Source organism: Taudactylus pleione, unplaced genomic scaffold, assembly GCF_031769625.1.
Source record: "Taudactylus pleione unplaced genomic scaffold, aTauple2 ptg000085l, whole genome shotgun sequence".
NCBI classification, from domain to species: domain Eukaryota; kingdom Metazoa; phylum Chordata; class Amphibia; order Anura; family Myobatrachidae; genus Taudactylus; species Taudactylus pleione.
In genome coordinates, this window is record NW_028284487.1 from 11,231,497 (window position 1) to 11,354,053 (window position 122,557).

Consider the following 122,557-nt stretch of genomic DNA (forward strand, 5'->3'; position numbering starts at 1 on the left):
CAAAATTAGTTTCTAGTAAAAAAACCACTGAAGATGATGGGATTTATACAAAGTTTAAATATAGATAAGCTATCCTAAAATTCAACTTTAAGGAAATTGAACAAAGTTAGGTCCCACCAAGATTTGAAATCAGATTACTGGATTCAAAGTCCAAAGTGCTCACCATTACACCATGGAACCCATTATTAGAGAGTCTTCCTCTACTCAATATTGCTGATCTTTGAAATACTGAATGTTCTCCTGTTTTAGGTACATTTGGCATTTTTGTGTTTGCTGATGTTTTTATGTTTGGCCGGTTAGCTCAGTTGGTTACAGCGTTGTGCTAATAACGCCAAGTTCATGTGTTCGATCCCCATACGGGCCATGTGCTTTTGCTTGTTGTCCTACAAGAAATGCCAAGAAGGGATTTTATCCAGCGGCAAAGTGCATGAAGTGTGGGATGAATGCATTGGCTACAGTTAGCAGCCCTTGAAACTTGCTAGAGAACATCATAGACACATACAAAACAGAGAATTTTTAAATCCATGTTAGGAATAAACAAAAATGTCATCCTTTGGCTGATGCAGCATTTCTCTATATGGCATACATAGAATACTTTTTCTCAAATATAGCAATATGGCAAATCTAAGAAATGCTAAGGCTAATTAATCAATCAGGACATTTAATTGGTGATTGAATCTACTATGGGGGACTAAGTTTTAAGAAGAGAAGAAGAACAGACCTTTACTCTCATTAGTGCACACTGAAGAAGAAAATTCTTAAAACCAGAATATCTTAAAACCATAGCACAAGTGATGGATCACTGCATTCTTATTGCAACTTTTCCTATTTCCAAATGTTTGACAAACATCTCTCCAGTTGAAAACAGATTTGAAACAGCTTCAAAATTAGTTTGGAGTAAAAAAACCACTGAAGATGATGGGATTTATACAAAGTTTAAATATAGATAAGCTATCCTAAAATTCAACTTTAAGCAAATTGAACAAAGTTAGGTCCCACCAAGATTTGAAATCAGATTACTGGATTCAAAGTCCAAAGTGCTCACCATTACACCATGGAACCCATTGTTCGAGAGTCTTCCTCTACTCAATATTGCTGATCTTTGAAATACTGAATGTTCTCCTGTTTTAGGTACATTTGGCATTTATGAGTTTGCTGATGTTTTTATGTTTGGCCGGTTAGCTCAGTTGGTTAGAGCGTGGTGCTAATTATGCCAAGGTCATGGTTCGATCCCCATACGGGCCATGTGCTTTTTCTTGTTGTCCTACAAGAAATGCCAAGAAGGGATTTTATCCAGCGGCAAAGTGCATGAAGTGTGGGATGAATGCATTGGCTACAGTTAGCAGCCCTTGAAACTTGCTAGAGAACATCATAGACACATACAAAACAGAGAATTTTTAAATCCATGTTAGGAATAAACAAAAATGTCATCCTTTGGCTGATGCAGCATTTCTCTATATGGCATACATAGAAAACTTTTCCTCAAATATAGCAATATGGCAAATCTAAGAAATGCTAAGGCTAATTAATCAATCAGGACATTTAATTGGTGATTGAATCTACTATGGGGGACTAAGTTTTAAGACGAGAAGAAGAACAGACCTTTACTCTCATTAGTGCACACTGAAGAAGAAAATTCTTAAAACCAGAATATCTTAAAACCATAGCACAAGTGATGGATCACTGCATTCTTATTGCAACTTATCCTATTTCCAAATGTTTGACAAACATCTCTCCAGTTGAAAACTGATTTGAAACAGTTTCAAAATTAGTTTGGAGTAAAGAAACCACTGAAGATGATGGGATTTATACAAAGTTTAAATATAGATAAGCTATCCTAAAATTCAACTTTAAGGAAATTGAACAAAGTTAGGTCCCACCAAGATTTGAAAGCAGATTACTGGATTCAAAGTCCAAAGTGCTCACCATTACACCATGGAACCCATTATTAGAGAGTCTTCCTCTACTCAATATTGCTGATCTTTGAAATACTGAATGTTCTCCTGTTTTAGGTACATTTGGCATTTTTGTGTTTGCTGATGTTTTTATGTTTGGACGGTTAGCTCAGTTGGTTAGAGCATGGTGCTAATAACGCCAAGGTCATGTGTTCGATCCCCATAAGGGCCATGTGCTTTTTCTTGTTGTCCTACAAGAAATGCCAAGAAGGGATTTTATCCAGCGGCAAAGTGCATGAAGTGTGGGATGAATGCATTGGCTACAGTTAGCAGCCCTTGAAACTTGCTAGAGAACATCATAAACACATACAAAACAGAGAATTTTTAAATCCATGTTAGGAATAAACAAAAATGTCATCCTTTGGCTGATGCAGCATTTCTCTATATGGCATACATAGAAAACTTTTTATCAAATATAGCAATATGGCAAATCTAAGAAATGCTAAGGCAAATTAATCAATCAGGACATTTATTTGGTGATTGAATCTACTATGGGGGACTAAGTTTTAAGACGAGAAGAAGAACAGACCTTTACTCTCATTAGTGCACACTGAAGAAGAAAATTCTTAAAACCAGAATATCTTAAAACCATAGCACAAGTGATGGATCACTGCATTCTTATTGCAACTTTTCCTATTTCCAAATGTTTGACAAACATCTCTCCAGTTGAAAACTGATTTGAAACAGCTTCAAAATTAGTTTGGAGTAAAAAAACCACTGAAGATGATGGGATTTATACAAAGTTTAAATATAGATAAGCTATCCTAAAATTCAACTTTAAGGAAATTGAACAAAGTTAGGTCCCACCAAGATTTGAAATCAGATTACTGGATTCAAAGTCCAAAGTGCTCACCATTACACCATGGAACCCATTGTTCGAGAGTCTTCCTCTACTCAATATTGCTGATCTTTGAAATACTGAATGTTCTCCTGTTTTAGGTACATTTGGCATTTATGAGTTTGCTGATGTTTTTATGTTTGGCCGGTTAGCTCAGTTGGTTAGAGCGTGGTGCTAATTATGCCAAGGTCATGGTTCGATCCCCATATGGGCCATGTGCTTTTTCTTGTTGTCCTACAAGAAATGCCAAGAAGGGATTTTATCCAGCGGCAAAGTGCATGAAGTGTGGGATGAATGCATTGGCTACAGTTAGCAGCCCTTGAAACTTGCTAGAGAACATCATAGACACATACAAAACAGAGAATTTTTAAATCCATGTTAGGAATAAACAAAAATGTCATCCTTTGGCTGATGCAGCATTTCTCTATATGGCATACATAGAAAACTTTTCCTCAAATATAGCAAGATGGCAAATCTAAGAAATGCTAAGGCTAATTAATCAATCAGGACATTTAATTGGTGATTGAATCTACTATGGGGGACTAAGTTTTAAGACGAGAAGAAGAACAGACCTTTACTCTCATTAGTGCACACTGAAGAAGAAAATTCTTAAAACCAGAATATCTTAAAACCATAGCACAAGTGATGGATCACTGCATTCTTATTGCAACTTTTCCTATTTCCAAATGTTTGACAAACATCTCTCCAGTTGAAAACTGATTTGAAACAGTTTCAAAATTAGTTTGGAGTAAAGAAACCACTGAAGATGATGGGATTTATACAAAGTTTAAATATAGATAAGCTATCCTAAAATTCAACTTTAAGGAAATTGAACAAAGTTAGGTCCCACCAAGATTTGAAAGCAGATTACTGGATTCAAAGTCCAAAGTGCTCACCATTACACCATGGAACCCATTATTAGAGAGTCTTCCTCTACTCAATATTGCTGATCTTTGAAATACTGAATGTTCTCCTGTTTTAGGTACATTTGGCATTTTTGTGTTTGCTGATGTTTTTATGTTTGGCCGGTTAGCTCAGTTGGTTAGAGCGTTGTGCTAATAACGCCAAGGTCATGTGTTCGATCCCCATACGGGCCATGTGCTTTTGCTTGTTGTCCTACAAGAAATGCCAAGAAGGAATTTTATCCAGCGGCAAAGTGCATGAAGTGTGGGATGAATGCATTGGCTACAGTTAGCAGCCCTTGAAACTTGCTAGAGAACATCATAGACACATACAAAACAGAGAATTTTTAAATCCATGTTAGGAATAAACAAAAATGTCATCCTTTGGCTGATGCAGCATTTCTCTATATGGCATACATAGAAAACTTTTTATCAAATATAGCAATATGGCAAATCTAAGAAATGCTAAGGCAAATTAATCAATCAGGACATTTATTTGGTGATTGAATCTACTATGGGGGACTAAGTTTTAAGACGAGAAGAAGAACAGACCTTTACTCTCATTAGTGCACACTGAAGAAGAAAATTCTTAAAACCAGAATATCTTAAAACCATAGCACAAGTGATGGATCACTGCATTCTTATTGCAACTTTTCCTATTTCCAAATGTTTGACAAACATCTCTCCAGTTGAAAACTGATTTGAAACAGTTTCAAAATTAGTTTGGAGTAAAGAAACCACTGAAGATGATGGGATTTATACAAAGTTTAAATATAGATAAGCTATCCTAAAATTCAACTTTAAGGAAATTGAACAAAGTTAGGTCCCACCAAGATTTGAAAGCAGATTACTGGATTCAAAGTCCAAAGTGCTCACCATTACACCATGGAACCCATTATTAGAGAGTCTTCCTCTACTCAATATTGCTGATCTTTGAAATACTGAATGTTCTCCTGTTTTAGGTACATTTGGCATTTTTGTGTTTGCTGATGTTTTTATGTTTGGCCGGTTAGCTCAGTTGGTTAGAGCATGGTGCTAAAAACGCCAAGGTCATGTGTTCGATCCCCATAAGGGCCATGTGCTTTTTCTTGTTGTCCTACAAGAAATGCCAAGAAGGGATTTTATCCAGCGGCAAAGTGCATGAAGTGTGGGATGAATGCATTGGCTACAGTTAGCAGCCCTTGAAACTTGCTAGAGAACATCATAGACACATAAAAAACAGAGAATTTTTAAATCCATGTTAGGAATAAACAAAAATGTCATCCTTTGGCTGATGCAGCATTTCTCTATATGGCATACATAGAAAACTTTAAATCAAATATAGCAATATGGCAAATCTAAGAAATGCTAAGGCAAATTAATCAATCAGGACATTTATTTGGTGATTGAATCTACTATGGGGGACTAAGTTTTAAGACGAGAAGAAGAACAGACCTTTACTCTCATTAGTGCACACTGAAGAAGAAAATTCTTAAAACCAGAATATCTTAAAACCATAGCACAAGTGATGGATCACTGCATTCTTATTGCAACTTTTCCTATTTCCAAATGTTTGACAAACATCTCTCCAGTTGAAAACTGATTTGAAACAGCTTCAAAATTAGTTTGGAGTAAAAAAACCACTGAAGATGATGGGATTTATACAAAGTTTAAATATAGATAAGCTATCCTAAAATTCAACTTTAAGGAAATTGAACAAAGTTAGGTCCCACCAAGATTTGAAATCAGATTACTGGATTCAAAGTCCAAAGTGCTCACCATTACACCATGGAACCCATTATTAGAGAGTCTTCCTCTACTCAATATTGCTGATCTTTGAAATACTGAATGTTCTCCTGTTTTAGGTACATTTGGCATTTTTGTGTTTGCTGATGTTTTTATGTTTGGCCGGTTAGCTCAGTTGGTTAGAGCGTTGTGCTAATAACGCCAAGTTCATGTGTTCGATCCCCATACGGGCCATGTGCTTTTGCTTGTTGTCCTACAAGAAATGCCAAGAAGGGATTTTATCCAGCGGCAAAGTGCATGAAGTGTGGGATGAATGCATTGGCTACAGTTAGCAGCCCTTGAAACTTGCTAGAGAACATCATAGACACATACAAAACAGAGAATTTTTAAATCCATGTTAGGAATAAACAAAAATGTCATCCTTTGGCTGATGCAGCATTTCTCTATATGGCATACATAGAAAACTTTTTCTCAAATATAGCAATATGGCAAATCTAAGAAATGCTAAGGCTAATTAATCAATCAGGACATTTAATTGGTGATTGAATCTACTATGGGGGACTAAGTTTTAAGAAGAGAAGAAGAACAGACCTTTACTCTCATTAGTGCACACTGAAGAAGAAAATTCTTAAAACCAGAATATCTTAAAACCATAGCACAAGTGATGGATCACTGCATTCTTATTGCAACTTTTCCTATTTCCAAATGTTTGACAAACATCTCTCCAGTTGAAAACAGATTTGAAACAGCTTCAAAATTAGTTTGGAGTAAAAAAACCACTGAAGATGATGGGATTTATACAAAGTTTAAATATAGATAAGCTATCCTAAAATTCAACTTTAAGCAAATTGAACAAAGTTAGGTCCCACCAAGATTTGAAATCAGATTACTGGATTCAAAGTCCAAAGTGCTCACCATTACACCATGGAACCCATTGTTCGAGAGTCTTCCTCTACTCAATATTGCTGATCTTTGAAATACTGAATGTTCTCCTGTTTTAGGTACATTTGGCATTTATGAGTTTGCTGATGTTTTTATGTTTGGCCGGTTAGCTCAGTTGGTTAGAGCGTGGTGCTAATTATGCCAAGGGCATGGTTCGATCCCCATACGGGCCATGTGCTTTTTCTTGTTGTCCTACAAGAAATGCCAAGAAGGGATTTTATCCAGCGGCAAAGTGCATGAAGTGTGGGATGAATGCATTGGCTACAGTTAGCAGCCCTTGAAACTTGCTAGAGAACATCATAGACACATACAAAACAGAGAATTTTTAAATCCATGTTAGGAATAAACAAAAATGTCATCCTTTGGCTGATGCAGCATTTCTCTATATGGCATACATAGAAAACTTTTCCTCAAATATAGCAATATGGCAAATCTAAGAAATGCTAAGGCTAATTAATCAATCAGGACATTTAATTGGTGATTGAATCTACTATGGGGGACTAAGTTTTAAGATGAGAAGAAGAACAGACCTTTACTCTCATTAGTGCACACTGAAGAAGAAAATTCTTAAAACCAGAATATCTTAAAACCATAGCACAAGTGATGGATCACTGCATTCTTATTGCAACTTTTCCTATTTCCAAATGTTTGACAAACATCTCTCCAGTTGAAAACTGATTTGAAACAGTTTCAAAATTAGTTTGGAGTAAAGAAACCACTGAAGATGATGGGATTTATACAAAGTTTAAATATAGATAAGCTATCCTAAAATTCAACTTTAAGGAAATTGAACAAAGTTAGGTCCCACCAAGATTTGAAAGCAGATTACTGGATTCAAAGTCCAAAGTGCTCACCATTACACCATGGAACCCATTATTAGAGAGTCTTCCTCTACTCAATATTGCTGATCTTTGAAATACTGAATGTTCTCCTGTTTTAGGTACATTTGGCATTTATGAGTTTGCTGATGTTTTTATGTTTGGCCGGTTAGCTCAGTTGGTTAGAGCGTGGTGCTAATTATGCCAAGGTCATGGTTCGATCCCCATATGGGCCATGTGCTTTTTCTTGTTGTCCTACAAGAAATGCCAAGAAGGGATTTTATCCAGCGGCAAAGTGCATGAAGTGTGGGATGAATGCATTGGCTACAGTTAGCAGCCCTTGAAACTTGCTAGAGAACATCATAGACACATACAAAACAGAGAATTTTTAAATCCATGTTAGGAATAAACAAAAATGTCATCCTTTGGCTGATGCAGCATTTCTCTATATGGCATACATAGAAAACTTTTCCTCAAATATAGCAATATGGCAAATCTAAGAAATGCTAAGGCTAATTAATCAATCAGGACATTTAATTGGTGATTGAATCTACTATGGGGGACTAAGTTTTAAGACGAGAAGAAGAACAGACCTTTACTCTCATTAGTGCACACTGAAGAAGAAAATTCTTAAAACCAGAATATCTTAAAACCATAGCACAAGTGATGGATCACTGCATTCTTATTGCAACTTTTCCTATTTCCAAATGTTTGACAAACATCTCTCCAGTTGAAAACTGATTTGAAACAGTTTCAAAATTAGTTTGGAGTAAAGAAACCACTGAAGATGATGGGATTTATACAAAGTTTAAATATAGATAAGCTATCCTAAAATTCAACTTTAAGGAAATTGAACAAAGTTAGGTCCCACCAAGATTTGAAAGCAGATTACTGGATTCAAAGTCCAAAGTGCTCACCATTACACCATGGAACCCATTATTAGAGAGTCTTCCTCTACTCAATATTGCTGATCTTTGAAATACTGAATGTTCTCCTGTTTTAGGTACATTTGGCATTTTTGTGTTTGCTGATGTTTTTATGTTTGGCCGGTTAGCTCAGTTGGTTAGAGCATGGTGCTAATAACGCCAAGGTCATGTGTTCGATCCCCATAAGGGCCATGTGCTTTTTCTTGTTGTCCTACAAGAAATGCCAAGAAGGGATTTTATCCAGCGGCAAAGTGCATGAAGTGTGGGATGAATGCATTGGCTACAGTTAGCAGCCCTTGAAACTTGCTAGAGAACATCATAGACACATAAAAAACAGAGAATTTTTAAATCCATGTTAGGAATAAACAAAAATGTCATCCTTTGGCTGATGCAGCATTTCTCTATATGGCATACATAGAAAACTTTTTATCAAATATAGCAATATGGCAAATCTAAGAAATGCTAAGGCAAATTAATCAATCAGGACATTTATTTGGTGATTGAATCTACTATGGGGGACTAAGTTTTAAGACGAGAAGAAGAACAGACCTTTACTCTCATTAGTGCACACTGAAGAAGAAAATTCTTAAAACCAGAATATCTTAAAACCATAGCACAAGTGATGGATCACTGCATTCTTATTGCAACTTTTCCTATTTCCAAATGTTTGACAAACATCTCTCCAGTTGAAAACTGATTTGAAACAGCTTCAAAATTAGTTTGGAGTAAAAAAACCACTGAAGATGATGGGATTTATACAAAGTTTAAATATAGATAAGCTATCCTAAAATTCAACTTTAAGGAAATTGAACAAAGTTAGGTCCCACCAAGATTTGAAATCAGATTACTGGATTCAAAGTCCAAAGTGCTCACCATTACACCATGGAACCCATTATTAGAGAGTCTTCCTCTACTCAATATTGCTGATCTTTGAAATACTGAATGTTCTCCTGTTTTAGGTACATTTGGCATTTTTGTGTTTGCTGATGTTTTTATGTTTGGCCGGTTAGCTCAGTTGGTTAGAGCGTTGTGCTAATAACGCCAAGTTCATGTGTTCGATCCCCATACGGGCCATGTGCTTTTGCTTGTTGTCCTACAAGAAATGCCAAGAAGGGATTTTATCCAGCGGCAAAGTGCATGAAGTGTGGGATGAATGCATTGGCTACAGTTAGCAGCCCTTGAAACTTGCTAGAGAACATCATAGACACATACAAAACAGAGAATTTTTAAATCCATGTTAGGAATAAACAAAAATGTCATCCTTTGGCTGATGCAGCATTTCTCTATATGGCATACATAGAAAACTTTTTATCAAATATAGCAATATGGCAAATCTAAGAAATGCTAAGGCAAATTAATCAATCAGGACATTTATTTGGTGATTGAATCTACTATGGGGGACTAAGTTTTAAGACGAGAAGAAGAACAGACCTTTACTCTCATTAGTGCACACTGAAGAAGAAAATTCTTAAAACCAGAATATCTTAAAACCATAGCACAAGTGATGGATCACTGCATTCTTATTGCAACTTTTCCTATTTCCAAATGTTTGACAAACATCTCTCCAGTTGAAAACTGATTTGAAACAGTTTCAAAATTAGTTTGGAGTAAAGAAACCACTGAAGATGATGGGATTTATACAAAGTTTAAATATAGATAAGCTATCCTAAAATTCAACTTTAAGGAAATTGAACAAAGTTAGGTCCCACCAAGATTTGAAAGCAGATTACTGGATTCAAAGTCCAAAGTGCTCACCATTACACCATGGAACCCATTATTAGAGACTCTTCCTCTACTCAATATTGCTGATCTTTGAAATACTGAATTTTCTCCTGTTTTAGGTACATTTGGCATTTTTGTGTTTGCTGATGTTTTTATGTTTGGCCGGTTAGCTCAGATGGTTAGAGCATGGTGCTAAAAACACCAAGGTCATGTGTTCGATCCCCATAAGGGCCATGTGCTTTTTCTTGTTGTCCTACAAGAAATGCCAAGAAGGGATTTTATCCAGCGGCAAAGTGCATGAAGTGTGGGATGAATGCATTGGCTACAGTTAGCAGCCCTTGAAACTTGCTAGAGAACATCATAGACACATACAAAACAGAGAATTTTTAAATCCATGTTAGGAATAAACAAAAATGTCATCCTTTGGCTGATGCAGCATTTCTCTATATGGCATACATAGAAAACTTTTTCTCAAATATAGCAATATGGCAAATCTAAGAAATGCTAAGGCTAATTAATCAATCAGGACATTTAATTGGTGATTGAATCTACTATGGGGGACTAAGTTTTAAGAAGAGAAGAAGAACAGACCTTTACTCTCATTAGTGCACACTGAAGAAGAAAATTCTTAAAACCAGAATATCTTAAAACCATAGCACAAGTGATGGATCACTGCATTCTTATTGCAACTTTTCCTATTTCCAAATGTTTGACAAACATCTCTCCAGTTGAAAACAGATTTGAAACAGCTTCAAAATTAGTTTGGAGTAAAAAAACCACTGAAGATGATGGGATTTATACAAAGTTTAAATATAGATAAGCTATCCTAAAATTCAACTTTAAGCAAATTGAACAAAGTTAGGTCCCACCAAGATTTGAAATCAGATTACTGGAGTCAAAGTCCAAAGTGCTCACCATTACACCATGGAACCCATTGTTCGAGAGTCTTCCTCTACTCAATATTGCTGATCTTTGAAATACTGAATGTTCTCCTGTTTTAGGTACATTTGGCATTTATGAGTTTGCTGATGTTTTTATGTTTGGCCGGTTAGCTCAGTTGGTTAGAGCGTGGTGCTAATTATGCCAAGGTCATGGTTCGATCCCCATATGGGCCATGTGCTTTTTCTTGTTGTCCTACAAGAAATGCCAAGAAGGGATTTTATCCAGCGGCAAAGTGCATGAAGTGTGGGATGAATGCATTGGCTACAGTTAGCAGCCCTTGAAACTTGCTAGAGAACATCATAGACACATACAAAACAGAGAATTTTTAAATCCATGTTAGGAATAAACAAAAATGTCATCCTTTGGCTGATGCAGCATTTCTCTATATGGCATACATAGAAAACTTTTCCTCAAATATAGCAATATGGCAAATCTAAGAAATGCTAAGGCTAATTAATCAATCAGGACATTTAATTGGTGATTGAATCTACTATGGGGGACTAAGTTTTAAGACGAGAAGAAGAACAGACCTTTACTCTCATTAGTGCACAGTGAAGAAGAAAATTCTTAAAACCAGAATATCTTAAAACCATAGCACAAGTGATGGATCACTGCATTCTTATTGCAACTTTTCCTATTTCCAAATGTTTGACAAACATCTCTCCAGTTGAAAACTGATTTGAAACAGTTTCAAAATTAGTTTGGAGTAAAGAAACCACTGAAGATGATGGGATTTATACAAAGTTTAAATATAGATAAGCTATCCTAAAATTCAACTTTAAGGAAATTGAACAAAGTTAGGTCCCACCAAGATTTGAAAGCAGATTACTGGATTCAAAGTCCAAAGTGCTCACCATTACACCATGGAACCCATTATTAGAGAGTCTTCCTCTACTCAATATTGCTGATCTTTGAAATACTGAATGTTCTCCTGTTTTAGGTACATTTGGCATTTATGAGTTTGCTGATGTTTTTATGTTTGGCCGGTTAGCTCAGTTGGTTAGAGCGTGGTGCTAATTATGCCAAGGTCATGGTTCGATCCCCATATGGGCCATGTGCTTTTTCTTGTTGTCCTACAAGAAATGCCAAGAAGGGATTTTATCCAGCGGCAAAGTGCATGAAGTGTGGGATGAATGCATTGGCTACAGTTAGCAGCCCTTGAAACTTGCTAGAGAACATCATAGACACATACAAAACAGAGAATTTTTAAATCCATGTTAGGAATAAACAAAAATGTCATCCTTTGGCTGATGCAGCATTTCTCTATATGGCATACATAGAAAACTTTTCCTCAAATATAGCAATATGGCAAATCTAAGAAATGCTAAGGCTAATTAATCAATCAGGACATTTAATTGGTGATTGAATCTACTATGGGGGACTAAGTTTTAAGACGAGAAGAAGAACAGACCTTTACTCTCATTAGTGCACACTGAAGAAGAAAATTCTTAAAACCAGAATATCTTAAAACCATAGCACAAGTGATGGATCACTGCATTCTTATTGCAACTTTTCCTATTTCCAAATGTTTGACAAACATCTCTCCAGTTGAAAACTGATTTGAAACAGTTTCAAAATTAGTTTGGAGTAAAGAAACCACTGAAGATGATGGGATTTATACAAAGTTTAAATATAGATAAGCTATCCTAAAATTCAACTTTAAGGAAATTGAACAAAGTTAGGTCCCACCAAGATTTGAAAGCAGATTACTGGATTCAAAGTCCAAAGTGCTCACCATTACACCATGGAACCCATTATTAGAGAGTCTTCCTCTACTCAATATTGCTGATCTTTGAAATACTGAATGTTCTCCTGTTTTAGGTACATTTGGCATTTTTGTGTTTGCTGATGTTTTTATGTTTGGCCGGTTAGCTCAGTTGGTTAGAGCATGGTGCTAATAACGCCAAGGTCATGTGTTCGATCCCCATAAGGGCCATGTGCTTTTTCTTGTTGTCCTACAAGAAATGCCAAGAAGGGATTTTATCCAGCGGCAAAGTGCATGAAGTGTGGGATGAATGCATTGGCTACAGTTAGCAGCCCTTGAAACTTGCTAGAGAACATCATAGACACATAAAAAACAGAGAATTTTTAAATCCATGTTAGGAATAAACAAAAATGTCATCCTTTGGCTGATGCAGCATTTCTCTATATGGCATACATAGAAAACTTTTTATCAAATATAGCAATATGGCAAATCTAAGAAATGCTAAGGCAAATTAATCAATCAGGACATTTATTTGGTGATTGAATCTACTATGGGGGACTAAGTTTTAAGACGAGAAGAAGAACAGACCTTTACTCTCATTAGTGCACACTGAAGAAGAAAATTCTTAAAACCAGAATATCTTAAAACCATAGCACAAGTGATGGATCACTGCATTCTTATTGCAACTTTTCCTATTTCCAAATGTTTGACAAACATCTCTCCAGTTGAAAACTGATTTGAAACAGTTTCAAAATTAGTTTGGAGTAAAGAAACCACTGAAGATGATGGGATTTATACAAAGTTTAAATATAGATAAGCTATCCTAAAATTCAACTTTAAGGAAATTGAACAAAGTTAGGTCCCACCAAGATTTGAAAGCAGATTACTGGATTCAAAGTCCAAAGTGCTCACCATTACACCATGGAACCCATTATTAGAGACTCTTCCTCTACTCAATATTGCTGATCTTTGAAATACTGAATTTTCTCCTGTTTTAGGTACATTTGGCATTTTTGTGTTTGCTGATGTTTTTATGTTTGGCCGGTTAGCTCAGTTGGTTAGAGCATGGTGCTAATAACGCCAAGGTCATGTGTTCGATCCCCATAAGGGCCATGTGCTTTTTCTTGTTGTCCTACAAGAAATGCCAAGAAGGGATTTTATCCAGCGGCAAAGTGCATGAAGTGTGGGATGAATGCATTGGCTACAGTTAGCAGCCCTTGAAACTTGCTAGAGAACATCATAGACACATACAAAACAGAGAATTTTTAAATCCATGTTAGGAATAAACAAAAATGTCATCCTTTGGCTGATGCAGCATTTCTCTATATGGCATACATAGAAAACTTTTTCTCAAATATAGCAATATGGCAAATCTAAGAAATGCTAAGGCTAATTAATCAATCAGGACATTTAATTGGTGATTGAATCTACTATGGGGGACTAAGTTTTAAGAAGAGAAGAAGAACAGACCTTTACTCTCATTAGTGCACACTGAAGAAGAAAATTCTTAAAACCAGAATATCTTAAAACCATAGCACAAGTGATGGATCACTGCATTCTTATTGCAACTTTTCCTATTTCCAAATGTTTGACAAACATCTCTCCAGTTGAAAACTGATTTGAAACAGTTTCAAAATTAGTTTGGAGTAAAGAAACCACTGAAGATGATGGGATTTATACAAAGTTTAAATATAGATAAGCTATCCTAAAATTCAACTTTAAGGAAATTGAACAAAGTTAGGTCCCACCAAGATTTGAAAGCAGATTACTGGATTCAAAGTCCAAAGTGCTCACCATTACACCATGGAACCCATTATTAGAGAGTCTTCCTCTACTCAATATTGCTGATCTTTGAAATACTGAATGTTCTCCTGTTTTAGGTACATTTGGCATTTATGAGTTTGCTGATGTTTTTATGTTTGGCCGGTTAGCTCAGTTGGTTAGAGCGTGGTGCTAATTATGCCAAGGTCATGGTTCGATCCCCATATGGGCCATGTGCTTTTTCTTGTTGTCCTACAAGAAATGCCAAGAAGGGATTTTATCCAGCGGCAAAGTGCATGAAGTGTGGGATGAATGCATTGGCTACAGTTAGCAGCCCTTGAAACTTGCTAGAGAACATCATAGACACATACAAAACAGAGAATTTTTAAATCCATGTTAGGAATAAACAAAAATGTCATCCTTTGGCTGATGCAGCATTTCTCTATATGGCATACATAGAAAACTTTTCCTCAAATATAGCAATATGGCAAATCTAAGAAATGCTAAGGCTAATTAATCAATCAGGACATTTAATTGGTGATTGAATCTACTATGGGGGACTAAGTTTTAAGACGAGAAGAAGAACAGACCTTTACTCTCATTAGTGCACAGTGAAGAAGAAAATTCTTAAAACCAGAATATCTTAAAACCATAGCACAAGTGATGGATCACTGCATTCTTATTGCAACTTTTCCTATTTCCAAATGTTTGACAAACATCTCTCCAGTTGAAAACTGATTTGAAACAGTTTCAAAATTAGTTTGGAGTAAAGAAACCACTGAAGATGATGGGATTTATACAAAGTTTAAATATAGATAAGCTATCCTAAAATTCAACTTTAAGGAAATTGAACAAAGTTAGGTCCCACCAAGATTTGAAAGCAGATTACTGGATTCAAAGTCCAAAGTGCTCACCATTACACCATGGAACCCATTATTAGAGAGTCTTCCTCTACTCAATATTGCTGATCTTTGAAATACTGAATGTTCTCCTGTTTTAGGTACATTTGGCATTTATGAGTTTGCTGATGTTTTTATGTTTGGCCGGTTAGCTCAGTTGGTTAGAGCGTGGTGCTAATTATGCCAAGGTCATGGTTCGATCCCCATATGGGCCATGTGCTTTTTCTTGTTGTCCTACAAGAAATGCCAAGAAGGGATTTTATCCAGCGGCAAAGTGCATGAAGTGTGGGATGAATGCATTGGCTACAGTTAGCAGCCCTTGAAACTTGCTAGAGAACATCATAGACACATACAAAACAGAGAATTTTTAAATCCATGTTAGGAATAAACAAAAATGTCATCCTTTGGCTGATGCAGCATTTCTCTATATGGCATACATAGAAAACTTTTCCTCAAATATAGCAATATGGCAAATCTAAGAAATGCTAAGGCTAATTAATCAATCAGGACATTTAATTGGTGATTGAATCTACTATGGGGGACTAAGTTTTAAGACGAGAAGAAGAACAGACCTTTACTCTCATTAGTGCACACTGAAGAAGAAAATTCTTAAAACCAGAATATCTTAAAACCATAGCACAAGTGATGGATCACTGCATTCTTATTGCAACTTTTCCTATTTCCAAATGTTTGACAAACATCTCTCCAGTTGAAAACTGATTTGAAACAGTTTCAAAATTAGTTTGGAGTAAAGAAACCACTGAAGATGATGGGATTTATACAAAGTTTAAATATAGATAAGCTATCCTAAAATTCAACTTTAAGGAAATTGAACAAAGTTAGGTCCCACCAAGATTTGAAAGCAGATTACTGGATTCAAAGTCCAAAGTGCTCACCATTACACCATGGAACCCATTATTAGAGAGTCTTCCTCTACTCAATATTGCTGATCTTTGAAATACTGAATGTTCTCCTGTTTTAGGTACATTTGGCATTTTTGTGTTTGCTGATGTTTTTATGTTTGGCCGGTTAGCTCAGTTGGTTAGAGCATGGTGCTAATAACGCCAAGGTCATGTGTTCGATCCCCATAAGGGCCATGTGCTTTTTCTTGTTGTCCTACAAGAAATGCCAAGAAGGGATTTTATCCAGCGGCAAAGTGCATGAAGTGTGGGATGAATGCATTGGCTACAGTTAGCAGCCCTTGAAACTTGCTAGAGAACATCATAGACACATAAAAAACAGAGAATTTTTAAATCCATGTTAGGAATAAACAAAAATGTCATCCTTTGGCTGATGCAGCATTTCTCTATATGGCATACATAGAAAACTTTTTATCAAATATAGCAATATGGCAAATCTAAGAAATGCTAAGGCAAATTAATCAATCAGGACATTTATTTGGTGATTGAATCTACTATGGGGGACTAAGTTTTAAGACGAGAAGAAGAACAGACCTTTACTCTCATTAGTGCACACTGAAGAAGAAAATTCTTAAAACCAGAATATCTTAAAACCATAGCACAAGTGATGGATCACTGCATTCTTATTGCAACTTTTCCTATTTCCAAATGTTTGACAAACATCTCTCCAGTTGAAAACTGATTTGAAACAGTTTCAAAATTAGTTTGGAGTAAAGAAACCACTGAAGATGATGGGATTTATACAAAGTTTAAATATAGATAAGCTATCCTAAAATTCAACTTTAAGGAAATTGAACAAAGTTAGGTCCCACCAAGATTTGAAAGCAGATTACTGGATTCAAAGTCCAAAGTGCTCACCATTACACCATGGAACCCATTATTAGAGACTCTTCCTCTACTCAATATTGCTGATCTTTGAAATACTGAATTTTCTCCTGTTTTAGGTACATTTGGCATTTTTGTGTTTGCTGATGTTTTTATGTTTGGCCGGTTAGCTCAGTTGGTTAGAGCATGGTGCTAATAACGCCAAGGTCATGTGTTCGATCCCCATAAGGGCCATGTGCTTTTTCTTGTTGTCCTACAAGAAATGCCAAGAAGGGATTTTATCCAGCGGCAAAGTGCATGAAGTGTGGGATGAATGCATTGGCTACAGTTAGCAGCCCTTGAAACTTGCTAGAGAACATCATAGACACATAAAAAACAGAGAATTTTTAAATCCATGTTAGGAATAAACAAAAATGTCATCCTTTGGCTGATGCAGCATTTCTCTATATGGCATACATAGAAAACTTTTTATCAAATATAGCAATATGGCAAATCTAAGAAATGCTAAGGCAAATTAATCAATCAGGACATTTATTTGGTGATTGAATCTACTATGGGGGACTAAGTTTTAAGACGAGAAGAAGAACAGACCTTTACTCTCATTAGTGCACACTGAAGAAGAAAATTCTTAAAACCAGAATATCTTAAAACCATAGCACAAGTGATGGATCACTGCATTCTTATTGCAACTTTTCCTATTTCCAAATGTTTGACAAACATCTCTCCAGTTGAAAACTGATTTGAAACAGTTTCAAAATTAGTTTGGAGTAAAGAAACCACTGAAGATGATGGGATTTATACAAAGTTTAAATATAGATAAGCTATCCTAAAATTCAACTTTAAGGAAATTGAACAAAGTTAGGTCCCACCAAGATTTGAAAGCAGATTACTGGATTCAAAGTCCAAAGTGCTCACCATTACACCATGGAACCCATTATTAGAGACTCTTCCTCTACTCAATATTGCTGATCTTTGAAATACTGAATTTTCTCCTGTTTTAGGTACATTTGGCATTTTTGTGTTTGCTGATGTTTTTATGTTTGGCCGGTTAGCTCAGTTGGTTAGAGCATGGTGCTAAAAACACCAAGGTCATGTGTTCGATCCCCATAAGGGCCATGTGCTTTTTCTTGTTGTCCTACAAGAAATGCCAAGAAGGGATTTTATCCAGCGGCAAAGTGCATGAAGTGTGGGATGAATGCATTGGCTACAGTTAGCAGCCCTTGAAACTTGCTAGAGAACATCATAGACACATACAAAACAGAGAATTTTTAAATCCATGTTAGGAATAAACAAAAATGTCATCCTTTGGCTGATGCAGCATTTCTCTATATGGCATACATAGAAAACTTTTTCTCAAATATAGCAATATGGCAAATCTAAGAAATGCTAAGGCTAATTAATCAATCAGGACATTTAATTGGTGATTGAATCTACTATGGGGGACTAAGTTTTAAGAAGAGAAGAAGAACAGACCTTTACTCTCATTAGTGCACACTGAAGAAGAAAATTCTTAAAACCAGAATATCTTAAAACCATAGCACAAGTGATGGATCACTGCATTCTTATTGCAACTTTTCCTATTTCCAAATGTTTGACAAACATCTCTCCAGTTGAAAACTGATTTGAAACAGTTTCAAAATTAGTTTGGAGTAAAGAAACCACTGAAGATGATGGGATTTATACAAAGTTTAAATATAGATAAGCTATCCTAAAATTCAACTTTAAGGAAATTGAACAAAGTTAGGTCCCACCAAGATTTGAAAGCAGATTACTGGATTCAAAGTCCAAAGTGCTCACCATTACACCATGGAACCCATTATTAGAGAGTCTTCCTCTACTCAATATTGCTGATCTTTGAAATACTGAATGTTCTCCTGTTTTAGGTACATTTGGCATTTATGAGTTTGCTGATGTTTTTATGTTTGGCCGGTTAGCTCAGTTGGTTAGAGCGTGGTGCTAATTATGCCAAGGTCATGGTTCGATCCCCATATGGGCCATGTGCTTTTTCTTGTTGTCCTACAAGAAATGCCAAGAAGGGATTTTATCCAGCGGCAAAGTGCATGAAGTGTGGGATGAATGCATTGGCTACAGTTAGCAGCCCTTGAAACTTGCTAGAGAACATCATAGACACATACAAAACAGAGAATTTTTAAATCCATGTTAGGAATAAACAAAAATGTCATCCTTTGGCTGATGCAGCATTTCTCTATATGGCATACATAGAAAACTTTTCCTCAAATATAGCAATATGGCAAATCTAAGAAATGCTAAGGCTAATTAATCAATCAGGACATTTAATTGGTGATTGAATCTACTATGGGGGACTAAGTTTTAAGACGAGAAGAAGAACAGACCTTTACTCTCATTAGTGCACACTGAAGAAGAAAATTCTTAAAACCAGAATATCTTAAAACCATAGCACAAGTGATGGATCACTGCATTCTTATTGCAACTTTTCCTATTTCCAAATGTTTGACAAACATCTCTCCAGTTGAAAACTGATTTGAAACAGTTTCAAAATTAGTTTGGAGTAAAGAAACCACTGAAGATGATGGGATTTATACAAAGTTTAAATATAGATAAGCTATCCTAAAATTCAACTTTAAGGAAATTGAACAAAGTTAGGTCCCACCAAGATTTGAAAGCAGATTACTGGATTCAAAGTCCAAAGTGCTCACCATTACACCATGGAACCCATTATTAGAGAGTCTTCCTCTACTCAATATTGCTGATCTTTGAAATACTGAATGTTCTCCTGTTTTAGGTACATTTGGCATTTATGAGTTTGCTAATGTTTTTATGTTTGGCCGGTTAGCTCAGTTGGTTAGAGCGTGGTGCTAATTATGCCAAGGTCATGGTTCGATCCCCATATGGGCCATGTGCTTTTTCTTGTTGTCCTACAAGAAATGCCAAGAAGGGATTTTATCCAGCGGCAAAGTGCATGAAGTGTGGGATGAATGCATTGGCTACAGTTAGCAGCCCTTGAAACTTGCTAGAGAACATCATAGACACATACAAAACAGAGAATTTTTAAATCCATGTTAGGAATAAACAAAAATGTCATCCTTTGGCTGATGCAGCATTTCTCTATATGGCATACATAGAAAACTTTTTCTCAAATATAGCAATATGGCAAATCTAAGAAATGCTAAGGCTAATTAATCAATCAGGACATTTAATTGGTGATTGAATCTACTATGGGGGACTAAGTTTTAAGAAGAGAAGAAGAACAGACCTTTACTCTCATTAGTGCACACTGAAGAAGAAAATTCTTAAAACCAGAATATCTTAAAACCATAGCACAAGTGATGGATCACTGCATTCTTATTGCAACTTTTCCTATTTCCAAATGTTTGACAAACATCTCTCCAGTTGAAAACAGATTTGAAACAGCTTCAAAATTAGTTTGGAGTAAAAAAACCACTGAAGATGATGGGATTTATACAAAGTTTAAATATAGATAAGCTATCCTAAAATTCAACTTTAAGCAAATTGAACAAAGTTAGGTCCCACCAAGATTTGAAATCAGATTACTGGAGTCAAAGTCCAAAGTGCTCACCATTACACCATGGAACCCATTGTTCGAGAGTCTTCCTCTACTCAATATTGCTGATCTTTGAAATACTGAATGTTCTCCTGTTTTAGGTACATTTGGCATTTATGAGTTTGCTGATGTTTTTATGTTTGGCCGGTTAGCTCAGTTGGTTAGAGCGTGGTGCTAATTATGCCAAGGTCATGGTTCGATCCCCATATGGGCCATGTGCTTTTTCTTGTTGTCCTACAAGAAATGCCAAGAAGGGATTTTATCCAGCGGCAAAGTGCATGAAGTGTGGGATGAATGCATTGGCTACAGTTAGCAGCCCTTGAAACTTGCTAGAGAACATCATAGACACATACAAAACAGAGAATTTTTAAATCCATGTTAGGAATAAACAAAAATGTCATCCTTTGGCTGATGCAGCATTTCTCTATATGGCATACATAGAAAACTTTTCCTCAAATATAGCAATATGGCAAATCTAAGAAATGCTAAGGCTAATTAATCAATCAGGACATTTAATTGGTGATTGAATCTACTATGGGGGACTAAGTTTTAAGACGAGAAGAAGAACAGACCTTTACTCTCATTAGTGCACAGTGAAGAAGAAAATTCTTAAAACCAGAATATCTTAAAACCATAGCACAAGTGATGGATCACTGCATTCTTATTGCAACTTTTCCTATTTCCAAATGTTTGACAAACATCTCTCCAGTTGAAAACTGATTTGAAACAGTTTCAAAATTAGTTTGGAGTAAAGAAACCACTGAAGATGATGGGATTTATACAAAGTTTAAATATAGATAAGCTATCCTAAAATTCAACTTTAAGGAAATTGAACAAAGTTAGGTCCCACCAAGATTTGAAAGCAGATTACTGGATTCAAAGTCCAAAGTGCTCACCATTACACCATGGAACCCATTATTAGAGAGTCTTCCTCTACTCAATATTGCTGATCTTTGAAATACTGAATGTTCTCCTGTTTTAGGTACATTTGGCATTTATGAGTTTGCTGATGTTTTTATGTTTGGCCGGTTAGCTCAGTTGGTTAGAGCGTGGTGCTAATTATGCCAAGGTCATGGTTCGATCCCCATATGGGCCATGTGCTTTTTCTTGTTGTCCTACAAGAAATGCCAAGAAGGGATTTTATCCAGCGGCAAAGTGCATGAAGTGTGGGATGAATGCATTGGCTACAGTTAGCAGCCCTTGAAACTTGCTAGAGAACATCATAGACACATAAAAAACAGAGAATTTTTAAATCCATGTTAGGAATAAACAAAAATGTCATCCTTTGGCTGATGCAGCATTTCTCTATATGGCATACATAGAAAACTTTTCCTCAAATATAGCAATATGGCAAATCTAAGAAATGCTAAGGCTAATTAATCAATCAGGACATTTAATTGGTGATTGAATCTACTATGGGGGACTAAGTTTTAAGACGAGAAGAAGAACAGACCTTTACTCTCATTAGTGCACACTGAAGAAGAAAATTCTTAAAACCAGAATATCTTAAAACCATAGCACAAGTGATGGATCACTGCATTCTTATTGCAACTTTTCCTATTTCCAAATGTTTGACAAACATCTCTCCAGTTGAAAACTGATTTGAAACAGTTTCAAAATTAGTTTGGAGTAAAGAAACCACTGAAGATGATGGGATTTATACAAAGTTTAAATATAGATAAGCTATCCTAAAATTCAACTTTAAGGAAATTGAACAAAGTTAGGTCCCACCAAGATTTGAAAGCAGATTACTGGATTCAAAGTCCAAAGTGCTCACCATTACACCATGGAACCCATTATTAGAGAGTCTTCCTCTACTCAATATTGCTGATCTTTGAAATACTGAATGTTCTCCTGTTTTAGGTACATTTGGCATTTATGAGTTTGCTGATGTTTTTATGTTTGGCCGGTTAGCTCAGTTGGTTAGAGCGTGGTGCTAATTATGCCAAGGTCATGGTTCGATCCCCATATGGGCCATGTGCTTTTTCTTGTTGTCCTACAAGAAATGCCAAGAAGGGATTTTATCCAGCGGCAAAGTGCATGAAGTGTGGGATGAATGCATTGGCTACAGTTAGCAGCCCTTGAAACTTGCTAGAGAACATCATAGACACATACAAAACAGAGAATTTTTAAATCCATGTTAGGAATAAACAAAAATGTCATCCTTTGGCTGATGCAGCATTTCTCTATATGGCATACATAGAAAACTTTTCCTCAAATATAGCAATATGGCAAATCTAAGAAATGCTAAGGCTAATTAATCAATCAGGACATTTAATTGGTGATTGAATCTACTATGGGGGACTAAGTTTTAAGACGAGAAGAAGAACAGACCTTTACTCTCATTAGTGCACACTGAAGAAGAAAATTCTTAAAACCAGAATATCTTAAAACCATAGCACAAGTGATGGATCACTGCATTCTTATTGCAACTTTTCCTATTTCCAAATGTTTGACAAACATCTCTCCAGTTGAAAACTGATTTGAAACAGTTTCAAAATTAGTTTGGAGTAAAGAAACCACTGAAGATGATGGGATTTATACAAAGTTTAAATATAGATAAGCTATCCTAAAATTCAACTTTAAGGAAATTGAACAAAGTTAGGTCCCACCAAGATTTGAAAGCAGATTACTAGATTCAAAGTCCAAAGTGCTCACCATTACACCATGGAACCCATTATTAGAGAGTCTTCCTCTACTCAATATTGCTGATCTTTGAAATACTGAATGTTCTCCTGTTTTAGGTACATTTGGCATTTTTGTGTTTGCTGATGTTTTTATGTTTGGCCGGTTAGCTCAGTTGGTTAGAGCATGGTGCTAATAACGCCAAGGTCATGTGTTCGATCCCCATAAGGGCCATGTGCTTTTTCTTGTTGTCCTACAAGAAATGCCAAGAAGGGATTTTATCCAGCGGCAAAGTGCATGAAGTGTGGGATGAATGCATTGGCTACAGTTAGCAGCCCTTGAAACTTGCTAGAGAACATCATAGACACATAAAAAACAGAGAATTTTTAAATCCATGTTAGGAATAAACAAAAATGTCATCCTTTGGCTGATGCAGCATTTCTCTATATGGCATACATAGAAAACTTTTTATCAAATATAGCAATATGGCAAATCTAAGAAATGCTAAGGCAAATTAATCAATCAGGACATTTATTTGGTGATTGAATCTACTATGGGGGACTAAGTTTTAAGACGAGAAGAAGAACAGACCTTTACTCTCATTAGTGCACACTGAAGAAGAAAATTCTTAAAACCAGAATATCTTAAAACCATAGCACAAGTGATGGATCACTGCATTCTTATTGCAACTTTTCCTATTTCCAAATGTTTGACAAACATCTCTCCAGTTGAAAACTGATTTGAAACAGCTTCAAAATTAGTTTGGAGTAAAAAAACCACTGAAGATGATGGGATTTATACAAAGTTTAAATATAGATAAGCTATCCTAAAATTCAACTTTAAGGAAATTGAACAAAGTTTGGTCCCACCAAGATTTGAAATCAGATTACTGGATTCAAAGTCCAAAGTGCTCACCATTACACCATGGAACCCATTATTAGAGAGTCTTCCTCTACTCAATATTGCTGATCTTTGAAATACTGAATGTTCTCCTGTTTTAGGTACATTTGGCATTTTTGTGTTTGCTGATGTTTTTATGTTTGGCCGGTTAGCTCAGTTGGTTAGAGCGTTGTGCTAATAACGCCAAGTTCATGTGTTCGATCCCCATACGGGCCATGTGCTTTTGCTTGTTGTCCTACAAGAAATGCCAAGAAGGGATTTTATCCAGCGGCAAAGTGCATGAAGTGTGGGATGAATGCATTGGCTACAGTTAGCAGCCCTTGAAACTTGCTAGAGAACATCATAGACACATACAAAACAGAGAATTTTTAAATCCATGTTAGGAATAAACAAAAATGTCATCCTTTGGCTGATGCAGCATTTCTCTATATGGCATACATAGAAAACTTTTTATCAAATATAGCAATATGGCAAATCTAAGAAATGCTAAGGCAAATTAATCAATCAGGACATTTATTTGGTGATTGAATCTACTATGGGGGACTAAGTTTTAAGACGAGAAGAAGAACAGACCTTTACTCTCATTAGTGCACACTGAAGAAGAAAATTCTTAAAACCAGAATATCTTAAAACCATAGCACAAGTGATGGATCACTGCATTCTTATTGCAACTTTTCCTATTTCCAAATGTTTGACAAACATCTCTCCAGTTGAAAACTGATTTGAAACAGTTTCAAAATTAGTTTGGAGTAAAGAAACCACTTAAGATGATGGGATTTATACAAAGTTTAAATATAGATAAGCTATCCTAAAATTCAACTTTAAGGAAATTGAACAAAGTTAGGTCCCACCAAGATTTGAAAGCAGATTACTGGATTCAAAGTCCAAAGTGCTCACCATTACACCATGGAACCCATTATTAGAGAGTCTTCCTCTACTCAATATTGCTGATCTTTGAAATACTGAATGTTCTCCTGTTTTAGGTACATTTGGCATTTTTGTGTTTGCTGATGTTTTTATGTTTGGCCGGTTAGCTCAGTTGGTTAGAGCATGGTGCTAAAAACGCCAAGGTCATGTGTTCGATCCCCATAAGGGCCATGTGCTTTTTCTTGTTGTCCTACAAGAAATGCCAAGAAGGGATTTTATCCAGCGGCAAAGTGCATGAAGTGTGGGATGAATGCATTGGCTACAGTTAGCAGCCCTTGAAACTTGCTAGAGAACATCATAGACACATAAAAAACAGAGAATTTTTAAATCCATGTTAGGAATAAACAAAAATGTCATCCTTTGGCTGATGCAGCATTTCTCTATATGGCATACATAGAAAACTTTTTATCAAATATAGCAATATGGCAAATCTAAGAAATGCTAAGGCAAATTAATCAATCAGGACATTTATTTGGTGATTGAATCTACTATGGGGGACTAAGTTTTAAGACGAGAAGAAGAACAGACCTTTACTCTCATTAGTGCACACTGAAGAAGAAAATTCTTAAAACCAGAATATCTTAAAACCATAGCACAAGTGATGGATCACTGCATTCTTATTGCAACTTTTCCTATTTCCAAATGTTTGACAAACATCTCTCCAGTTGAAAACTGATTTGAAACAGCTTCAAAATTAGTTTGGAGTAAAAAAACCACTGAAGATGATGGGATTTATACAAAGTTTAAATATAGATAAGCTATCCTAAAATTCAACTTTAAGGAAATTGAACAAAGTTAGGTCCCACCAAGATTTGAAATCAGATTACTGGATTCAAAGTCCAAAGTGCTCACCATTACACCATGGAACCCATTATTAGAGAGTCTTCCTCTACTCAATATTGCTGATCTTTGAAATACTGAATGTTCTCCTGTTTTAGGTACATTTGGCATTTTTGTGTTTGCTGATGTTTTTATGTTTGGCCGGTTAGCTCAGTTGGTTAGAGCGTTGTGCTAATAACGCCAAGTTCATGTGTTCGATCCCCATACGGGCCATGTGCTTTTGCTTGTTGTCCTACAAGAAATGCCAAGAAGGGATTTTATCCAGCGGCAAAGTGCATGAAGTGTGGGATGAATGCATTGGCTACAGTTAGCAGCCCTTGAAACTTGCTAGAGAACATCATAGACACATACAAAACAGAGAATTTTTAAATCCATGTTAGGAATAAACAAAAATGTCATCCTTTGGCTGATGCAGCATTTCTCTATATGGCATACATAGAAAACTTTTTCTCAAATATAGCAATATGGCAAATCTAAGAAATGCTAAGGCTAATTAATCAATCAGGACATTTAATTGGTGATTGAATCTACTATGGGGGACTAAGTTTTAAGAAGAGAAGAAGAACAGACCTTTACTCTCATTAGTGCACACTGAAGAAGAAAATTCTTAAAACCAGAATATCTTAAAACCATAGCACAAGTGATGGATCACTGCATTCTTATTGCAACTTTTCCTATTTCCAAATGTTTGACAAACATCTCTCCAGTTGAAAACAGATTTGAAACAGCTTCAAAATTAGTTTGGAGTAAAAAAACCACTGAAGATGATGGGATTTATACAAAGTTTAAATATAGATAAGCTATCCTAAAATTCAACTTTAAGCAAATTGAACAAAGTTAGGTCCCACCAAGATTTGAAATCAGATTACTGGATTCAAAGTCCAAAGTGCTCACCATTACACCATGTTCGAGAGTCTTCCTCTACTCAATATTGCTGATCTTTGAAATACTGAATGTTCTCCTGTTTTAGGTACATTTGGCATTTATGAGTTTGCTGATGTTTTTATGTTTGGCCGGTTAGCTCAGTTGGTTAGAGCGTGGTGCTAATTATGCCAAGGTCATGGTTCGATCCCCATACGGGCCATGTGCTTTTTCTTGTTGTCCTACAAGAAATGCCAAGAAGGGATTTTATCCAGCGGCAAAGTGCATGAAGTGTGGGATGAATGCATTGGCTACAGTTAGCAGCCCTTGAAACTTGCTAGAGAACATCATAGACACATACAAAACAGAGAATTTTTAAATCCATGTTAGGAATAAACAAAAATGTCATCCTTTGGCTGATGCAGCATTTCTCTATATGGCATACATAGAAAACTTTTCCTCAAATATAGCAATATGGCAAATCTAAGAAATGCTAAGGCTAATTAATCAATCAGGACATTTAATTGGTGATTGAATCTACTATGGGGGACTAAGTTTTAAGACGAGAAGAAGAACAGACCTTTACTCTCATTAGTGCACACTGAAGAAGAAAATTCTTAAAACCAGAATATCTTAAAACCATAGCACAAGTGATGGATCACTGCATTCTTATTGCAACTTTTCCTATTTCCAAATGTTTGACAAACATCTCTCCAGTTGAAAACTGATTTGAAACAGTTTCAAAATTAGTTTGGAGTAAAGAAACCACTGAAGATGATGGGATTTATACAAAGTTTAAATATAGATAAGCTATCCTAAAATTCAACTTTAAGGAAATTGAACAAAGTTAGGTCCCACCAAGATTTGAAAGCAGATTACTGCATTCAAAGTCCAAAGTGCTCACCATTACACCATGGAACCCATTATTAGAGAGTCTTCCTCTACTCAATATTGCTGATCTTTGAAATACTGAATGTTCTCCTGTTTTAGGTACATTTGGCATTTTTGTGTTTGCTGATGTTTTTATGTTTGGCCGGTTAGCTCAGTTGGTTAGAGCATGGTGCTAATAACGCCAAGGTCATGTGTTCGATCCCCATAAGGGCCATGTGCTTTTTCTTGTTGTCCTACAAGAAATGCCAAGAAGGGATTTTATCCAGCGGCAAAGTGCATGAAGTGTGGGATGAATGCATTGGCTACAGTTAGCAGCCCTTGAAACTTGCTAGAGAACATCATAGACACATAAAAAACAGAGAATTTTTAAATCCATGTTAGGAATAAACAAAAATGTCATCCTTTGGCTGATGCAGCATTTCTCTATATGGCATACATAGAAAACTTTTTATCAAATATAGCAATATGGCAAATCTAAGAAATGCTAAGGCAAATTAATCAATCAGGACATTTATTTGGTGATTGAATCTACTATGGGGGACTAAGTTTTAAGACGAGAAGAAGAACAGACCTTTACTCTCATTAGTGCACACTGAAGAAGAAAATTCTTAAAACCAGAATATCTTAAAACCATAGCACAAGTGATGGATCACTGCATTCTTATTGCAACTTTTCCTATTTCCAAATGTTTGACAAACATCTCTCCAGTTGAAAACTGATTTGAAACAGCTTCAAAATTAGTTTGGAGTAAAAAAACCACTGAAGATGATGGGATTTATACAAAGTTTAAATATAGATAGGCTATCCTAAAATTCAACTTTAAGGAAATTGAACAAAGTTAGGTCCCACCAAGATTTGAAATCAGATTACTGGATTCAAAGTCCAAAGTGCTCACCATTACACCATGGAACCCATTATTAGAGAGTCTTCCTCTACTCAATATTGCTGATCTTTGAAATACTGAATGTTCTCCTGTTTTAGGTACATTTGGCATTTTTGTGTTTGCTGATGTTTTTATGTTTGGCCGGTTAGCTCAGTTGGTTAGAGCGTTGTGCTAATAACGCCAAGTTCATGTGTTCGATCCCCATACGGGCCATGTGCTTTTGCTTGTTGTCCTACAAGAAATGCCAAGAAGGGATTTTATCCAGCGGCAAAGTGCATGAAGTGTGGGATGAATGCATTGGCTACAGTTAGCAGCCCTTGAAACTTGCTAGAGAACATCATAGACACATACAAAACAGAGAATTTTTAAATCCATGTTAGGAATAAACAAAAATGTCATCCTTTGGCTGATGCAGCATTTCTCTATATGGCATACATAGAAAACTTTTTCTCAAATATAGCAATATGGCAAATCTAAGAAATGCTAAGGCTAATTAATCAATAAGGACATTTAATTGGTGATTGAATCTACTATGGGGGACTAAGTTTTAAGAAGAGAAGAAGAACAGACCTTTACTCTCATTAGTGCACACTGAAGAAGAAAATTCTTAAAACCAGAATATCTTAAAACCATAGCACAAGTGATGGATCACTGCATTCTTATTGCAACTTTTCCTATTTCCAAATGTTTGACAAACATCTCTCCAGTTGAAAACAGATTTGAAACAGCTTCAAAATTAGTTTGGAGTAAAAAAACCACTGAAGATGATGGGATTTATACAAAGTTTAAATATAGATAAGCTATCCTAAAATTCAACTTTAAGCAAATTGAACAAAGTTAGGTCCCACCAAGATTTGAAATCAGATTACTGGATTCAAAGTCCAAAGTGCTCACCATTACACCATGGAACCCATTGTTCGAGAGTCTTCCTCTACTCAATATTGCTGATCTTTGAAATACTGAATGTTCTCCTGTTTTAGGTACATTTGGCATTTATGAGTTTGCTGATGTTTTTATGTTTGGCCGGTTAGCTCAGTTGGTTAGAGCGTGGTGCTAATTATGCCAAGGTCATGGTTCGATCCCCATATGGGCCATGTGCTTTTTCTTGTTGTCCTACAAGAAATGCCAAGAAGGGATTTTATCCAGCGGCAAAGTGCATGAAGTGTGGGATGAATGCATTGGCTACAGTTAGCAGCCCTTGAAACTTGCTAGAGAACATCATAGACACATACAAAACAGAGAATTTTTAAATCCATGTTAGGAATAAACAAAAATGTCATCCTTTGGCTGATGCAGCATTTCTCTATATGGCATACATAGAAAACTTTTCCTCAAATATAGCAATATGGCAAATCTAAGAAATGCTAAGGCAAATTAATCAATCAGGACATTTATTTGGTGATTGAATCTACTATGGGGGACTAAGTTTTAAGACGAGAAGAAGAACAGACCTTTACTCTCATTAGTGCACACTGAAGAAGAAAATTCTTAAAACCAGAATATCTTAAAACCATAGCACAAGTGATGGATCACTGCATTCTTATTGCAACTTTTCCTATTTCCAAATGTTTGACAAACATCTCTCCAGTTGAAAACTGATTTGAAACAGCTTCAAAATTAGTTTGGAGTAAAAAAACCACTGAAGATGATGGGATTTATACAAAGTTTAAATATAGATAAGCTATCCTAAAATTCAACTTTAAGGAAATTGAACAAAGTTAGGTCCCACCAAGATTTGAAATCAGATTACTGGATTCAAAGTCCAAAGTGCTCACCATTACACCATGGAACCCATTATTAGAGAGTCTTCCTCTACTCAATATTGCTGATCTTTGAAATACTGAATGTTCTCCTGTTTTAGGTACATTTGGCATTTTTGTGTTTGCTGATGTTTTTATGTTTGGCAGGTTAGCTCAGTTGGTTAGAGCGTTGTGCTAATAACGCCAAGTTCATGTGTTCGATCCCCATACGGGCCATGTGCGTTTGCTTGTTGTCCTACAAGAAATGCCAAGAAGGGATTTTATCCAGCGGCAAAGTGCATGAAGTGTGGGATGAATGCATTGGCTACAGTTAGCAGCCCTTGAAACTTGCTAGAGAACATCATAGACACATACAAAACAGAGAATTTTTAAATCCATGTTAGGAATAAACAAAAATGTCATCCTTTGGCTGATGCAGCATTTCTCTATATGGCATACATAGAAAACTTTTTCTCAAATATAGCAATATGGCAAATCTAAGAAATGCTAAGGCAAATTAATCAATCAGGACATTTATTTGGTGATTGAATCTACTATGGGGGACTAAGTTTTAAGACGAGAAGAAGAACAGACCTTTACTCTCATTAGTGCACACTGAAGAAGAAAATTCTTAAAACCAGAATATCTTAAAACCATAGCACAAGTGATGGATCACTGCATTCTTATTGCAACTTTTCCTATTTCCAAATGTTTGACAAACATCTCTCCAGTTGAAAACTGATTTGAAACAGTTTCAAAATTAGTTTGGAGTAAAGAAACCACTGAAGATGATGGGATTTATACAAAGTTTAAATATAGATAAGCTATCCTAAAATTCAACTTTAAGGAAATTGAACAAAGTTAGGTCCCACCAAGATTTGAAATCAGATTACTGGATTCAAAGTCCAAAGTGCTCACCATTACACCATGGAACCCATTATTAGAGAGTCTTCCTCTACTCAATATTGCTGATCTTTGAAATACTGAATGTTCTCCTGTTTTAGGTACATTTGGCATTTTTGTGTTTGCTGATGTTTTTATGTTTGGCCGGTTAGCTCAGTTGGTTAGAGCATGGTGCTAAAAACGCCAAGGTCATGTGTTCGATCCCCATAAGGGCCATGTGCTTTTTCTTGTTGTCCTACAAGAAATGCCAAGAAGGGATTTTATCCAGCGGCAAAGTGCATGAAGTGTGGGATGAATGCATTGGCTACAGTTAGCAGCCCTTGAAACTTGCTAGAGAACATCATAGACACATAAAAAACAGAGAATTTTTAAATCCATGTTAGGAATAAACAAAAATGTCATCCTTTGGCTGATGCAGCATTTCTCTATATGGCATACATAGAAAACTTTTTATCAAATATAGCAATATGGCAAATCTAAGAAATGCTAAGGCAAATTAATCAATCAGGACATTTATTTGGTGATTGAATCTACTATGGGGGACTAAGTTTTAAGACGAGAAGAAGAACAGACCTTTACTCTCATTAGTGCACACTGAAGAAGAAAATTCTTAAAACCAGAATATCTTAAAACCATAGCACAAGTGATGGATCACTGCATTCTTATTGCAACTTTTCCTATTTCCAAATGTTTGACAAACATCTCTCCAGTTGAAAACTGATTTGAAACAGTTTCAAAATTAGTTTGGAGTAAAGAAACCACTGAAGATGATGGGATTTATACAAAGTTTAAATATAGATAAGCTATCCTAAAATTCAACTTTAAGGAAATTGAACAAAGTTAGGTCCCACCAAGATTTGAAAGCAGATTACTGGATTCAAAGTCCAAAGTGCTCACCATTACACCATGGAACCCATTATTAGAGAGTCTTCCTCTACTCAATATTGCTGATCTTTGAAATACTGAATGTTCTCCTGTTTTAGGTACATTTGGCATTTTTGTGTTTGCTGATGTTTTTATGTTTGGCCGGTTAGCTCAGTTGGTTAGAGCATGGTGCTAAAAATGCCAAGGTCATGTGTTCGATCCCCATAAGGGCCATGTGCTTTTTCTTGTTGTCCTACAAGAAATGCCAAGAAGGGATTTTATCCAGCGGCAAAGTGCATGAAGTGTGGGATGAATGCATTGGCTACAGTTAGCAGCCCTTGAAACTTGCTAGAGAACATCATAGACACATACAAAACAGAGAATTTTTAAATCCATGTTAGGAATAAACAAAAATGTCATCCTTTGGCTGATGCAGCATTTCTCTATATGGCATACATAGAAAACTTTTTCTCAAATATAGCAATATGGCAAATCTAAGAAATGCTAAGGCAAATTAATCAATCAGGACATTTATTTGGTGATTGAATCTACTATGGGGGACTAAGTTTTAAGACGAGAAGAAGAACAGACCTTTACTCTCATTAGTGCACACTGAAGAAGAAAATTCTTAAAACCAGAATATCTTAAAACCATAGCACAAGTGATGGATCACTGCATTCTTATTGCAACTTTTCCTATTTCCAAATGTTTGACAAACATCTCTCCAGTTGAAAACTGATTTGAAACAGTTTCAAAATTAGTTTGGAGTAAAGAAACCACTGAAGATGATGGGATTTATACAAAGTTTAAATATAGATAAGCTATCCTAAAATTCAACTTTAAGGAAATTGAACAAAGTTAGGTCCCACCAAGATTTGAAATCAGATTACTGGATTCAAAGTCCAAAGTGCTCACCATTACACCATGGAACCCATTATTAGAGAGTCTTCCTCTACTCAATATTGCTGATCTTTGAAATACTGAATGTTCTCCTGTTTTAGGTACATTTGGCATTTTTGTGTTTGCTGATGTTTTTATGTTTGGCCGGTTAGCTCAGTTGGTTAGAGCATGGTGCTAAAAACGCCAAGGTCATGTGTTCGATCCCCATAAGGGCCATGTGCTTTTTCTTGTTGTCCTACAAGAAATGCCAAGAAGGGATTTTATCCAGCGGCAAAGTGCATGAAGTGTGGGATGAATGCATTGGCTACAGTTAGCAGCCCTTGAAACTTGCTAGAGAACATCATAGACACATAAAAAACAGAGAATTTTTAAATCCATGTTAGGAATAAACAAAAATGTCATCCTTTGGCTGATGCAGCATTTCTCTATATGGCATACATAGAAAACTTTTTATCAAATATAGCAATATGGCAAATCTAAGAAATGCTAAGGCAAATTAATCAATCAGGACATTTATTTGGTGATTGAATCTACTATGGGGGACTAAGTTTTAAGACGAGAAGAAGAACAGACCTTTACTCTCATTAGTGCACACTGAAGAAGAAAATTCTTAAAACCAGAATATCTTAAAACCATAGCACAAGTGATGGATCACTGCATTCTTATTGCAACTTTTCCTATTTCCAAATGTTTGACAAACATCTCTCCAGTTGAAAACTGATTTGAAACAGTTTCAAAATTAGTTTGGAGTAAAGAAACCACTGAAGATGATGGGATTTATACAAAGTTTAAATATAGATAAGCTATCCTAAAATTCAACTTTAAGGAAATTGAACAAAGTTAGGTCCCACCAAGATTTGAAAGCAGATTACTGGATTCAAAGTCCAAAGTGCTCACCATTACACCATGGAACCCATTATTAGAGAGTCTTCCTCTACTCAATATTGCTGATCTTTGAAATACTGAATGTTCTCCTGTTTTAGGTACATTTGGCATTTTTGTGTTTGCTGATGTTTTTATGTTTGGCCGGTTAGCTCAGTTGGTTAGAGCATGGTGCTAAAAATGCCAAGGTCATGTGTTCGATCCCCATAAGGGCCATGTGCTTTTTCTTGTTGTCCTACAAGAAATGCCAAGAAGGGATTTTATCCAGCGGCAAAGTGCATGAAGTGTGGGATGAATGCATTGGCTACAGTTAGCAGCCCTTGAAACTTGCTAGAGAACATCATAGACACATACAAAACAGAGAATTTTTAAATCCATGTTAGGAATAAACAAAAATGTCATCCTTTGGCTGATGCAGCATTTCTCTATATGGCATACATAGAAAACTTTTTATCAAATATAGCAATATGGCAAATCTAAGAAATGCTAAGGCAAATTAATCAATCAGGACATTTATTTGGTGATTGATTCTACTATGGGGGACTAAGTTTTAAGACGAGAAGAAGAACAGACCTTTACTCTCATTAGTGCACACTGAAGAAGAAAATTCTTAAAACCAGAATATCTTAAAACCATAGCACAAGTGATGGATCACTGCATTCTTATTGCAACTTTTCCTATTTCCAAATGTTTGACAAACATCTCTCCAGTTGAAAACTGATTTGAAACAGCTTCAAAATTAGTTTGGAGTAAAAAAACCACTGAAGATGATGGGATTTATACAAAGTTTAAATATAGATAAGCTATCCTAAAATTCAACTTTAAGGAAATTGAACAAAGTTAGGTCCCACCAAGATTTGAAATCAGATTACTGGATTCAAAGTCCAAAGTGCTCACCATTACACCATGGAACCCATTATTAGAGAGTCTTCCTCTACTCAATATTGCTGATCTTTGAAATACTGAATGTTCTCCTGTTTTAGGTACATTTGGCATTTTTGTGTTTGCTGATGTTTTTATGTTTGGCCGGTTAGCTCAGTTGGTTAGAGTGTTGTGCTAATAACGCCAAGTTCATGTGTTCGATCCCCATACGGGCCATGTGCTTTTGCATGTTGTCCTACAAGAAATGCCAAGAAGGGATTTTATCCAGCGGCAAAGTGCATGAAGTGTGGGATGAATGCATTGGCTACAGTTAGCAGCCCTTGAAACTTGCTAGAGAACATCATAGACACATACAAAACAGAGAATTTTTAAATCCATGTTAGGAATAAACAAAAATGTCATCCTTTGGCTGATGCAGCATTTCTCTATATGGCATACATAGAAAACTTTTCCTCAAATATAGCAATATGGCAAATCTAAGAAATGCTAAGGCTAATTAATCAATCAGGACATTTAATTGGTGATTGAATCTACTATGGGGGACTAAGTTTTAAGACGAGAAGAAGGAAGAACAGACCTTTACTCTCATTAGTGCACACTGAAGAAGAAAATTCTTAAAACCAGAATATCTTAAAACCATAGCACAAGTGATGGATCACTGCATTCTTATTGCAACTTTTCCTATTTCCAAATGTTTGACAAACATCTCTCCAGTTGAAAACAGATTTGAAACAGCTTCAAAATTAGTTTGGAGTAAAAAAACCACTGAAGATGATGGGATTTATACAAAGTTTAAATATAGATAAGCTATCCTAAAATTCAACTTTAAGCAAATTGAACAAAGTTAGGTCCCACCAAGATTTGAAATCAGATTACTGGATTCAAAGTCCAAAGTGCTCACCATTACACCATGGAACCCATTATTAGAGAGTCTTCCTCTACTCAATATTGCTGATCTTTGAAATACTGAATGTTCTCCTGTTTTAGGTACATTTGGCATTTTTGTGTTTGCTGATGTTTTTATGTTTGGCCGGTTAGCTCAGTTGGTTAGAGCATGGTGCTAAAAACGCCAAGGTCATGTGTTCGATCCCCATAAGGGCCATGTGCTTTTTCTTGTTGTCCTACAAGAAATGCCAAGAAGGGATTTTATCCAGCGGCAAAGTGCATGAAGTGTGGGATGAATGCATTGGCTACAGTTAGCAGCCCTTGAAACTTGCTAGAGAACATCATAGACACATAAAAAACAGAGAATTTTTAAATCCATGTTAGGAATAAACAAAAATGTCATCCTTTGGCTGATGCAGCATTTCTCTATATGGCATACATAGAAAACTTTTTATCAAATATAGCAATATGGCAAATCTAAGAAATGCTAAGGCAAATTAATCAATCAGGACATTTATTTGGTGATTGAATCTACTATGGGGGACTAAGTTTTAAGACGAGAAGAAGAACAGACCTTTACTCTCATTAGTGCACACTGAAGAAGAAAATTCTTAAAACCAGAATATCTTAAAACCATAGCACAAGTGATGGATCACTGCATTCTTATTGCAACTTTTCCTATTTCCAAATGTTTGACAAACATCTCTCCAGTTGAAAACTGATTTGAAACAGCTTCAAAATTAGTTTGGAGTAAAAAAACCACTGAAGATGATGGGATTTATACAAAGTTTAAATATAGATAAGCTATCCTAAAATTCAACTTTAAGGAAATTGAACAAAGTTAGGTCCCACCAAGATTTGAAATCAGATTACTGGATTCAAAGTCCAAAGTGCTCACCATTACACCATGGAACCCATTATTAGAGAGTCTTCCTCTACTCAATATTGCTGATCTTTGAAATACTGAATGTTCTCCTGTTTTAGGTACATTTGGCATTTTTGTGTTTGCTGATGTTTTTATGTTTGGCCGGTTAGCTCAGTTGGTTAGAGCGTTGTGCTAATAACGCCAAGTTCATGTGTTCGATCCCCATACGGGCCATGTGCTTTTGCATGTTGTCCTACAAGAAATGCCAAGAAGGGATTTTATCCAGCGGCAAAGTGCATGAAGTGTGGGATGAATGCATTGGCTACAGTTAGCAGCCCTTGAAACTTGCTAGAGAACATCATAGACACATACAAAACAGAGAATTTTTAAATCCATGTTAGGAATAAACAAAAATGTCATCCTTTGGCTGATGCAGCATTTCTCTATATGGCATACATAGAAAACTTTTTCTCAAATATAGCAATATGGCAAATCTAAGAAATGCTAAGGCTAATTAATCAATCAGGACATTTAATTGGTGATTGAATCTACTATGGGGGACTAAGTTTTAAGAAGAGAAGAAGAACAGACCTTTACTCTCATTAGTGCACACTGAAGAAGAAAATTCTTAAAACCAGAATATCTTAAAACCATAGCACAAGTGATGGATCACTGCATTCTTATTGCAACTTTTCCTATTTCCAAATGTTTGACAAACATCTCTCCAGTTGAAAACAGATTTGAAACAGCTTCAAAATTAGTTTGGAGTAAAAAAACCACTGAAGATGATGGGATTTATACAAAGTTTAAATATAGATAAGCTATCCTAAAATTCAACTTTAAGCAAATTGAACAAAGTTAGGTCCCACCAAGATTTGAAATCAGATTACTGGATTCAAAGTCCAAAGTGCTCACCATTACACCATGGAACCCATTGTTCGAGAGTCTTCCTCTACTCAATATTGCTGATCTTTGAAATACTGAATGTTCTCCTGTTTTAGGTACATTTGGCATTTATGAGTTTGCTGATGTTTTTATGTTTGGCCGGTTAGCTCAGTTGGTTAGAGCGTGGTGCTAATTATGCCAAGGTCATGGTTCGATCCCCATACGGGCCATGTGCTTTTTCTTGTTGTCCTACAAGAAATGCCAAGAAGGGATTTTATCCAGCGGCAAAGTGCATGAAGTGTGGGATGAATGCATTGGCTACAGTTAGCAGCCCTTGAAACTTGCTAGAGAACATCATAGACACATACAAAACAGAGAATTTTTAAATCCATGTTAGGAATAAACAAAAATGTCATCCTTTGGCTGATGCAGCATTTCTCTATATGGCATACATAGAAAACTTTTCCTCAAATATAGCAATATGGCAAATCTAAGAAATGCTAAGGCTAATTAATCAATCAGGACATTTAATTGGTGATTGAATCTACTATGGGGGACTAAGTTTTAAGACGAGAAGAAGAACAGACCTTTACTCTCATTAGTGCACACTGAAGAAGAAAATTCTTAAAACCAGAATATCTTAAAACCATAGCACAAGTGATGGATCACTGCATTCTTATTGCAACTTTTCCTATTTCCAAATGTTTGACAAACATCTCTCCAGTTGAAAACTGATTTGAAACAGTTTCAAAATTAGTTTGGAGTAAAGAAACCACTGAAGATGATGGGATTTATACAAAGTTTAAATATAGATAAGCTATCCTAAAATTCAACTTTAAGGAAATTGAACAAAGTTAGGTCCCACCAAGATTTGAAAGCAGATTACTGGATTCAAAGTCCAAAGTGCTCACCATTACACCATGGAACCCATTATTAGAGAGTCTTCCTCTACTCAATATTGCTGATCTTTGAAATACTGAATGTTCTCCTGTTTTAGGTACATTTGGCATTTTTGTGTTTGCTGATGTTTTTATGTTTGGCCGGTTAGCTCAGTTGGTTAGAGCATGGTGCTAATAACGCCAAGGTCATGTGTTCGATCCCCATAAGGGCCATGTGCTTTTTCTTGTTGTCCTACAAGAAATGCCAAGAAGGGATTTTATCCAGCGGCAAAGTGCATGAAGTGTGGGATGAATGCATTGGCTACAGTTAGCAGCCCTTGAAACTTGCTAGAGAACATCATAGACACATACAAAACAGAGAATTTTTAAATCCATGTTAGGAATAAACAAAAATGTCATCCTTTGGCTGATGCAGCATTTCTCTATATGGCATACATAGAAAACTTTTTCTCAAATATAGCAATATGGCAAATCTAAGAAATGCTAAGGCTAATTAATCAATAAGGACATTTAATTGGTGATTGAATCTACTATGGGGGACTAAGTTTTAAGAAGAGAAGAAGAACAGACCTTTACTCTCATTAGTGCACACTGAAGAAGAAAATTCTTAAAACCAGAATATCTTAAAACCATAGCACAAGTGATGGATCACTGCATTCTTATTGCAACTTTTCCTATTTCCAAATGTTTGACAAACATCTCTCCAGTTGAAAACAGATTTGAAACAGCTTCAAAATTAGTTTGGAGTAAAAAAACCACTGAAGATGATGGGATTTATACAAAGTTTAAATATAGATAAGCTATCCTAAAATTCAACTTTAAGGAAATTGAACAAAGTTAGGTCCCACCAAGAATTGAAATCAGATTACTGGATTCAAAGTCCAAAGTGCTCACCATTACACCATGGAACCCATTGTTCGAGAGTCTTCCTCTACTCAATATTGCTGATCTTTGAAATACTGAATGTTCTCCTGTTTTAGGTACATTTGGCATTTTTTAGTTTGCTGATGTTTTTATGTTTGGCCGGTTAGCTCAGTTGGTTAGAGCGTGGTGCTAATTATGCCAAGGTCATGGTTCGATCCCCATATGGGCCATGTGCTTTTTCTTGTTGTCCTACAAGAAATGCCAAGAAGGGATTTTATCCAGCGGCAAAGTGCATGAAGTGTGGGATGAATGCATTGGCTACAGTTAGCAGCCCTTGAAACTTGCTAGAGAACATCATAGACACATACAAAACAGAGAATTTTTAAATCCATGTTAGGAATAAACAAAAATGTCATCCTTTGGCTGATGCAGCATTTCTCTATATGGCATACATAGAAAACTTTTCCTCAAATATAGCAATATGGCAAATCTAAGAAATGCTAAGGCTAATTAATCAATCAGGACATTTAATTGGTGATTGAATCTACTATGGGGGACTAAGTTTTAAGACGAGAAGAAGAACAGACCTTTACTCTCATTAGTGCACACTGAAGAAGAAAATTCTTAAAACCAGAATATCTTAAAACCATAGCACAAGTGATGGATCACTGCATTCTTATTGCAACTTTTCCTATTTCCAAATGTTTGACAAACATCTCTCCAGTTGAAAACTGATTTGAAACAGTTTCAAAATTAGTTTGGAGTAAAGAAACCACTGAAGATGATGGGATTTATACAAAGTTTAAATATAGATAAGCTATCCTAAAATTCAACTTTAAGGAAATTGAACAAAGTTAGGTCCCACCAAGATTTGAAAGCAGATTACTGGATTCAAAGTCCAAAGTGCTCACCATTACACCATGGAACCCATTATTAGAGAGTCTTCCTCTACTCAATATTGCTGATCTTTGAAATACTGAATGTTCTCCTGTTTTAGGTACATTTGGCATTTTTGTGTTTGCTGATGTTTTTATGTTTGGCCGGTTAGCTCAGTTGGTTAGAGCATGGTGCTAATAACGCCAAGGTCATGTGTTCGATCCCCATAAGGGCCATGTGCTTTTTCTTGTTGTCCTACAAGAAATGCCAAGAAGGGATTTTATCCAGCGGCAAAGTGCATGAAGTGTGGGATGAATGCATTGGCTACAGTTAGCAGCCCTTGAAACTTGCTAGAGAACATCATAGACACATAAAAAACAGAGAATTTTTAAATCCATGTTAGGAATAAACAAAAATGTCATCCTTTGGCTGATGCAGCATTTCTCTATATGGCATACATAGAAAACTTTTTATCAAATATAGCAATATGGCAAATCTAAGAAATGCTAAGGCAAATTAATCAATCAGGACATTTATTTGGTGATTGAATCTACTATGGGGGACTAAGTTTTAAGACGAGAAGAAGAACAGACCTTTACTCTCATTAGTGCACACTGAAGAAGAAAATTCTTAAAACCAGAATATCTTAAAACCATAGCACAAGTGATGGATCACTGCATTCTTATTGCAACTTTTCCTATTTCCAAATGTTTGACAAACATCTCTCCAGTTGAAAACTGATTTGAAACAGCTTCAAAATTAGTTTGGAGTAAAAAAACCACTGAAGATGATGGGATTTATACAAAGTTTAAATATAGATAAGCTATCCTAAAATTCAACTTTAAGGAAATTGAACAAAGTTAGGTCCCACCAAGATTTGAAATCAGATTACTGGATTCAAAGTCCAAAGTGCTCACCATTACACCATGGAACCCATTATTAGAGAGTCTTCCTCTACTCAATATTGCTGATCTTTGAAATACTGAATGTTCTCCTGTTTTAGGTACATTTGGCATTTTTGTGTTTGCTGATGTTTTTATGTTTGGCCGGTTAGCTCAGTTGGTTAGAGCGTTGTGCTAATAACGTCAAGTTCATGTGTTCGATCCCCATACGGGCCATGTGCTTTTGCTTGTTGTCCTACAAGAAATGCCAAGAAGGGATATTATCCAGCGGCAAAGTGCATGAAGTGTGGGATGAATGCATTGGCTACAGTTAGCAGCCCTTGAAACTTGCTAGAGAACATCATAGACACATACAAAACAGAGAATTTTTAAATCCATGTTAGGAATAAACAAAAATGTCATCCTTTGGCTGATGCAGCATTTCTCTATATGGCATACATAGAAAACTTTTCCTCAAATATAGCAATATGGCAAATCTAAGAAATGCTAAGGCTAATTAATCAATCAGGACATTTAATTGGTGATTGAATCTACTATGGGGGACTAAGTTTTAAGACGAGAAGAAGAACAGACCTTTACTCTCATTAGTGCACACTGAAGAAGAAAATTCTTAAAACCAGAATATCTTAAAACCATAGCACAAGTGATGGATCACTGCATTCTTATTGCAACTTTTCCTATTTCCAAATGTTTGACAAACATCTCTCCAGTTGAAAACTGATTTGAAACAGTTTCAAAATTAGTTTGGAGTAAAGAAACCACTGAAGATGATGGGATTTATACAAAGTTTAAATATAGATAAGCTATCCTAAAATTCAACTTTAAGGAAATTGAACAAAGTTAGGTCCCACCAAGATTTGAAAGCAGATTACTGGATTCAAAGTCCAAAGTGCTCACCATTACACCATGGAACCCATTATTAGAGAGTCTTCCTCTACTCAATATTGCTGATCTTTGAAATACTGAATGTTCTCCTGTTTTAGGTACATTTGGCATTTTTGTGTTTGCTGATGTTTTTATGTTTGGCCGGTTAGCTCAGTTGGTTAGAGCATGGTGCTAAAAACGCCAAGGTCATGTGTTCGATCCCCATAAGGGCCATGTGCTTTTTCTTGTTGTCCTACAAGAAATGCCAAGAAGGGATTTTATCCAGCGGCAAAGTGCATGAAGTGTGGGATGAATGCATTGGCTACAGTTAGCAGCCCTTGAAACTTGCTAGAGAACATCATAGACACATAAAAAACAGAGAATTTTTAAATCCATGTTAGGAATAAACAAAAATGTCATCCTTTGGCTGATGCAGCATTTCTCTATATGGCATACATAGAAAACTTTTTATCAAATATAGCAATATGGCAAATCTAAGAAATGCTAAGGCAAATTAATCAATCAGGACATTTATTTGGTGATTGAATCTACTATGGGGGACTAAGTTTTAAGACGAGAAGAAGAACAGACCTTTACTCTCATTAGTGCACACTGAAGAAGAAAATTCTTAAAACCAGAATATCTTAAAACCATAGCACAAGTGATGGATCACTGCATTCTTATTGCAACTTTTCCTATTTCCAAATGTTTGACAAACATCTCTCCAGTTGAAAACTGATTTGAAACAGTTTCAAAATTAGTTTGGAGTAAAGAAACCACTGAAGATGATGGGATTTATACAAAGTTTAAATATAGATAAGCTATCCTAAAATTCAACTTTAAGGAAATTGAACAAAGTTAGGTCCCACCAAGATTTGAAAGCAGATTACTGGATTCAAAGTCCAAAGTGCTCACCATTACACCATGGAACCCATTATTAGAGAGTCTTCCTCTACTCAATATTGCTGATCTTTGAAATACTGAATGTTCTCCTGTTTTAGGTACATTTGGCATTTTTGTGTTTGCTGATGTTTTTATGTTTGGCCGGTTAGCTCAGTTGGTTAGAGCATGGTGCTAATAACGCCAAGGTCATGTGTTCGATCCCCATAAGGGCCATGTGCTTTTTCTTGTTGTCCTACAAGAAATGCCAAGAAGGGATTTTATCCAGCGGCAAAGTGCATGAAGTGTGGGATGAATGCATTGGCTACAGTTAGCAGCCCTTGAAACTTGCTAGAGAACATCATAGACACATAAAAAACAGAGAATTTTTAAATCCATGTTAGGAATAAACAAAAATGTCATCCTTTGGCTGATGCAGCATTTCTCTATATGGCATACATAGAAAACTTTTTATCAAATATAGCAATATGGCAAATCTAAGAAATGCTAAGGCAAATTAATCAATCAGGACATTTATTTGGTGATTGAATCTACTATGGGGGACTAAGTTTTAAGACGAGAAGAAGAACAGACCTTTACTCTCATTAGTGCACACTGAAGAAGAAAATTCTTAAAACCAGAATATCTTAAAACCATAGCACAAGTGATGGATCACTGCATTCTTATTGCAACTTTTCCTATTTCCAAATGTTTGACAAACATCTCTCCAGTTGAAAACTGATTTGAAACAGCTTCAAAATTAGTTTGGAGTAAAAAAACCACTGAAGATGATGGGATTTATACAAAGTTTAAATATAGATAAGCTATCCTAAAATTCAACTTTAAGGAAATTGAACAAAGTTAGGTCCCACCAAGATTTGAAATCAGATTACTGGATTCAAAGTCCAAAGTGCTCACCATTACACCATGGAACCCATTATTAGAGAGTCTTCCTCTACTCAATATTGCTGATCTTTGAAATACTGAATGTTCTCCTGTTTTAGGTACATTTGGCATTTTTGTGTTTGCTGATGTTTTTATGTTTGGCCGGTTAGCTCAGTTGGTTAGAGCGTTGTGCTAATAACGCCAAGTTCATGTGTTCGATCCCCATACGGGCCATGTGCTTTTGCTTGTTGTCCTACAAGAAATGCCAAGAAGGGATTTTATCCAGCGGCAAAGTGCATGAAGTGTGGGATGAATGCATTGGCTACAGTTAGCAGCCCTTGAAACTTGCTAGAGAACATCATAGACACATACAAAACAGAGAATTTTTAAATCCATGTTAGGAATAAACAAAAATGTCATCCTTTGGCTGATGCAGCATTTCTCTATATGGCATACATAGAAAACTTTTTCTCAAATATAGCAATATGGCAAATCTAAGAAATGCTAAGGCAAATTAATCAATCAGGACATTTATTTGGTGATTGAATCTACTATGGGGGACTAAGTTTTAAGACGAGAAGAAGAACAGACCTTTACTCTCATTAGTGCACACTGAAGAAGAAAATTCTTAAAACCAGAATATCTTAAAACCATAGCACAAGTGATGGATCACTGCATTCTTATTGCAACTTTTCCTATTTCCAAATGTTTGACAAACATCTCTCCAGTTGAAAACTGATTTGAAACAGTTTCAAAATTAGTTTGGAGTAAAGAAACCACTGAAGATGATGGGATTTATACAAAGTTTAAATATAGATAAGCTATCCTAAAATTCAACTTTAAGGAAATTGAACAAAGTTAGGTCCCACCAAGATTTGAAAGCAGATTACTGGATTCAAAGTCCAAAGTGCTCACCATTACACCATGGAACCCATTATTAGAGAGTCTTCCTCTACTCAATATTGCTGATCTTTGAAATACTGAATGTTCTCCTGTTTTAGGTACATTTGGCATTTTTGTGTTTGCTGATGTTTTTATGTTTGGCCGGTTAGCTCAGTTGGTTAGAGCATGGTGCTAATAACGCCAAGGTCATGTGTTCGATCCCCATAAGGGCCATGTGCTTTTTCTTGTTGTCCTACAAGAAATGCCAAGAAGGGATTTTATCCAGCGGCAAAGTGCATGAAGTGTGGGATGAATGCATTGGCTACAGTTAGCAGCCCTTGAAACTTGCTAGAGAACATCATAGACACATAAAAAACAGAGAATTTTTAAATCCATGTTAGGAATAAACAAAAATGTCATCCTTTGGCTGATGCAGCATTTCTCTATATGGCATACATAGAAAACTTTTTATCAAATATAGCAATATGGCAAATCTAAGAAATGCTAAGGCAAATTAATCAATCAGGACATTTATTTGGTGATTGAATCTACTATGGGGGACTAAGTTTTAAGACGAGAAGAAGAACAGACCTTTACTCTCATTAGTGCACACTGAAGAAGAAAATTCTTAAAACCAGAATATCTTAAAACCATAGCACAAGTGATGGATCACTGCATTCTTATTGCAACTTTTCCTATTTCCAAATGTTTGACAAACATCTCTCCAGTTGAAAACTGATTTGAAACAGCTTCAAAATTAGTTTGGAGTAAAAAAACCACTGAAGATGATGGGATTTATACAAAGTTTAAATATAGATAAGCTATCCTAAAATTCAACTTTAAGGAAATTGAACAAAGTTAGGTCCCACCAAGATTTGAAATCAGATTACTGGATTCAAAGTCCAAAGTGCTCACCATTACACCATGGAACCCATTATTAGAGAGTCTTCCTCTACTCAATATTGCTGATCTTTGAAATACTGAATGTTCTCCTGTTTTAGGTACATTTGGCATTTTTGTGTTTGCTGATGTTTTTATGTTTGGCCGGTTAGCTCAGTTGGTTAGAGCGTTGTGCTAATAACGCCAAGTTCATGTGTTCGATCCCCATACGGGCCATGTGCTTTTGCTTGTTGTCCTACAAGAAATGCCAAGAAGGGATTTTATCCAGCGGCAAAGTGCATGAAGTGTGGGATGAATGCATTGGCTACAGTTAGCAGCCCTTGAAACTTGCTAGAGAACATCATAGACACATACAAAACAGAGAATTTTTAAATCCATGTTAGGAATAAACAAAAATGTCATCCTTTGGCTGATGCAGCATTTCTCTATATGGCATACATAGAAAACTTTTTCTCAAATATAGCAATATGGCAAATCTAAGAAATGCTAAGGCAAATTAATCAATCAGGACATTTATTTGGTGATTGAATCTACTATGGGGGACTAAGTTTTAAGACGAGAAGAAGAACAGACCTTTACTCTCATTAGTGCACACTGAAGAAGAAAATTCTTAAAACCAGAATATCTTAAAACCATAGCACAAGTGATGGATCACTGCATTCTTATTGCAACTTTTCCTATTTCCAAATGTTTGACAAACATCTCTCCAGTTGAAAACTGATTTGAAACAGTTTCAAAATTAGTTTGGAGTAAAGAAACCACTGAAGATGATGGGATTTATACAAAGTTTAAATATAGATAAGCTATCCTAAAATTCAACTTTAAGGAAATTGAACAAAGTTAGGTCCCACCAAGATTTGAAAGCAGATTACTGGATTCAAAGTCCAAAGTGCTCACCATTACACCATGGAACCCATTATTAGAGAGTCTTCCTCTACTCAATATTGCTGATCTTTGAAATACTGAATGTTCTCCTGTTTTAGGTACATTTGGCATTTTTGTGTTTGCTGATGTTTTTATGTTTGGCCGGTTAGCTCAGTTGGTTAGAGCATGGTGCTAAAAACGCCAAGGTCATGTGTTCGATCCCCATAAGGGCCATGTGCTTTTTCTTGTTGTCCTACAAGAAATGCCAAGAAGGGATTTTATCCAGCGGCAAAGTGCATGAAGTGTGGGATGAATGCATTGGCTACAGTTAGCAGCCCTTGAAACTTGCTAGAGAACATCATAGACACATAAAAAACAGAGAATTTTTAAATCCATGTTAGGAATAAACAAAAATGTCATCCTTTGGCTGATGCAGCATTTCTCTATATGGCATACATAGAAAACTTTTTATCAAATATAGCAATATGGCAAATCTAAGAAATGCTAAGGCAAATTAATCAATCAGGACATTTATTTGGTGATTGAATCTACTATGGGGGACTAAGTTTTAAGACGAGAAGAAGAACAGACCTTTACTCTCATTAGTGCACACTGAAGAAGAAAATTCTTAAAACCAGAATATCTTAAAACCATAGCACAAGTGATGGATCACTGCATTCTTATTGCAACTTTTCCTATTTCCAAATGTTTGACAAACATCTCTCCAGTTGAAAACTGATTTGAAACAGTTTCAAAATTAGTTTGGAGTAAAGAAACCACTGAAGATGATGGGATTTATACAAAGTTTAAATATAGATAAGCTATCCTAAAATTCAACTTTAAGGAAATTGAACAAAGTTAGGTCCCACCAAGATTTGAAAGCAGATTACTGGATTCAAAGTCCAAAGTGCTCACCATTACACCATGGAACCCATTATTAGAGAGTCTTCCTCTACTCAATATTGCTGATCTTTGAAATACTGAATGTTCTCCTGTTTTAGGTACATTTGGCATTTTTGTGTTTGCTGATGTTTTTATGTTTGGCCGGTTAGCTCAGTTGGTTAGAGCATGGTGCTAAAAATGCCAAGGTCATGTGTTCGATCCCCATAAGGGCCATGTGCTTTTTCTTGTTGTCCTACAAGAAATGCCAAGAAGGGATTTTATCCAGCGGCAAAGTGCATGAAGTGTGGGATGAATGCATTGGCTACAGTTAGCAGCCCTTGAAACTTGCTAGAGAACATCATAGACACATACAAAACAGAGAATTTTTAAATCCATGTTAGGAATAAACAAAAATGTCATCCTTTGGCTGGTGCAGCATTTCTCTATATGGCATACATAGAAAACTTTTTATCAAATATAGCAATATGGCAAATCTAACAAATGCTAAGGCAAATTAATCAATCAGGACATTTATTTGGTGATTGAATCTACTATGGGGGACTAAGTTTTAAGACGAGAAGAAGAACAGACCTTTACTCTCATTAGTGCACACTGAAGAAGAAAATTCTTAAAACCAGAATATCTTAAAACCATAGCACAAGTGATGGATCACTGCATTCTTATTGCAACTTTTCCTATTTCCAAATGTTTGACAAACATCTCTCCAGTTGAAAACTGATTTGAAACAGCTTCAAAATTAGTTTGGAGTAAAAAAACCACTGAAGATGATGGGATTTATACAAAGTTTAAATATAGATAAGCTATCCTAAAATTCAACTTTAAGGAAATTGAACAAAGTTAGGTCCCACCAAGATTTGAAATCAGATTACTGGATTCAAAGTCCAAAGTGCTCACCATTACACCATGGAACCCATTATTAGAGAGTCTTCCTCTACTCAATATTGCTGATCTTTGAAATACTGAATGTTCTCCTGTTTTAGGTACATTTGGCATTTTTGTGTTTGCTGATGTTTTTATGTTTGGCCGGTTAGCTCAGTTGGTTAGAGCGTTGTGCTAATAACGCCAAGTTCATGTGTTCGATCCCCATACGGGCCATGTGCTTTTGCATGTTGTCCTACAAGAAATGCCAAGAAGGGATTTTATCCAGCGGCAAAGTGCATGAAGTGTGGGATGAATGCATTGGCTACAGTTAGCAGCCCTTGAAACTTGCTAGAGAACATCATAGACACATACAAAACAGAGAATTTTTAAATCCATGTTAGGAATAAACAAAAATGTCATCCCTTGGCTGATGCAGCATTTCTCTATATGGCATACATAGAAAACTTTTTCTCAAATATAGCAATATGGCAAATCTAAGAAATGCTAAGGCTAATTAATCAATCAGGACATTTAATTGGTGATTGAATCTACTATGGGGGACTAAGTTTTAAGAAGAGAAGAAGAACAGACCTTTACTCTCATTAGTGCACACTGAAGAAGAAAATTCTTAAAACCAGAATATCTTAAAACCATAGCACAAGTGATGGATCACTGCATTCTTATTGCAACTTTTCCTATTTCCAAATGTTTGACAAACATCTCTCCAGTTGAAAACAGATTTGAAACAGCTTCAAAATTAGTTTGGAGTAAAAAAACCACTGAAGATGATGGGATTTATACAAAGTTTAAATATAGATAAGCTATCCTAAAATTCAACTTTAAGCAAATTGAACAAAGTTAGGTCCCACCAAGATTTGAAATCAGATTACTGGATTCAAAGTCCAAAGTGCTCACCATTACACCATGGAACCCATTGTTCGAGAGTCTTCCTCTACTCAATATTGCTGATCTTTGAAATACTGAATGTTCTCCTGTTTTAGGTACATTTGGCATTTATGAGTTTGCTGATGTTTTTATGTTTGGCCGGTTAGCTCAGTTGGTTAGAGCGTGGTGCTAATTATGCCAAGGTCATGGTTCGATCCCCATACGGGCCATGTGCTTTTTCTTGTTGTCCTACAAGAAATGCCAAGAAGGGATTTTATCCAGCGGCAAAGTGCATGAAGTGTGGGATGAATGCATTGGCTACAGTTAGCAGCCCTTGAAACTTGCTAGAGAACATCATAGACACATACAAAACAGAGAATTTTTAAATCCATGTTAGGAATAAACAAAAATGTCATCCTTTGGCTGATGCAGCATTTCTCTATATGGCATACATAGAAAACTTTTCCTCAAATATAGCAATATGGCAAATCTAAGAAATGCTAAGGCTAATTAATCAATCAGGACATTTAATTGGTGATTGAATCTACTATGGGGGACTAAGTTTTAAGACGAGAAGAAGAACAGACCTTTACTCTCATTAGTGCACACTGAAGAAGAAAATTCTTAAAACCAGAATATCTTAAAACCATAGCACAAGTGATGGATCACTGCATTCTTATTGCAACTTTTCCTATTTCCAAATGTTTGACAAACATCTCTCCAGTTGAAAACTGATTTGAAACAGTTTCAAAATTAGTTTGGAGTAAAGAAACCACTGAAGATGATGGGATTTATACAAAGTTTAAATATAGATAAGCTATCCTAAAATTCAACTTTAAGGAAATTGAACAAAGTTAGGTCCCACCAAGATTTGAAAGCAGATTACTGGATTCAAAGTCCAAAGTGCTCACCATTACACCATGGAACCCATTATTAGAGAGTCTTCCTCTACTCAATATTGCTGATCTTTGAAATACTGAATGTTCTCCTGTTTTAGGTACATTTGGCATTTTTGTGTTTGCTGATGTTTTTATGTTTGGCCGGTTAGCTCAGTTGGTTAGAGCATGGTGCTAATAACGCCAAGGTCATGTGTTCGATCCCCATAAGGGCCATGTGCTTTTTCTTGTTGTCCTACAAGAAATGCCAAGAAGGGATTTTATCCAGCGGCAAAGTGCATGAAGTGTGGGATGAATGCATTGGCTACAGTTAGCAGCCCTTGAAACTTGCTAGAGAACATCATAGACACATACAAAACAGAGAATTTTTAAATCCATGTTAGGAATAAACAAAAATGTCATCCTTTGGCTGATGCAGCATTTCTCTATATGGCATACATAGAAAACTTTTTCTCAAATATAGCAATATGGCAAATCTAAGAAATGCTAAGGCTAATTAATCAATAAGGACATTTAATTGGTGATTGAATCTACTATGGGGGACTAAGTTTTAAGAAGAGAAGAAGAACAGACCTTTACTCTCATTAGTGCACACTGAAGAAGAAAATTCTTAAAACCAGAATATCTTAAAACCATAGCACAAGTGATGGATCACTGCATTCTTATTGCAACTTTTCCTATTTCCAAATGTTTGACAAACATCTCTCCAGTTGAAAACAGATTTGAAACAGCTTCAAAATTAGTTTGGAGTAAAAAAACCACTGAAGATGATGGGATTTATACAAAGTTTAAATATAGATAAGCTATCCTAAAATTCAACTTTAAGGAAATTGAACAAAGTTAGGTCCCACCAAGAATTGAAATCAGATTACTGGATTCAAAGTCCAAAGTGCTCACCATTACACCATGGAACCCATTGTTCGAGAGTCTTCCTCTACTCAATATTGCTGATCTTTGAAATACTGAATGTTCTCCTGTTTTAGGTACATTTGGCATTTTTTAGTTTGCTGATGTTTTTATGTTTGGCCGGTTAGCTCAGTTGGTTAGAGCGTGGTGCTAATTATGCCAAGGTCATGGTTCGATCCCCATATGGGCCATGTGCTTTTTCTTGTTGTCCTACAAGAAATGCCAAGAAGGGATTTTATCCAGCGGCAAAGTGCATGAAGTGTGGGATGAATGCATTGGCTACAGTTAGCAGCCCTTGAAACTTGCTAGAGAACATCATAGACACATACAAAACAGAGAATTTTTAAATCCATGTTAGGAATAAACAAAAATGTCATCCTTTGGCTGATGCAGCATTTCTCTATATGGCATACATAGAAAACTTTTCCTCAAATATAGCAATATGGCAAATCTAAGAAATGCTAAGGCTAATTAATCAATCAGGACATTTAATTGGTGATTGAATCTACTATGGGGGACTAAGTTTTAAGACGAGAAGAAGAACAGACCTTTACTCTCATTAGTGCACACTGAAGAAGAAAATTCTTAAAACCAGAATATCTTAAAACCATAGCACAAGTGATGGATCACTGCATTCTTATTGCAACTTTTCCTATTTCCAAATGTTTGACAAACATCTCTCCAGTTGAAAACTGATTTGAAACAGTTTCAAAATTAGTTTGGAGTAAAGAAACCACTGAAGATGATGGGATTTATACAAAGTTTAAATATAGATAAGCTATCCTAAAATTCAACTTTAAGGAAATTGAACAAAGTTAGGTCCCACCAAGATTTGAAAGCAGATTACTGGATTCAAAGTCCAAAGTGCTCACCATTACACCATGGAACCCATTATTAGAGAGTCTTCCTCTACTCAATATTGCTGATCTTTGAAATACTGAATGTTCTCCTGTTTTAGGTACATTTGGCATTTTTGTGTTTGCTGATGTTTTTATGTTTGGCCGGTTAGCTCAGTTGGTTAGAGCATGGTGCTAATAACGCCAAGGTCATGTGTTCGATCCCCATAAGGGCCATGTGCTTTTTCTTGTTGTCCTACAAGAAATGCCAAGAAGGGATTTTATCCAGCGGCAAAGTGCATGAAGTGTGGGATGAATGCATTGGCTACAGTTAGCAGCCCTTGAAACTTGCTAGAGAACATCATAGACACATAAAAAACAGAGAATTTTTAAATCCATGTTAGGAATAAACAAAAATGTCATCCTTTGGCTGATGCAGCATTTCTCTATATGGCATACATAGAAAACTTTTTATCAAATATAGCAATATGGCAAATCTAAGAAATGCTAAGGCAAATTAATCAATCAGGACATTTATTTGGTGATTGAATCTACTATGGGGGACTAAGTTTTAAGACGAGAAGAAGAACAGACCTTTACTCTCATTAGTGCACACTGAAGAAGAAAATTCTTAAAACCAGAATATCTTAAAACCATAGCACAAGTGATGGATCACTGCATTCTTATTGCAACTTTTCCTATTTCCAAATGTTTGACAAACATCTCTCCAGTTGAAAACTGATTTGAAACAGCTTCAAAATTAGTTTGGAGTAAAAAAACCACTGAAGATGATGGGATTTATACAAAGTTTAAATATAGATAAGCTATCCTAAAATTCAACTTTAAGGAAATTGAACAAAGTTAGGTCCCACCAAGATTTGAAATCAGATTACTGGATTCAAAGTCCAAAGTGCTCACCATTACACCATGGAACCCATTATTAGAGAGTCTTCCTCTACTCAATATTGCTGATCTTTGAAATACTGAATGTTCTCCTGTTTTAGGTACATTTGGCATTTTTGTGTTTGCTGATGTTTTTATGTTTGGCCGGTTAGCTCAGTTGGTTAGAGCGTTGTGCTAATAACGTCAAGTTCATGTGTTCGATCCCCATACGGGCCATGTGCTTTTGCTTGTTGTCCTACAAGAAATGCCAAGAAGGGATATTATCCAGCGGCAAAGTGCATGAAGTGTGGGATGAATGCATTGGCTACAGTTAGCAGCCCTTGAAACTTGCTAGAGAACATCATAGACACATACAAAACAGAGAATTTTTAAATCCATGTTAGGAATAAACAAAAATGTCATCCTTTGGCTGATGCAGCATTTCTCTATATGGCATACATAGAAAACTTTTCCTCAAATATAGCAATATGGCAAATCTAAGAAATGCTAAGGCTAATTAATCAATCAGGACATTTAATTGGTGATTGAATCTACTATGGGGGACTAAGTTTTAAGACGAGAAGAAGAACAGACCTTTACTCTCATTAGTGCACACTGAAGAAGAAAATTCTTAAAACCAGAATATCTTAAAACCATAGCACAAGTGATGGATCACTGCATTCTTATTGCAACTTTTCCTATTTCCAAATGTTTGACAAACATCTCTCCAGTTGAAAACTGATTTGAAACAGTTTCAAAATTAGTTTGGAGTAAAGAAACCACTGAAGATGATGGGATTTATACAAAGTTTAAATATAGATAAGCTATCCTAAAATTCAACTTTAAGGAAATTGAACAAAGTTAGGTCCCACCAAGATTTGAAAGCAGATTACTGGATTCAAAGTCCAAAGTGCTCACCATTACACCATGGAACCCATTATTAGAGAGTCTTCCTCTACTCAATATTGCTGATCTTTGAAATACTGAATGTTCTCCTGTTTTAGGTACATTTGGCATTTTTGTGTTTGCTGATGTTTTTATGTTTGGCCGGTTAGCTCAGTTGGTTAGAGCATGGTGCTAAAAACGCCAAGGTCATGTGTTCGATCCCCATAAGGGCCATGTGCTTTTTCTTGTTGTCCTACAAGAAATGCCAAGAAGGGATTTTATCCAGCGGCAAAGTGCATGAAGTGTGGGATGAATGCATTGGCTACAGTTAGCAGCCCTTGAAACTTGCTAGAGAACATCATAGACACATAAAAAACAGAGAATTTTTAAATCCATGTTAGGAATAAACAAAAATGTCATCCTTTGGCTGATGCAGCATTTCTCTATATGGCATACATAGAAAACTTTTTATCAAATATAGTAATATGGCAAATCTAAGAAATGCTAAGGCAAATTAATCAATCAGGACATTTATTTGGTGATTGAATCTACTATGGGGGACTAAGTTTTAAGACGAGAAGAAGAACAGACCTTTACTCTCATTAGTGCACACTGAAGAAGAAAATTCTTAAAACCAGAATATCTTAAAACCATAGCACAAGTGATGGATCACTGCATTCTTATTGCAACTTTTCCTATTTCCAAATGTTTGACAAACATCTCTCCAGTTGAAAACTGATTTGAAACAGTTTCAAAATTAGTTTGGAGTAAAGAAACCACTGAAGATGATGGGATTTATACAAAGTTTAAATATAGATAAGCTATCCTAAAATTCAACTTTAAGGAAATTGAACAAAGTTAGGTCCCACCAAGATTTGAAATCAGATTACTGGATTCAAAGTCCAAAGTGCTCACCATTACACCATGGAACCCATTATTAGAGAGTCTTCCTCTACTCAATATTGCTGATCTTTGAAATACTGAATGTTCTCCTGTTTTAGGTACATTTGGCATTTTTGTGTTTGCTGATGTTTTTATGTTTGGCCGGTTAGCTCAGTTGGTTAGAGCGTTGTGCTAATAACGCCAAGTTCATGTGTTCGATCCCCATACGGGCCATGTGCTTTTGCTTGTTGTCCTACAAGAAATGCCAAGAAGGGATTTTATCCAGCGGCAAAGTGCATGAAGTGTGGGATGAATGCATTGGCTACAGTTAGCAGCCCTTGAAACTTGCTAGAGAACATCATAGACACATACAAAACAGAGAATTTTTAAATCCATGTTAGGAATAAACAAAAATGTCATCCTTTGGCTGATGCAGCATTTCTCTATATGGCATACATAGAAAACTTTTTATCAAATATAGCAATATGGCAAATCTAAGAAATGCTAAGGCAAATTAATCAATCAGGACATTTATTTGATGATTGAATCTACTATGGGGGACTAAGTTTTAAGACGAGAAGAAGAACAGACCTTTACTCTCATTAGTGCACACTGAAGAAGAAAATTCTTAAAACCAGAATATCTTAAAACCATAGCACAAGTGATGGATCACTGCATTCTTATTGCAACTTTTCCTATTTCCAAATGTTTGACAAACATCTCTCCAGTTGAAAACTGATTTGAAACAGTTTCAAAATTAGTTTGGAGTAAAGAAACCACTGAAGATGATGGGATTTATACAAAGTTTAAATATAGATAAGCTATCCTAAAATTCAACTTTAAGGAAATTGAACAAAGTTAGGTCCCACCAAGATTTGAAAGCAGATTACTGGATTCAAAGTCCAAAGTGCTCACCATTACACCATGGAACCCATTATTAGAGAGTCTTCCTCTACTCAATATTGCTGATCTTTGAAATACTGAATGTTCTCCTGTTTTAGGTACATTTGGCATTTTTGTGTTTGCTGATGTTTTTATGTTTGGCCGGTTAGCTCAGTTGGTTAGAGCATGGTGCTAAAAACGCCAAGGTCATGTGTTCGATCCCCATAAGGGCCATGTGCTTTTTCTTGTTGTCCTACAAGAAATGCCAAGAAGGGATTTTATCCAGCGGCAAAGTGCATGAAGTTTGGGATGAATGCATTGGCTACAGTTAGCAGCCCTTGAAACTTGCTAGAGAACATCATAGACACATAAAAAACAGAGAATTTTTAAATCCATGTTAGGAATAAACAAAAATGTCATCCTTTGGCTGATGCAGCATTTCTCTATATGGCATACATAGAAAACTTTTTATCAAATATAGCAATATGGCAAATCTAAGAAATGCTAAGGCAAATTAATCAATCAGGACATTTATTTGGTGATTGAATCTACTATGGGGGACTAAGTTTTAAGACGAGAAGAAGAACAGACCTTTACTCTCATTAGTGCACACTGAAGAAGAAAATTCTTAAAACCAGAATATCTTAAAACCATAGCACAAGTGATGGATCACTGCATTCTTATTGCAACTTTTCCTATTTCCAAATGTTTGACAAACATCTCTCCAGTTGAAAACTGATTTGAAACAGCTTCAAAATTAGTTTGGAGTAAAAAAACCACTGAAGATGATGGGATTTATACAAAGTTTAAATATAGATAAGCTATCCTAAAATTCAACTTTAAGGAAATTGAACAAAGTTAGGTCCCACCAAGATTTGAAATCAGATTACTGGATTCAAAGTCCAAAGTGCTCACCATTACACCATGGAACCCATTATTAGAGAGTCTTCCTCTACTCAATATTGCTGATCTTTGAAATACTGAATGTTCTCCTGTTTTAGGTACATTTGGCATTTTTGTGTTTGCTGATGTTTTTATGTTTGGCCGGTTAGCTCAGTTGGTTAGAGCGTTGTGCTAATAACGCCAAGTTCATGTGTTTGATCCCCATACGGGCCATGTGCTTTTGCATGTTGTCCTACAAGAAATGCCAAGAAGGGATTTTATCCAGCGGCAAAGTGCATGAAGTGTGGGATGAATGCATTGGCTACAGTTAGCAGCCCTTGAAACTTGCTAGAGAACATCATAGACACATACAAAACAGAGAATTTTTAAATCCATGTTAGGAATAAACAAAAATGTCATCCTTTGGCTGATGCAGCATTTCTCTATATGGCATACATAGAAAACTTTTTCTCAAATATAGCAATATGGCAAATCTAAGAAATGCTAAGGCTAATTAATCAATCAGGACATTTAATTGGTGATTGAATCTACTATGGGGGACTAAGTTTTAAGAAGAGAAGAAGAACAGACCTTTACTCTCATTAGTGCACACTGAAGAAGAAAATTCTTAAAACCAGAATATCTTAAAACCATAGCACAAGTGATGGATCACTGCATTCTTATTGCAACTTTTCCTATTTCCAAATGTTTGACAAACATCTCTCCAGTTGAAAACAGATTTGAAACAGCTTCAAAATTAGTTTGGAGTAAAAAAACCACTGAAGATGATGGGATTTATACAAAGTTTAAATATAGATAAGCTATCCTAAAATTCAACTTTAAGCAAATTGAACAAAGTTAGGTCCCACCAAGATTTGAAATCAGATTACTGGATTCAAAGTCCAAAGTGCTCACCATTACACCATGGAACCCATTGTTCGAGAGTCTTCCTCTACTCAATATTGCTGATCTTTGAAATACTGAATGTTCTCCTGTTTTAGGTACATTTGGCATTTATGAGTTTGCTGATGTTTTTATGTTTGGCCGGTTAGCTCAGTTGGTTAGAGCGTGGTGCTAATTATGCCAAGGTCATGGTTCGATCCCCATACGGGCCATGTGCTTTTTCTTGTTGTCCTACAAGAAATGCCAAGAAGGGATTTTATCCAGCGGCAAAGTGCATGAAGTGTGGGATGAATGCATTGGCTACAGTTAGCAGCCCTTGAAACTTGCTAGAGAACATCATAGACACATACAAAACAGAGAATTTTTAAATCCATGTTAGGAATAAACAAAAATGTCATCCTTTGGCTGATGCAGCATTTCTCTATATGGCATACATAGAAAACTTTTCCTCAAATATAGCAATATGGCAAATCTAAGAAATGCTAAGGCTAATTAATCAATCAGGACATTTAATTGGTGATTGAATCTACTATGGGGGACTAAGTTTTAAGACGAGAAGAAGAACAGACCTTTACTCTCATTAGTGCACACTGAAGAAGAAAATTCTTAAAACCAGAATATCTTAAAACCATAGCACAAGTGATGGATCACTGCATTCTTATTGCAACTTTTCCTATTTCCAAATGTTTGACAAACATCTCTCCAGTTGAAAACTGATTTGAAACAGTTTCAAAATTAGTTTGGAGTAAAGAAACCACTGAAGATGATGGGATTTATACAAAGTTTAAATATAGATAAGCTATCCTAAAATTCAACTTTAAGGAAATTGAACAAAGTTAGGTCCCACCAAGATTTGAAAGCAGATTACTGGATTCAAAGTCCAAAGTGCTCACCATTACACCATGGAACCCATTATTAGAGAGTCTTCCTCTACTCAATATTGCTGATCTTTGAAATACTGAATGTTCTCCTGTTTTAGGTACATTTGGCATTTTTGTGTTTGCTGATGTTTTTATGTTTGGCCGGTTAGCTCAGTTGGTTAGAGCATGGTGCTAATAACGCCAAGGTCATGTGTTCGATCCCCATAAGGGCCATGTGCTTTTTCTTGTTGTCCTACAAGAAATGCCAAGAAGGGATTTTATCCAGCGGCAAAGTGCATGAAGTGTGGGATGAATGCATTGGCTACAGTTAGCAGCCCTTGAAACTTGCTAGAGAACATCATAGACACATAAAAAACAGAGAATTTTTAAATCCATGTTAGGAATAAACAAAAATGTCATCCTTTGGCTGATGCAGCATTTCTCTATATGGCATACATAGAAAACTTTTTATCAAATATAGCAATATGGCAAATCTAAGAAATGCTAAGGCAAATTAATCAATCAGGACATTTATTTGGTGATTGAATCTACTATGGGGGACTAAGTTTTAAGACGAGAAGAAGAACAGACCTTTACTCTCATTAGTGCACACTGAAGAAGAAAATTCTTAAAACCAGAATATCTTAAAACCATAGCACAAGTGATGGATCACTGCATTCTTATTGCAACTTTTCCTATTTCCAAATGTTTGACAAACATCTCTCCAGTTGAAAACTGATTTGAAACAGCTTCAAAATTAGTTTGGAGTAAAAAAACCACTGAAGATGATGGGATTTATACAAAGTTTAAATATAGATAGGCTATCCTAAAATTCAACTTTAAGGAAATTGAACAAAGTTAGGTCCCACCAAGATTTGAAATCAGATTACTGGATTCAAAGTCCAAAGTGCTCACCATTACACCATGGAACCCATTATTAGAGAGTCTTCCTCTACTCAATATTGCTGATCTTTGAAATACTGAATGTTCTCCTGTTTTAGGTACATTTGGCATTTTTGTGTTTGCTGATGTTTTTATGTTTGGCCGGTTAGCTCAGTTGGTTAGAGCGTTGTGCTAATAACGCCAAGTTCATGTGTTCGATCCCCATACGGGCCATGTGCTTTTGCTTGTTGTCCTACAAGAAATGCCAAGAAGGGATTTTATCCAGCGGCAAAGTGCATGAAGTGTGGGATGAATGCATTGGCTACAGTTAGCAGCCCTTGAAACTTGCTAGAGAACATCATAGACACATACAAAACAGAGAATTTTTAAATCCATGTTAGGAATAAACAAAAATGTCATCCTTTGGCTGATGCAGCATTTCTCTATATGGCATACATAGAAAACTTTTTCTCAAATATAGCAATATGGCAAATCTAAGAAATGCTAAGGCTAATTAATCAATAAGGACATTTAATTGGTGATTGAATCTACTATGGGGGACTAAGTTTTAAGAAGAGAAGAAGAACAGACCTTTACTCTCATTAGTGCACACTGAAGAAGAAAATTCTTAAAACCAGAATATCTTAAAACCATAGCACAAGTGATGGATCACTGCATTCTTATTGCAACTTTTCCTATTTCCAAATGTTTGACAAACATCTCTCCAGTTGAAAACAGATTTGAAACAGCTTCAAAATTAGTTTGGAGTAAAAAAACCACTGAAGATGATGGGATTTATACAAAGTTTAAATATAGATAAGCTATCCTAAAATTCAACTTTAAGCAAATTGAACAAAGTTAGGTCCCACCAAGATTTGAAATCAGATTACTGGATTCAAAGTCCAAAGTGCTCACCATTACACCATGGAACCCATTGTTCGAGAGTCTTCCTCTACTCAATATTGCTGATCTTTGAAATACTGAATGTTCTCCTGTTTTAGGTACATTTGGCATTTTTGTGTTTGCTGATGTTTTTATGTTTGGCCGGTTAGCTCAGTTGGTTAGAGCATGGTGCTAATAACGCCAAGGTCATGTGTTCGATCCCCATAAGGGCCATGTGCTTTTGCTTGTTGTCCTACAAGAAATGCCAAGAAGGGATTTTATCCAGCGGCAAAGTGCATGAAGTGTGGGATGAATGCATTGGCTACAGTTAGCAGCCCTTGAAACTTGCTAGAGAACATCATAGACACATAAAAAACAGAGAATTTTTAAATCCATGTTAGGAATAAACAAAAATGTCATCCTTTGGCTGATGCAGCATTTCTCTATATGGCATACATAGAAAACTTTTTATCAAATATAGCAATATGGCAAATCTAAGAAATGCTAAGGCAAATTAATCAATCAGGACATTTATTTGGTGATTGAATCTACTATGGGGGACTAAGTTTTAAGACGAGAAGAAGAACAGACCTTTACTCTCATTAGTGCACACTGAAGAAGAAAATTCTTAAAACCAGAATATCTTAAAACCATAGCACAAGTGATGGATCACTGCATTCTTATTGCAACTTTTCCTATTTCCAAATGTTTGACAAACATCTCTCCAGTTGAAAACTGATTTGAAACAGCTTCAAAATTAGTTTGGAGTAAAAAAACCACTGAAGATGATGGGATTTATACAAAGTTTAAATATAGATAGGCTATCCTAAAATTCAACTTTAAGGAAATTGAACAAAGTTAGGTCCCACCAAGATTTGAAATCAGATTACTGGATTCAAAGTCCAAAGTGCTCACCATTACACCATGGAACCCATTATTAGAGAGTCTTCCTCTACTCAATATTGCTGATCTTTGAAATACTGAATGTTCTCCTGTTTTAGGCACATTTGGCATTTTTGTGTTTGCTGATGTTTTTATGTTTGGCCGGTTAGCTCAGTTGGTTAGAGCGTTGTGCTAATAACGCCAAGTTCATGTGTTCGATCCCCATACGGGCCATGTGCTTTTGCTTGTTGTCCTACAAGAAATGCCAAGAAGGGATTTTATCCAGCGGCAAAGTGCATGAAGTGTGGGATGAATGCATTGGCTACAGTTAGCAGCCCTTGAAACTTGCTAGAGAACATCATAGACACATACAAAACAGAGAATTTTTAAATCCATGTTAGGAATAAACAAAAATGTCATCCTTTGGCTGATGCAGCATTTCTCTATATGGCATACATAGAAAACTTTTTCTCAAATATAGCAATATGGCAAATCTAAGAAATGCTAAGGCTAATTAATCAATCAGGACATTTAATTGGTGATTGAATCTACTATGGGGGACTAAGTTTTAAGAAGAGAAGAAGAACAGACCTTTACTCTCATTAGTGCACACTGAAGAAGAAAATTCTTAAAACCAGAATATCTTAAAACCATAGCACAAGTGATGGATCACTGCATTCTTATTGCAACTTTTCCTATTTCCAAATGTTTGACAAACATCTCTCCAGTTGAAAACAGATTTGAAACAGCTTCCAAATTAGTTTGGAGTAAAAAAACCACTGAAGATGATGGGATTTATACAAAGTTTAAATATAGATAAGCTATCCTAAAATTCAACTTTAAGCAAATTGAACAAAGTTAGGTCCCACCAAGATTTGAAATCAGATTACTGGATTCAAAGTCCAAAGTGCTCACCATTACACCATGGAACCCATTGTTCGAGAGTCTTCCTCTACTCAATATTGCTGATCTTTGAAATACTGAATGTTCTCCTGTTTTAGGTACATTTGGCATTTATGAGTTTGCTGATGTTTTTATGTTTGGCCGGTTAGCTCAGTTGGTTAGAGCGTGGTGCTAATTATGCCAAGGTCATGGTTCGATCCCCATACGGGCCATGTGCTTTTTCTTGTTGTCCTACAAGAAATGCCAAGAAGGGATTTTATCCAGCGGCAAAGTGCATGAAGTGTGGGATGAATGCATTGGCTACAGTTAGCAGCCCTTGAAACTTGCTAGAGAACATCATAGACACATACAAAACAGAGAATTTTTAAATCCATGTTAGGAATAAACAAAAATGTCATCCTTTGGCTGATGCAGCATTTCTCTATATGGCATACATAGAAAACTTTTCCTCAAATATAGCAATATGGCAAATCTAAGAAATGCTAAGGCTAATTAATCAATCAGGACATTTAATTGGTGATTGAATCTACTATGGGGGACTAAGTTTTAAGACGAGAAGAAGAACAGACCTTTACTCTCATTAGTGCACACTGAAGAAGAAAATTCTTAAAACCAGAATATCTTAAAACCATAGCACAAGTGATGGATCACTGCATTCTTATTGCAACTTTTCCTATTTCCAAATGTTTGACAAACATCTCTCCAGTTGAAAACTGATTTGAAACAGTTTCAAAATTAGTTTGGAGTAAAGAAACCACTGAAGATGATGGGATTTATACAAAGTTTAAATATAGATAAGCTATCCTAAAATTCAACTTTAAGGAAATTGAACAAAGTTAGGTCCCACCAAGATTTGAAAGCAGATTACTGGATTCAAAGTCCAAAGTGCTCACCATTACACCATGGAACCCATTATTAGAGAGTCTTCCTCTACTCAATATTGCTGATCTTTGAAATACTGAATGTTCTCCTGTTTTAGGTACATTTGGCATTTTTGTGTTTGCTGATGTTTTTATGTTTGGCCGGTTAGCTCAGTTGGTTAGAGCATGGTGCTAATAACGCCAAGGTCATGTGTTCGATCCCCATAAGGGCCATGTGCTTTTTCTTGTTGTCCTACAAGAAATGCCAAGAAGGGATTTTATCCAGCGGCAAAGTGCATGAAGTGTGGGATGAATGCATTGGCTACAGTTAGCAGCCCTTGAAACTTGCTAGAGAACATCATAGACACATAAAAAACAGAGAATTTTTAAATCCATGTTAGGAATAAACAAAAATGTCATCCTTTGGCTGATGCAGCATTTCTCTATATGGCATACATAGAAAACTTTTTATCAAATATAGCAATATGGCAAATCTAAGAAATGCTAAGGCAAATTAATCAATCAGGACATTTATTTGGTGATTGAATCTACTATGGGGGACTAAGTTTTAAGACGAGAAGAAGAACAGACCTTTACTCTCATTAGTGCACACTGAAGAAGAAAATTCTTAAAACCAGAATATCTTAAAACCATAGCACAAGTGATGGATCACTGCATTCTTATTGCAACTTTTCCTATTTCCAAATGTTTGACAAACATCTCTCCAGTTGAAAACTGATTTGAAACAGCTTCAAAATTAGTTTGGAGTAAAAAAACCACTGAAGATGATGGGATTTATACAAAGTTTAAATATAGATAGGCTATCCTAAAATTCAACTTTAAGGAAATTGAACAAAGTTAGGTCCCACCAAGATTTGAAATCAGATTACTGGATTCAAAGTCCAAAGTGCTCACCATTACACCATGGAACCCATTATTAGAGAGTCTTCCTCTACTCAATATTGCTGATCTTTGAAATACTGAATGTTCTCCTGTTTTAGGCATATTTGGCATTTTTGTGTTTGCTGATGTTTTTATGTTTGGCCGGTTAGCTCAGTTGGTTAGAGCGTTGTGCTAATAACGCCAAGTTCATGTGTTCGATCCCCATACGGGCCATGTGCTTTTGCTTGTTGTCCTACAAGAAATGCCAAGAAGGGATTTTATCCAGCGGCAAAGTGCATGAAGTGTGGGATGAATGCATTGGCTACAGTTAGCAGCCCTTGAAACTTGCTAGAGAACATCATAGACACATACAAAACAGAGAATTTTTAAATCCATGTTAGGAATAAACAAAAATGTCATCCTTTGGCTGATGCAGCATTTCTCTATATGGCATACATAGAAAACTTTTTCTCAAATATAGCAATATGGCAAATCTAAGAAATGCTAAGGCTAATTAATCAATCAGGACATTTAATTGGTGATTGAATCTACTATGGGGGACTAAGTTTTAAGAAGAGAAGAAGAACAGACCTTTACTCTCATTAGTGCACACTGAAGAAGAAAATTCTTAAAACCAGAATATCTTAAAACCATAGCACAAGTGATGGATCACTGCATTCTTATTGCAACTTTTCCTATTTCCAAATGTTTGACAAACATCTCTCCAGTTGAAAACAGATTTGAAACAGCTTCAAAATTAGTCTGGAGTAAAAAAACCACTGAAGATGATGGGATTTATACAAAGTTTAAATATAGATAAGCTATCCTAAAATTCAACTTTAAGCAAATTGAACAAAGTTAGGTCCCACCAAGATTTGAAATCAGATTACTGGATTCAAAGTCCAAAGTGCTCACCATTACACCATGGAACCCATTGTTCGAGAGTCTTCCTCTACTCAATATTGCTGATCTTTGAAATACTGAATGTTCTCCTGTTTTAGGTACATTTGGCATTTATGAGTTTGCTGATGTTTTTATGTTTGGCCGGTTAGCTCAGTTGGTTAGAGCGTGGTGCTAATTATGCCAAGGTCATGGTTCGATCCCCATACGGGCCATGTGCTTTTTCTTGTTGTCCTACAAGAAATGCCAAGAAGGGATTTTATCCAGCGGCAAAGTGCATGAAGTGTGGGATGAATGCATTGGCTACAGTTAGCAGCCCTTGAAACTTGCTAGAGAACATCATAGACACATACAAAACAGAGAATTTTTAAATCCATGTTAGGAATAAACAAAAATGTCATCCTTTGGCTGATGCAGCATTTCTCTATATGGCATACATAGAAAACTTTTCCTCAAATATAGCAATATGGCAAATCTAAGAAATGCTAAGGCTAATTAATCAATCAGGACATTTAATTGGTGATTGAATCTACTATGGGGGACTAAGTTTTAAGAAGAGAAGAAGAACAGACCTTTACTCTCATTAGTGCACACTGAAGAAGAAAATTCTTAAAACCAGAATATCTTAAAACCATAGCACAAGTGATGGATCACTGCATTCTTATTGCAACTTTTCCTATTTCCAAATGTTTGACAAACATCTCTCCAGTTGAAAACAGATTTGAAACAGCTTCAAAATTAGTTTGGAGTAAAAAAACCACTGAAGATGATGGGATTTATACAAAGTTTAAATATAGATAAGCTATCCTAAAATTCAACTTTAAGCAAATTGAACAAAGTTAGGTCCCACCAAGATTTGAAATCAGATTACTGGATTCAAAGTCCAAAGTGCTCACCATTACACCATGGAACCCATTGTTCGAGAGTCTTCCTCTACTCAATATTGCTGATCTTTGAAATACTGAATGTTCTCCTGTTTTAGGTACATTTGGCATTTATGAGTTTGCTGATGTTTTTATGTTTGGCCGGTTAGCTCAGTTGGTTAGAGCGTGGTGCTAATTATGCCAAGGTCATGGTTCGATCCCCATACGGGCCATGTGCTTTTTCTTGTTGTCCTACAAGAAATGCCAAGAAGGGATTTTATCCAGCGGCAAAGTGCATGAAGTGTGGGATGAATGCATTGGCTACAGTTAGCAGCCCTTGAAACTTGCTAGAGAACATCATAGACACATACAAAACAGAGAATTTTTAAATCCATGTTAGGAATAAACAAAAATGTCATCCTTTGGCTGATGCAGCATTTCTCTATATGGCATACATAGAAAACTTTTCCTCAAATATAGCAATATGGCAAATCTAAGAAATGCTAAGGCTAATTAATCAATCAGGACATTTAATTGGTGATTGAATCTACTATGGGGGACTAAGTTTTAAGACGAGAAGAAGAACAGACCTTTACTCTCATTAGTGCACACTGAAGAAGAAAATTCTTAAAACCAGAATATCTTAAAACCATAGCACAAGTGATGGATCACTGCATTCTTATTGCAACTTTTCCTATTTCCAAATGTTTGACAAACATCTCTCCAGTTGAAAACTGATTTGAAACAGTTTCAAAATTAGTTTGGAGTAAAGAAACCACTGAAGATGATGGGATTTATACAAAGTTTAAATATAGATAAGCTATCCTAAAATTCAACTTTAAGGAAATTGAACAAAGTTAGGTCCCACCAAGATTTGAAATCAGATTACTGGATTCAAAGTCCAAAGTGCTCACCATTACACCATGGAACCCATTATTAGAGAGTCTTCCTCTACTCAATATTGCTGATCTTTGAAATACTGAATGTTCTCCTGTTTTAGGCATATTTGGCATTTTTGTGTTTGCTGATGTTTTTATGTTTGGCCGGTTAGCTCAGTTGGTTAGAGCGTTGTGCTAATAACGCCAAGTTCATGTGTTCGATCCCCATACGGGCCATGTGCTTTTGCTTGTTGTCCTACAAGAAATGCCAAGAAGGGATTTTATCCAGCGGCAAAGTGCATGAAGTGTGGGATGAATGCATTGGCTACAGTTAGCAGCCCTTGAAACTTGCTAGAGAACATCATAGACACATACAAAACAGAGAATTTTTAAATCCATGTTAGGAATAAACAAAAATGTCATCCTTTGGCTGATGCAGCATTTCTCTATATGGCATACATAGAAAACTTTTTCTCAAATATAGCAATATGGCAAATCTAAGAAATGCTAAGGCTAATTAATCAATCAGGACATTTAATTGGTGATTGAATCTACTATGGGGGACTAAGTTTTAAGAAGAGAAGAAGAACAGACCTTTACTCTCATTAGTGCACACTGAAGAAGAAAATTCTTAAAACCAGAATATCTTAAAACCATAGCACAAGTGATGGATCACTGCATTCTTATTGCAACTTTTCCTATTTCCAAATGTTTGACAAACATCTCTCCAGTTGAAAACAGATTTGAAACAGCTTCAAAATTAGTCTGGAGTAAAAAAACCACTGAAGATGATGGGATTTATACAAAGTTTAAATATAGATAAGCTATCCTAAAATTCAACTTTAAGCAAATTGAACAAAGTTAGGTCCCACCAAGATTTGAAATCAGATTACTGGATTCAAAGTCCAAAGTGCTCACCATTACACCATGGAACCCATTGTTCGAGAGTCTTCCTCTACTCAATATTGCTGATCTTTGAAATACTGAATGTTCTCCTGTTTTAGGTACATTTGGCATTTATGAGTTTGCTGATGTTTTTATGTTTGGCCGGTTAGCTCAGTTGGTTAGAGCGTGGTGCTAATTATGCCAAGGTCATGGTTCGATCCCCATACGGGCCATGTGCTTTTTCTTGTTGTCCTACAAGAAATGCCAAGAAGGGATTTTATCCAGCGGCAAAGTGCATGAAGTGTGGGATGAATGCATTGGCTACAGTTAGCAGCCCTTGAAACTTGCTAGAGAACATCATAGACACATACAAAACAGAGAATTTTTAAATCCATGTTAGGAATAAACAAAAATGTCATCCTTTGGCTGATGCAGCATTTCTCTATATGGCATACATAGAAAACTTTTCCTCAAATATAGCAATATGGCAAATCTAAGAAATGCTAAGGCTAATTAATCAATCAGGACATTTAATTGGTGATTGAATCTACTATGGGGGACTAAGTTTTAAGAAGAGAAGAAGAACAGACCTTTACTCTCATTAGTGCACACTGAAGAAGAAAATTCTTAAAACCAGAATATCTTAAAACCATAGCACAAGTGATGGATCACTGCATTCTTATTGCAACTTTTCCTATTTCCAAATGTTTGACAAACATCTCTCCAGTTGAAAACAGATTTGAAACAGCTTCAAAATTAGTTTGGAGTAAAAAAACCACTGAAGATGATGGGATTTATACAAAGTTTAAATATAGATAAGCTATCCTAAAATTCAACTTTAAGCAAATTGAACAAAGTTAGGTCCCACCAAGATTTGAAATCAGATTACTGGATTCAAAGTCCAAAGTGCTCACCATTACACCATGGAACCCATTGTTCGAGAGTCTTCCTCTACTCAATATTGCTGATCTTTGAAATACTGAATGTTCTCCTGTTTTAGGTACATTTGGCATTTATGAGTTTGCTGATGTTTTTATGTTTGGCCGGTTGGTTAGAGCGTGGTGCTAATTATGCCAAGGTCATGGTTCGATCCCCATACGGGCCATGTGCTTTTTCTTGTTGTCCTACAAGAAATGCCAAGAAGGGATTTTATCCAGCGGCAAAGTGCATGAAGTGTGGGATGAATGCATTGGCTACAGTTAGCAGCCCTTGAAACTTGCTAGAGAACATCATAGACACATACAAAACAGAGAATTTTTAAATCCATGTTAGGAATAAACAAAAATGTCATCCTTTGGCTGATGCAGCATTTCTCTATATGGCATACATAGAAAACTTTTCCTCAAATATAGCAATATGGCAAATCTAAGAAATGCTAAGGCTAATTAATCAATCAGGACATTTAATTGGTGATTGAATCTACTATGGGGGACTAAGTTTTAAGACGAGAAGAAGAACAGACCTTTACTCTCATTAGTGCACACTGAAGAAGAAAATTCTTAAAACCAGAATATCTTAAAACCATAGCACAAGTGATGGATCACTGCATTCTTATTGCAACTTTTCCTATTTCCAAATGTTTGACAAACATCTCTCCAGTTGAAAACTGATTTGAAACAGCTTCAAAATTAGTTTGGAGTAAAAAAACCACTGAAGATGATGGGATTTATACAAAGTTTAAATATAGATAGGCTATCCTAAAATTCAACTTTAAGGAAATTGAACAAAGTTAGGTCCCACCAAGATTTGAAATCAGATTACTGGATTCAAAGTCCAAAGTGCTCACCATTACACCATGGAACCCATTATTAGAGAGTCTTCCTCTACTCAATATTGCTGATCTTTGAAATACTGAATGTTCTCCTGTTTTAGGTACATTTGGCATTTTTGTGTTTGCTGATGTTTTTATGTTTGGCCGGTTAGCTCAGTTGGTTAGAGCGTTGTGCTAATAACGCCAAGTTCATGTGTTCGATCCCCATACGGGCCATGTGCTTTTGCTTGTTGTCCTACAAGAAATGCCAAGAAGGGATTTTATCCAGCGGCAAAGTGCATGAAGTGTGGGATGAATGCATTGGCTACAGTTAGCAGCCCTTGAAACTTGCTAGAGAACATCATAGACACATACAAAACAGAGAATTTTTAAATCCATGTTAGGAATAAACAAAAATGTCATCCTTTGGCTGATGCAGCATTTCTCTATATGGCATACATAGAAAACTTTTTCTCAAATATAGCAATATGGCAAATCTAAGAAATGCTAAGGTTAATTAATCAATCAGGACATTTAATTGGTGATTGAATCTACTATGGGGGACTAAGTTTTAAGAAGAGAAGAAGAACAGACCTTTACTCTCATTAGTGCACACTGAAGAAGAAAATTCTTAAAACCAGAATATCTTAAAACCATAGCACAAGTGATGGATCACTGCATTCTTATTGCAACTTTTCCTATTTCCAAATGTTTGACAAACATCTCTCCAGTTGAAAACAGATTTGAAACAGCTTCAAAATTAGTCTGGAGTAAAAAAACCACTGAAGATGATGGGATTTATACAAAGTTTAAATATAGATAAGCTATCCTAAAATTCAACTTTAAGCAAATTGAACAAAGTTAGGTCCCACCAAGATTTGAAATCAGATTACTGGATTCAAAGTCCAAAGTGCTCACCATTACACCATGGAACCCATTGTTCGAGAGTCTTCCTCTACTCAATATTGCTGATCTTTGAAATACTGAATGTTCTCCTGTTTTAGGTACATTTGGCATTTATGAGTTTGCTGATGTTTTTATGTTTGGCCGGTTAGCTCAGTTGGTTAGAGCGTGGTGCTAATTATGCCAAGGTCATGGTTCGATCCCCATACGGGCCATGTGCTTTTTCTTGTTGTCCTACAAGAAATGCCAAGAAGGGATTTTATCCAGCGGCAAAGTGCATGAAGTGTGGGATGAATGCATTGGCTACAGTTAGCAGCCCTTGAAACTTGCTAGAGAACATCATAGACACATACAAAACAGAGAATTTTTAAATCCATGTTAGGAATAAACAAAAATGTCATCCTTTGGCTGATACAGCATTTCTCTATATGGCATACATAGAAAACTTTTCCTCAAATATAGCAATATGGCAAATCTAAGAAATGCTAAGGCTAATTAATCAATCAGGACATTTAATTGGTGATTGAATCTACTATGGGGGACTAAGTTTTAAGACGAGAAGAAGAACAGACCTTTACTCTCATTAGTGCACACTGAAGAAGAAAATTCTTAAAACCAGAATATCTTAAAACCATAGCACAAGTGATGGATCACTGCATTCTTATTGCAACTTTTCCTATTTCCAAATGTTTGACAAACATCTCTCCAGTTGAAAACTGATTTGAAACAGCTTCAAAATTAGTTTGGAGTAAAAAAAACACTGAAGATGATGGGATTTATACAAAGTTTAAATATAGATAAGCTATCCTAAAATTCAACTTTAAGGAAATTGAACAAAGTTAGGCCCCACCAAGATTTGAAATCAGATTACTGGATTCAAAGTCCAAAGTGCTCACCATTACACCATGGAACCCATTATTAGAGAGTCTTCCTCTACTCAATATTGCTGATCTTTGAAATACTGAATGTTCTCCTGTTTTAGGTACATTTGGCATTTTTGTGTTTGCTGATGCTTTTATGTTTGGCCGGTTAGCTCAGTTGGTTAGAGCGTTGTGCTAATAACGCCAAGTTCATGTGTTCGATCCCCATACGGGCAATGTGCTTTTGCTTGTTGTCCTACAAGAAATGCCAAGAAGGGATTTTATCCAGCGGCAAAGTGCATGAAGTGTGGGATGAATGCATTGGCTACAGTTAGCAGCCCTTGAAACTTGCTAGAGAACATCATAGACACATACAAAACAGAGAATTTTTAAATCCATGTTAGGAATAAACAAAAATGTCATCCTTTGGCTGATGCAGCATTTCTCTATATGGCATACAAAGAAAACTTTTTCTCAAATATAGCAATATGGCAAATCTAAGAAATGCTAAGGCTAATTAATCAATCAGGACATTTAATTGGTGATTGAATCTACTATGGGGGACTAAGTTTTAAGAAGAGAAGAAGAACAGACCTTTACTCTCATTAGTGCACACTGAAGAAGAAAATTCTTAAAACCAGAATATCTTAAAACCATAGCACAAGTGATGGATCACTGCATTCTTATTGCAACTTTTCCTATTTCCAAATGTTTGACAAACATCTCTCCAGTTGAAAACAGATTTGAAACAGCTTCAAAATTAGTTTGGAGTAAAAAAACCACTGAAGATGATGGGATTTATACAAAGTTTAAATATAGATAAGCTATCCTAAAATTCAACTTTAAGCAAATTGAACAAAGTTAGGTCCCACCAAGATTTGAAATCAGATTACTGGATTCAAAGTCCAAAGTGCTCACCATTACACCATGGAACCCATTGTTCGAGAGTCTTCCTCTACTCAATATTGCTGATCTTTGAAATACTGAATGTTCTCCTGTTTTAGGTACATTTGGCATTTATGAGTTTGCTGATGTTTTTATGTTTGGCCGGTTAGCTCAGTTGGTTAGAGCGTGGTGCTAATTATGCCAAGGTCATGGTTCGTTCCCCATACGGGCCATGTGCTTTTTCTTGTTGTCCTACAAGAAATGCCAAGAAGGGATTTTATCCAGCGGCAAAGTGCATGAAGTGTGGGATGAATGCATTGGCTACAGTTAGCAGCCCTTGAAACTTGCTAGAGAACATCATAGACACATACAAAACAGAGAATTTTTAAATCCATGTTAGGAATAAACAAAAATGTCATCCTTTGGCTGATGCAGCATTTCTCTATATGGCATACATAGAAAACTTTTTCTCAAATATAGCAATATGGCAAATCTAAGAAATGCTAAGGCTAATTAATCAATCAGGACATTTAATTGGTGATTGAATCTACTATGGGGGACTAAGTTTTAAGAAGAGAAGAAGAACAGACCTTTACTCTCATTAGTGCACACTGAAGAAGAAAATTCTTAAAACCAGAATATCTTAAAACCATAGCACAAGTGATGGATCACTGCATTCTTATTGCAACTTTTCCTATTTCCAAATGTTTGACAAACATCTCTCCAGTTGAAAACTGATTTGAAACAGTTTCAAAATTAGTTTGGAGTAAAGAAACCACTGAAGATGATGGGATTTATACAAAGTTTAAATATAGATAAGCTATCCTAAAATTCAACTTTAAGGAAATTGAACAAAGTTAGGTCCCACCAAGATTTGAAATCAGATTACTGGATTCAAAGTCCAAAGTGCTCACCATTACACCATGGAACCCATTATTAGAGAGTCTTCCTCTACTCAATATTGCTGATCTTTGAAATACTGAATGTTCTCCTGTTTTAGGTACATTTGGCATTTTTGTGTTTGCTGATGTTTTTATGTTTGGCCGGTTAGCTCAGTTGGTTAGAGCGTTGTGCTAATAACGCCAAGGTCATGTGTTCGATCCCCATACGGGCCATGTGCTTTTTCTTGTTGTCCTACAAGAAATGCCAAGAAGGGATTTTATCCAGCGGCAAAGTGCATGAAGTGTGGGATGAATGCATTGGCTACAGTTAGCAGCCCTTGAAACTTGCTAGAGAACATCATAGACACATACAAAACAGAGAATTTTTAAATCCATGTTAGGAATAAATAAAAATGTCATCCTTTGGCTGATGCAGCATTTCTCTATATGGCATACATAGAAAACTTTTTCTCAAATATAGCAATATGGCAAATCTAAGAAATGCTAAGGCTAATTAATCAATCAGGACATTTATTTGGTGATTGAATCTACTATGGGGGACTAAGTTTTAAGAAGAGAAGAAGAACAGACATTTACTCTCATTAGTGCACACTGAAGAAGAAAATTCTTAAAACCAGAATATCTTAAAACCATAGCACAAGTGATGGATCACTGCATTCTTATTGCAACTTTTCCTATTTCCAAATGTTTGACAAACATCTCTCCAGTTGAAAACAGATTTGAAACAGCTTCAAAATTAGTTTGGAGTAAAAAAACCACTGAAGATGATGGGATTTATACAAAGTTTAAACATAGATAAGCTATCCTAAAATTCAACTTTAAGGAAATTGAACAAAGTTAGGTCCCACCAAGATTTGAAATCAGATTACTGGATTCAAAGTCCAAAGTGCTCACCATTACACCATGGAACCCATTATTAGAGAGTCTTCCTCTACTCAATATTGCTGATCTTTGAAATACTGAATGTTCTCCTGTTTTAGGTACATTTTTTAGCATTTTTGTGTTTGCTGATGTTTTTATGTTTGGCCGGTTAGCTCAGTTGGTTAGAGCATGGTGCTAATAACGCCAATGTCATGTGTTTGATCCCCATACGGGCCATGTGCTTTTTCTTGTTGTCCTACAAGAAATGCCAAGAAGGGATTTTATCCAGCGGCAAAGTGCATGAAGTGTGGGATGAATGCATTGGCTACAGTTAGCAGCCCTTGAAACTTGCTAGAGAACATCATAGACACATACAAAACAGAGAATTTTTAAATCCATGTTAGGAATAAACAAAAATGTCATCCTTTGGCTGATGCAGCATTTCTCTATATGGCATACATAGAAAACTTTTCCTCAAATATAGCAATATGGCAAATCTAAGAAATGCTAAGGCTAATTAATCAATCAGGACATTTAATTGGTGATTGAATCTACTATGGGGGACTAAGTTTTAAGACGAGAAGAAGAACAGACCTTTACTCTCATTAGTGCACACTGAAGAAGAAAATTCTTAAAACCAGAATATCTTAAAACCATAGCACAAGTGATGGATCACTGCATTCTTATTGCAACTTTTCCTATTTCCAAATGTTTGACAAACATCTCTCCAGTTGAAAACTGATTTGAAACAGCTTCAAAATTAGTTTGGAGTAAAAAAAACACTGAAGATGATGGGATTTATACAAAGTTTAAATATAGATAAGCTATCCTAAAATTCAACTTTAAGGAAATTGAACAAAGTTAGGCCCCACCAAGATTTGAAATCAGATTACTGGATTCAAAGTCCAAAGTGCTCACCATTACACCATGGAACCCATTATTAGAGAGTCTTCCTCTACTCAATATTGCTGATCTTTGAAATACTGAATGTTCTCCTGTTTTAGGTACATTTGGCATTTTTGTGTTTGCTGATGCTTTTATGTTTGGCCGGTTAGCTCAGTTGGTTAGAGCGTTGTGCTAATAACGCCAAGTTCATGTGTTCGATCCCCATACGGGCAATGTGCTTTTGCTTGTTGTCCTACAAGAAATGCCAAGAAGGGATTTTATCCAGCGGCAAAGTGCATGAAGTGTGGGATGAATGCATTGGCTACAGTTAGCAGCCCTTGAAACTTGCTAGAGAACATCATAGACACATACAAAACAGAGAATTTTTAAATCCATGTTAGGAATAAACAAAAATGTCATCCTTTGGCTGATGCAGCATTTCTCTATATGGCATACATAGAAAACTTTTTCTCAAATATAGCAATATGGCAAATCTAAGAAATGCTAAGGCTAATTAATCAATCAGGACATTTAATTGGTGATTGAATCTACTATGGGGGACTAAGTTTTAAGAAGAGAAGAAGAACAGACCTTTACTCTCATTAGTGCACACTGAAGAAGAAAATTCTTAAAACCAGAATATCTTAAAACCATAGCACAAGTGATGGATCACTGCATTCTTATTGCAACTTTTCCTATTTCCAAATGTTTGACAAACATCTCTCCAGTTGAAAACAGATTTGAAACAGCTTCAAAATTAGTTTGGAGTAAAAAAACCACTGAAGATGATGGGATTTATACAAAGTTTAAATATAGATAAGCTATCCTAAAATTCAACTTTAAGCAAATTGAACAAAGTTAGGTCCCACCAAGATTTGAAATCAGATTACTGGATTCAAAGTCCAAAGTGCTCACCATTACACCATGGAACCCATTGTTCGAGAGTCTTCCTCTACTCAATATTGCTGATCTTTGAAATACTGAATGTTCTCCTGTTTTAGGTACATTTGGCATTTATGAGTTTGCTGATGTTTTTATGTTTGGCCGGTTAGCTCAGTTGGTTAGAGCGTGGTGCTAATTATGCCAAGGTCATGGTTAGTTCCCCATACGGGCCATGTGCTTTTTCTTGTTGTCCTACAAGAAATGCCAAGAAGGGATTTTATCCAGCGGCAAAGTGCATGAAGTGTGGGATGAATGCATTGGCTACAGTTAGCAGCCCTTGAAACTTGCTAGAGAACATCATAGACACATACAAAACAGAGAATTTTTAAATCCATGTTAGGAATAAACAAAAATGTCATCCTTTGGCTGATGCAGCATTTCTCTATATGGCATACATAGAAAACTTTTTCTCAAATATAGCAATATGGCAAATCTAAGAAATGCTAAGGCTAATTAATCAATCAGGACATTTAATTGGTGATTGAATCTACTATGGGGGACTAAGTTTTAAGAAGAGAAGAAGAACAGACCTTTACTCTCATTAGTGCACACTGAAGAAGAAAATTCTTAAAACCAGAATATCTTAAAACCATAGCACAAGTGATGGATCACTGCATTCTTATTGCAACTTTTCCTATTTCCAAATGTTTGACAAACATCTCTCCAGTTGAAAACTGATTTGAAACAGTTTCAAAATTAGTTTGGAGTAAAGAAACCACTGAAGATGATGGGATTTATACAAAGTTTAAATATAGATAAGCTATCCTAAAATTCAACTTTAAGGAAATTGAACAAAGTTAGGTCCCACCAAGATTTGAAATCAGATTACTGGATTCAAAGTCCAAAGTGCTCACCATTACACCATGGAACCCATTATTAGAGAGTCTTCCTCTACTCAATATTGCTGATCTTTGAAATACTGAATGTTCTCCTGTTTTAGGTACATTTGGCATTTTTGTGTTTGCTAATGTTTTTATGTTTGGCCGGTTAGCTCAGTTGGTTAGAGCGTTGTGCTAATAACGCCAAGGTCATGTGTTCGATCCCCATACGGGCCATGTGCTTTTTCTTGTTGTCCTACAAGAAATGCCAAGAAGGGATTTTATCCAGCGGCAAAGTGCTTGAAGTGTGGGATGAATGCATTGGCTACAGTTAGCAGCCCTTGAAACTTGCTAGAGAACATCATAGACACATACAAAACAGAGAATTTTTAAATCCATGTTAGGAATAAACAAAAATGTCATCCTTTGGCTGATGCAGCATTTCTCTATATGGCATACATAGAAAACTTTTTCTCAAATATAGCAATATGGCAAATCTAAGAAATGCTAAGGCTAATTAATCAATCAGGACATTTATTTGGTGATTGAATCTACTATGGGGGACTAAGTTTTAAGAAGAGAAGAAGAACAGACATTTACTCTCATTAGTGCACACTGAAGAAGAAAATTCTTAAAACCAGAATATCTTAAAACCATAGCACAAGTGATGGATCACTGCATTCTTATTGCAACTTTTCCTATTTCCAAATGTTTGACAAACATCTCTCCAGTTGAAAACAGATTTGAAACAGCTTCAAAATTAGTTTGGAGTAAAAAAACCACTGAAGATGATGGGATTTATACAAAGTTTAAACATAGATAAGCTATCCTAAAATTCAACTTTAAGGAAATTGAACAAAGTTAGGTCCCACCAAGATTTGAAATCAGATTACTGGATTCAAAGTCCAAAGTGCTCACCATTACACCATGGAACCCATTATTAGAGAGTCTTCCTCTACTCAATATTGCTGATCTTTGAAATACTGAATGTTCTCCTGTTTTAGGTACATTTTTTAGCATTTTTGTGTTTGCTGATGTTTTTATGTTTGGCCGGTTAGCTCAGTTGGTTAGAGCATGGTGCTAATAACGCCAATGTCATGTGTTTGATCCCCATACGGGCCATGTGCTTTTTCTTGTTGTCCTACAAGAAATGCCAAGAAGGGATTTTATCCAGCGGCAAAGTGCATGAAGTGTGGGATGAATGCATTGGCTACAGTTAGCAGCCCTTGAAACTTGCTAGAGAACATCATAGACACATACAAAACAGAGAATTTTTAAATCCATGTTAGGAATAAACAAAAATGTCATCCTTTGGCTGATGCAGCATTTCTCTATATGGCATACATAGAAAACTTTTTCTCAAATATAGCAATATGGCAAATCTAAGAAATGCTAAGGCTAATTAATCAATCAGGACATTTATTTGGTGATTGAATCTACTATGGGGGACTAAGTTTTAAGAAGAGGAGAAGAACAGACATTTACTCTCATTAGTGCACACTGAAGAAGAAAATTCTTAAAACCAGAATATCTTAAAACCATAGCACAAGTGATGGATCACTGCATTCTTATTGCAACTTTTCCTATTTCCAAATGTTTGACAAACATCTCTCCAGTTGAAAACAGATTTGAAACAGCTTCAAAATTAGTTTGGAGTAAAAAAACCACTGAAGATGATGGGATTTATACAAAGTTTAAACATAGATAAGCTATCCTAAAATTCAACTTTAAGGAAATTGAACAAAGTTAGGTCCCACCAAGATTTGAAATCAGATTACTGGATTCAAAGTCCAAAGTGCTCACCATTACACCATGGAACCCATTATTAGAGAGTCTTCCTCTACTCAATATTGCTGATCTTTGAAATACTGAATGTTCTCCTGTTTTAGGTACATTTTTTAGCATTTTTGTGTTTGCTGATGTTTTTATGTTTGGCCGGTTAGCTCAGTTGGTTAGAGCATGGTGCTAATAACGCCAATGTCATGTGTTTGATCCCCATACGGGCCATGTGCTTTTTCTTGTTGTCCTACAAGAAATGCCAAGAAGGGATTTTATCCAGCGGCAAAGTGCATGAAGTGTGGGATGAATGCATTGGCTACAGTTAGCAGCCCTTGAAACTTGCTAGAGAACATCATAGACACATACAAAACAGAGAATTTTTAAATCCATGTTAGGAATAAACAAAAATGTCATCCTTTGGCTGATGCAGCATTTCTCTATATGGCATACATAGAAAACTTTTTCTCAAATATAGCAATATGGCAAATCTAAGAAATGCTAAGGCTAATTAATCAATCAGGACATTTAATTGGTGATTGAATCTACTATGGGGGACTAAGTTTTAAGAAGAGAAGAAGAACAGACCTTTACTCTCATTAGTGCACACTGAAGAAGAAAATTCTTAAAACCAGAATATCTTAACACCATAGCACAAGTGATGGATCACTGCATTCTTATTGCAACTTTTCCTATTTCCAAATGTTTGACAAACATCTCTCCAGTTGAAAACTGATTTGAAACAGTTTCAAAATTAGTTTGGAGTAAAGAAACCACTGAAGATGATGGGATTTATACAAAGTTTAAATATAGATAAGCTATCCTAAAATTCAACTTTAAGGAAATTGAACAAAGTTAGGTCCCACCAAGATTTGAAATCAGATTACTGGATTCAAAGTCCAAAGTGCTCACCATTACACCATGGAACCCATTATTAGAGAGTCTTCCTCTACTCAATATTGCTGATCTTTGAAATACTGAATGTTCTCCTGTTTTAGGTACATTTGGCATTTTTGTGTTAGCTGATGCTTTTATGTTTGGCCGGTTAGCTCAGTTGGTTAGAGCGTGGTGCTAATAACGCCAAGGTCATGTGTTCGATCCCCATACGGGCCATGTGCTGTTTCTTGTTGTCCTACAAGAAATGCCAAGAAGAGATTTTATCCAGCGGCAAAGTGCATCAAGTGTGGGATGAATGCATTGGCTACAGTTAGCAGCCCTTGAAACTTGCTAGAGAACATCATAGACACATACAAAACAGAGAATTTTTAAATCGATGTTAGGAATAAACAAAAATGTCATCCTTTGGCTGATGCAGCATTTCTCTATATGGCATACATAGAAAACTTTTTCTCAAATATAGCAATATGGCATTTAAGAAATGCTATGGCAAATTAATCAATCAGGACATTTATTTGGTGATTGAATCTACTATGGGGGACTAAGTTTTAAGAAGAGAAGAAGAACAGACCTTTACTCTCATTAGTGCACACTGAAGAAGAAAATTCTTAAAACCAGAATATCTTAAAACCATAGCACAAGTGATGGATCACTGCATTCTTATTGCAACTTTTCCTATTTCCAAATGTTTGACAAACATCTCTCCAGTTGAAAACTGATTTGAAACAGCTTCAAAATTAGTTTGGAGTAAAAAAACCACTGAAGATGATGGGATTTATACAAAGTTTAAACATAGATAAGCTATCCTAAAATTCAACTTTAAGGAAATTGAACAAAGTTAGGTCCCACCAAGATTTGAAATCAGATTACTGGATTCAAAGTCCAAAGTGCTCACCATTACACCATGGAACCCATTATTAGAGAGTCTTCCTCTACTCAATATTGCTGATCTTTGAAATACTGAATGTTCTCCTGTTTTAGGTACATTTGGCATTTATGAGTTTGCTGATGTTTTTATGTTTGGCCGGTTAGCTCAGTTGGTTAGAGCGTTGTGCTAATAACACCAAGGTCATGTGTTCGATCCCCATACGGGCTGTGTGCTTTTTCTTGTTGTCCTACAAGAAATGCCAAGAAGGGATTATATCCAGCGGCAAAGTGCATGAAGTGTGGGATGAATGCATTGGCTACAGTTAGCAGCCCTTGAAACTTGCAAGAGAACATCATAGACACATACAAAACAGAGAATTTTTTAATCCATGTTAGGAATAAACAAAAATGTCATCCTTTGGCTGATGCAGCATTTCTCTATATGGCATACATAGAAAACTTTTTCTCAAATATAGCAATATGGCAAATCTAAGAAATGCTAAGGCTAATTAATCAATCAGGACATTTATTTGGTGATTGAATCTACTATGGGGGACTAAGTTTTAAGAAGAGAAGAAGAACAGACATTTACTCTCATTAGTGCACACTGAAGAAGAAAATTCTTAAAACCAGAATATCTTAAAACCATAGCACAAGTGATGGATCACTGCATTCTTATTGCAACTTTTCCTATTTCCAAATGTTTGACAAACATCTCTCCAGTTGAAAACAGATTTGAAACAGCTTCAAAATTAGTTTGGAGTAAAAAAACCACTGAAGATGATGGGATTTATACAAAGTTTAAACATAGATAAGCTATCCTAAAATTCAACTTTAAGGAAATTGAACAAAGTTAGGTCCCACCAAGATTTGAAATCAGATTACTGGATTCAAAGTCCAAAGTGCTCACCATTACACCATGGAACCCATTATTAGAGAGTCTTCCTCTACTCAATATTGCTGATCTTTGAAATACTGAATGTTCTCCTGTTTTAGGTACATTTTTTAGCATTTTTGTGTTTGCTGATGTTTTTATGTTTGGCCGGTTAGCTCAGTTGGTTAGAGCATGGTGCTAATAACGCCAATGTCATGTGTTTGATCCCCATACGGGCCATGTGCTTTTTCTTGTTGTCCTACAAGAAATGCCAAGAAGGGATTTTATCCAGCGGCAAAGTGCATGAAGTGTGGGATGAATGCATTGGCTACAGTTAGCAGCCCTTGAAACTTGCTAGAGAACATCATAGACACATACAAAACAGAGAATTTTTAAATCCATGTTAGGAATAAACAAAAATGTCATCCTTTGGCTGATGCAGCATTTCTCTATATGGCATACATAGAAAACTTTTTCTCAAATATAGCAATATGGCAAATCTAAGAAATGCTAAGGCTAATTAATCAATCAGGACATTTATTTGGTGATTGAATCTACTATGGGGGACTAAGTTTTAAGAAGAGGAGAAGAACAGACATTTACTCTCATTAGTGCACACTGAAGAAGAAAATTCTTAAAACCAGAATATCTTAAAACCATAGCACAAGTGATGGATCACTGCATTCTTATTGCAACTTTTCCTATTTCCAAATGTTTGACAAACATCTCTCCAGTTGAAAACAGATTTGAAACAGCTTCAAAATTAGTTTGGAGTAAAAAAACCACTGAAGATGATGGGATTTATACAAAGTTTAAACATAGATAAGCTATCCTAAAATTCAACTTTAAGGAAATTGAACAAAGTTAGGTCCCACCAAGATTTGAAATCAGATTACTGGATTCAAAGTCCAAAGTGCTCACCATTACACCATGGAACCCATTATTAGAGAGTCTTCCTCTACTCAATATTGCTGATCTTTGAAATACTGAATGTTCTCCTGTTTTAGGTACATTTTTTAGCATTTTTGTGTTTGCTGATGTTTTTATGTTTGGCCGGTTAGCTCAGTTGGTTAGAGCATGGTGCTAATAACGCCAATGTCATGTGTTTGATCCCCATACGGGCCATGTGCTTTTTCTTGTTGTCCTACAAGAAATGCCAAGAAGGGATTTTATCCAGCGGCAAAGTGCATGAAGTGTGGGATGAATGCATTGGCTACAGTTAGCAGCCCTTGAAACTTGCTAGAGAACATCATAGACACATACAAAACAGAGAATTTTTAAATCCATGTTAGGAATAAACAAAAATGTCATCCTTTGGCTGATGCAGCATTTCTCTATATGGCATACATAGAAAACTTTTTCTCAAATATAGCAATATGGCAAATCTAAGAAATGCTAAGGCTAATTAATCAATCAGGACATTTAATTGGTGATTGAATCTACTATGGGGGACTAAGTTTTAAGAAGAGAAGAAGAACAGACCTTTACTCTCATTAGTGCACACTGAAGAAGAAAATTCTTAAAACCAGAATATCTTAACACCATAGCACAAGTGATGGATCACTGCATTCTTATTGCAACTTTTCCTATTTCCAAATGTTTGACAAACATCTCTCCAGTTGAAAACTGATTTGAAACAGTTTCAAAATTAGTTTGGAGTAAAGAAACCACTGAAGATGATGGGATTTATACAAAGTTTAAATATAGATAAGCTATCCTAAAATTCAACTTTAAGGAAATTGAACAAAGTTAGGTCCCACCAAGATTTGAAATCAGATTACTGGATTCAAAGTCCAAAGTGCTCACCATTACACCATGGAACCCATTATTAGAGAGTCTTCCTCTACTCAATATTGCTGATCTTTGAAATACTGAATGTTCTCCTGTTTTAGGTACATTTGGCATTTTTGTGTTAGCTGATGCTTTTATGTTTGGCCGGTTAGCTCAGTTGGTTAGAGCGTGGTGCTAATAACGCCAAGGTCATGTGTTCGATCCCCATACGGGCCATGTGCTGTTTCTTGTTGTCCTACAAGAAATGCCAAGAAGAGATTTTATCCAGCGGCAAAGTGCATGAAGTGTGGGATGAATGCATTGGCTACAGTTAGCAGCCCTTGAAACTTGCTAGAGAACATCATAGACACATACAAAACAGAGAATTTTTAAATCGATGTTAGGAATAAACAAAAATGTCATCCTTTGGCTGATGCAGCATTTCTCTATATGGCATACATAGAAAACTTTTTCTCAAATATAGCAATATGGCATTTAAGAAATGCTATGGCAAATTAATCAATCAGGACATTTATTTGGTGATTGAATCTACTATGGGGGACTAAGTTTTAAGAAGAGAAGAAGAACAGACCTTTACTCTCATTAGTGCACACTGAAGAAGAAAATTCTTAAAACCAGAATATCTTAAAACCATAGCACAAGTGATGGATCACTGCATTCTTATTGCAACTTTTCCTATTTCCAAATGTTTGACAAACATCTCTCCAGTTGAAAACTGATTTGAAACAGCTTCAAAATTAGTTTGGAGTAAAAAAACCACTGAAGATGATGGGATTTATACAAAGTTTAAACATAGATAAGCTATCCTAAAATTCAACTTTAAGGAAATTGAACAAAGTTAGGTCCCACCAAGATTTGAAATCAGATTACTGGATTCAAAGTCCAAAGTGCTCACCATTACACCATGGAACCCATTATTAGAGAGTCTTCCTCTACTCAATATTGCTGATCTTTGAAATACTGAATGTTCTCCTGTTTTAGGTACATTTGGCATTTATGAGTTTGCTGATGTTTTTATGTTTGGCCGGTTAGCTCAGTTGGTTAGAGCGTTGTGCTAATAACACCAAGGTCATGTGTTCGATCCCCATACGGGCTGTGTGCTTTTTCTTGTTGTCCTACAAGAAATGCCAAGAAGGGATTATATCCAGCGGCAAAGTGCATGAAGTGTGGGATGAATGCATTGGCTACAGTTAGCAGCCCTTGAAACTTGCAAGAGAACATCATAGACACATACAAAACAGAGAATTTTTTAATCCATGTTAGGAATAAACAAAAATGTCATCCTTTGGCTGATGCAGCATTTCTCTATATGGCATACATAGAAAACTTTTTCTCAAATATAGCAATATGGCAAATCTAAGAAATGCTATGGCAAATTAATCAATCAGGACATTTATTTGGTGATTGAATCTACTATGGGGGACTAAGTTTTAAGAAGAGAAGAAGAACAGACATTTACTCTCATTAGTGCACACTGAAGAAGAAAATTCTTAAAACCAGAATATCTTAAAACCATAGCACAAGTGATGGATCACTGCATTCTTATTGCAACTTTTCCTATTTCCAAATGTTTGACAAACATCTCTCCAGTTGAAAACTGATTTGAAACAGCTTCAAAATTAGTTTGGAGTAAAAAAACCACTGAAGATGATGGGATTTATACAAAGTTTAAATATATATAAGCTATCCTAAAATTCAACTTTAAGGAAATTGAACAAAGTTAGGTCCCACCAAGATTTGAAATCAGATTACTGGATTCAAAGTCCAAAGTGCTCACCATTACACCATGGAACCCATTATTAGAGAGTCTTCCTCTACTCAATATTGCTGATCTTTGAAATACTGAATGTTCTCCTGTTTTAGGTACATTTGGCATTTTTGTGTTAGCTGATGCTTTTATGTTTGGCCGGTTAGCTCAGTTGGTTAGAGCGTGGTGCTAATAACGCCAAGGTCATGTGTTCGATCCCCATACGGGCCATGTGCTGTTTCTTGTTGTCCTACAAGAAATGCCAAGAAGAGATTTTATCCAGCGGCAAAGTGCATGAAGTGTGGGATGAATGCATTGGCTACAGTTAGCAGCCCTTGAAACTTGCTAGAGAACATCATAGACACATACAAAACAGAGAATTTTTAAATCCATGTTAGGAATAAACAAAAATGTCATCCTTTGGCTGATGCAGCATTTCTCTATATGGCATACATAGAAAACTTTTTCTCAAATATAGCAATATGGCAAATCTAAGAAAAGCTAAGGCAAATTAATCAATCAGGACATTTATTTGGTTATTGAATCTACTATGGGGGACTAAGTTTTAAGACGAGAAGAAGAACAGACCTTTACTCTCATTAGTGCACACTGAAGAAGAAAATTCTTAAAACCAGAATATCTTAAAACCATAGCACAAGTGATGGATCACTGCATTCTTATTGCAACTTTTCCTATTTCCAAATGTTTGACAAACATCTCTCCAGTTGAAAACTGATTTGAAACAGTTTCAAAATTAGTTTGGAGTAAAGAAACCACTGAAGATGATGGGATTTATACAAAGTTTAAATATAGATAAGCTATCCTAAAATTCAACTTTAAGCAAATTGAACAAAGTTAGGTCCCACCAAGATTTGAAATCAGATTACTGGATTCAAAGTCCAAAGTGCTCACCATTACACCATGGAACCCATTATTAGAGAGTCTTCCTCTACTCAATATTGCTGATCTTTGAAATACTGAATGTTCTCCTGTTTTAGGTACATTTGGCATTTTTGTGTTTGCTGTTGCTTTTATGTTTGGCCGGTTAGCTCAGTTGGTTAGAGTGTGGTGCTAATAATGCCAAGGTCATGTGTTCGATCCCCATACGGGCCATGTGCTTTTTCTTGTTGTCCTACAAGAAATGCCAAGAAGGGATTTTATCCAGCGGCAAAGTGCATGAAGTGTGGAATGAATGCATTGGCTACAGTTAGCAGCCCTTGAAACTTGCTAGAGAACATCATAGACACATACAAAACAGAGAATTTTTAAATCCATGTTAGGAATAAACAAAAATGTCATCCTTTGGCTGATGCAGCATTTCTCTATATGGCATACATAGAAAACTTTTTCTCAAATATAGCAATATGGCAAATCTAAGAAATGCTAAGGCTAATTAATCAATCAGGACATTTAATTGGTGATTGAATCTACTATGGGGGACTAAGTTTTAAGAAGAGAAGAAGAACAGACCTTTACTCTCATTAGTGCACACTGAAGAAGAAAATTCTTAAAACCAGAATATCTTAAAACCATAGCACAAGTGATGGATCACTGCATTCTTATTGCAACTTTTCCTATTTCCAAATGTTTGACAAACATCTCTCCAGTTGAAAACTGATTTGAAACAGCTTCAAAATTAGTTTGGAGTAAAAAAACCACTGAAGATGATGGGATTTATACAAAGTTTAAATATAGATAAGCTATCCTAAAATTCAACTTTAAGCAAATTGAACAAAGTTAGGTCCCACCAAGATTTGAAATCAGATTACTGGATTCAAAGTCCAAAGTACTCACCATCACACCATGGAACCCATTATTACAGAGTCTTCCTCTACTCAATATTGCTGATCTTTGAAATACTGAATGTTCTCCTGTTTTAGGTACATTTGGCATTTTTGTGTTTGCTGATGCTTTTATGTTTGGCCGGTTAGCTCAGTTGGTTAGAGTGTGGTGCTAATAACGCCAAGGTCATGTGTTCGATCCCCATATGGGCCATGTGCTTTTTCTTGTTGTCCTACAAGAAATGCCAAGAAGGGATTTTATCCAGCGGCAAAGTGCATGAAGTGTGGGATGAATGCATTGGCTACAGTTAGCAGCCCTTGAAACTTGCTAGAGAACATCATAGACACATACAAAACAGAGAATTTTTAAATCCATGTTAGGAATAAACAAAAATGTCATCCTTTGGCTGATGCTGCATTTCTCTATATGGCATACATAGAAAACTTTTTCTCAAATATAGCAATATGGCAAATCTAAGAAATGCTAAGGCTAATTAATCAATCAGGACATTTAATTGGTGATTGAATCTACTATGGGGGACTAAGTTTTAAGAAGAGAAGAAGAACAGACCTTTACTCTCATTAGTGCACACTGAAGAAGAAAATTCTTAAAACCAGAATATCTTAAAACCATAGCACAAGTGATGGATCACTGCATTCTTATTGCAACTTTTCCTATTTCCAAATGTTTGACAAACATCTCTCCAGTTGAAAACAGATTTGAAACAGCTTCAAAATTAGTTTGGAGTAAAAAAACCACTGAAGATGATGGGATTTATACAAAGTTTAAATATAGATAAGCTATCCTAAAATTCAACTTTAAGCAAATTGAACAAAGTTAGGTCCCACCAAGATTTGAAATCAGATTACTGGATTCAAAGTCCAAAGTGCTCACCATCACACCATGGAACCCATTATTAGAGAGTCTTCCTCTACTCAATATTGCTGATCTTTGAAATACTGAATGTTCTCCTGTTTTAGGTACATTTGGCATTTTTGTGTTTGCTGATGCTTTTATGTTTGGCCGGTTAGCTCAGTTGGTTAGAGTGTGGTGCTAATAACGCCAAGGTCATGTGTTCGGTCCCCATATGGGCCATGTGCTTTTTCTTGTTGTCCTACAAGAAATGCCAAGAAGGGATTTTATCCAGCGGCAAAGTGCATGAAGTGTGGGATGAATGCATTGGCTACAGTTAGCAGCCCTTGAAACTTGCTAGAGAACATCATAGACACATACAAAACAGAGAATTTTTAAATCGATGTTAGGAATAAACAAAAATGTCATCCTTTGGCTGATGCAGCATTTCTCTATATGGCATACATAGAAAACTTTTTCTCAAATATAGCAATATGGCAAATCTAAGAAATGCTATGGCAAATTAATCAATCAGGACATTTATTTGGTGATTGAATCTACTATGGGGGACTAAGTTTTAAGAAGAGAAGAAGAACAGACCTTTACTCTCATTAGTGCACACTGAAGAAGAAAATTCTTAAAACCAGAATATCTTAAAACCATAGCACAAGTGATGGATCACTGCATTCTTATTGCAACTTTTCCTATTTCCAAATGTTTGACAAACATCTCTCCAGTTGAAAACTGATTTGAAACAGCTTCAAAATTAGTTTGGAGTAAAAAAACCACTGAAGATGATGGGATTTATACAAAGTTTAAATATAGATAAGCTATCCTAAAATTCAACTTTAAGGAAATTGAACAAAGTTAGGTCCCACCAAGATTTGAAATCAGATTACTGGATTCAAAGTCCAAAGTGCTCACCATTACACCATGGAACCCATTATTAGAGAGTCTTCCTCTACTCAATATTGCTGATCTTTGAAATACTGAATGTTCTCCTGTTTTAGGTACATTTGGCATTTATGAGTTTGCTGATGTTTTTATGTTTGGCCGGTTAGCTCATTTGCTAAGAGCGTTGTGCTAATAACGCCAAGGTCATGTGTTCGATCCCCATACGGGCCATGTGCTTTTTCTTGTTGTCCTACAAGAAATGCCAAGAAGGGATTTTATCCAGCGGCAAAGTGCATGAAGTGTGGGATGAATGCATTGGCTACAGTTAGCAGCCCTTGAAACTTGCTAGAGAACATCATAGACACATACAAAACAGAGAATTTTTACATCCATGTTAGGAATAAACAAAAATGTCATCCTTTGGCTGATGCAGCATTTCTCTATATGGCATACATAGAAAACTTTTTCTCAAATATAGCAATATGGCAAATCTAAGAAATGCTAAGGCTAATTAATCAATCAGGACATTTATTTGGTGATTGAATCTACTATGGGGGACTAAGTTTTAAGAAGAGAAGAAGAACAGACCTTTACTCTCATTAGTGCACACTGAAGAAGAAAATTCTTAAAACCAGAATATCTTAAAACCATAGCACAAGTGATGGATCACTGCATTCTTATTGCAACTTTTCCTATTTCCAAATGTTTGACAAACATCTCTCCAGTTGAAAACTGATTTGAAACAGCTTCAAAATTAGTTTGGAGTAAAAAAACCACTGAAGATGATGGGATTTATACAAAGTTTAAATATAGATAAGCTATCCTAAAATTCAACTTTAAGGAAATTGAACAAAGTTAGGTCCCACCAAGATTTGAAATCAGATTACTGGATTCAAAGTCCAAAGTGCTCACCATTACACCATGGAACCCATTATTAGAGAGTCTTCCTCTACTCAATATTGCTGATCTTTGAAATACTGAATGTTCTCCTGTTTTAGGTACATTTGGCATTTTTGTGTTTGCTGATGCTTTTATGTTTGGCCGGTTAGCTCAGTTGGTTAGAGCGTGGTGCTAATAACGCCAAGGTCATGTGTTCGATCCCCATACAGGCCATGTGATTTTTATTGTTGTCCTACAAGAAATGCCAAGAAGGGATTTTATCCAGCGGCAAAGTGCATGAAGTGTGGGATGAATGCATTGGCTACAGTTAGCAGCCCTTGAAACTTGCTAGAGAACATCATAGACACATACAAAACAGAGAATTTTTAAATCCATGTTAGGAATAAACAAAAATGTCATCCTTTGGCTGATGCAGCATTTCTCTATATGGCATACATAGAAAACTTATTCTCAAATATAGCAATATGGCAAATCTAAGAAATGCTAAGGCAAATTAATCAATCAGGACATTTATTTGGTGATTGAATCTACTATGGGGGACTAAGTTTTAAGACGAGAAGAAGAACAGACCTTTACTCTCATTAGTGCACACTGAAGAAGAAAATTCTTAAAACCAGAATATCTTAAAACCATAGCACAAGTGATGGATCACTGCATTCTTATTGCAACTTTTCCTATTTCCAAATGTTTGACAAACATCTCTCCAGTTGAAAACTGATTTGAAACATTTTCAAAATTAGTTTGGAGTAAAGAAACCACTGAAGATGATGGGATTTATACAAAGTTTAAATATAGATAAGCTATCCTAAAATTCAACTTTAAGCAAATTGAACAAAGTTAGGTCCCACCAAGATTTGAAATCAGATTACTGGATTCAAAGTCCAAAGTGCTCACCATTACACCATGGAACCCATTATTAGAGAGTCTTCCTCTACTCAATATTGCTGATCTTTGAAATACTGAATGTTCTCCTGTTTTAGGTACATTTGGCATTTTTGTGTTTGCTGATGCTTTTATGTTTGGCCGGTTAGCTCAGTTGGTTAGAGCGTGGTGCTAATAACGCCAAGGTCATGTGTTCGATCCCCATACGGGCCATGTGCTTTTTCTTGTTGTCCTACAAGAAATGCCAAGAAGGGATTTTATCCAGCGGCAAAGTGCATGAAGTGTGGGATGAATGCATTGGCTACAGTTAGCAGCCCTTGAAACTTGCTAGAGAACATCATAGACACATACAAAACAGAGAATTTTTAAATCCATGTTAGGAATAAACAAAAATGTCATCCTTTGGCTGATGCAGCATTTCTCTATATGGCATACATAGAAAACTTTTTCTCAAATATAGCAATATGGCAAATCTAAGAAATGCTAAGGCTAATTAATCAATCAGGACATTTAATTGGTGATTGAATCTACTATGGGGGACTAAGTTTTAAGAAGAGTAGAAGAACAGACCTTTACTCTCATTAGTGCACACTGAAGAAGAAAATTCTTAAAACCAGAATATCTTAAAACCATAGCACAAGTGATGGATCACTGCATTCTTATTGCAACTTTTCCTATTTCCAAATGTTTGACAAACATCTCTCCAGTTGAAAACTGATTTGAAACAGCTTCAAAATTAGTTTGGAGTAAAAAAACCACTGAAGATGATGGGATTTATACAAAGTTTAAATATAGATAAGCTATCCTAAAATTCAACTTTAAGCAAATTGAACAAAGTTAGGTCCCACCAAGATTTGAAATCAGATTACTGGATTCAAAGTCCAAAGTGCTCACCATCACACCATGGAACCCATTATTAGAGAGTCTTCCTCTACTCAATATTGCTGATCTTTGAAATACTGAATGTTCTCCTGTTTTAGGTACATTTGGCATTTTTGTGTTTGCTGATGCTTTTATGTTTGGCCGGTTAGCTCAGTTGGTTAGAGCGTGGTGCTAATAACGCCAAGGTCATGTGTTCGATCCCCATATGGGCCATGTGCTTTTTCTTGTTGTCCTACAAGAAATGCCAAGAAGGGATTTTATCCAGCGGCAAAGTGCATGAAGTGTGGGATGAATGCATTGGCTACAGTTAGCAGCCCTTGAAACTTGCTAGAGAACATCATAGACACATACAAAACAGAGAATTTTTAAATCCATGTTAGGAATAAACAAAAATGTCATCCTTTGGCTGATGCAGCATTTCTCTATATGGCATACATAGAAAACTTTTTCTCAAATATAGCAATATGGCAAATCTAAGAAATGCTAAGGCTAATTAATCAATCAGGACATTTAATTGGTGATTGAATCTACTATGGGGGACTAAGTTTTAAGAAGAGAAGAAGAACAGACCTTTACTCTCATTAGTGCACACTGAAGAAGAAAATTCTTAAAACCAGAATATCTTAAAACCATAGCACAAGTGATGGATCACTGCATTCTTATTGCAACTTTTCCTATTTCCAAATGTTTGACAAACATCTCTCCAGTTGAAAACTGATTTGAAACAGCTTCAAAATTAGTTTGGAGTAAAAAAACCACTGAAGATGATGGGATTTATACAAAGTTTAAATATAGATAAGCTATCCTAAAATTCAACTTTAAGCAAATTGAACAAAGTTAGGTCCCACCAAGATTTGAAATCAGATTACTGGATTCAAAGTCCAAAGTGCTCACCATCACACCATGGAACCCATTATTAGAGAGTCTTCCTCTACTCAATATTGCTGATCTTTGAAATACTGAATGTTCTCCTGTTTTAGGTACATTTGGCATTTTTGTGTTTGCTGATGCTTTTATGTTTGGCCGGTTAGCTCAGTTGGTTAGAGTGTGGTGCTAATAACGCCAAGGTCATGTGTTCGATCCCCATACGGGCCATGTGCTTTTTCTTGTTGTCCTACAAGAAATGCCAAGAAGGGATTTTATCCAGCGGCAAAGTGCATGAAGTGTGGGATGAATGCATTGGCTACAGTTAGCAGCCCTTGAAACTTGCTAGAGAACATCATAGACACATACAAAACAGAGAATTTTTAAATCGATGTTAGGAATAAACAAAAATGTCATCCTTTGGCTGATGCAGCATTTCTCTATATGGCATACATAGAAAACTTTTTCTCAAATATAGCAATATGGCAAATCTAAGAAATGCTATGGCAAATTAATCAATCAGGACATTTATTTGGTGATTGAATCTACTATGGGGGACTAAGTTTTAAGAAGAGAAGAAGAACAGACCTTTACTCTCATTAGTGCACACTGAAGAAGAAAATTCTTAAAACCAGAATATCTTAAAACCATAGCACAAGTGATGGATCACTGCATTCTTATTGCAACTTTTCCTATTTCCAAATGTTTGACAAACATCTCTCCAGTTGAAAACTGATTTGAAACAGCTTCAAAATTAGTTTGGAGTAAAAAAACCACTGAAGATGATGGGATTTATACAAAGTTTAAATATAGATAAGCTATCCTAAAATTCAACTTTAAGGAAATTGAACAAAGTTAGGTCCCACCAAGATTTGAAATCAGATTACTGGATTCAAAGTCCAAAGTGCTCACCATTACACCATGGAACCCATTATTAGAGAGTCTTCCTCTACTCAATATTGCTGATCTTTGAAATACTGAATGTTCTCCTGTTTTAGGTACATTTGGCATTTATGAGTTTGCTGATGTTTTTATGTTTGGCCGGTTAGCTCATTTGCTAAGAGCGTTGTGCTAATAACGCCAAGGTCATGTGTTCGATCCCCATACGGGCCATGTGCTTTTTCTTGTTGTCCTACAAGAAATGCCAAGAAGGGATTTTATCCAGCGGCAAAGTGCATGAAGTGTGGGATGAATGCATTGGCTACAGTTAGCAGCCCTTGAAACTTGCTAGAGAACATCATAGACACATACAAAACAGAGAATTTTTACATCCATGTTAGGAATAAACAAAAATGTCATCCTTTGGCTGATGCAGCATTTCTCTATATGGCATACATAGAAAACTTTTTCTCAAATATAGCAATATGGCAAATCTAAGAAATGCTAAGGCTAATTAATCAATCAGGACATTTATTTGGTGATTGAATCTACTATGGGGGACTAAGTTTTAAGAAGAGAAGAAGAACAGACCTTTACTCTCATTAGTGCACACTGAAGAAGAAAATTCTTAAAACCAGAATATCTTAAAACCATAGCACAAGTGATGGATCACTGCATTCTTATTGCAACTTTTCCTATTTCCAAATGTTTGACAAACATCTCTCCAGTTGAAAACTGATTTGAAACAGCTTCAAAATTAGTTTGGAGTAAAAAAACCACTGAAGATGATGGGATTTATACAAAGTTTAAATATAGATAAGCTATCCTAAAATTCAACTTTAAGGAAATTGAACAAAGTTAGGTCCCACCAAGATTTGAAATCAGATTACTGGATTCAAAGTCCAAAGTGCTCACCATTACACCATGGAACCCATTATTAGAGAGTCTTCCTCTACTCAATATTGCTGATCTTTGAAATACTGAATGTTCTCCTGTTTTAGGTACATTTGGCATTTTTGTGTTTGCTGATGCTTTTATGTTTGGCCGGTTAGCTCAGTTGGTTAGAGCGTGGTGCTAATAACGCCAAGGTCATGTGTTCGATCCCCATACGGGCCGTGTGCTTTTTCTTGTTGTCCTACAAGAAATGCCAAGAAGGGATTTTATCCAGCGGCAAAGTGCATGAAGTGTGGGATGAATGCATTGGCTACAGTTAGCAGCCCTTGAAACTTGCTAGAGAACATCATAGACACATACAAAACAGAGAATTTTTAAATCCATGTTAGGAATAAACAAAAATGTCATCCTTTGGCTGATGCAGCATTTCTCTATATGGCATACATAGAAAACTTTTTCTCAAATATAGCAATATGGCAAATCTAAGAAATGCTAAGGCTAATTAATCAATCAGGACATTTAATTGGTGATTGAATCTACTATGGGGGACTAAGTTTTAAGAAGAGAAGAAGAACAGACCTTTACTCTCATTAGTGCACACTGAAGAAGAAAATTCTTAAAACCAGAATATCTTAAAACCATAGCACAAGTGATGGATCACTGCATTCTTATTGCAACTTTTCCTATTTCCAAATGTTTGACAAACATCTCTCCAGTTGAAAACTGATTTGAAACAGCTTCAAAATTAGTTTGGAGTAAAAAAACCACTGAAGATGATGGGATTTATACAAAGTTTAAATATAGATAAGCTATCCTAAAATTCAACTTTAAGCAAATTGAACAAAGTTAGGTCCCACCAAGATTTGAAATCAGATTACTGGATTCAAAGTCCAAAGTACTCACCATCACACCATGGAACCCATTATTAGAGAGTCTTCCTCTACTCAATATTGCTGATCTTTGAAATACTGAATGTTCTCCTGTTTTAGGTACATTTGGCATTTTTGTGTTTGCTGATGCTTTTATGTTTGGCCGGTTAGCTCAGTTGGTTAGAGTGTGGTGCTAATAACGCCAAGGTCATGTGTTCGATCCCCATATGGGCCATGTGCTTTTTCTTGTTGTCCTACAAGAAATGCCAAGAAGGGATTTTATCCAGCGGCAAAGTGCATGAAGTGTGGGATGAATGCATTGGCTACAGTTAGCAGCCCTTGAAACTTGCTAGAGAACATCATAGACACATACAAAACAGAGAATTTTTAAATCCATGTTAGGAATAAACAAAAATGTCATCCTTTGGCTGATGCAGCATTTCTCTATATGGCATACATAGAAAACTTTTTCTCAAATATAGCAATATGGCAAATCTAAGAAATGCTAAGGCTAATTAATCAATCAGGACATTTAATTGGTGATTGAATCTACTATGGGGGACTAAGTTTTAAGAAGAGAAGAAGAACAGACCTTTACTCTCATTAGTGCACACTGAAGAAGAAAATTCTTAAAACCAGAATATCTTAAAACCATAGCACAAGTGATGGATCACTGCATTCTTATTGCAACTTTTCCTATTTCCAAATGTTTGACAAACATCTCTCCAGTTGAAAACTGATTTGAAACAGCTTCAAAATTAGTTTGGAGTAAAAAAACCACTGAAGATGATGGGATTTATACAAAGTTTAAATATAGATAAGCTATCCTAAAATTCAACTTTAAGCAAATTGAACAAAGTTAGGTCCCACCAAGATTTGAAATCAGATTACTGGATTCAAAGTCCAAAGTGCTCACCATCACACCATGGAACCCATTATTAGAGAGTCTTCCTCTACTCAATATTGCTGATCTTTGAAATACTGAATGTTCTCCTGTTTTAGGTACATTTGGCATTTTTGTGTTTGCTGATGCTTTTATGTTTGGCCGGTTAGCTCAGTTGGTTAGAGTGTGGTGCTAATAACGCCAAGGTCATGTGTTCGGTCCCCATATGGGCCATGTGCTTTTTCTTGTTGTCCTACAAGAAATGCCAAGAAGGGATTTTATCCAGCGGCAAAGTGCATGAAGTGTGGGATGAATGCATTGGCTACAGTTAGCAGCCCTTGAAACTTGCTAGAGAACATCATAGACACATACAAAACAGAGAATTTTTAAATCGATGTTAGGAATAAACAAAAATGTCATCCTTTGGCTGATGCAGCATTTCTCTATATGGCATACATAGAAAACTTTTTCTCAAATATAGCAATATGGCAAATCTAAGAAATGCTATGGCAAATTAATCAATCAGGACATTTATTTGGTGATTGAATCTACTATGGGGGACTAAGTTTTAAGAAGAGAAGAAGAACAGACCTTTACTCTCATTAGTGCACACTGAAGAAGAAAATTCTTAAAACCAGAATATCTTAAAACCATAGCACAAGTGATGGATCACTGCATTCTTATTGCAACTTTTCCTATTTCCAAATGTTTGACAAACATCTCTCCAGTTGAAAACTGATTTGAAACAGCTTCAAAATTAGTTTGGAGTAAAAAAACCACTGAAGATGATGGGATTTATACAAAGTTTAAATATAGATAAGCTATCCTAAAATTCAACTTTAAGGAAATTGAACAAAGTTAGGTCCCACCAAGATTTGAAATCAGATTACTGGATTCAAAGTCCAAAGTGCTCACCATTACACCATGGAACCCATTATTAGAGAGTCTTCCTCTACTCAATATTGCTGATCTTTGAAATACTGAATGTTCTCCTGTTTTAGGTACATTTGGCATTTATGAGTTTGCTGATGTTTTTATGTTTGGCCGGTTAGCTCATTTGCTAAGAGCGTTGTGCTAATAACGCCAAGGTCATGTGTTCGATCCCCATACGGGCCATGTGCTTTTTCTTGTTGTCCTACAAGAAATGCCAAGAAGGGATTTTATCCAGCGGCAAAGTGCATGAAGTGTGGGATGAATGCATTGGCTACAGTTAGCAGCCCTTGAAACTTGCTAGAGAACATCATAGACACATACAAAACAGAGAATTTTTACATCCATGTTAGGAATAAACAAAAATGTCATCCTTTGGCTGATGCAGCATTTCTCTATATGGCATACATAGAAAACTTTTTCTCAAATATAGCAATATGGCAAATCTAAGAAATGCTAAGGCTAATTAATCAATCAGGACATTTATTTGGTGATTGAATCTACTATGGGGGACTAAGTTTTAAGAAGAGAAGAAGAACAGACCTTTACTCTCATTAGTGCACACTGAAGAAGAAAATTCTTAAAACCAGAATATCTTAAAACCATAGCACAAGTGATGGATCACTGCATTCTTATTGCAACTTTTCCTATTTCCAAATGTTTGACAAACATCTCTCCAGTTGAAAACTGATTTGAAACAGCTTCAAAATTAGTTTGGAGTAAAAAAACCACTGAAGATGATGGGATTTATACAAAGTTTAAATATAGATAAGCTATCCTAAAATTCAACTTTAAGGAAATTGAACAAAGTTAGGTCCCACCAAGATTTGAAATCAGATTACTGGATTCAAAGTCCAAAGTGCTCACCATTACACCATGGAACCCATTATTAGAGAGTCTTCCTCTACTCAATATTGCTGATCTTTGAAATACTGAATGTTCTCCTGTTTTAGGTACATTTGGCATTTTTGTGTTTGCTGATGCTTTTATGTTTGGCCGGTTAGCTCAGTTGGTTAGAGCGTGGTGCTAATAACGCCAAGGTCATGTGTTCGATCCCCATACAGGCCATGTGATTTTTATTGTTGTCCTACAAGAAATGCCAAGAAGGGATTTTATCCAGCGGCAAAGTGCATGAAGTGTGGGATGAATGCATTGGCTACAGTTAGCAGCCCTTGAAACTTGCTAGAGAACATCATAGACACATACAAAACAGAGAATTTTTAAATCCATGTTAGGAATAAACAAAAATGTCATCCTTTGGCTGATGCAGCATTTCTCTATATGGCATACATAGAAAACTTTTTCTCAAATATAGCAATATGGCAAATCTAAGAAATGCTAAGGCTAATTAATCAATCAGGACATTTAATTGGTGATTGAATCTACTATGGGGGACTAAGTTTTAAGAAGAGAAGAAGAACAGACCTTTACTCTCATTAGTGCACACTGAAGAAGAAAATTCTTAAAACCAGAATATCTTAAAACCATAGCACAAGTGATGGATCACTGCATTCTTATTGCAACTTTTCCTATTTCCAAATGTTTGACAAACATCTCTCCAGTTGAAAACTGATTTGAAACAGCTTCAAAATTAGTTTGGAGTAAAAAAACCACTGAAGATGATGGGATTTATACAAAGTTTAAATATAGATAAGCTATCCTAAAATTCAACTTTAAGCAAATTGAACAAAGTTAGGTCCCACCAAGATTTGAAATCAGATTACTGGATTCAAAGTCCAAAGTGCTCACCATCACACCATGGAACCCATTATTAGAGAGTCTTCCTCTACTCAATATTGCTGATCTTTGAAATACTGAATGTTCTCCTGTTTTAGGTACATTTGGCATTTTTGTGTTTGCTGATGCTTTTATGTTTGGCCGGTTAGCTCAGTTGGTTAGAGTGTGGTGCTAATAACGCCAAGGTCATGTGTTCGATCCCCATACGGGCCATGTGCTTTTTCTTGTTGTCCTACAAGAAATGCCAAGAAGGGATTTTATCCAGCGGCAAAGTGCATGAAGTGTGGGATGAATGCATTGGCTACAGTTAGCAGCCCTTGAAACTTGCTAGAGAACATCATAGACACATACAAAACAGAGAATTTTTAAATCGATGTTAGGAATAAACAAAAATGTCATCCTTTGGCTGATGCAGCATTTCTCTATATGGCATACATAGAAAACTTTTTCTCAAATATAGCAATATGGCAAATCTAAGAAATGCTATGGCAAATTAATCAATCAGGACATTTATTTGGTGATTGAATCTACTATGGGGGACTAAGTTTTAAGAAGAGAAGAAGAACAGACCTTTACTCTCATTAGTGCACACTGAAGAAGAAAATTCTTAAAACCAGAATATCTTAAAACCATAGCACAAGTGATGGATCACTGCATTCTTATTGCAACTTTTCCTATTTCCAAATGTTTGACAAACATCTCTCCAGTTGAAAACTGATTTGAAACAGCTTCAAAATTAGTTTGGAGTAAAAAAACCACTGAAGATGATGGGATTTATACAAAGTTTAAATATAGATAAGCTATCCTAAAATTCAACTTTAAGGAAATTGAACAAAGTTAGGTCCCACCAAGATTTGAAATCAGATTACTGGATTCAAAGTCCAAAGTGCTCACCATTACACCATGGAACCCATTATTAGAGAGTCTTCCTCTACTCAATATTGCTGATCTTTGAAATACTGAATGTTCTCCTGTTTTAGGTACATTTGGCATTTATGAGTTTGCTGATGTTTTTATGTTTGGCCGGTTAGCTCATTTGCTAAGAGCGTTGTGCTAATAACGCCAAGGTCATGTGTTCGATCCCCATACGGGCCATGTGCTTTTTCTTGTTGTCCTACAAGAAATGCCAAGAAGGGATTTTATCCAGCGGCAAAGTGCATGAAGTGTGGGATGAATGCATTGGCTACAGTTAGCAGCCCTTGAAACTTGCTAGAGAACATCATAGACACATACAAAACAGAGAATTTTTACATCCATGTTAGGAATAAACAAAAATGTCATCCTTTGGCTGATGCAGCATTTCTCTATATGGCATACATAGAAAACTTTTTCTCAAATATAGCAATATGGCAAATCTAAGAAATGCTAAGGCTAATTAATCAATCAGGACATTTATTTGGTGATTGAATCTACTATGGGGGACTAAGTTTTAAGAAGAGAAGAAGAACAGACCTTTACTCTCATTAGTGCACACTGAAGAAGAAAATTCTTAAAACCAGAATATCTTAAAACCATAGCACAAGTGATGGATCACTGCATTCTTATTGCAACTTTTCCTATTTCCAAATGTTTGACAAACATCTCTCCAGTTGAAAACTGATTTGAAACAGCTTCAAAATTAGTTTGGAGTAAAAAAACCACTGAAGATGATGGGATTTATACAAAGTTTAAATATAGATAAGCTATCCTAAAATTCAACTTTAAGGAAATTGAACAAAGTTAGGTCCCACCAAGATTTGAAATCAGATTACTGGATTCAAAGTCCAAAGTGCTCACCATTACACCATGGAACCCATTATTAGAGAGTCTTCCTCTACTCAATATTGCTGATCTTTGAAATACTGAATGTTCTCCTGTTTTAGGTACATTTGGCATTTTTGTGTTTGCTGATGCTTTTATGTTTGGCCGGTTAGCTCAGTTGGTTAGAGCGTGGTGCTAATAACGCCAAGGTCATGTGTTCGATCCCCATAAGGGCCGTGTGCTTTTTCTTGTTGTCCTACAAGAAATGCCAAGAAGGGATTTTATCCAGCGGCAAAGTGCATGAAGTGTGGGATGAATGCATTGGCTACAGTTAGCAGCCCTTGAAACTTGCTAGAGAACATCATAGACACATACAAAACAGAGAATTTTTAAATCCATGTTAGGAATAAACAAAAATGTCATCCTTTGGCTGATGCAGCATTTCTCTATATGGCATACATAGAAAACTTTTTCTCAAATATAGCAATATGGCAAATCTAAGAAATGCTAAGGCTAATTAATCAATCAGGACATTTAATTGGTGATTGAATCTACTATGGGGGACTAAGTTTTAAGAAGAGAAGAAGAACAGACCTTTACTCTCATTAGTGCACACTGAAGAAGAAAATTCTTAAAACCAGAATATCTTAAAACCATAGCACAAGTGATGGATCACTGCATTCTTATTGCAACTTTTCCTATTTCCAAATGTTTGACAAACATCTCTCCAGTTGAAAACTGATTTGAAACAGCTTCAAAATTAGTTTGGAGTAAAAAAACCACTGAAGATGATGGGATTTATACAAAGTTTAAATATAGATAAGCTATCCTAAAATTCAACTTTAAGGAAATTGAACAAAGTTAGGTCCCACCAAGATTTGAAATCAGATTACTGGATTCAAAGTCCAAAGTGCTCACCATTACACCATGGAACCCATTATTAGAGAGTCTTCCTCTACTCAATATTGCTGATCTTTGAAATACTGAATGTTCTCCTGTTTTAGGTACATTTGGCATTTATGAGTTTGCTGATGTTTTTATGTTTGGCCGGTTAGCTCAGTTGGTTAGAGCGTTGTGCAAATAATGCCAAGGTCATGTGTTCGATCCCCATATGGGCCATGTGCTTTTTCTTGTTGTCCTACAAGAAATGCCAAGAAGGGATTTTATCCAGCGGCAAAGTGCATGAAGTGTGGGATGAATGCATTGGCTACAGTTAGCAGCCCTTGAAACTTGCAAGAGAACATCATAGACACATACAAAACAGAGAGTTTTTTAATCCATGTTAGGAATAAACAAAAATGTCATCCTTTGGCTGATGCAGCATTTCTCTATATGGCATACATAGAAAACTTTTTCTCAAATATAGCAATATGGCAAATCTAAGAAATGCTATGGCAAATTAATCAATCAGGACATTTATTTGGTGATTGAATCTACTATGGGGGACTAAGTTTTAAGAAGAGAAGAAGAACAGACCTTTACTCTCATTAGTGCACACTGAAGAAGAAAATTCTTAAAACCAGAATATCTTAAAACCATAGCACAAGTGATGGATCACTGCATTCTTATTGCAACTTTTCCTATTTCCAAATGTTTGACAAACATCTCTCCAGTTGAAAACTGATTTGAAACAGCTTCAAAATTAGTTTGGAGTAAAAAAACCACTGAAGATGATGGGATTTATACAAAGTTTAAATATAGATAAGCTATCCTAAAATTCAACTTTAAGGAAATTGAACAAAGTTAGGTCCCACCAAGATTTGAAATCAGATTACTGGATTCAAAGTCCAAAGTGCTCACCATTACACCATGGAACCCATTATTAGAGAGTCTTCCTCTACTCAATATTGCTGATCTTTGAAATACTGAATGTTCTCCTGTTTTAGGTACATTTGGCATTTTTGTGTTTGCTGATGCTTTTATGTTTGGCAGGTTAGCTCAGTTGGTTAGAGCGTGGTGCTAATAACGCCAAGGTCATGTGTTCGATCCCCATACGGGCAATGTGCGTTTTCTTGTTGTCCTACAAGAAATGCCAAGAAGGGATTTTATCCAGCTGCAAAGTGCATGAAGTGTGGGATGAATGCATTGGCTACAGTTAGCAGCCCTTGAAACTTGCTAGAGAACATCATAGACACATACAAAACAGAGAATTTTTAAATCCATGTTAGGAATAAACAAAAATGTCATCCTTTGGCTGATGCAGCATTTCTCTATATGGCATACATAGAAAACTTTTTCTCAAATATAGCAATATGGCAAAACTAAGAAATGCTAAGGCAAATTAATCAATCAGGACATTTTTTTGGTGATTGAATCTACTATGGGGGACTAAGTTTTAAGAAGAGAAGAAGAACAGACCTTTACTCTCATTAGTGCACACTGAAGAAGAAAATTCTTAAAACCAGAATATCTTAAAACCATAGCACAAGTGATGGATCACTGCATTCTTATTGCCTTTTCCTATTTCCAAATGTTTGACAAACATCTCTCCAGTTGAAAACTGATTTGAAACAGTTTCAAAATTAGTTTGGAGTAAAGAAACCACTGAAGATGATGGGATTTATACAAAGTTTAAATATAGATAAGCTATCCTAAAATTCAATTTTAAGGAAATTGAACAAAGTTAGGTCCCACCAAGATTTGAAATCAGATTACTGGATTTAAAGTCCAAAGTGCTCACTATTACACCATGGAACCCATTATTAGAGAGTCTTCCTCTACTCAATATTGCTGATCTTTGAAATACTGAATGTTCTCCTGTTTTAGGTACATTTGGTATTTTTGTGTTTGCTGATTCTTTTATGTTTGGCAGGTTAGCTCAGTTGGTTAGAGCATGGTGCTAATAACGCCAAGGTCATGTGTTCGATCCCCATACTGGCAATGTGCTTTTTCTTGTTGTCCTACAAGAAATGCCAAGAAGGGATTTTATCCAGCGGCAAAGTGCATGAAGTGTGGCATGAATGCATTGGCTACAGTAAGCAGCCCTTGAAACTTGCTAGAGAACATCATAGACACATACAAAACAGAGAATTTTTAAATCCATGTTAGGAATAAACAAAAATGTAATCCTTTGGCTGATGCAGCATTTCTCTATATGGCATACATAGAAAACTTTTTCTCAAATATAGCAATATGGCAAATCTAAGAAATGCTATGGCAAATTAATCAATCAAGACATTTATTTGGTGATTGAATCTACTATGGGGGACTAAGTTTTAAGAAGAGAAGAAGAACAGACCTTTACTCTCATTAGTGCACACTGAAGAAGAAAATTCTTAAAACCAGAATATCTTAAAACCATAGCACAAGTGATGGATCACTGCATTCTTATTGCCTTTTCCTATTTCCAAATGTTTGACAAACATCTCTCCAGTTGAAAACTGATTTGAAACAGTTTCAAAATTAGTTTGGAGTAAAGAAACCACTGAAGATGATGGGATTTATACAAAGTTTAAATATAGATAAGCTATCCTAAAATTCAACTTTAAGGAAATTGAACAAAGTTAGGTCCCACCAAGATTTGAAATCAGATTACTGGATTCAAAGTTCAAAGTGCTCACCATTACACCATGGAACCCATTATTAGAGAGTCTTCCTCTACTCAATATTGCTGATCTTTGAAATACTGAATGTTCTCCTGTTTTAGGTACATTTGGCATTTTTGAGTTTGCTGATGCTTTTATGTTTGGCCGGTTAGCTCAGTTTGTTAGAGCGTGGAGCTAATAAAGCCAAGGTCATGTGTTTGATCCCCATACGGGCCATGTGCTTTTTCTTGTTGTCCTACAAGAAATGCCAAGAAGGGATTTTATCCAGCGGCAAAGTGCATGAAGTGTGGGATGAATGCATTGGCTACAGTTAGCAGCCCTTGAAACTTGCTAGAGAACATCATAGACACATACAAAACAGAGAATTTTTAAATCCATGTTAGGAATAAACAAAAATGTCATCCTTTGGCTGATGCAGCATTTCTCTATATGGCATACATAGAAAACTTTTTCTCAAATATAGCAATATGGCAAATCTAAGAAATGCTAAGGCAAATTAATCAATCAGGACATTTATTTGGTGATTGAATCTACTATGGGGGACTAAGTTTTAAGAAGAGAAGAAGAACAGACCTTTACTCTCATTAGTGCACACTGAAGAAGAAAATTCTTAAAACCAGAATATCTTAAAACCATAGCACAAGTGATGGATCACTGCATTCTTATTGCAACTTTTCCTATTTTCAAATGTTTGACAAACATCTCTCCAGTTGAAAACTGATTTGAAACAGTTTCAAAATTAGTTTGGAGTAAAGAAACCACTAAAGATGATGGGATTTATACAAAGTTTAAATATAGATAAGCTATCCTAAAATTCAACTTTAAGCAAATTGAACAAAGTTAGGTCCCACCAAGATTTGAAATCAGATTACTGGATTCAAAGTCCAAAGTGCTCACCATTACACCATGGAACCCATTATTAGAGAGTCTTCCTCTACTCAATATTGCTGATCTTTGAAATACTGAATGTTCTCCTGTTTTAGGTACATTTGGCATTTTTGTGTTTGCTGATGCTTTTATGTTTGGCCGGTTAGCTCAGTTGGTTAGAGCGTGGTGCTAATAACGCCAAGGTCATGTGTTCGATCCCCATACGGGCCATGTGCTTTTTCTTGTTGTCCTACAAGAAATGCCAAGAAGGGATTTTATCCAGCGGCAAAGTGCATGAAGTGTGGGATGAATGCATTGGCTACAGTTAGCAGCCCTTGAAACTTGCTAGAGAACATCATAGACACATACAAAACAGAGAATTTTTAAATCCATGTTAGGAATAAACAAAAATGTCATCCTTTGGCTGATGCAGCATTTCTCTATATGGCATACATAGAAAACTTTTTCTCAAATATAGCAATATGGCAAATCTAAGAAATGCTAAGGCTAATTAATCAATCAGGACATTTAATTGGTGATTGAATCTACTATGGGGGACTAAGTTTTAAGAAGAGTAGAAGAACAGACCTTTACTCTCATTAGTGCACACTGAAGAAGAAAATTCTTAAAACCAGAATATCTTAAAACCATAGCACAAGTGATGGATCACTGCATTCTTATTGCAACTTTTCCTATTTCCAAATGTTTGACAAACATCTCTCCAGTTGAAAACTGATTTGAAACAGCTTCAAAATTAGTTTGGAGTAAAAAAACCACTGAAGATGATGGGATTTATACAAAGTTTAAATATAGATAAGCTATCCTAAAATTCAACTTTAAGCAAATTGAACAAAGTTAGGTCCCACCAAGATTTGAAATCAGATTACTGGATTCAAAGTCCAAAGTGCTCACCATTACACCATGGAACCCATTATTAGAGAGTCTTCCTCTACTCAATATTGCTGATCTTTGAAATACTGAATGTTCTCCTGTTTTAGGTACATTTGGCATTTATGAGTTTGCTGATGTTTTTATGTTTGGCCGGTTAGCTCAGTTGGTTAGAGCGTTGTGCTAATAATGCCAAGGTCATGTGTTTGATCCCCATATGGGCCATGTGCTTTTTCTTGTTGTCCTACAAGAAATGCCAAGAAGGGATTTTATCCAGCGGCAAAGTGCATGAAGTGTGGGATGAATGCATTGGCTACAGTTAGCAGCCCTTGAAACTTGCAAGAGAACATCATAGACACATACAAAACAGAGAATTTTTTAATCCATGTTAGGAATAAACAAAAATGTCATCCTTTGGCTGATGCAGCATTTCTCTATATGGCATACATAGAAAACTTTTTCTCAAATATAGCAATATGGCAAATCTAAGAAATGCTATGGCAAATTAATCAATCAGGACATTTATTTGGTGATTGAATCTACTATGGGGGACTAAGTTTTAAGAAGAGAAGAAGAACAGACCTTTACTCTCATTAGTGCACACTGAAGAAGAAAATTCTTAAAACCAGAATATCTTAAAACCATAGCACAAGTGATGGATCACTGCATTCTTATTGCAACTTTTCCTATTTCCAAATGTTTGACAAACATCTCTCCAGTTGAAAACTGATTTGAAACAGCTTCAAAATTAGTTTGGAGTAAAAAAACCACTGAAGATGATGGGATTTATACAAAGTTTAAATATAGATAAGCTATCCTAAAATTCAACTTTAAGGAAATTGAACAAAGTTAGGTCCCACCAAGATTTGAAATCAGATTACTGGATTCAAAGTCCAAAGTGCTCACCATTACACCATGGAACCCATTATTAGAGAATCTTCCTCTACTCAATATTGCTGATCTTTGAAATACTGAATGTTCTCCTGTTTTAGGTACATTTGGCATTTTTGTGTTTGCTGATGCTTTTATGTTTGGCAGGTTAGCTCAGTTGGTTAGAGCGTGGTGCTAATAACGCCAAGGTCATGTGTTCGATCCCCATACGGGCAATGTGCTTTTCCTTGTTGTCCTACAAGAAATGCCAAGAAGGGATTTTATCCAGCTGCAAAGTGCATGAAGTGTGGGATGAATGCATTGGCTACAGTTAGCAGCCCTTGAAACTTGCTAGAGAACATCATAGACACATACAAAACAGAGAATTTTTAAATCCATGTTAGGAATAAACAAAAATGTCATCCTTTGGCTGATGCAGCATTTCTCTATATGGCATACATAGAAAACTTTTTCTCAAATATAGCAATATGGCAAAACTAAGAAATGCTAAGGCAAATTAATCAATCAGGACATTTTTTTGGTGATTGAATCTACTATGGGGGACTAAGTTTTAAGAAGAGAAGAAGAACAGACCTTTACTCTCATTAGTGCACACTGAAGAAGAAAATTCTTAAAACCAGAATATCTTAAAACCATAGCACAAGTGATGGATCACTGCATTCTTATTGCCTTTTCCTATTTCCAAATGTTTGACAAACATCTCTCCAGTTGAAAACTGATTTGAAACAGTTTCAAAATTAGTTTGGAGTAAAGAAACCACTGAAGATGATGGGATTTATACAAAGTTTAAATATAGATAAGCTATCCTAAAATTCAATTTTAAGGAAATTGAACAAAGTTAGGTCCCACCAAGATTTGAAATCAGATTACTGGATTTAAAGTCCAAAGTGCTCACCATTACACCATGGAACCCATTATTAGAGAGTCTTCCTCTACTCAATATTGCTGATCTTTGAAATACTGAATGTTCTCCTGTTTTAGGTACATTTGGCATTTATGAGTTTGCTGATGTTTTTATGTTTGGCCGGTTAGCTCAGTTGGTTAGAGCGTTGTGCTAATAACGCCAAGGTCATGTGTTCGATCCCCATACGGGCCATGTGCTTTTTCTTGTTGTCCTACAAGAAATGCCAAGAAGGGATTTTATCCAGCGGCAAAGTGCATGAAGTGTGGGATGAATGCATTGGCTACAGTTAGCAGCCCTTGAAACTTGCAAGAGAACATCATAGACACATACAAAACAGAGAATTTTTTAATCCATGTTAGGAATAAACAAAAATGTCATCCTTTGGCTGATGCAGCATTTCTCTATATGGCATACATAGAAAACTTTTTCTCAAATATAGCAATATGGCAAATCTAAGAAATGCTATGGCAAATTAATCAATCAGGACATTTATTTGGTGATTGAATCTACTATGGGGGACTAAGTTTTAAGAAGAGAAGAAGAACAGACCTTTACTCTCATTAGTGCACACTGAAGAAGAAAATTCTTAAAACCAGAATATCTTAAAACCATAGCACAAGTGATGGATCACTGCATTCTTATTGCAACTTTTCCTATTTCCAAATGTTTGACAAACATCTCTCCAGTTGAAAACTGATTTGAAACAGCTTCAAAATTAGTTTGGAGTAAAAAAACCACTGAAGATGATGGGATTTATACAAAGTTTAAATATAGATAAGCTATCCTAAAATTCAACTTTAAGGAAATTGAACAAAGTTAGGTCCCACCAAGATTTGAAATCAGATTACTGGATTCAAAGTCCAAAGTGCTCACCATTACACCATGGAACCCATTATTAGAGAATCTTCCTCTACTCAATATTGCTGATCTTTGAAATACTGAATGTTCTCCTGTTTTAGGTACATTTGGCATTTTTGTGTTTGCTGATGCTTTTATGTTTGGCAGGTTAGCTCAGTTGGTTAGAGCGTGGTGCTAATAACGCCAAGGTCATGTGTTCGATCCCCATACGGGCAATGTGCTTTTTCTTGTTGTCCTACAAGAAATGCCAAGAAGGGATTTTATCCAGCTGCAAAGTGCATGAAGTGTGGGATGAATGCATTGGCTACAGTTAGCAGCCCTTGAAACTTGCTAGAGAACATCATAGACACATACAAAACAGAGAATTTTTAAATCCATGTTAGGAATAAACAAAAATGTCATCCTTTGGCTGATGCAGTATTTCTCTATATGGCATACATAGAAAACTTTTTCTCAAATATAGCAATATGGCAAAACTAAGAAATGCTAAGGCAAATTAATCAATCAGGACATTTTTTTGGTGATTGAATCTACTATGGGGGACTAAGTTTTAAGAAGAGAAGAAGAACAGACCTTTACTCTCATTAGTGCACACTGAAGAAGAAAATTCTTAAAACCAGAATATCTTAAAACCATAGCACAAGTGATGGATCACTGCATTCTTATTGCCTTTTCCTATTTCCAAATGTTTGACAAACATCTCTCCAGTTGAAAACTGATTTGAAACAGTTTCAAAATTAGTTTGGAGTAAAGAAACCACTGAAGATGATGGGATTTATACAAAGTTTAAATATAGATAAGCTATCCTAAAATTCAATTTTAAGGAAATTGAACAAAGTTAGGTCCCACCAAGATTTGAAATCAGATTACTGGATTTAAAGTCCAAAGTGCTCACCATTACACCATGGAACCCATTATTAGAGAGTCTTCCTCTACTCAATATTGCTGATCTTTGAAATACTGAATGTTCTCCTGTTTTAGGTACATTTGGCATTTTTGTGTTTGCTGATGCTTTTATGTTTGGCAGGTTAGCTCAGTTGGTTAGAGCATGGTGCTAATAACGCCAAGGTCATGTGTTCGATCCCCATACTGGCAATGTGCTTTTTCTTGTTGTCCTACAAGAAATGCCAAGAAGGGATTTTATCCAGCGGCAAAGTGCATGAAGTGTGGGATGAATGCATTGGCTACAGTAAGCAGCCCTTGAAACTTGCTAGAGAACATCATAGACACATACAAAACAGAGAATTTTTAAATCCATGTTAGGAATAAACAAAAATGTAATCCTTTGGCTGATGCAGCATTTCTCTATATGGCATACATAGAAAACTTTTTCTCAAATATAGCAATATGGCAAATCTAAGAAATGCTATGGCAAATTAATCAATCAGGACATTTATTTGGTGATTGAATCTACTATGGGGGACTAAGTTTTAAGAAGAGAAGAAGAACAGACCTTTACTCTCATTAGTGCACACTGAAGAAGAAAATTCTTAAAACCAGAATATCTTAAAACCATAGCACAAGTGATGGATCACTGCATTCTTATTGCCTTTTCCTATTTCCAAATGTTTGACAAACATCTCTCCAGTTGAAAACTGATTTGAAACAGTTTCAAAATTAGTTTGGAGTAAAGAAACCACTGAAGATGATGGGATTTATACAAAGTTTAAATATAGATAAGCTATCCTAAAATTCAACTTTAAGGAAATTGAACAAAGTTAGGTCCCACCAAGATTTGAAATCAGATTACTGGATTCAAAGTTCAAAGTGCTCACCATTACACCATGGAACCCATTATTAGAGAGTCTTCCTCTACTCAATATTGCTGATCTTTGAAATACTGAATGTTCTCCTGTTTTAGGTACATTTGGCATTTTTGAGTTTGCTGATGCTTTTATGTTTGGCCGGTTAGCTCAGTTTGTTAGAGCGTGGAGCTAATAAAGCCAAGGTCATGTGTTCGATCCCCATACGGGCCATGTGCTTTTTCTTGTTGTCCTACAAGAAATGCCAAGAAGGGATTTTATCCAGCGGCAAAGTGCATGAAGTGTGGGATGAATGCATTGGCTACAGTTAGCAGCCCTTGAAACTTGCGAGAGAACATCATAAACACATACAAAACAGAGAATTTTTAAATCCATGTTAGGAATAAACAAAAATGTCATCCTTTGGCTGATGATGCATTTCTCTATATGGCATACATAGAAAACTTTTTCTCAAATATAGCAATATGGCAAATCTAAGAAATGCTAAGGCAAATTAATCAATCAGGACATTTATTTGGTGATTGAATCTACTATGGGGGACTAAGTTTTAAGAAGAGAAGAAGAACAGACCTTTACTCTCATTAGTGCACACTGAAGAAGAAAATTCTTAAAACCAGAATATCTTAAAACCATAGCACAAGTGATGGATCACTGCATTCTTATTGCAACTTTTCCTATTTTCAAATGTTTGACAAACATCTCTCCAGTTGAAAACTGATTTGAAACAGCTTCAAAATTAGTTTGGAGTAAAGAAACCACTGAAGATGATGGGATTTATACAAAGTTTAAAAATAGATAAGCTATCCTAAAATTCAACTTTAAGGAAATTGAACAAAGTTAGGTCCCTCCAAGATTTGAAATCAGATTACTGGATTCAAAGTCCATAGTGCTCACCATTACACCATGGAACCCATTATTAGAGAGTCTTCCTCTACTCAATATTGCTGATCTTTGAAATACTGAATGTTCTCCTGTTTTAGGTACATTTGGCATTTTGCTGATGCTTTTATGTTTGGCCGGTTAGCTCAGTTTGTTAGAGCGTGGTGCTAATAAAGCCAAGGTCATGTGTTCGATCCCCATACGGGCCATGTGCTTTTTCTTGTTGTCCTACAAGAAATGCCAAGAAGGGATTTTATCCAGCGGCAAAGTGCATGAAGTGTGGGATGAATGCATTGGCTACAGTTAGCAGCCCTTGAAACTTGCTAGAGAACATCATAGACACATACAAAACAGAGAAATTTTAAACCCATGTTAGGAATAAACAAAAATGTCATCCTTTGGCTGATGCAGCATTTCTCTATATGGCATACATAGAAAACTTTTTCTCAAATAAAGCAATATGGCAAATCTAAGAAATGCTAAGGCAAATTAATCAATCAGGACATTTATTTGGTGATTGAATCTACTATGGGGGACTAAGTTTTAAGAAGAGAAGAAGAACAGACCTTTACTCTCATTAGTGCACACTGAAGAAGAAAATTCTTAAAACCAGAATATCTTAAAACCATAGCACAAGTGATGGATCACTGCATTCTTATTGCAACTTTTCCTATTTTCACATGTTTGACAAACATCTCTCCAGTTGAAAACTGATTTGAAACAGCTTCAAAATTAGTTTGGAGTAAAGAAACCACTGAAGATGATGGGATTTATAAAAGTTTAAAAATAGATAAGCTATCCTAAAATTCAACTTTAAGGAAATTGAACAAAGTTAGGTCCCACCAAGATTTGAAATCAGATTACTGGATTCAAAGTCCATAGTGCTCACCATTACACCATGGAACCCATTATTAGAGAGTCTTCCTCTACTCAATATTGCTGCTCTTTGAAATACTGAATGTTCTCCTGTTTTAGGTACATTTGGCATTTTTGTGTTTGCTGATGCTTTTATGTTTGGCTGGTTAGCTCAGTTGGTTAGATCGTGGTGCTAATAACGCCAAGGTCATGTGTTCGATCCCCATACGTGCAATGTGCTTTTTCTTGTTGTCCTACAAGAAATGCCAAGAATGGATTTTATCCAGCGGCAAAGTGCATGAAGTGTGTGATGAATGCATTGGCTACAGTAAGCAGCCCTTGAAACTTGCTAGAGAACATCATAGACACATACAAAACAGAGAATTTTTAAATCCATGTTAGGAATAAAGAAAAATGTCATCCTTTGGCAGATGAAGCATTTCTCTATATGGCATACATAGAAAACTTTTTCTCAAATATAGCAATATGGCAAATCTAAGAAATGCTAAGGCAAATTAATCAATCAGGACATTTATTTGGTGATTGAATCTACTATGGGGGACTAAGTTTTAAGAAGAGAAGAAGAACAGAAATTTACTCTCATTAGTGCACACTGAAGAAGAAAATTCTTAAAACCAGAATATCTTAAAATCATAGCACAAGTGATGGATCACTGCATTCTTATTGCAACTTTTCCTATTTCCAAATGTTTGACAAACATCTCTCCAGTTGAAAACTGATTTGAAACAGTTTCAAAATTAATTTGGAGTAAAGAAACCACTGAAGATGATGGGATTTATACAAAGTTTAAATATAGATAAGCTATCCTAAAATTCAACTTTAAGGAAATTGAACAAAGTTAAGTCCCACCAAGATTTGAAATCAGATTACTGGATTCAAAGTCCAAAGTGCTCACCATTACACCATGGAACCCATTGTTCGAGAGTCTTCCTCTACTCAATATTGCTGATCTTTGAAATACTGAATGTTCTCCTGTTTTAGGTACATTTGGCATTTTTGTGTTTGCTGATGCTTTTATGTTTGGCCGGTTAGCTCAGTTTGTTAGAGCGTGGTGCTAATAAAGCCAAGGTCATGTGTTCGATCCCCATACGGGCCATGTGCTTTTTCTTGTTGTCCTACAAGAAATGCCAAGAAGGGATTTTATCCAGCGGCAAAGTGCATGAAGTCTGGGATGAATGCATTGGCTACAGTTAGCAGCCCTTGAAACTTGCTAGAGAACATCATAGACACATACAAAACAGAGAATTTTTAAATCCATGTTAGGAATAAACAAAAATGTCATCCTTTGGCTGATGCAGCATTTCTCTATATGGCATACATAGAAAACTTTTTCTCAAATATAGCAATATGGCAAATCTAAGAAATGCTAAGGCTAATTAATCAATCAGGACATTTATTTGGTGATTGAATCTACTATGGGGGACTAAGTTTTAAGAAGAGAAGAAGAACAGACCTTTACTCTCATTAGTGCACACTGAAGAAGAAAATTCTTAAAACCAGAATATCTTAAAACCATAGCACAAGTGATGGATCACTGCATTCTTATTGCAACTTTTCCTATTTTCAAATGTTTGACAAACATCTCTCCAGTTGAAAACTGATTTGAAACAGCTTCAAAATTAATTTGGAGTAAAGAAACCACTGAAGATGATGGGATTTATACAAAGTTTAAATATAGATAAGCTATCCTAAAATTCAACTTTAAGGAAATTGAACAAAGTTAGGTCCCACCAAGATTTGAAATCAGATTACTGGATTCAAAGTCCAAAGTGCTTACCATTACACCATGGAACCCATTATTAGAGAATCTTCCTCTACTCAATATTGCTGATCTTTGAAATACTGAATGTTCTCCTGTTTTATGCACATTTGGCATTTTTGTGTTTGCTGATGCCTTTATGTTTGGCCGGTTAGCTCAGTTGGTTAGAGCGTGGTGCCAATAACGCCAAGGTCATGTGTTCGATCCCCATACGGGCCATGTGCTTTTTCTTGTTGTCCTACAAGAAATGCCAAGAAGGGATTTTATCCAGCGGCAAAGTGCATGAAGTCTGGGATGAATGCATTGGCTACAGTTAGCAGCCCTTGAAACTTGCTAGAGAACATCATAGACACAGACAAAACAGAGAATTTTTAAATCCATGTTAGGAATAAACAAAAATGTCATCCTTTGGCTGATGCAGCATTTCTCTATATGGCATACATAGAAAACTTTTTCTCAAATATAGCAATATGGCAAATCTAAGAAATGCTAAGGCTAATTAATCAATCAGGACATTTATTTGGTGATTGAATCTACTATGGGGGACTAAGTTTTAAGAAGAGAAGAAGAACAGACCTTTACTCTCATTAGTGCACACTGAAGAAGAAAATTCTTAAAACCAGAATATCTTAAAACCATAGCACAAGTGATGGATCACTGCATTCTTATTGCAACTTTTCCTATTTTCAAATGTTTGACAAACATTCTCTCCAGTTGAAAACTGATTTGAAACAGTTTCAAAATTAGTTTGGAGTAAAGAAACCACTGAAGATGATGGGATTTATACAAAGTTTAAATATAGATAAGCTATCCTAAAATTCAACTTTAAGGAAATTGAACAAAGTTAGGTCCCACCAAGATTTGAAATCAGATTACTGGATTCAAAGTCCAAAGTGCTCACCATTACACCATGGAACCTATTGTTTGAGAGTCTTCCTCTACTCAATATTGCTGATCTTTGAAATACTGAATGTTCTCCTGTTTTAGGTACATTTGGCATTTTTGTGTTTGCTGATGCTTTTATGTTTGGCCGGTTAGCTCAGTTGGTTAGAGCATGGTGCTAATAACGCCAAGGTCATTTGTTCGATCCCCATACGGGCCATGTGCTTTTTCTTGTTGTCCTACAAGAAATGCCAAGAAGGGATTTTATCCAGCGGCAAAGTGCATGAAGTCTGGGATGAATGCATTGGCTACAGTTAGCAGCCCTTGAAACTTGCTAGAGAACATCATAGACACATACAAAACAGAGAATTTTTAAATCCATGTTAGGAATAAACAAAAATGTCATCCTTTGGCTGATGCAGCATTTCTCTATATGGCATACATAGAAAACTTTTTCTTAAATATAGCAATATGGCAAATCTAAGAAATGCTAAGGCAAATTAATCAATCAGGACATTTATTTGGTGATTGAATCTACTATGGGGGACTAAGTTTTAAGAAGAGAAGAAGAACAGACCTTTACTCTCATTAGTGCACACTGAAGAAGAAAATTCTTAAAACCAGAATATCTTAAAACCATAGCCCAAGTGATGGATCACTGCATTCTTATTGCAACTTTTCCTATTTCCAAATGTTTGACAAACATCTCTCAAGTTGAAACCTGATTTGAAACAGCTTCAAAATTAGTTTGGAGTAAAAAAACCACTGAAGATGATGGGATTTATACAAAGTTTAAATATAGATAAGCTATCCTAAAATTCAACTTTAAGGAAATTGAACAAAGTTAGGTCCCACAAAGATTTGAAATCAGATTACTGGATTCAAAGTCCAAAGTGCTCACCATTACACCATGGAACCCATTATTCGAGAGTCTTCCTCTACTCAATATTGCTGATCTTTGAAATACTGAATGTTCTCCTGTTTTAGGTACATTTGGCATTTTTGTGTTTGCTGATGCTTTTATGTTTGGCCGGTTAGCTCAGTTGGTTAGAGCATGGTGCTAATAACGCCAAGGTCATGGGTTCGATCCCCATACGGCCATGTGCTTTTTCTTGTTGTCCTACAAGAAATGCCAAAAAGGAATTTTATCCAGCGGCAAAGTGCATGAAGTCTGGGATGAATGCATTGGCTACAGTTAGCAGCCCTTGAAACTTGCTAGAGAACATCATAGACACATACAAAACAGAGAATTTTTAAATCCATGTTAGGAATAAACAAAAATGTCATCCTTTGGCTGATGCAGCATTTCTCTATATGGCATACATAGAAAACTTATTCTCAAATATAGCAATATGGCAAATCTAAGAAATGCTAAGGCAAATTAATCAATCAGGACATTTATTTGGTGATTGAATCTACTATGGGGGACTAAGTTTTAAGAAGAGAAGAAGAACAGACCTTTACTCTCATTAGTGCACACTGAAGAAGAAAATTCTTAAAACCAGAATATCTTAAAACCATAGCACAAGTGATGGATCACTGCATTCTTATTGCAACTTTTCCTATTTTCAAATGTTTGACAAACATCTCTCCAGTTGAAAGCTGATTTGAAACAGCTTCAAAATTAGTTTGGAGTAAAGAAACCACTGAAGATGATGGGATTTATACAAAGTTTAAATATAGATAAGCTATCCTAAAATTCAACTTTAAGGAAATTGAACAAAGTTAGGTCCCACCAAGATTTGAAATCAGATTACTGGATTCAAAGTCTAAAGTGCTTACCATTACACCATGGAACCCATTATTAGAGAATCTTCCTCTACTCAATATTGCTGATCTTTGAAATTTTGAATGTTCTCCTGTTTTATGTACATTTGGCATTTTTGTGTTTGCTGATGTCTTTATGTTTGGCCGGTTAGCTCAGTTGGTTAGAGCGTGGTGCTAATAACGCCAAGGTCATTTGTTCGATCCCCATATGGGCCATGTGCTTTTTCTTGTTGTCCTACAAGAAATGCCAAGAAGGGATTTTATCCAGCGGCAAAGTGCATGAAGTCTGGGATGAATGCATTGGCTACAGTTAGCAGCCCTTGAAGCTTGCTAGAGAACATCATAGACACATACAAAACAGAGAATTTTTAAATCCATGTTAGGAATAAACAAAAATGTCATCCTTTGGCTGATGCAGCATTTCTCTATATGGCATACATAGAAAACTTTTTCTCAAATATAGCAATATGGCAAATCTAAGAAATGCTACGGCAAATTAATCAATCAGGACATTTATTTGGTGATTGAATCTACTATGGGGGACTAAGTTTTAAGAAGAGAAGAAGAACAGACCTTTACTCTCATTAGTGCACACTGAAGAAGAAAATTCTTAAAACCAGAATATCTTAAAACCATAGCACGTGATGGATCACTGCATTCTTATTGCAACTTTTCCTATTTTCAAATGTTTGACAAACATCTCTCCAGTTGAAAACTGATTTGAAACAGTTTCAAAATTAGTTTGGAGTAAAGAAACCACTGAAGATGATGGGATCTATACAAAGTTTAAATATAGATAAGCTATCCTAAAATTCAACTTTAAGGAAATTGAACAAAGTTAGGTCCCTCCAAGATTTGAAATCAGATTACTGGATTCAAAGTCCAAAGTGCTCACCATTACACCATGGAACCCATTGTTCGAGAGTCTTCCTCTACTCAATATTGCTGATCTTTGAAATACTGAATGTTCTCCTGTTTTAGGTACATTTGGCATTTTTGTGTTTGCTGATGCTTTAATGTTGGCCGGTTAGCTCAGTTGGTTAGAGTGTGGTGCTAATAACGCCAAGGTCATTTGTTCGATCCCCATATGGGCCATGTGCTTTTTCTTGTTGTCCTACAAGAAATGCCAAGAAGGGATTTTATCCAGCGGCAAAGTGCATGAAGTGTGGGATGAATGCATTGGCTACAGTTAGCAGCCCTTGAAACTTGCTAGAGAACATCATAGACACATACAAAACAGAGAATTTTTAAATCCATGTTAGGAATAAACAAAAATGTCATCCTTTGACTGATGCAGCATTTCTCTACATGGCATACATAGAAAACTTTTTCTCAAATATAGCAATATGGCAAATCTAAGAAATGCTAAGGCAAATTAATCAATCAGGACATTTATTTGGTGATTGAATCTACTATGGGGGACTAAGTTTTAAGACGAGAAGAAGAACAGACCTTTACTCTCATTGGTGCACACTGAAGAAGAAAATTCTTAAAACCAGAATATCTTAAAACCATAGCACAAGTGATGGATCATTGCATTCTTATTGCAACTTTTCCTATTTCCAAATGTTTGACAAACATCTCTCCAGTTGAAAACTGATTTGAAACAGTTTCAAAATTAGTTTGGAGTAAAGAAACCACTGAAGATGATGGGATTTATACAAAGTTTAAATATAGATAAGCTATCCTAAAATTCAACTTTAAGGAAATTGAACAAAGTTAGGTCCCACCAAGATTTGAAATCAGATTACTGGATTCAAAGTCCAAAGTGCTCACCATTACACCATGGAACCCATTATTAGAGAGTCTTCCTCTACTCAATATTGCTGATCTTTGAAATACTGAATGTTCTCCTGTTTTAGGTACATTTGGCATTTTTGTGTTTGCTGATGCATTTATGTTTGGCTGGTTAGCTCAGTTGGTTAGAGCGTGGTGCTAATAACGCCAAGGTCATGTGTACGATCCCCATATGGGCCATGTGCTTTTTCTTGTTGTCCTACAAGAAATGCCAAGAAGGGATTTTATCCAGCGGCAAAGTGCATTAAGTGTGGGATGAATGCATTGGCTACAGTTAGCAGCCCTTGAAACTTGCTAGAGAACATCATAGACACATACAAAACAGAGAATTTTTAAATCCATGTTAGGACTAAACAAAAATGTCATACTTTGGCTGATGCAGCATTTCTCTATATGGCATACATAGAAAACTTTTTCTCGAATATAGCAATATGGCAAATCTAAGAAATGCTAAGGCAAATTAATCAATCAGGACATTTATTTGGTGATTGAATCTACTATGGGGGACTAAGTTTTAAGAAGAGAAGAAGAACAGACCTTTACTCTCATTAGTGCACACTGAAGAAGAAAATTCTTAAAACCAGAATATCATAAAACCATAGCACAAGTGATGGATCACTGCATTCTTATTGCAACTTTTCCTATTTCCAAATGTTTGACAAACATCTCTCCAGTTGAAATCTGATTTGAAACAGTTTCAAAATTAGTTTGGAGTAAAGAAACCACTGAAGATGATGGGATTTATACAAAGTTTAAATATAGATAAGCTATCCTAAAATTCAACTTTAAGGAAATTGAACAAAGTTAGGTCCCACCAAGATTTGAAATCAGATTACTGGATTCAAAGTCCAAAGTGCTCACCATTACACCATGGAACCCATAGTTCGAGAGTCTTCCTCTACTCAATATTGCTGATCTTTGAAATACTGAATGTTCTCCTGTTTTAGGTACATTTGGCATTTTTGTGTTTGCTGATGCTTTAATGTTGGCCGGTTAGCTCAGTTGGTTAGAGTGTGGTGCTAATAACGCCAAGGTCATTTGTTCGATCCCCATATGGGCCATGTGCTTTTTCTTGTTGTCCTACAAGAAATGCCAAGAAGGGATTTTATCCAGCGGCAAAGTGCATGAAGTGTGGGATGAATGCATTGGCTACAGTTAGCAGCCCTTGAAACTTGCTAGAGAACATCATAGACACATACAAAACAGAGAATTTTTAAATCCATGTTAGGAATAAACAAAAATGTCATCCTTTGACTGATGCAGCATTTCTCTACATGGCATACATAGAAAACTTTTTCTCAAATATAGCAATATGGCAAATCTAAGAAATGCTAAGGCAAATTAATCAATCAGGACATTTATTTGGTGATTGAATCTACTATGGGGGACTAAGTTTTAAGACGAGAAGAAGAACAGACCTTTACTCTCATTGGTGCACACTGAAGAAGAAAATTCTTAAAACCAGAATATCTTAAAACCATAGCACAAGTGATGGATCATTGCATTCTTATTGCAACTTTTCCTATTTCCAAATGTTTGACAAACATCTCTCCAGTTGAAAACTGATTTGAAACAGTTTCAAAATTAGTTTGGAGTAAAGAAACCACTGAAGATGATGGGATTTATACAAAGTTTAAATATAGATAAGCTATCCTAAAATTCAACTTTAAGGAAATTGAACAAAGTTAGGTCCCACCAAGATTTGAAATCAGATTACTGGATTCAAAGTCCAAAGTGCTCACCATTACACCATGGAACCCATTATTAGAGAGTCTTCCTCTACTCAATATTGCTGATCTTTGAAATACTGAATGTTCTCCTGTTTTAGGTACATTTGGCATTTTTGTGTTTGCTGATGCATTTATGTTTGGCTGGTTAGCTCAGTTGGTTAGAGCGTGGTGCTAATAACGCCAAGGTCATGTGTACGATCCCCATATGGGCCATGTGCTTTTTCTTGTTGTCCTACAAGAAATGCCAAGAAGGGATTTTATCCAGCGGCAAAGTGCATTAAGTGTGGGATGAATGCATTGGCTACAGTTAGCAGCCCTTGAAACTTGCTAGAGAACATCATAGACACATACAAAACAGAGAATTTTTAAATCCATGTTAGGACTAAACAAAAATGTCATACTTTGGCTGATGCAGCATTTCTCTATATGGCATACATAGAAAACTTTTTCTCGAATATAGCAATATGGCAAATCTAAGAAATGCTAAGGCAAATTAATCAATCAGGACATTTATTTGGTGATTGAATCTACTATGGGGGACTAAGTTTTAAGAAGAGAAGAAGAACAGACCTTTACTCTCATTAGTGCACACTGAAGAAGAAAATTCTTAAAACCAGAATATCATAAAACCATAGCACAAGTGATGGATCACTGCATTCTTATTGCAACTTTTCCTATTTCCAAATGTTTGACAAACATCTCTCCAGTTGAAATCTGATTTGAAACAGTTTCAAAATTAGTTTGGAGTAAAGAAACCACTGAAGATGATGGGATTTATACAAAGTTTAAATATAGATAAGCTATCCTAAAATTCAACTTTAAGGAAATTGAACAAAGTTAGGTCCCACCAAGATTTGAAATCAGATTACTGGATTCAAAGTCCAAAGTGCTCACCATTACACCATGGAACCCATAGTTCGAGAGTCTTCCTCTACTCAATATTGCTGATCTTTGAAATACTGAATGTTCTCCTGTTTTAGGTACATTTGGCATTTTTGAGTTTGCTGATGCCTTTATGTTTGGCCGGTTAGCTCAGTTGGTTAGAGCATGGTGCTAATAACGCCAAGGTCATGTGTTCGATCCCCATATGGGCCATGTGCTTTTTCTTGTTGTCCTACAAGAAATGCAAAGAAGGGATTTTATCCAGCGGCAAAGTGCATGAAGTCTGGGATGAATGCATTGGCTACAGTTAGCAGCCCTTGAAACTTGCTAGAGAACATCATAAACACATACAAAACAGAGAAATTTTAAACCCATGTTAGGAATAAACAAAAATGTCATCCTTTGGCTGATGCAGCATTTCTCTATATGGCATACATAGAAAACTTTTTCTCAAATATAGCAATATGGCAAATCTAAGAAATGCTAAGGCAAATTAATCAATCAGGACATTTATTTGGTGATTGAATCTACTATGGGGGACTAAGTTTTAAGAAGAGAAGAAGAACAGACCTTTACTCTCATTAGTGCACACTGAAGAAGAAAATTCTTAAAACCAGAATATCTTAAAACCATAGCACAAGTGATGGATCACTGCATTCTTATTGCAACTTTTCCTATTTTCAAATGTTTGACAAACATCTCTCCAGTTGAAAACTGATTTGAAACAGTTTCAAAATTAGTTTGGAGTAAAGAAACCACTGAAGATGATGGGATTTATACAAAGTTTAAATATAGATAAGCTATCCTAAAATTCAACTTTAAGGAAATTGAACAAAGTTAGGTCCCACCAAGATTTGATATCAGATTACTGGATTCAAAGTCCAAAGTGCTCACCATTACACCATGGAACCCATTGTTCGAGAGTCTTCCTCTACTCAATATTGCTGATCTTTGAAATACTGAATGTTCTCCTGTTTTAGGTACATTTGGCATTTTTGTGTTTGCTGATGCTTTTATGTTGGCCGGTTAGCTCAGTTGGTTAGAGTGTGGTGCTAATAACGCCAAGGTCATTTGTTCGATCCCCATATGGGCCATGTGCTTTTTCTTGTTGTCCTACAAGAAATGCCAAGAAGGGATTTTATCCAGCGGCAAAGTGCATGAAGTCTGGGATGAATGCATTGGCTACAGTTAGCAGCCCTTGAAACTTGCTAGAGAACATCATAGACACATACAAAACAGAGAATTTTTAAATCCATGTTAGGAATAAACAAAAATGTCATCCTTTGGCTGATGCAGCATTTCTCTATATGGCATACATAGAAAACTTTTTCTCAAATATAGCAATATGGCAAATCTAAGAAATGCTAAGGTAAATTAATCAATCAGGACATTTATTTGGTGATTGAATCTACTATGGGGGACTAAGTTTTAAGAAGAGAAGAAGAACAGACCTTTACTCTCATTAGTGCTCTCTGAAGAAGAAAATTCTTAAAACCAGAATATCTTAAAACCATAGCACAAGTGATGGATCACTGCATTCTTATTGCAACTTTTCCTATTTTCAAATGTTTGACAAACATCTCTCCAGTTGAAAGCTGATTTGAAACAGCTTCAAAATTAGTTTGGAGTAAAGAAACCACTGAAGATGATGGGATTTATACAAAGTTTAAATATAGATAAGCTATCCTAAAATTCAACTTTAAGGAAATTGAACAAAGTTAGGTCCCACCAAGATTTGAAATCAGATTACTGGATTCAAAGTCCAAAGTGCTTACCATTACACCATGGAACCCATAGTTCGAGAGTCTTCCTCTACTCAATATTGCTGATCTTTGAAATACTGAATGTTCTCCTGTTTTATGTACATTTGGCATTTTTGTGTTTGCTGATGCCTTTATGTTTGGCCGGTTAGCTCAGTTGGTTAGAGCGTGGTGCTAATAACGCCAAGGTCATGTGTTCGATCCCCATACGGGCCATGTGCTTTTTCTTGTTGTCCTACAAGAAATGCCAAGAAGGGATTTTATCCAGCGGCAAAGTGCATGAAGTCTGGGATGAATGCATTGGCTACAGTTAGCAGCCCTTGAAACTTGCTAGAGAACATCATAAACACATACAAAACAGAGAAATTTTAAACCCATGTTAGGAATAAACAAAAATGTCATCCTTTGGCTGATGCAGCATTTCTCTATATGGCATACATAGAAAACTTTTTCTCAAATATAGCAATATGGCAAATCTAAGAAATGCTAAGGCAAATTAATCAATCAGGACATTTATTTGGTGATTGAATCTACTATGGGGGACTAAGTTTTAAGAAGAGAAGAAGAACAGACCTTTACTCTCATTAGTGCACACTGAAGAAGAAAATTCTTAAAACCAGAATATCTTAAAACCATAGCACAAGTGATGGATCACTGCATTCTTATTGCAACTTTTCCTATTTTCAAATGTTTGACAAACATCTCTCCAGTTGAAAACTGATTTGAAACAGTTTCAAAATTAGTTTGGAGTAAAGAAACCACTGAAGATGATGGGATTTATACAAAGTTTAAATATAGATAAGCTATCCTAAAATTCAACTTTAAGGAAATTGAACAAAGTTAGGTCCCACCAAGATTTGATATCAGATTACTGGATTCAAAGTCCAAAGTGCTCACCATTACACCATGGAACCCATTGTTCGAGAGTCTTCCTCTACTCAATATTGCTGATCTTTGAAATACTGAATGTTCTCCTGTTTTAGGTACATTTGGCATTTTTGTGTTTGCTGATGCTTTTATGTTGGCCGGTTAGCTCAGTTGGTTAGAGTGTGGTGCTAATAACGCCAAGGTCATGTGTTCGATCCCCATATGGGCCATGTGCTTTTTCTTGTTGTCCTACAAGAAATGCCAAGAAGGGATTTTATCCAGCGGCAAAGTGCATGAAGTCTGGGATGAATGCATTGGCTACAGTTAGCAGCCCTTGAAACTTGCTAGAGAACATCATAGACACATACAAAACAGAGAATTTTTAAATCCATGTTAGGAATAAACAAAAATGTCATCCTTTGGCTGATGCAGCATTTCTCTATATGGCATACATAGAAAACTTTTTCTCAAATATAGCAATATGGCAAATCTAAGAAATGCTAAGGTAAATTAATCAATCAGGACATTTATTTGGTGATTGAATCTACTATGGGGGACTAAGTTTTAAGAAGAGAAGAAGAACAGACCTTTACTCTCATTAGTGCTCTCTGAAGAAGAAAATTCTTAAAACCAGAATATCTTAAAACCATAGCACAAGTGATGGATCACTGCATTCTTATTGCAACTTTTCCTATTTCCAAATGTTTGACAAACATCTCTCCAGTTGAAAACTGATTTGAAACAGTTTCAAAATTAGTTTGGAGTAAAGAAACCACTGAAGATGATGGGATTTATACAAAGTTTAAATATAGATAAGCTATCCTAAAATTCAACTTTAAGGAAATTGAACAAAGTTAGGTCCCACCAAGATTTGAAATCAGATTACTGGATTCAAAGTCCAAAGTGCTCACCATTACACCATGGAACCCATTGTTCGAGAGTCTTCCTCTACTCAATATTGCTGATCTTTGAAATACTGAATGTTCTCCTGTTTTAGGTACATTTGGCATTTTTGTGTTTGCTGATGCTTTTATGTTTGGCCGGTTAGCTCAGTTGGTTAGAGTGTGGGTTCATGGGTTCGATCCCCATACGGGCCATGTGCTTTTTCTTGTTGTCCTACAAGAAATGCCAAGAAGGGATTTTATCCAGTGCATGAAGTGTGGGATGAATGCATTGGCTACAGTTAGCAGCCATTGAAGCTTGCTAGAGAACATCATAGACACATACAAAACAGAGAATTTTTAAATCCATGTTAGGAATAAACAAAAATGTCATCTTTTGGCTGATGCAGCATTTCTCTATATGGCATACATAGAAAACTTTTTCTCAAATATAGCAATATGGCAAATCTAAGAAATGCTATGGCAAATTAATCAATCAGGACATTTATTTGGTGATTGAATCTACTATGGGGGACTAAGTTTTAAGAAGAGAAGAAGAACAGACCTTTATGCTCATTAGTGCACACTGAAGAAGAAAATTCTAAAAACCAGAATATCTTAAAACCATAGCACAAGTGATGGATCACTGCATTCTTATTGCAACTTTTCCTATTTCCAAATGTTTGACAAACATCTCTCCAGTTGAAAACTGACTTGAAACAGCTTCAAAATTAGTTTGGAGTAAAAAAAAAACTGAAGATGAT

At 35.9% G+C, this 122,557-nt stretch overlaps 27 non-coding genes across 27 annotated transcripts; all 27 read left to right on the forward strand.

Moving 5' to 3' along the window:
• Positions 1–4,698: 4,698 nt before the first annotated feature.
• TRNAF-AAA (transfer RNA phenylalanine (anticodon AAA)) lies at positions 4,699–4,772 on the forward strand. The gene has a single exon. It is a non-coding gene; the product is annotated as a tRNA-Phe (tRNA).
• Positions 4,773–17,922: 13,150 nt separating this feature from the next.
• TRNAF-AAA (transfer RNA phenylalanine (anticodon AAA)) lies at positions 17,923–17,996 on the forward strand. The gene has a single exon. It is a non-coding gene; the product is annotated as a tRNA-Phe (tRNA).
• A 6,977-nt stretch (positions 17,997–24,973) lies between these two features.
• TRNAF-AAA (transfer RNA phenylalanine (anticodon AAA)) lies at positions 24,974–25,047 on the forward strand. Its single transcript has one exon. It is a non-coding gene; the product is annotated as a tRNA-Phe (tRNA).
• A 6,088-nt stretch (positions 25,048–31,135) lies between these two features.
• Positions 31,136–31,209, forward strand: TRNAF-AAA (transfer RNA phenylalanine (anticodon AAA)). Its single transcript has one exon. It is a non-coding gene; the product is annotated as a tRNA-Phe (tRNA).
• Positions 31,210–32,017: 808 nt separating this feature from the next.
• On the forward strand, positions 32,018–32,091 carry TRNAF-AAA (transfer RNA phenylalanine (anticodon AAA)). The gene has a single exon. It is a non-coding gene; the product is annotated as a tRNA-Phe (tRNA).
• An 808-nt stretch (positions 32,092–32,899) lies between these two features.
• Positions 32,900–32,973, forward strand: TRNAF-AAA (transfer RNA phenylalanine (anticodon AAA)). The gene has a single exon. It is a non-coding gene; the product is annotated as a tRNA-Phe (tRNA).
• Positions 32,974–33,781: 808 nt separating this feature from the next.
• TRNAF-AAA (transfer RNA phenylalanine (anticodon AAA)) lies at positions 33,782–33,855 on the forward strand. The gene has a single exon. It is a non-coding gene; the product is annotated as a tRNA-Phe (tRNA).
• Positions 33,856–35,549: 1,694 nt separating this feature from the next.
• Positions 35,550–35,623, forward strand: TRNAF-AAA (transfer RNA phenylalanine (anticodon AAA)). Its single transcript has one exon. It is a non-coding gene; the product is annotated as a tRNA-Phe (tRNA).
• Positions 35,624–41,721: 6,098 nt separating this feature from the next.
• TRNAF-AAA (transfer RNA phenylalanine (anticodon AAA)) lies at positions 41,722–41,795 on the forward strand. Its single transcript has one exon. It is a non-coding gene; the product is annotated as a tRNA-Phe (tRNA).
• Positions 41,796–46,131: 4,336 nt separating this feature from the next.
• TRNAF-AAA (transfer RNA phenylalanine (anticodon AAA)) lies at positions 46,132–46,205 on the forward strand. The gene has a single exon. It is a non-coding gene; the product is annotated as a tRNA-Phe (tRNA).
• Positions 46,206–47,013: 808 nt separating this feature from the next.
• Positions 47,014–47,087, forward strand: TRNAF-AAA (transfer RNA phenylalanine (anticodon AAA)). The gene has a single exon. It is a non-coding gene; the product is annotated as a tRNA-Phe (tRNA).
• Positions 47,088–53,185: 6,098 nt separating this feature from the next.
• TRNAF-AAA (transfer RNA phenylalanine (anticodon AAA)) lies at positions 53,186–53,259 on the forward strand. Its single transcript has one exon. It is a non-coding gene; the product is annotated as a tRNA-Phe (tRNA).
• A 1,690-nt stretch (positions 53,260–54,949) lies between these two features.
• TRNAF-AAA (transfer RNA phenylalanine (anticodon AAA)) lies at positions 54,950–55,023 on the forward strand. The gene has a single exon. It is a non-coding gene; the product is annotated as a tRNA-Phe (tRNA).
• Positions 55,024–77,872: 22,849 nt separating this feature from the next.
• TRNAI-AAU (transfer RNA isoleucine (anticodon AAU)) lies at positions 77,873–77,946 on the forward strand. Its single transcript has one exon. It is a non-coding gene; the product is annotated as a tRNA-Ile (tRNA).
• Positions 77,947–81,404: 3,458 nt separating this feature from the next.
• TRNAI-AAU (transfer RNA isoleucine (anticodon AAU)) lies at positions 81,405–81,478 on the forward strand. The gene has a single exon. It is a non-coding gene; the product is annotated as a tRNA-Ile (tRNA).
• A 1,688-nt stretch (positions 81,479–83,166) lies between these two features.
• TRNAI-AAU (transfer RNA isoleucine (anticodon AAU)) lies at positions 83,167–83,240 on the forward strand. Its single transcript has one exon. It is a non-coding gene; the product is annotated as a tRNA-Ile (tRNA).
• A 4,336-nt stretch (positions 83,241–87,576) lies between these two features.
• On the forward strand, positions 87,577–87,650 carry TRNAI-AAU (transfer RNA isoleucine (anticodon AAU)). Its single transcript has one exon. It is a non-coding gene; the product is annotated as a tRNA-Ile (tRNA).
• Positions 87,651–88,458: 808 nt separating this feature from the next.
• On the forward strand, positions 88,459–88,532 carry TRNAI-AAU (transfer RNA isoleucine (anticodon AAU)). The gene has a single exon. It is a non-coding gene; the product is annotated as a tRNA-Ile (tRNA).
• An 808-nt stretch (positions 88,533–89,340) lies between these two features.
• On the forward strand, positions 89,341–89,414 carry TRNAI-AAU (transfer RNA isoleucine (anticodon AAU)). The gene has a single exon. It is a non-coding gene; the product is annotated as a tRNA-Ile (tRNA).
• Positions 89,415–90,222: 808 nt separating this feature from the next.
• Positions 90,223–90,296, forward strand: TRNAI-AAU (transfer RNA isoleucine (anticodon AAU)). The gene has a single exon. It is a non-coding gene; the product is annotated as a tRNA-Ile (tRNA).
• Positions 90,297–91,986: 1,690 nt separating this feature from the next.
• TRNAI-AAU (transfer RNA isoleucine (anticodon AAU)) lies at positions 91,987–92,060 on the forward strand. Its single transcript has one exon. It is a non-coding gene; the product is annotated as a tRNA-Ile (tRNA).
• Positions 92,061–95,514: 3,454 nt separating this feature from the next.
• Positions 95,515–95,588, forward strand: TRNAI-AAU (transfer RNA isoleucine (anticodon AAU)). Its single transcript has one exon. It is a non-coding gene; the product is annotated as a tRNA-Ile (tRNA).
• An 808-nt stretch (positions 95,589–96,396) lies between these two features.
• TRNAI-AAU (transfer RNA isoleucine (anticodon AAU)) lies at positions 96,397–96,470 on the forward strand. The gene has a single exon. It is a non-coding gene; the product is annotated as a tRNA-Ile (tRNA).
• Positions 96,471–102,566: 6,096 nt separating this feature from the next.
• TRNAI-AAU (transfer RNA isoleucine (anticodon AAU)) lies at positions 102,567–102,640 on the forward strand. Its single transcript has one exon. It is a non-coding gene; the product is annotated as a tRNA-Ile (tRNA).
• Positions 102,641–113,137: 10,497 nt separating this feature from the next.
• Positions 113,138–113,210, forward strand: TRNAI-AAU (transfer RNA isoleucine (anticodon AAU)). The gene has a single exon. It is a non-coding gene; the product is annotated as a tRNA-Ile (tRNA).
• A 5,214-nt stretch (positions 113,211–118,424) lies between these two features.
• On the forward strand, positions 118,425–118,498 carry TRNAI-AAU (transfer RNA isoleucine (anticodon AAU)). Its single transcript has one exon. It is a non-coding gene; the product is annotated as a tRNA-Ile (tRNA).
• Positions 118,499–120,187: 1,689 nt separating this feature from the next.
• On the forward strand, positions 120,188–120,261 carry TRNAI-AAU (transfer RNA isoleucine (anticodon AAU)). Its single transcript has one exon. It is a non-coding gene; the product is annotated as a tRNA-Ile (tRNA).
• Positions 120,262–122,557: the final 2,296 nt, after the last annotated feature.